The sequence below is a fragment of the Hibiscus syriacus genome, unplaced genomic scaffold (assembly GCF_006381635.1).
Source record: "Hibiscus syriacus cultivar Baekdansim isolate YM2019G1 unplaced genomic scaffold, ASM638163v2 tig00111941_pilon, whole genome shotgun sequence".
Classification (NCBI taxonomy): Eukaryota; Viridiplantae; Streptophyta; class Magnoliopsida; order Malvales; family Malvaceae; genus Hibiscus; species Hibiscus syriacus.
This window is the reverse complement of record NW_024063217.1, coordinates 1147577-1285000: the sequence shown is the minus strand read 5'-3', so window position 1 is coordinate 1285000 and position 137424 is coordinate 1147577. Positions and strand designations below refer to the sequence as shown.

Here is a 137424-nt window from a genome sequence, read left to right as displayed (position 1 = left end):
AAAGATCAACAACAATTTCGAGTAAATATAAAACAATATCTGTTTAAATATAACTGTTAATCATTTAACATTAAATGCTTATATCTCTAAAATTTATAATGCTTAAATCCAAAATCTAAAAGATTAACAGTAATTTATTTCCTATCAAAGTAGTTTTTCTCGTGTTTATCATCATTATTTAGATTACCATAAGTTGGGGAAAGCCCAAAGGCGGGTGTGGGGATAACGGCGACAACAGAGGCATGTTAAAAATCCCCTTCGCGTCATTATCCAACTCCAAAAATGACGCCCAATTTGACGGCGTCAAAGGAGTATCACCGTTATCTCTTGCTTTCGTCACGTCGTCGTCGTTTTCTTTCTTCACGGCCTTTACTTGACTTTCTTCCCCAGTTCCGTCGTCGTCTGCGCTCCGTTTCTTCTCGCCGTCGACAACGGTTACATTCAACCTCCCAGCTTCGAGTGGGAAGTTAAGAATCGCTTTCGATCCGCGCAGCTTAAAAGCAGCTCGGTCGTAAGCCTTGGCAGCTTCTATGGCGGTATCAAAGGTTCCCAGCCAGACCCGAGCACCTTTTCGGGTCGGATCTCGGATCTCAGCTGCAAACTTCCCCCACGGCCTTTGTCGGACGCCTCTGTAACGCTTGCTTTTTTCTTCGGAATTTGAATTCCCCGGCTCCGCGATGGTTAAATCCGGTTTACCGAAATGAATCCACTGCACTTTATGGGGCAACGAGATTTTCAGAGACGGTTTTCGATTCTGAGAATTGGAACTCGAATTCGAAGAAGCTTGAGGTTTCACGGCGGAGATTTTAGCTATTTGAGGTTTAACTTCCAATCCAAAGGCATTGGCATCGGAAGAGATGGGCTTAGGCGTTGTGAGATCGACCGATTGATTTCTCGATTCAAATTCGAAGCCTGGGAATTCGGGAACGGAATTAAAATTGGATACCGTTACACAGGAACCGGAGCTGGAAGTTTGAGAGCACAAAGACAGCGATTGAGAGGTGGAAACCTCGGGTTTTGATGCATTTTTCCATTGATTTTCAGGCGAAAAGCTCTCCAGTTCCGCCGGAGAAAATTCATCGAGTAAATATCGTTCGATGTATTGAAGCGCACTGCTAGTTTCCATAACTAATAACTGAAAAGAAGATAAAAGTTTCAAATTTCAGAGAAGGAAACAAAGAAGATTGTGCTTTGAATTGAAGCCGATTATTTTGGATGAGAGTGGAAAGCGGAAGTGAAAGGGTATTTATAAGATTGGATTTGATGACTTTTCAACGGAGATTCGACGATGGTGCCACGAAGCAACCTCCCTGCAAAATGACAAGTTAGCATACATTTATATGGGTCGGGTCATTCTAACATATTCCATCTTATTAAAAATTTTATTTTAAATTAGAAGATTGGTAGTATTTCAAAATTAGTATTCATATTTTATTACATATGGTCTTTGAATTATTTTATTTAAATATTATATTATTTCTCTTTAATTTAATCATTTAAATTCAGAGATTGTAGAGTTTTATGTTTGTTATTTTTTGGGGTAAACTATACCAGACGTCACCCAACTATAGTCCCTTTTCATTTTGACCACCATTTTTTAATTCTTCTCAATTAGACCATCCAACTATTTAAATGCATCAATCAGTCCACTACGGTTAACATTTAATGAAAATGCTGATGTGACAATTAGTCAAAATTGATATAATTACACATTTGGTCATTGTTACTTATATTTTCTCTCAATTTGATCATAATTTTAATAAATTCAAATAAATTTATTTTTCACAAATCAGATAGAAAGAAAATTTAAGATATTAAATTGGAGGAGTGTGAGATTCGGACCTGGATAACATGAAAGCTAAAGCTCTCTCTCAACCACTAGGCCAAGTAGGGATGGTAAAAAAACCCGAACCCGACGGGGAAAACCGAAAATCGAATTTAACGGGTCGGGTTCGGGGATCATAAATAGGGATGGGGACGGGGACGGGGAAAACTCGTTTATGTTAAACGGGGATGAGGACGGGTTTGGTAATCCCCGCCCCGATTACCCGGCCTGATACCAGACCCGATAAATATTAAAAATAATTATTTTTTTAAATATAATATTAATAACATATTTTAAATTAACCCTTAAATATTTTTTATTATTTTTTTCGCCCCATACTGCCCCACTTTAAAACATCGTCCCCGCTTCAATTTCTAGAATTTACCTCAATTTTCGCTGTCTCATAATATTTTTTTTTCTTTTAATCGTAAAAATAGTGCTTACACTTCTTGTTTGCAATCACGTGTGAACCTTTAATGTCTTTTAATAGACAAACATTGTCTAGTTAAATGTTAAAAGTCTGGTTGGTTTGGTGGTATTGTGCCACTTCCAACGAACGTGTACTTGATGCAGGGTCCTCGTCCAGTACACCATTACACACCTGAAGCCCACCACTAGCATTGGCAAGCTGGAAATTATGTCCAGCAGAATTTAAAATCAATGCAACTTGCATATTGTCTTCGTCTCTTCGACAACAACCCTCATTTTCACATCGCATTCCAATAACCTCATACAAGCTGTCTCCATTACACAAGCTTTAACGTTCCTCTGACAAAGCGAAGCATGTGAATTAGCCATATTAAAATCAGCCTCGGGACCTATATCAACATCACGTTCTTCCCTAGAAAATGGAACAACAGCTGCTCTATTTATTCGGTTAAATTAATATTTTTGAAAAAAAATTTTGGTTCGATTAACGGTTAAAGAAAAAAAATTCGGTTAATTCGGTTAATGGTAGTTCGGTCGGTTCGGCCATCGAATTAACCGAATGAACAACCCTACCGATACCCATTTAAATAAACGTTTATGCTAAACGGGGATACCCGTTTCCCCGCAATTTTCCCCGATTACCCAATGGGGATCTCCGTTTAAATCCCTGCAGATTATTAAACGGGGATGAGTACCGGTTTTTTAAACAGGGACGGGGAGACCAATACCCGGCCCGAACCCGACCCGTTGCCATCCCTAAGGCCAAGCAAACTTTTATCTTTAAAGTAGACTACATATGGTATATATCTTGTATAATAGTATAAAATTAAATTCTTAGTATTTTATATTGCATCTTAACTTAAATTCACATATTATATTAAATTAAGTTAACAACTTAACATTAAAAATATATATTTTTATTTTTATCGTAATTTTAAAATATTATAAGAATAAAATATATATTTATCTTAAATTTTAAAATATTTTATTTTTATCTTAATTTTGATTTAACTTAAATAAAATATATTTTTGTATCTTAATTTTGATTTAAATTAAATAAAATATATTTTATTTTTATCTTAATTTTAATTTAACTTAAAAATATAATTTATTCTTACTTTAACTTAAATATTTATTTTTAATCTTATAATATTTTAAAATTAAGATAAAAAATATATTTTAAATTAAAATATATTTAAATTTAAGATAAAAAATAGATTTTATTCTTATAATATTTTAAAATAAAAATCAAAGTCAAAAAAATTAAAATCAAAATATTTTAAAATTTAAGATAAAATAAAATATAATGATTCTTATAATAATTTAAAAATTAAGATAAAAATAAAATATTTTTTTTACAGAAAACCGCTAGTTTTATTAAAAATGTAAAATATCCAAAATTACCAAATATAACATAAACGTAAACAAAAATTAAGATAAAAATAAAATGAAGATTTACAAGTATAACATAAAAGTAAACAAAATTATAATTAGGATATTTTCCTATAACCATTTGGCACAAAAATTAGCCACCTAGATCACACAATGACCAAATAAGGAAAATGTTAAAAAACCTAACCAAAAAGCTCGAACAAAATAAATATACGAACAAATTTGACTGCATCGGCAAACGAACCACAGAAGGGGATGAAGCTACTGAAGGTCACTGACAAATCGTAAATCAGAGTCAAGAGATGTAAAAAAAACTATCCACGAAAGCAAAACGCGTATCCAAATCAATTGGAGGGTCCAAAGTAGGGAATATCATCATGATAACAAATATGTGTCATCTTAATAAGTCGTGGAGATATCAAATCCAACCATGAGAAAAAAAATATAAACAAAAATAACGACAAAAAACCATAAGCTACCAAAAGGCAGAGAAAAACGTGCCACAAAGGCATATATAGGCATGCCATAAAGTCAAATAAACATGTTGCAAAGATATAATTATTCTTATTAAAAACTAGAAAAAAGAAAAAAGAAAACCGATGGGCAGCAATCAGGATCAAAATCGGTGCCACCACCGATTAAACAAATTTAAAGAAGAAAAAAAGTTGAATTGATCAATAAAATTGACAAAAGTTGTAAAAAACAAAGAAAAAAAAAGAAGAGGAAGAAAACTGTTAGGGTTTTAATATAGTTTAATGAGAGTTTGTATAAAATATATAATTTTAATGTTAAGACATTAATTTAATTTAATATAATATATAAATTTAAGTTAAGATGTAGCATAAAATACTAAGAATTTAAGATTAGATTAATATACAAGATATATATCATATGTAGTCTACTTTAGACATAAAAGTTTGCTTGGCCCACTGGTTTAGAGAGAGCATTAGCTCCCATGTTTCCCAGTTTTGAATGCCACACTCCCCTAATTTAATGCCTTAAATTTTCTTTCCAACATAGGGTGACACATCACCCTCTGGTTGGTGGAAAATAAATCTATTAAATTAAAATAAATTAAATCCTCAAATCAGATGACGATATATGTCATGATATTTGGTATTAGTGTCATGTGGCATGATGTGATTCAAATATTAAATTTATTTTAATTTATTAAAATTAGGACTAAATTGAGATAATATATAAGTAATAGTGACCAAATATATAATTATATCAATTTTACTAACTGCCATGTCAACACTTCTGTTAAATGTTAACGGTAGGTGGCTTGATTGAATGTATTTAAATAGTTGGGTGGTATGATTGAGAAGAATTCATAAATGGTGGTCAAAACGAAAAATGACTATAGTTGGGTGGTGTCTGATATAGTTTACCCTATTTTTTTAACCTATTTTTTTAATTTAATCATTATCAATTCTATCATTGATGATTAAATTTATTCACTTTTTAGTTCTAAAAATAAAAATTATTAACTTATATTTTATATTAAAAATCCATATGTATATATCACTATATAAAATGAAATAAAAAGTTAGTTTAAGGGTCACATTTGCCCCTGTAATAGATTAAATTATCATTTTCGTCTCTATCGTATTTTCGTATCAATTTGGCCCTCAAAATTATTTAATTGCATCATTCCACTCCTTTCTCTTAACTTAAAACCCTAAATTATAAATCACAAGTTAGTGCTTAGGGTTTAATGTTTATGAATTAGAGGTAATCTTGTTAGGGTTTATAATTTAAGCTTTTAAGTTAGAGGTGGGGTACAGAATGATGCAATTGAGTAACTTTGAGGACTAAATTGATGCATAAATACGATAGAGACGAAAGTGATAAATTGGATCTATTACAAAGGCAAAAGTTACCCTTTTGCCTAAAAAATTTCATCCAATCTCTATACTTCTTCTTATTGTTTTCTTATTTAATCATTATATTTTATTTCTTTCACAAAATCATCTGTTATACATACTATTTTAAACCGTCCCAACTTATTTGTTTTCTCGTAAGATGTAATAATCAGCTGTGTTTAAAAAATTTGGACAAGGCTTTGTTCATTTTTGAATGAAACTTATTTATTTAATTTAAACTAGTCTCGTAAGTAATAATTATTTTATACAATCAGAAAGATAAGACAAAAATTAGAGGTTTAAACAAGTATATTAACCTATGAACAAATTTATTTAATTTAGTTTAATAAATCCTGTTTGCCAGGTTCATTGAAGGGAGAAGAATGGGCGGCGGCTAGCGGTTAAGGTGAGTTCAAGTTGCAAGGATTAATGTTTTGGCTTCAGTGGTGGAATCTGGAACCACATGACGGCGAAAGGGGATACGGCCCACTCTAATTTTTATAGTTTAATTGTATTTTAAGCCTTTTTTTATGAAGAAGAGGCAAGAGCCTAGAAATTACACGAGTTTAACGTAAGGAGGGCCTAAGATGTCCCACTCAACCAGCTTCGAGATAAGACCAAGGGGTTCTGGGAGATATTGCACCATATAGTCTTGAGTCGAGGGGAGCTTAGCCAATCCGTCCGTCACCATGTTTCCTTTTGGAGGTATCCAAACTACTTCCATTATCTAGTTTCGACTTCTGAGTGCTGCAATGGCGCGAACAAGGGAGAACATATTGGAGCTTGTATTAGGGTCATTGAGCATGCGAACCGCTTGGAGATTATCGCATTGGACCTGCAATGGATGATAACCATTATCCCAAGCAGGTTTCAAACCTGTTAAAATACTCCAGAATCCAGCTTGAATGAAAGATGAGATGCCGATAGCTTTGTACTATCCTAAAATCCAGTCGCCGCAACAAGAACGAAAACCACCTCCGATCGAACTGAGACCATCGACAGGATTGACAGCAGCATCAAAATTTAAGCAAAACCAGCCGGCTGGGGGAGGGTGCCAGAGAATTTCCTCAGGCTGGCGAACACCAGTCGGATCAGAGGAGCCATGCGTTTTGAAGAAACGCGTGGCCCACGAGATGCTTAGATTCAAAACTTCCTCCATTGAAAAAGAAGAATCCGAAAAGATGAAACAATTGCAACGTTTTTATGTCTGCCAAATAACTGTAGAGAAGAGGACACCCCAACGACAATCAATTCCTGGAACAAGATCAGGACAATCAAGATTGATACGGATCCAGTCATGCAAAAAACAGCTGAAGAAAGAGCTAGCGATGGAAGCTGGGACGATTCGACTCCAAATGCGCTTGACTGCTTGACAATCGCGGAGAACATTGAGGGATAATTCTGCATGTAAGTGGCACAAGGGGAAGGTTGAGTCGGATGTGAAACCACGACAACATCATTCTTGATTGGAAAGGATCTGCTCATGAAGAACAAGCCAGATAAACGCTCGGATTTGTTGCGGAACTTTGAGGGACCAAATAGCTTCCCAATCCAGGCTTCGAGGGTTCCAAGAGGTGGAGGACATTCTTGAATAAGCATCGCTGACACTAAAGAGATGCAAGGGCACTCGGTTCCACACACACCGGTCCTCACCGTGAGCTACCGACGGATGGGGTACACCAAGGTTATGTGGGAGGATGTCTGTCGGCAAAGCAGCCAAGAGTTTATTTATATTCCATGCACCATTGGAATCGAGCATGTCGGTGAAATCATAATCAATATTGGATCCATGTAAAGGAGGAGTATAATCACGAAGAGGCCTCAGGGAAGGAACCCAATTGTCCTCCCAAAAGCGAATGGTTTGTCCGTTTCCAGGGAGCCAGCTTAGATGCTCTCGAAATTAGGAACACGTCCGGAAAAGGGCCCTCCATAAAGGGGTACAGGAGGGGTTATCAATCGAGAAAGGGCAAAACTTCCGCATATAATACTTTTGTCGAAGTCTCGTGGCCAGAAAAGAGTGGGGCTGGGAGATAAAAGAGTAACCAAGCTTCCATAGGAATGTCCTGTTATGATCAAAGGAGCGGTGAATGCCCAATCCACCCCGATCAATAGGTTGCGAAACAACGAACCAGTTAAGGAGAGGGAGTTTTCGCCCTTGATTGGACGAGCCCCAAATTAATTGGCAGATTATTTTATCAATCTCATTGCAAACACCAACAGGGAGACGGTTAGTTTGCATGAAATAGATCGTGATTGCCGCCAGGATGGATTTATCAAGAGTTATTCGTCCCGCAGATGAGAGAGTGGTGGCAGCCTAGCCCTCATTTTGTCCAATATAGTCATAATCCGACACACGAACACGCCTGTGGTGCACAGACCCCTTCAGCAATGTTATAGGTTCGAATCTTGACGATTACGAATAGAGCAAACTGGGTTGAAATGATCGCCCTTTCTTCTACAGTATTTGATCTGGACTAGTCGATCAATAGATCGAATACCGGTAGCTATACCAAATTTTTTGTCTCTTTGGATATTATTTGTGTTCATATTAATTATTATATTTAATGTTCATGTTTATTATTTTCTTTAATGTTCTTGTTAATATGTATTTTCAACGTGTATACCACATTTTTTACCAAGAAATATTTTTATTTTACCTAGTTTTTTCATATTTGACCATTTCCAATTATCAAATAAACGTAACAATTTTTAACAGATTTCGCAAAAAGAAAACTATAGAGAGAATTAGAATAAAAATCGTGACTAAAGAAATCTATAAGATGTCTAGAGATTTATTAGATTTTTATAACGAAAAAATAAAATATAATCGAACTAAAGAAATGCTCACCTCATATATGCATGGCTCATGAATTAGTGTTACCTTTTGACCCCTACATGATAGTGAAATAAAAGAAGCTTTTTATTGGGACAAAAGCAAGAGTGGAATGAGAAGATAAAACAAAACTTACATAATGTGTAATAAAAGAAAAGACAGTTACTTGCTCATCTTTTGCAGACATGATTAGTGCCAACACACACACACTTCAAAATATTAACATTTTGAATGGTTTTGTGAATATGGAAAAATTACGAATCTCTTACGTATGGTGGGTGTTATGTTTAGTAACGAATGTTATTGAAAGAACGAAAGTCCAATGAGGACTCAAGTGAAAGGAGGCCGATGGCTACCAAAAAATAAGAGAAACTTAAGATTACTTAGGGTAATCAATTGGTAAGAGCGAAAGGCTCTTAACCTTGTGGTCGTGAGATCGAGTCTCACGGTGGGCAATTCATAATTTTGACTGCCGGAGGTCTCCCACGGAAACTGCTCTCAACCTGGCATTGGGGGCAGCCTACTATCCTACCTCCCCCATACCCCATTACATATGGGAATAGGGTCAGCTATTTTTTAAGATTATTTAGGGTAGATAATTACTTTAACGTCTCGCGACAATATTTTTAAACGGCAATAATCATAACAAAAATGAATTAAACGTTTAATGATTGTATTACAAATTTTAAAAGTTTAGTAATTAAAATACTAACACCATTTATTTTGTTTACTAACCTATACCCCGTGGGTTTTAATAACATTATTCTTAAATTTATTTATCCAAAAAAGATCTAAAATTTGCTCAGTCTTTTTCATGACACTTAAACTGGTGGAATGCATGCCTTTTATCATTTAAATGTAATAAAAATGTTCCAAAATTAGCTCAGCCTTTTTCATGACTCTGATCGAATGCATGCCTTCTGTCATTCAAATGTAATTTATATTGTTCACATCCCAATTGTATAAGATAAACAACTGCATGCATGCAGTGTGCAACATCTTCTCTATAGTGCCGAGAAAAAAACTAGTGAAAATATAATATCAAATCGTATTATTCGAATTAAATTGCAATAAATCAATTATTTAATCATTAACAACTGTTATTTAAGATAATCAAATATTGATGTGGCATGTTATGATCTTCTTCTTCTTTTTATTGTCCTTTCAGTTCTCAAGATTTTGTTTTGACTAATCTAAACCAACCCGAATCGCACACTTGATTTTAGTAGACGAGTCCGCCAACAGAGATTAATTTTACATACAAAAGTACACGTTATGATCTTATCCTTTCTATGATTTATTGGTAAAGTTGTAAGCTCATTTATTTTTCTTTTAATGATTACAATGTAATATCTATTCAAAATATTCTTTATCCATTGATAACATACAAATATCATGGATAATGGGTATTTTTTAATTTTTCTTTTCGAAACCTGTTCTTGGATTGGTCATTAATATAAGCTTGTTATAATATTCTTTTCATTAGCAGTAAGCCCAATTCATCGTCTCCCTGCAGATTAGTATGAGCATTGGAAACACTTGTTTGGGCCTGCACACATTAGTCTTCTGTGTTATACGCAAATAACCATGTCTTGTTCAGGTATTTTGGTTTCAAGAATTAAAATCCTGCCCAGTTATCAACAACGTTCAGGTCATAAATTCAAGTTTTTGGTTAAACCATCGGTATTTAATCAACTATTTCGGATCAAATTTTGCAGAAATTAATCATGAGAGTAATCCTCTCAACTCAATTCACTTTGTTCATAAACGTCAGGGTTTGATCTATCTACCTTTCTTAAGGGATCTAATGTATCGTTCCACTAGACCAACGGGTTGATGGTAATTCATAAATTCAAGTTAATTTTGAATCAGGTCAATTTAAAAATGTTTAGAACTTCTAGATTATTTTAGTTCGAGTCTATTATAGAGATGATATTCGACACTCTAAATTTTGTTAAAAACATATATTTTTTTATAAAATTAATGTAAAAATATTTAAAAAAATTGATATCATTCTAAAATAATATTAATATCACCTTAAAATAATTACCATCCTAAAAAAATAACACACATCATTCAATAAAATAATTCTTTTATATATTTTTAAAAATTCTGATAATAAAATCAATCTTTTTTAATTTTATCCGTGCACCCAAGAAAAAAGTTATGATAATATTTTTTATTAAATAAAATAATCGAATGTTATGATAATATTTTCTTATTAAATATAATAATTAATTGTTATTTATATGTATATATTATCAAAAGAAACAAAACACTACTCTATACTATAATAATTTTAAGAATATATTAAAGATGTTGGTTGACAAAATTCTTTAACTACTCCAACTCTTATGGTTTAATTCTATTTTAAGCCATTGAAAGTTTAGAAAACCATTAAAATTAAGCCTTGACTTTTTTTCTAAATTTTTTTATTTAACTGTTTTTTAAGTATCAATTTTAAAGTTAAACAAAATTAAATCTTGCCCTCTAATTTTTATAGTTTAATTACTTTTTAGGACATGCCAATTTTGAAATTAGTGAAATAAACCCAAATCCTCTACTTTTGTGATTTAATTTCCTCTTAGAACCTAGTTTCAAATATAAGAAACTTAGTTCCTCCTATAACATTATCCTAGTTTAGGGTTTAATAAAAATGATTTTTTCTTATAAAAATTGATTAATTAAAATTTTTGAAAAATAAGGAGTTAATGATTTTCTTCTTCTTTTGGTACAAAGGCCAGAAACGACGGCGTTTCGTTTTACATTCTTTGGGTTCCTTTCTCTCTTATAAGATTCAATCAGCTGAAGAATTTCGGCAAATGGATTTTAATTAGGGATGGGTATGGGTCGGGTTTTTGGTCCACCCTATCCGACCCGAGGACAAGAGAGCCTCCAACAGAGATCCGACCCGACCAAAATAAGAGTTCACCCGACCCAAACTGACCCGATATATAACCTAGAAACCGACCCGAGATAATAATAAAAATATTATTTTTATTCAATAAAACAATGACTTGATTGAAAAAATTTATATATAGAAGAGTATTATTGTAATTATTCCTAAATATATAATATACACTTATATTATTTTCGGGTCGGGTCGGGTATTTTTTCAATAAAACAATTTTTTTTAAAAAAATCCGACCCAATCGAATCGGGTTGGGTCGAAACCGTTCGGGTCTCATGCCCATCCCTAATCTTAATCTTTGAAAAGGGATATGCAACTTTGAATTTTTTAAATATATATAATTGAATCTTGAAGACAATAATTAATATATGTATTTTAAGGCCAAATCATTAGATTGGGATTCAGCAAATGCTTGATAATTAAAAAATAATTAAGGGGAAAATTATTTTTCTTATTTTTATTCAAAATGTTAGTATAATATTACTATAATGAGTTTATATTTCAGATATTATGGTATATAAATTTATATATTTCATTTATAAAAAATAATATATATTTTTAATGTTATAATGTTATGTAAACTTTGTTATTTTATAATTTATAAAATTTTAACATTTGGTTTAATAAATTGCATACTATCCTTACCCCCAAAAAATTGCATGCCATGTCATATGTTAATATTTTTGAGATTTAATTAAAAATTAAGTTTTTAAATACTATCATTTTTTTAAGTCCGCGACATTTTTTGTGATTAAAATATGTACTTGACATTTAATTTCAATTTCATTTTAAAGTTGGGTAAATTACACCGTTCCTCACTGTACTATATTCTCTCTCCTATTTTGCTCACCATACTTTCAATTTTTCTATTTTGTTCGCTGAAATTTACGGATCAGATCATTTTGCTCACTCTGTTGTTAACTATTTAATGGGGTTATGATGTGGCACAAGAATCAAAACGACGTCGTTTTGGTGAGTAAAATATGAGATAGAGTAAAGTTCAGTGACTCATGGTGTAATTCACCCTTTTTCCTTATCTTATTCATTTTCTCTCTGCCTGCTACCACGTCATTTTTATTCCGGCCACCATCGACCGCCGTAGATGGTGGTCGTTCAATCTCAAATTCCATGGGTCGGTTTGTCTCGACTCCCTGGGTCTGAATCCGATGGTTGTTTCACCGAAAAATGTCTCAAAACCCTTGAATTTGGACTGGAACGTTTCAGTTTCCTCACATTCAATCTCAAATTCGTAGACTTCAAAGCAAGTTCCGACAAAATGAAAGTCATATTCGGAGTCAAGGTGTCGAGGCGAAGCAACCCATCACATTTTGGGACCAAACGACCTCCATCAACGGCGGTCGATAGTGGCTGGCGGTTGCATCTGACTATTTTCTAGTTTTTTTATTTTTTAATTATTTCATATTAAGTAATAATAATAAAATGACACTTTATCAACTATTAGAGAGAAAACGGTTGAGTAAGCAAAATGATTTAATCTATAAAGTTCAATTAATAAAATAAAAAATTAAAAATACGGTGAATAAAAGAGAAAAGAGGATATAGTACAATAAGAAACGATAAAATTTACCCTTTAAAGTTTGATTGTCAAGATTCGTAAAAAAAAAAAAAAAAACTCATCATTCAATTAAAGTATTACAAGTGACGCGATTTTAAATTTTCTTTTTAACTTTTTAAAACTTATAATCATTATTTTTTTAAAATTCCCCCTAAAATCTTATTATTAAAAATTCCATAAATCTACGATCTCCAAATTCCCAAACCATTTATTGGTTCATTTATTGTCTAATCAATTGCTATTGTAAACATTGATGGTTGATTCAGTAGCAACAAATTGGCTCTGGAGATTATGAATTTTATGATTTTAGAGAGTTAGATTTTTTTCAGTTTTTTTAATTAATGAAAATTAAAAATCAAACATTGAGTCATGCATTCACTGAAATTTTTTTTTTACGAAAATTAAAAGATTCGACCTTAAAATACTAATAGAATGAAATACGGTATACATATTTTGACCGAAATAACTTTTAAGAAATATAAAACAAAAAATATATAATTTAAACAACTATTTGTATATCAAATATATTTTTAAAATTAAAATATTATTAAAAAATATAGGGTAAACTATACATTTAGTACTTAAACTATAAGTTTTGATCTATTTTAGTACATAAATTTTCAATTTTTTAAAATCATACCTAACATTTAGTTTTTGTTTCATTTTAGTATCCGTTATTAAAAACTTAATGCGTTCAATACTTAAACTATCATATTTGGTCCATTTTAGTAACTACACTTTCAATTTTTCAAAACCTAGCGTTAAATTTTGAATAGGGGTACTAAAATGAAACAAAAACTAAACTTTAAGTAAAGTTTTGAAAAATTGAAAGTTTTGGTACTAAATAGACCAAAATAGATAATTTAAGTACTGAAGGCGTAATTTACCCAAAAATATAAGATAAGATAATTAAAAAGTTTAACTACTTCAAATATCACCAACCTTTAAGCGCTAACTCGTTTATACTACCAACGTTTTAATTTGGTCAATTTTAGCATCAACATATACATTTAAGTGCAATTATATTACTCCGTCATTAATAGTTTAACAGGATAATGACATGGCAACAGTATGTCGTGACGTCACTGACGTAGATATCTCATCTAAACGACGTCGTTTTGACGTTTCTGTTTTAGTGTTCAAAGGACCCAAAATGATGTTTTACTTGAACCCTAATTTTCCTAGGGACTAAATTCAAATTTTCCTATTACATTTTTTCTCATCTTCACCGGCAACTCATTTTCTATGGTTTTCTTGGCAACCAAACAGATATTTAAATCCAATCAAATATGTTCATCGTCCTTATATTTCAACTTTAATACCCCACTAAAATGAAAGTACTATGTTCTTTAAAGCAAAAACTCTGAACAAGTAAAAACGAACCCCAAAAAAGGGCCATTTAACTTTATTTTTTTAGAGGGATTCAATATTAAAAAACAAATGTTTTAAACCCCATTAATGAATTAACAACTAAAAAGCACAACAAATAATCAAACTTCAAAAAAAGGAAAACTTTGAAGACAAAAAACAAAAGAACAAGTAGGAATACATTCAAATATGTATATAAGTCATCGATATATATACAAAATATATACGTAGAAACTTAGAGAGAGATTACTGGAGGAGGGAGGGAGTTGAAGTGAGAGAAAAAAAATATGTACATAAGTCATCGATATATATATACAAAATATATACGTAGAAATTTAGAGAGAGATTACCGGAGGAGGGAGGGAGTTGAAGTGAGAGAAAAAAATATGTACATAAGTCATCGATATATATACAAAATATATACGTAGAAATGTAGAGAGAGGTTCCTGGAGGAGAGAGAGAGGGAGGGAGTTGAAGTGAGAGAAAGGAAAAAAACTTAAAAAATAAAATTGATAGATGGGAGAGTTTTAAAGGAGAGTCTGCAGCGTGACATGGACCAGATGCCATGGAAAAGGAGTTGCAGATGGAGATGAGGAGGAAGAAGCTAAAAAAATATAATGGGAAAATTTTAATCCTTAGGAAAATTAGGGTTAAAGCAAAACGTGATAAAAATATATTGACTAAAATATTTTGATAAAAAGTAATATGAATAATTCCCAAAAAATATATGTTGAAATATATATATATATATATATATATGTTGGTTACCAAAGTTTTACTATAACTAACCACGCTCAATCCATATCACACACCTAATTTTGGTGGGTAAGTCTTTCAGCGAGAATTTTTTAAATACACAAAGACTTGAACTCAAGTTCTAAACGGTATCAAGTTATTTACCACTTGAACTAACCTAATTGTTGTATATATTATTTTAAATTACTCAATAATTATTCTTTTAAATAATAAGAGGTTTCAATCTATTTTATCCTAATTATTAGTTAACTAAGGCTGCCTATATTAAAAATAATTAAGCAGCCAATATCCAATTAAAAACAACTTGATTGAAAAGTCTAATAAAAAAAGAGAGAAAAGAATTCCAAATCTCAAAGTGCAATCCAAGTAGATTTTTCAAAAGGCACATGAATTTATATTAGGATGGCATCGGGTCGGGATTTTTTTAATGGGACGTGTTTTTTAAAGGTAGTATTCGGGTAGGGTTGAATTCGGATTTAAGGTGAAAAATAGTCGATCCGACCCAGAAAAATATAATTTTACCTTATAAATTTAAGAATAATTATAATAATATCTCTCTATATATTATTTTTTTTTTCAATTAAATCACTATTTTTATTGAATAAAAATAATATTTTTATTATTTCGGGTCGGGTTCAGATTTTATTTAAAAAAGTCGGGTCGAGTTTGAGTCGGGTGGAGGATATATATTATGCAGGTTGAGATAAATTTTGAGTGAAAGAGTCATTGTTCTCGGGTCAGGTCGGGTGAACAAAAAATCCGACCCCTATGCACATCCCTAACCTATATCCTCAATAAAGAAATATTATTTATTTGTATAGGAATATATTTATATTATTTATTTGGTGTTAATGTTATTTTAATCGTACGGTTATTAAAGAAAACACTCAACTTGCTCCCTTCCTTCCCAGAAGGAACCTAGAGGAAAGATAGACATATCCAAAGGTAATTGTCATCATTTAATTTATTCTATTATGTAGTACATGTCTAGGAGCAATGTATTTGTTTTGGACAAGGGGAAAATGGTCTCATTTATTTTTCTCTTTTCTTCTCACCCAATAAAATGTTTTTGTTTTCTTTTATTTATTCCACGTGTTGTATTATTTGAATATGTTTCTTCCTCCTGTTGTTTTCAATATAATATTTGTGTTTTCTTTGATATTTTTATTATTTCTTTTGAGTAAATGAGAAAATTATAATGTAAATTGTAATGGGTCTTGATATTGTAAATATTTTATTACCCAAAAGAAGCAGTCCATCAAACTGCTACAGAGAACACATTACAATGCATATAACCAATTAAGACACTTGAATCCCCCCAGCCTCATACAACAAAAAATTCATAGAATCCCCTCTAATTTTTTCCTACATTTTAATACTAACCACATCCTTAATACAATTAACTATATCATCAGTACCCCATCAACCCCCTGAACTGCTGCAGTTCCTTTCTTCCCACACATCGTAGATGTAAGCACACCGAGCCACTTTGAGGATAATAAACAATCAGAGACCTACCCTTTAGAACCAACACAACCCATCCCAATTCCTTATCCCAACTACCAACTTCACGATGAACCTGATATAGACCAAGAATAGCCTGCCAAACCAACTAGCAAACACACATTCGTAGAAAAAATGATTCCTCGTCTCCTACACTTGAAAGACCTAGCCTACGCAAGTAGTCAAAGAGTAAAGTAAAGAAAAAAAAGATTTATGGGCTTTAAGATGATTCATTGAGCAAGAAGGTCTTTTTTATACCCAATGGTTTATTTCTTATGGATTAACACTCTTAGTTTAATCCAATAGAAAAACCGGGCTTAACAACCAAAACCAACCTTAACAACATAACCAACTTTGAACAGAAACGGTTAGTACCCATAACTACTACAGCTGGCAACATATTTCCTGATATTCACCACACTTTCCAACTCCTCCAAGAAAACTTAAAAAAAAACTAAGCCTTATGCAGTTGAAGACTCTGCAGCGACACCACATTAAGCTTCTGGCGAAATTCCTGAAATTGAGTTGTAACCAATGGATTGGTTAACACATCTGCAATTTGAGAGTGCGCTAGAACATAATTGACATTCAAGTGTTGATCTATCACTTTCTCACGAACAAAGTGCACATCTAAATCCACATGCTAACTTTCGCATGTAGAACTGGGTTAGCAGCCATAGCAACGGTGCAAGTGTTATCACACCATATAACTAGAGGTTGAGGTAACACCACATTCATATCATCAAGAACAACTTTCACCCATAGAATCTCAGACGTTGTATCAGCAAGACTTCGATATTCTGCCTCTGCTGTGGATCGAGACACTAATCGCTGTTTGCAAGAACTTCAAGACAACAAATTATAATCTGCATCTGTAAAGGCCTTGACTTGAAGTTGCCCTTAATGCGAGGCCAACCAAAGTCCATAATCTAACATTCATTTGAGATAACGAAGAATACGTTTGACCCCTAACCAATGAGCTTCATGGGGTAGCTGCATAAACTGAGCAAATTTATGAACAAATGATATGTCCAGATCGGTATGACACACATACAATAATGCACCAACTACACTACAATATTGTTGGGTGTTCACCGGAGCTCCTGCATTTTCTGTACTCAACTTAGGCGTGACAGGCAGAGAAGTATGCACATTGAACTTGATCAATAACTCTTCCACACACTTCCTTTGACTAAGAAACAATCCAGCTATGGTGTGAAATGCCTCAATGCCAAAAAAATAAAGAACAAGGATGAGATCTTTTAAAGAAAACATGTCATAAAGTTGATGTTTAACTTCTTTAACATGACTTTCATAAGAACCTGTCACAAGAATGTTATCAACGTATACAACAACATATGTAACATCATTATCTAAAATATGAATGAAGAATAAATCGTCAGCGCGAGAAGAACGAAATCCCAAGTCACACAAAAAATTGTGGATTTTATTAAACCAAAATTCGAGGAGCTTGTAGAAATTCGTAGAGAGTCTTTTGAAGCTTGCACACCAATTGCTCACCATGAGGAGCAACTTGTTCAAACCCTTCCGGTTGTTTCATATAGACATCCTTCTGTAAATCACCTTTAAGAAAGCCATTGTTCACATCAACTTGATGAACTTGCCATCCACGAAAAATAGCAACAAAGAGTAAAATATTTAAAGTGAAGAACCGAACTACAGGATTGAAAGTATCCACAAAATCACATCCTGGTACTTGAGAGTATCCTTTGGCTACAAGTCTTGCTTTAAAGCGATTAACAGAACCATCTGGATTATATTTAATTCGAAACAACCATTTACACCCAATTATTTTTCGATCAAGTGGCAAAGAAACCTGTCTCCATGTATCGTTGTCAAGTAAAGCCTTGAATTTAATTTCCACTACAACACGCCAATGTTTATGTTGCAGAGCATCCTGCACATTCAAAGGAGTTTCATTAGACATTGTATTATAAGCTTTGGGTTTGAAAATTCCTGCTTTATTACGAGTAACCATGTGATGTCTATTTTTTGCCTAATTATCATCCATGCCATTACTTTCAACAGGCACGAGACCAGACGAAACACTCGGCTCCTGAACATTCACTGGACTATCTTGAACATATCGTTGCTTAGCACCAGAAGACACATGTCCGCTTCGAGCAACTTCCTGTTGTTCAATGTTTCTACACGCAGATTCTGTCAATGCCTCCATCGTGTTTAACGTATCATCACGACCAAGGTTCACACCAGGTGTATTAATCGTACCTTCCACATTAGCACTTGAAGAGCCGGGAACACATCGAGAATTATCACAAGCCATTACCACACCCTCTTGTAAAGTTGAATTGGACTCATCACTAAAAAAGGGAATGACCCAATCAGATTATTTGACACCTTTATTAACACTTGTATGCACAGAGGAAAACATAAACTCATTCTCATTATAGGTGACATGCTGAGATATATAGAAACGACATGCACTATCAAGACATTGGTTCCCATGATGTTGTGGCAAATAACCAAGAAAAACACAAGGTTTGGACCTGACGTCAAACTTGTGGCGATTGAAATGTAGGAGGCACGGAAACCACTAACATCCAAAAACCTGAAAAAATTGATAATCAGGAACCTTACCATAAAGCTTTTCAAATGGTGAAATTCCCTCAACTAATTCTACAGGTAGTCTGTTGATTAAGTAAGCTGCAGTAAAGACATCATATGATCAATATTTAAAAGGAATTGACGACTGTGCAATAATGGTTAAAGTTGTACAATTATATGTTGATGTTTGCGCTCTACTACACCATTTTGTTGTGACATGTGAGGACATGTAATTCTCTGTTTAATTCCTGCAACTGCAAGACACTATTTTAACCCCCGATACTCACCTCCACCATCAGTCTGCATGGCTACAATATTGGTTTTAAATTGATTCTTAACAAGAGCATGAGACAAATTAAATGCTCGAGTAACATCAGATTTATTACGTAACAAGTAACCCAAACATTCCTGCTATACATGTCAACAAATGAAACGTAATATTTCCAGCCACCAGATTTGATCGGTGCTTGTCCCCACACATCAGTCTCAACAAGCTCAAACGATTAAGTGTAAATAGTGGCAGATTAAACAAATAGAAGTCTAGGATTTTTTTCCTAGTTGACATGCAACAGAAAACTCATTATTATCAACAATGTTCTTAATATGAAGTAAAGCAGACAAAGTTTTTGATGCAAGGTGCCCCAAGCGTCTATGACATAACCAATAGTTGTTATTGGACTTTGTAGTCTTTATCTCAGTATATGAAGCGTGCCATTAGAGCAAACATTTATATCAAAGCAATATAGACCATCCTCCAGCTTATCTTCCAATTGAATCATACCAGTTTCTTCATCCTTCACAAAACACTTATCGGAGTGAAATTCTTGATAAACATTGTTATATTGTGTAAACTTAGATACAAATAGTAAATTCCGAGTAATTTTGGGTATACACAAGATATTATCAAATTTTAAATCACATGATTTAGCAGACAAAAACACATCACCAACATGTGAAATTTTCAAGTTAGGACTATCACCAAGGTAAACCTTACCTTTACCTGAATAAAGACGACCAGATAATGCTCTAGCTTTCTCACATGTCACATGATGCGTAACTCATGAGTCAGGATACCATCTATCAGTTACATACAACACACCTTTAGCAATGAACGAGTTGATTTGCACCGTATCAGCAATGGAGTCTTCATTAACAACCTCACCACCTGCAGATGCACTTACAAATGGATTATAGCAAGACTCATCAGAATTAGAAGAATATTTACACACATTAGCCTGCGCTTCACTGTTATTCCTGGATTGCCTAGATGCAACTCCCTTGTAGTTCTCATTGAAACGATGCCAACACCTATCTACCAGATGCCCAATCTTTCCACACAATTGACACTGATGCTGAGGTCTACCCTTGTACATGTCACTATTCTAATTTTTTCTCGAGTATCACTCGATATATTATTAGCAGAGTAACGATCACGACTAGCACCAGTATTCCCATCATTACGATGATCATGCCTAGTCAGATTAATACTAACTTATGTTTTCATGAGATCACCAATGTGTGATTCAGCATCAATAAGAACAAAGGTAACAATATCAAACGTATATGGCTCACGACTTACAGTTATGTCAGCAATAAAAGGTTCAAAATCAACATGAAGCCCATTAAGCGATCTTTGAAACATGATTCCCACTCGCCATAAGCAAATCACAAATCTCCTTTATTTGTGTAGAAAACTCACGAACAGACAGATCTCCTTTTTTAAGATATCAAAGCCTTCCATGCAAGGTCATGATCTTGGTAGTGGTGAGCTTTGAATACATGTTGAGGACTGTGCTTCAAATTCGAGAAGAGGTATGCGCACCTACAAGCTGAGGTAGAATCGAAGGACTAATTGTTAAAAGAAGCCAAGAAGCTAAAGAATTGTCCGGCTTTTTGTGACGAAGTTAAGCCAGATTCACCATTAACTCACTTGAATAATCCATAACAGTCTGCGGCGGAATAGGTAGGGACTCATCCAACATATACTCTAACTCATGACCTTGAATCATAAGAAGCACTTGTTGCTTCTAAAGGAGAAAATTGTTATTGTCAAGTCGGACATTCACATACTTGTTCATAAATGGCGTCTTCATTATACGATTGTTGACTGAGACTCCACTACTCTCATCAGATGTAACCTCAACAACAACAAAGGAATCACGCATGAAGAGCAGAGTAATCAAAATCGAAGGAACCCACCGTTAAATCCACTGGCACATGGATCGTTAGACATTTGATACCATCTTGAAAGACCTAGCCTACACAAGTAGTCAAAGAGTAAAGTAAAGAAAAAAGATTTGGGGGCTTTAAGATGATTCAATCCTTGATCAAGAAGGTCTTTTTTATATCCACAAGTTTATTTCTTACAGATTAACACTTAGTTTAATCCAATAGAAAAATCGGGCTTAAAAACCAAAACCAACCTTAACAGCATAACCAACTTTGAACAGAAACGGTTAGCACCCATAACTACTCCAGCTGGCAACATATTTCCTTATACTACATCACTCTACAACACCTACAAAGGCCACTCACAACAATTCCCATATTATTTAACCTATCAGCAATAGGCAATCTGTTAAGAATTGTCATCCATGCAATAATAGAATGCTTAGGAACATTCATATAATACCAAATAAGCCTATGAACTCAACTTTATCATTCCTCTTCCTTATCTCTACAAAAAACCATCTAGGCTTAAGCATCTCTCATTTTTCAGTCACTACCAAGGATTGAACAACACTTCTCAAACCCATAAGCTTCCTCAGCCCCAACTAAAAGAAGGTTTGCAATCTGCTTGCAAAAATTAATTTTTTAAGAGCATAGACCTACACCTAGACAACCCAAAGGGAACCACGACCACCAATAATATTCTTAACTAGGGATATCATACAGGACTTATTCCAGCAATGCAGTCCCTTAATCCCCAGCCCACCTTCAAACTTTAGAACACTCATGCTATCTCAAATCACTCTAGCACCTTTAGCAGTAACATCTCTCCCATTCCAAAAAAATATGGAGCATAACTGCTCAACTCTCTTCATAACATCAAAAGGCAGACCAAAATTTAACGACATTGAATAAAACCACACCAATTAACTGAAGCTTGCCAACATAGATTAGCCAACAGTTAGCCTAGTTACCTGATTTGGCCTTAATCTTCTCCACATAGCTTGTAAGAGGCACCCCAAGGTACCTAACAGGTAAGACCCCAACGTTAAACCCAATCACCTCATGTAAAACTCAACTGATCAGCAGGGATTCCAGATGCAAACAATTCAGATTTATCCACATTTAGACTGAGCCCAGAAAAATCATAATAATTTTTCTAATTCACATTTAACCCCAATGAAAGAATCAGTAGTACCTTTGCAAAAATGAATAGATCATCTACAAAACACAGATGAGTCAGCCTAACCTGTTTGTATTTAGGATGATATTGAAACACTCTTCTCTCAGCTCATGCTTTCAACATGTGAGATAACATCTCTATAGCCATCACAAAGTGGTAAGGGAACAAGGGGTCCCCATGTCCAAATCTCTTCTGTCGCCTAAAAAATCAAACTAAGCTACCATTAAAAGATATTAAGAACCTCAAATAAGTTACACAAGCCTTGATCCACCCTCTAAAGAGTTCAATCAACCCAAAAACAGCCAAAACATTCAAAATGAACTCCCAACTAATAAAATCGAGGGCCTTTTACAGGTCTATCTTCATTGCACATATAGGAGACAACGAGCTCCTACTGTACCCTCTCACTAGCTCCTAAGCAAGCATAGTGTTATCGACAATACTCATCCCCTTTACAAAGGTAGAATGGTTAGAAGCCACCATAACAGGTAAAAAAACCAGCAAGCCTTGCCACTAGAATCTTAATAAGGGTCTTATACACTACATAACAGTAAGAAATTGGCATGTAATCCTTAGCCTTACAAGAATTGGGAAGCTTTGGTACCAGAGTAATTGTTGTTGCATTAAAAACCGACAACAACTTGGAGGTAGCAAAAAAATGTTAAACTGCTGCAATGCAGTTAACCCTCAAAATCCACTAAGCTAACTTAAAAAATCCTGAAGTGTATCCATCTGAGCCAGGGGCCGCCTTATCCTGCCCTTGACTAAAGATAACAACCTTAATCTCCTTCCCAATAATTTCACTAACCAGAGCAGCACAACAATCATAGGCATCTCAAAATCAAGCAATTCCTTCAAAGTAGCAACACTTCACCCTTGAACCTTCTCATCCCTAGTCTCAATTTGTTTTGGTTCATATATTGTAATAAATTTTTTTATTTTTCTATTTTTGTTCTCTCAATCAGTTCAATAAAGATATTGTTATTATGTATATCATTTTAATCTTTTGTCATTAACTGTTAATGATAAGACTCAATGAGAGTTTGCCCTAGCCCCTATGCCAAGATGATTGATTTTTTTTTTGTTAAAAAAGGAAAATCTTAAAAGTTTTTAAAAAATATTAATTTTTTTGGAAATTATATATTTCAAAATTTATAATTATGTTTAATTTCTTATTTAAAAACAAAATATTCATAAAATCATTAAAATTGCAAAAAAAAAATCTAAAAAAAATAAAAACCTCAAATCATTTTATTAGAGTTTTTAGAACTTTAAGCATATTTTTCCAATTTTAAGAATTTTGCTTTTAAATTAATGAACCATATCTTTATTTTCTCAAAAAATATAATTTTGTATCGATACGATCTTAATATTTTTATAATCATTTTTAATGCATAATATGTATGTATGATTTTAACATATTAATTGTTATATCTCTATATAGGACTTCCAAAAACTGTCAATTCTAAGCTAACTAAAAGTCCTAAATATTTTCATGTGTCCACCAGAGTTGTTAAAGGATTTCCAGACCTTCGGTAATGAGAGTTCCATTAACTACTGGATAAGTTACGGTGCATAGATAAAACTCCTGTACACGACCTTTGAAAAATCCACATGATTTATCATAGTAAAATTCAAAGTTAAACTTTCATATTTATCTATTTATCTATCATGTTGACCTAAAAATAGTCACAATTAGTATATATCTAACACCACCAGTTATGATCACTCTAAATACACCAATTAAGACTAATAAAGAGGTTGATAACTCCGTAAAAATGTCATATTTGAGACCTTTTCACTTAAGTTATTGACTGTCTAAGAGCACATATAGGATCATATAGATGCATTTAGGAGCATATAGTTGTATGTGGTGAAATTTTGTTTGCTGCGATATTTTATTTTGTAATCAGTGTTGCGTTATGGGGAAGGTGTTTTGTTTAATGATGTACAGGATTTGTGAGCAAAGATAAACAAAAGGGAATTGCTATGACATGATGAGACTACTGAGCAAAATACGATTGCCGCAACATCTCGGACGGCATTTCTGGGCAGAAAAAGTCAAAGAATATATTTTTAGTAAGAGCCAACTGTCATGGCATAAAAAGTGCTTTCTGCAATCAGCATTAAAGGAATGAACTTTATAGTGCAAGTGTAATTTTAACACAAAACCCTAGGTTCATTCTCCCCTAAAAATAGAAGATGAAGCTTGACTTTTTGAGGAGACTTGGAGATTTTTAGACATCCGCCAAGAGCCTAAAAATTTGGAGAAAAAGTTCTCTTTTTTTTTGATCAATCATTTTTGCCGTGGCATTCCTCCGTTGACAGGCTATAGGGAGTGGCGAACTAGGAGTCCGAGAGGAGCTAGATCGCTGGGACTGTTCGTGGTGGCCGAGTGAAGCTTCGGCAGTGCACGTTGAAGGATTTTCCTCCTTCCCTTTGCTCTTTGCTTTCGTTATCTATTATTTGGGTTGTAAGGAACGTATTAACTTGCTTTATGCTTGCTTATTTCGAACCCCACCATGAACTAATCCTATTTGGTGGGAGTTTATTTTGGATATTTAAGTTTTGCTTTAATGAATGGTTATTTTCCTATGTTATATTCTGTTTTGTTTATGAAGCTTAGCGCCTTAAGGTTGTAGGAGCTACGAGAGTAGCTGTTCCTTAGGAGATTACTTAGTGTTCGAGAGAATGTCTAGGTAGCATGTCTTTAGTGTTCGAGAGAAACTAGGGAGGAACCACATAAGCAAGGGGTTCTAGATAGTAACTAGGCCTAATCCACCTTAGAGATAAGGCTAGGATTTCATTCGACTAAAAAGAGTTGTGCATGAACGATAGGTTAGATGTTAATACTGCCACAAAAAGGTATTGCCGAGACATATCATGTTATCTGGACCAATAGGATCTCTGTAGTAGCTAACGCCAATCGGTTTTGCCAAGGCATCTTCAATCTGTCGAGTCCATTAACTAGAGATAGCATAGGGCACCCTTAGTAAACTCTGTCGGGCAATTAAGGCATAGAAGTAAGACCATTATGAAAAGTAGACTTAGATTTTCCTTAGTGACTCCCATCACTCATTCCCATAGTAGCTTGTCGTGTGAGGAGTCTAAAGTTCTTATAAGCAAATCCAGTATTTACCGTTTATTTTGATTGCACTACACACAATTCATTTTGCCACAACATATACATTTGCTACCACATTGCCATCGTTCCATTTTCATACCATCCATTCATTTTGCCACATCATTATCATTTGTATATATATTATCTCTAACTTTACTTAGGTGACAAAGTAAAGTGTCGTGACAAACTTATTTGATTTCCCCCAATCCTTGTGGAGAACGATACTCACTCATCACTTTATTACTTGTTCGATTATGTATATTTGCACACATATCCGCACCATTTATAGTACTCACAAAGAGCGGACAAGTTTTTGGCGTTGTTGCCGGGGATTGGCAACTGGAAGTTAATTTGTTTTGTCAAAACATTTTTATTTTACTTGTTTATTTTTTGTATAGTTTTACTTGTTATTTTCCTTGTCTTTTTCAGGTTTTTATTTTACGTGCTCAAGCAAATATGTATCAAATCGAAAATCAAGGCATTGGTCATGAGGATGATCAGAATGCCGGGGCAATTCCAAATGCTGGGAATGCAGCCAGACCTTGTGTCATTCGTGATCACTTAAACCCGATCTTAGATGATTTAAATCCTGGAATTGTGGCACCAGAAATTCAGGCAGCCCACTTCGAGCTCAAACCTGTCATGTTCAATATGCTGAACTTCATAGGGCAATTTGGGGGCATGCCAAATGAAGATGCCAGGAAGCACATTCGTAACTTCTTGGAGGTTTGCGATTCCTTTCCCCAACAAGGAGTGCACGAAGATGTTTTGAAACTAAAGTTATTTCCTTATTCTCTGCGTGACTGAGCAAGGGCTTGGTTGAGTGGCGTTCCAGCAGGTTCAATGGAGTCTTGGACAGATCTGTGCAAAAACATTTTATTGCGGTATAATCCTCTGAACATGAACACCCAACTGAGGAACAACATTGCTTCTTTTCGTCAAGCTGATAACGAGTCTATGTATGAATGATGGGATCGATACAAAGCATTGCTTCGCAAATGTTCGAATCATGGTTTTGAAGATTAGACGCAAGTGGTGATGTTCTATAATGGAGTAAATGCACCCACGAGGATGATGCTAGATGCCTCGGTAAATGGGATGTTACTTGATAAATCACCAGCAGAAGCATTTGACATTCTGGATAGGATTACCACCAATGATTATCATATTCTAAAGATACCGTGTCTGCCCAACTTGCTGTTATTACTAATATGTTGAAAAATTTGCAAAGGCCAAGTGAGGTGAGAGAAGTAAAGACAGCCCATTCAGCTTGTTTATTATGCCACGACAATCCCAATGAGAGTGATTGCCCGACCAATCAAGAATCCATCAACTTCGTAGGCAATTTTAATCGAGGCAACAATAACCCCTATTCTAACACGTATAATCCTAGATGGCGTCACCATCCAAACGTTTCGTGGGGAAATCAAGGATCCAGTAATGTATATCAACCAGCTCGGTAGCAGAATTTCAATGACTCCCAGGGATTTCAATCGAATATACAATGTCATAATTCTAACAAGGGAGGGTCATCTTCATAAAACACTAGTTCTTTGGAGGTCACAATGCAAGTGTTTATTGCAACAATGAAGACAATGCTGCAAGATTATGAGACCTCCATAAAAAATCAAGGAGCCTTGCTTTAGAGCCATAGTTCGTCATTAAGGGCGCTGAAGAGTCAGGTTGGTCAAATTATCGCAGCATTACAAGAACGCAGACCAGGACATTTGTCGAGTGACACTGAAGTCACCAAACCTCATGGCAAGGAGAGCTACAGTGTCCTAACTCTCTGAAGTGGTATATAAATTAATGTTGAAGACAAGTTTGGGGGAAGACCGAAGGATTATTCACCCCCTATAATCGTGAAAGCTGAGCAAGAAGTGCTGGAAGAAGCACTAGAGGAAGATGACAAGGCTGAGGATTTATCAAGTAAAGAAACTGAGGGGGCAAACAAAAATTCCAAGGCAAATTCTGTTGACATTCTGAGTCAACTTCAATTCAGAAAGTTTGTTGACATTCTGAGTCAACTTCAAATCAACGTTCATTTTCTGGAGGTTTTGGAACAAATGCCTACATATGCTAAGTTCCTCAAGGAGATTGTGACCAGGAAAAGAAATGCTGAGCAGTACGAGACAATTGCCACGACAAAAGAATTTTGCTCTTCCTTAAGCAAGCTGCCACCAAAGAGACATGATCTGGGCAGTTTTATCATCCCCATGTTCGATAGGAGACAAATTTGTTGGAAAAGCACTATGTGACCTTGGCTCGAGTGTAAACTTGATGCCTAAGTCAATTTTCGTAAAGCTTGGGATAGGAAATGCGAGACCCACATCTGTTATTTTGCAATTAGCCGATCGTTCACATATGCATCTTGAAGGGCGAATTGAAGATGTCATCGTAAGGGTTGACAAGTTTGTTTTTCCTGTCGATTTTCTAATTCTGGACTGTGAGGTCGATGCCACAACACCCATCATTCTGGGGAGACCCTTCTTAGCAACCGGTTGTATTCTCATAGACTGTGAGAGGGGCAAGCTGACCATGCGAGTAGCCGATCAACATGTCATTGTGAATGTCTTCCGATCACTCAAGTACATGGATGATTCTGAAGAATGCCAGAGCATTTTAGAAGTGGATACAATAATCACGAAAGAATCAGATCAATTTTGCCAGGATAATTTTATTCAGTTGGGACCTGATGAGGGGCTAATCGAATACTAAAAGGCTGGAGAACCTAATGATTTTTATCCGAGAAACATAAGGCTAGCTTCCTCAAAGCTAGCCTAGGTACGCATTTTGAACCTTTGAATTTTGAAGAGTTTGTTCCTCCCAAGCTCTCATTACAGCATGCTCATACCCTAGAACTTAAGAATTTGCCCCAGCATCTTAAATATGCTTATATGGGTAATAATGAAACTTTACCTGTGATTATTTCCTCTTCCCTTACTCCTAACCAAGAATCTAGATTGTTAAGTGTTTTGTCACAGCATAAGAAAAACGTTAGGATGGACTATGGGAGATTTGAAGGGAATAAGTCCAACTATCTGCATGCACAAGATCCTGATGGAAGAATGACACAGCAAATCCATAGAGCCACAACACAGACTAAATCCAATCATGAAGCAAGTTCTGATGAAGGAGATTCTCAAATGGCTTGACGCTGGCGTAATATACCCATTTCTGATAGTTCTTGGGTGAGTCACATTCAATGTGTGCCAAAGAAAAGAGGCATAACCGTGGTGACGAGTGAGGACAATGAGTTGATACCTACACGCACGGTCATCGGGTGGCGGATTTGCATGGACTACCGCAAGCTCAACAAGGCCACCAAGAATGATCACTTCCCTTTGTCGTTCATCGATCAAATGCTGAATCGACTTACTGGCAAGGCATTTTATTGTTTCTTAGACGGATACTCGGGGTATAATCAGATTGTCATCGCATCGGAGGACCAAGAGAAGACAACATTCACGTGTCCCTATGGCACATATGCTTTTCAAAAAATGTCTTTTGGACTCTGTAATGCCCCGGTAACTTTTTAGCGCTGCATGCAAGCCATATTTTCAGACATGGTTGAAGACTTTCTGAAAATTTTTTATGGATGCTTTTTCTGTTTCTGGAGATGATTTTCAAAAATGCCTCGGCAATTTGGCGAAGGTACTGAAGCGATGCGAGGAGGTCAATCTCGTGTTGAACTAGCAAAAATGTCACTTCATGGTGACCGAGGGCATTGTTCTTGGCCATAAAATTTATGCAAAGGGCATTAAGGTGGACAAAGCAAAGATCGAGGTGATCGAGAAGTTACCCCTACCAAATTATGTCAAGGGCATTCGGGTTTTCCTTGGACATGTTGGATTTTATCGGAGATTCATCAAGGACTTCTCCACAATATCCAAGCCCTTGTGCACCCTGCTGCAACAGAACCACCATTCGTGTTCGATCAGAAATGCCATGGCACATTCGAAAAGCTGAAGCAAAGACTTATCTCTGCACCGATCGTGGTTTCCCCAGATTAGACGTCACCGTTCGAATTGATGTGTGATGCAAGTGATTTTGCCGTGGGAGCTGTACTTGGGCAACGTAGAGGTAAAATTTTTCATGTTATATATTATGCTAGATGTACCTTGAATGAGGTACAATTGAACTATACTACCACTGAGAAAGAATTACTTGTCGTGGTATTTGCATTTGACAAGTTTAGGCCATACTTGATAGACACCAAAGTCATTGTTCACGCTTATCACTTAGTTATAAAATATTTAGTGAACAAGAAAGATGCCAAGCCTAGACTTATTAGATGAATATTACTATTGCAGGAATTTGACTTAGAGGTAATAGATAGGAAAGGTACTGAGAACCAGGTTGCAGATCATTTATCTAGGCTAGAGAACATTTTAGAATACCATGACATTTTCGATATTAAAGAAGAATTCCCTGATGAGTAAAATTTTATATGCCACAGTAATTATGTGGTACGCTGATATTGTCATTTTTCTTGTTAGTGGTGTTTTTCCTTATGAACTAAACAACCAGGGCAAGAAGAAGTTTCTGCATGATGCCAAGTTCTATTTTTGGGACGAGCCGTACTTGTTCAAGCAATGTGTCGATCAAATGATTCGACGGTGTGTCCCCGAAGAGGAGCAACACGATATCTTATATCATTACCACACCGCAACCTGTGGAGGGCATTTTGGAGGTCCAAGGACTGCTGCAAAGGTCCTCTAATCAGGCTTCTATTGGCTATCACTATTTAAGGATGCCCACGCATTTTGCAAAGCGTGCGACAGATGCCAGCGCACTGGAAACATTTCCAGACGAAACAAAATGCCGCTGCAAAATATTTTGGAGATAGAACTCTTTGATGTTTGGGGCATTGATTTCATGGGACCATTCCCATATTCTTTTGGATACTTATACATTTTGCTTACTGTGGATTACGTCTCAAATTGGAATGACTCTAAGACGGTGCTCAAGTTCCTTCATAAGAACATCTTTACTTGATTTGGAGTACCGAGAGCCATCATCAATGACGAGGGCACCCACTTTGATAACAAGCTAATTGCCAAGGAATTACAGAAATATGGAGTGCGACATAAAATTGCCACGGCATATCACCCACAAACAAATGGGCAAACTGAAGTGTCCAATCGTGAAGTCAAGCAGATTCTCGAGAAGGTAGTGAACCCTCGAAGGAAAGACTGGTCCCCAAAACTCGATAAAGCACTCTGGACATACCAGATGACATTTAAAACACCTTTGGGAATATCGCCCTTAAAGATGGTATATGGAAAAGCCTGTCACCTGCCAGTTGAGCTAGAACACAAGGTATATTGGGCAATCAAGAAGCTAAACTTCGATGCGCAACTTGCTGGGGGAAAAACGACTGCTCGATCTGAATGAAATGGAGGAGTTTCGAGCACAAGCATATGAAAATGCCAAGCTCTACAAGGAAAAAACCAAGAAGTGGCATGACAAAATGTTTTTGCCTCGGCATTTTCATGTGGGCCAGAAAGTGCTCCTGTTTAACTCTAGGCTTAAACTATTTCCTGGCAAACTGAAGTCACGATGGTCGGGACTATTCGAAGTCCACCATGTTTACTCGTACGACGCTGTTGATATCAAGAACATGGACGATGTTTCCATCTTTAAAGTCAATGGCCAGCGCCTGAAGGCTTACCAAGGAGTCTCACCATTGCGTGACAAGACTGCACTTCTCTTACATGAAGTTGATATTGGCCCATCATCTTAAGGATGTCGTGATATTTTAGTTTTACTCATGTGAATAAATAAATGGTTGTTTTGTTATTGTTTTTATTCAGTTTCATTTTAATTTACTATTTTATTTTTATTTACAAGGTTAGGGTCCATCCAGATTTCAACCGTACCAGCATCGAATTCTGAGCATTCGAACCCCACACAATTACGAAAGTGCACATGTCGCATGACCGCCGCACCACCACAAGCATGAAGTCAAGGTACCTTGCATTGCATTTCATAGCATGTAGTCTAGTTTTACTTAGTTTTTATTTAGCATTGAGGATAATGTTTCTCTCAAGTTTGGGGGAGGTAGGGTTCTTAAATCATTGTATGATAGTATTAGTAGAATGGATATGCCATGACATTAGTAAGTGGTTGAATTGGTTTTCTGGAATAAATTAAGGATGCCCGATGATCATGAATTTTTATGGCTATGATAGAATGTACATGACTGTTGAGGATGATAGAAACAACTCTAGGACTTGCTTCTTTGAAACCCTTTAATACACGATTGTATGTTTTTCATGCTTAAAGAACTTAGAAATTTTTTATAAGAGAATTCTTGCATGTCTTGGCATAAACGATGAAAACCCCACTTTATAAAAAATTGAAGTTATGAATAAATGCTTCGACATATCTGTAGAGGGACACTCCGCTATGCCATGACATTTCCTGGAAAATACAAATAAATAAATGGCAGCTATGGTATATGAGTGAATGAAAGTAGTCACGAGATGACTCTACCTGACTAGCTCGGGGGTGGAAGGTATGCTCCTTTTCACCTAGAGTGTGGGATGGTAGGTGTGATGGGCTGAATCCCCTCGTAGCAGTGCTAAAAAAAGGGAAAAAACAATATGGGAGTAAAAATTGTAAATGTCGTGGCAAAACAAGAAAGCTTGCTTAGAAAATTTTTAGGTTTGTTAAGCATGGACTGGATACAAACACGAACACACCACACAAAAAATATTGCCCTAGGGGACAGTACTTGATTTCTCAAACCAGTCTAGCATGTTGAAGCCAAATGTTCTGAGGGCTGAAATTTTATCCCATATAACTATTCTGGTTCTGAACTTGCCTTGGTATTTTTATTTTGCTTAATAATATCCATTGCTTGAGGACAAGCAATAGCTTAAGTTTGGGAGTGTGATAACTCTATAAAAATGTCATATTTGGGACCTTTTCACTTAAGTTATTGACTATCTAAGAGCGCATATAGGATCATATAGATGCACTTAGGAGCATGTAGTTGTATGTGGTGAAATTTTGTTTACCACGACATTTTATTTTATAATCAGTGTTGCATTATGGGAAAGGTGTTTTGTTTAATGGTGTACAGGATTTGTGAGCAAAGATAAGCAAAAGGGTATTGCTATGACATGATGAGACTACTAAGCAAAATGTGATTGCCATGACATATCGGACAACATTTCTGGGCAGAAAAAGTCAAAGAATATATTTTTAGTAAGAGCCACCTGTCATGGCATAAAAAGTGCTTTATGCAATCATCATTAAAGGAGGGGTCAGTTACCATCTTTGAACCAACTCTCGCATAAAAGGAATGAACTTTAGGGTGCAAGTGTAATTTTAACACAAAACCCTAGGTTCATTCTCCCCTATAAATAGAAGATGAAGCCTGACTTTTTGAGGAGACTTGGAGATTTTTAGACAGCCGCCAAGAGCCTAAAAATTCGGAGAAAAAGTTCTCTCTTTTTCCGCCAATCATTTTTGCTGTGGCATTCCTCTGTTGACAGGCTATAGGGAGTGGCAAACTAGGCATCTGAGAGGAGCTAGATCGTTGGGACTGTTCGTGGTGGCCGAGTGAAGCTCCGGCAGTGCACGTTGAAGGCTTTTCCTCCTTCCCTTTGCTCTTTGCTTTCGTTATCTATTATTTGGGTTATAAGGAACGTATTAACTTGCTTTATGCTTGCTTATTTCGAACCCCACCATGAACTAATCCTATTTGGTGGGAGTTTATTTTGGATATTTAAGTTTTGCTTTAATGAATGGTTATTTTCCTATGTTATATTCTGTTTTGTTTATGAAGCTTAGCGCCTTAAGGTTGTAGTAGCTACGAGAGTAGCCGTTCTGTTGAAAACATTTTGATGTTTCGATATAACAAATTAAGTTAAATGAATTTTAAGATTTTACAAAAGATTTTCTAAGTATATTCGATGTAATTATTCGAATATCAAAATATTACTCCAAGTCTTTCAAAGTTCATTTTAATCCTTACTAAAGTGTAAAATTGTGTTTTATACTTAAACTATTTTAAAACAATTTTACAAAGTATTTCGAACCTTAATCGAGCGAAAAATATTTTCTTTTTAAAGGGTTTCAAGAAAAATCAGATTGCCCAGAGGGTATAGATTCCCCCCCAGGGGGTACAGATTCCCCCCAGGGGGTACCGATTCCCCCTGTCTAACGGTCAAAAATAGATTACACTTAGGGAATCGATTCCCCATGATGGGGTGTCGATTACTCCCACGCTCCAAGCTATTTTATTAATTGTTTTTCATCCCCAAACGACTCAAAAACATCCCCAACGACTATATACGACTTGAAACACATTCCAAGCTATAAATACAAGCTAAGGACACTTGAAGAAGCAATAGAACAACTATCCAAGCAATCAAACACATGAGAAGAGTTTTTCATTCTTATTCCATCTTTCTCTTGTATATATTTTGTTCTTGTGAGCTCAATCTTGTAAACACCTACCTTAGAGAGGTTTTCTTGTTTACATTTCTTATCCTTTTGTAAAGGGGAAAGGTTCTAGCTAATCCCGTGTAAAAGCTAGGGAAAAGTTCTAGTTTAGCCCGGAAAAACTAGGGAGTTTGTAAGGTTACTCTTTATCCTCAAAAGAAAGAACAAATTAGTGAATTTGTTGGAAAATCCTTTGTGAGGAGCTAAGGTAGTGGACGTAGACTTTGATTGAGAAAGTCGAACCACTATAAATCACTGTGCAATTCTCTATCTTTCAATCTCCTTACTCCCTAAACACAAAACCGTTCTGACCCCTCTTTGCAAACCGTTCCGGTTGTCGATTCGAGCTTTCGAAAATCCCAACAATTGGCATCAGAGCCTAACTCGTTAAGAAGGTTTAACCACCTTGAGACGATCCTCGAAGAAGCTCTAACAATTCCCGACACAACCGAGAAGATGGCTTCCACCTCCGGCTCGTTCCGCATGGAAGACTCCCTACCAACCGACAAACCTTCATACTTCAATGGAGTCAACTATCATCATTGGAAGAAATTATTGAAGGTATTCATCCAATCCAATGATCTTGATACATGGGAGATAATCGAGAATATCTACTCTTCTCCAAAGAAGAAGGAGAAGAAGAGGAGTGACAAAGAACGGAAGAAAGCTCAACTTAATGCCAAGGTCATGCACATGCTATTTTGTGTATTTGGTCATGAAATCTATAAAGGAGTTTCTTCATGTTCAAGTGCCAAGGAGCTTTGGAATAAGCTCGAGGAAATCCATGGAAACAAGAAAGAAGAACCAACAAAGGTGGTGTCTCTAATGGCTTGTGAAGATCCCGATGTATCTTTTAACTCAAATGAATTTAATTAATATACGTTTGATGAGTTACAAGATGCTTTTAATAGGTTATATTCGGAGTTTGAGGCCATGAACTCCAAATATAAGAAAATGATTTCAAAATTTAAAATCGAAAATGATTTTCATTTGAAAACAAAAATAGATTTTGAAAGCCAAAATGAAATTTTGAAAAATGATTTAGAGCTTTCAAAAATAAAAACTGAAAGTTTTGAAAAAGAAAATTTTGATTTAAAAGTTAAGCGTGAATGCTTAACAAAAGAAAAAGAAATCATTTTAAATAATTCATTTAGTTCAATAATGACAATATGCTCACATTGTCATTATCATGGTCATAAGGAACGTATTTGTCCTTTGAAGAAAGGAAAACATTTTAAAATTAGACAAGTGTGGATTCCTAAAGGAACAAGGGGCATTGAAACTAACGTCCAAGGATCCAAAGTAATTTGAATACCAAAATCGAAATGAATGTCTCTTGCAGGTGTGTGGAAGCAAATGTGATGAAAATAATGATATTCAAGATGCTCTAGCCACACATGAAAAGGAATGGGTAACCTCTAAGTTTAATGTTTTTAATTTTAGTTATTTGGTTGCTCATTTGATTTTAAGCATGCATGAGTTTTGTTTTTAAATAATTATACATTATTGTTTTAATCTCATGTATGTTAAAAAGGTTTTATGATGAACATTTTAAAGTTTTAATGATTTTTTTAGAATTTTTAGTTCATCATAAGGAATTTTGGTCAAAATTGGTTTTAATGCAAATGGTATCTCTCTAACAATTGATATCAACTTTTCAAATGTTTTGAATTTATAAATTTTAAAATTTTTGACCTAAATTTAAATGTTTATGCATGTGGTTTAAATGAAAATGATATCTCTCTAACAATTAATATCAAAATTTTCAATTGCATAACATTTTTTAGAAAACTTTATGTATATGATCTTAAATTCAACAATTGGTATTGCTTAAAGTATTTTAGTCTTGGATATATTAAATTTCATATGCTACTAACATGTTTGTTATTCTTTGTTGAAATTCAATTTTGTTTAAGTGTCAAGATCCTAAAAGTAAAATTTTATTTGGAATGCATTTATTGAGGGGGAGCTTTGATTTTTTAAAATGATTTTTAAAATGTCAAATTTACTACTTATTCTCCAAAGTTATTTTGAACTTCAAAGATTAGAGTCTTTTTGATTTAACAAAAAGGGGGAGAAGTGTTAAAGTAAGGGGGAGTAATTTCAAACTTTATTTCAAAATCTTAAAATTACTCAAATGTTTTGTTATATCAAAAAGGGGGAGATTGTTGAAAACATTTTGATGTTTCGATATAACAAATTAAGTTAAATGAATTTTAAGATTTTACAAAAGATTTTCTAAGTATATTCGATGTAATTATTCGAATATCAAAATATTACTCTAAGTCTTTCAAAGTTCATTTTAATCCTTACTAAAGTGTAAAATTATGTTTTATACTTAAACTATTTTAAAACAATTTTACAAAGTATTTCGAGCCTTAATCGAGCCAAAAATATTTTCTTTTTAAAGGGATTCAAGAAAAATCAGATTACCCAGTGGGTACAGATTCCCCCCATGGGGTACAGATTCCCCCCAGGGGGAACAGATCCCCCCCAGGGGGTACCGATTCCCCCTGTCTAACGGTCAAAAAAAGATTGCACTTAGGTAATCGATTCCCCATGAGGGGTACAGATTAACCCCACGCTCCAAGCTATTTTATTAATTGTTTCTCATCCCCAAACGGCTCCAAAACATCCCCAACGACTATATACGACTTCAAACACATTCCAAGCTATAAATACAAGCTAAGGACACTTGAAGAAGCAATAAAACAACTATCCAAGCAATCAAACACAAGAAAAGAGTTTTTCATTCTTATTTCATCTTTCTCTTGTATATATTTTGTTCTTGTGAGCTCAATCTTGTAAACACCTACCTTAGAGAGGTTTTCTTATTTACATTTTTTATCCTTTTGTAAAGGGGAAAGGATCTAGCTAATCCCGTGTAAAAGCTAGGGAAAAGTTCTAGTTTAGCCCGGAAAAACTAGGGAGTTTGTAAGGTTACTCTTTATCCTCAAAAGAAAGAACAAATTAGTGAATTTATTGGAAAATCCTTGGTGATGAGCTAAGGTAGTGGACGTAGACTTTGATTGAGAAAGTCGAACCACTATAAATCGCTGTGCAATTATCTATCTTTCAATCTCCTTACTCCATAAACACAAAACCGTTTCGACCCCTCTTTGCAAACCATTCCGATTGTTGATTCGAGCTTCCGAAAATCCTAACACGTTTCTTAGGAGATTACTTAGTGTTTGAGAGAATGTCTAGGTAGCACGTCCTTAGTGTTCGAGAGAAACTAGGGAGGAACCACATAAGCAAGGGGTTTTAGATAGTAATTAGGCCTAATCCACCTTAGAGATACGACTAGGATTTCATTCGACTAAAAGGAGTTGTGCATGAGCGATAGGTTAGATGTTAATGCTGCCGCAAAAAGGTTTTGCCGAGACATATCCTGTTATCTGGACCAATAAGATCCCTGCAGTAGCTAACACCAATCAGTTTTACGAAGGCATCTTCAATCTGTCGAGTCCCTTAATTAGAGATAGCATAGGGCACCCTTAGTAAACTCTGTCGGGCAGTTAAGGCATAGAAGTAAGACCATTCTGAAAAGTAGACTTAGATTTTCCTTAGTGACTCCCATCACTCATTCCTATAGTAGCTTGTCGTATGAGGAGTCTAAAGTTCTTATAATCAAATCCAGTATTTACAGTTTATTTTGCCTTTATATTTTTATTTGATTGCACTACACACAATTCATTTTGCCACAACATATCCATTTGCTACCACATTGCCATCGTTCCATTTCCATACCATCCATTCATTTTGCCACAGCATTATCATTTGTATATATACTATCTCTAACTTTACTTAGGTGATAGAGTAAAGTGTCATGAATAACTTATTTGATTTCCCCCAATCCCTGTGGAGAACGATACTCACTCATCACTTTATTACTTGTTCGATTGTGTATACTTGCACACATATCCGCACCATTTATAGTACTCACAAAGAGCGGACATGGGTAAACCTTCTACAACCTAGAGATCATTTCTTCTTCTTATGATTGATTTTATCTCATAGGGAAACACCCTGTTGAGTTAATTGATTGATGGAATCGGCCAATAGGGGGTGAATTGGCAATTAAAATTTTGGTGGAAGCTTTTGCAGAAAATTGAAAGTAATTGCACAGCGATTTAGAGTAGTTCGACTTTCTTAACCAAAGTCTACGTCCACTACCTTAGCTATCCACACTAAGGATTTTCCAATAAATTCACTAATTTGTTCTTTCTTTTGAGGCCAAAAAGATAACCTTACAACTCCCTCAAGAATATACCTCAATTCTTGAGAACACTCTTTCTCAAAGAGAATATTATAAATTTGCAAACTTACAAGGAAATCCTCAAAAGGTAGATTGTTTGCACAATCTAGAACAAAGAAAAGAACACTAAAAAATGAATACAATTGAGTACAAGTACTGTTCTTGAAAGCAAAATGAATATTGAATGAAAAATAGGCTTTAAATGCTCAAACTTGAGGTTTGATGCTTTCTCTTTGATTCTCTCTTAATTCTTGATTCTTGTTGTTTCTTGTTATTGATCAATGGCTTCTAAGCTTGTTTAAATACTCCTTCAATTGGTTCTGAACGTTGGGGATAATTAGTGGAGTCAATAGAGTTGTTTAAGTGTGAAAACAATTAATAAAATAGTTGGGAGCGTCTGGTGCATCGATGCATAAGCCTAGTGCATCGGTACACTATGTGTAAAATTCAAATATTTCGACTGTTGGACCCTTAGTGCATAGGTGCACTAAGAGTGCATCGATGCATGAAGTGCATTCGATGTTTCAAACAAGCCCGAGTGCATCGATGCATGGCTTGTGCATCGATGCATGGCTTGTGCATCGATGCATCAAATGCATTCGATGTTTTCATAAAAATCTGAGTGCATCGATGCATGATATGTGCATTGATGCATATAATGCATTCGATGTTCAATTTATTCAATGGTGCATTGATGCATAAATTGGTGCATCGGTACACTCTTTTGAAAAATTGATTTTAGGCTCGTTTTTTGTTCGAAATACTTTGTGAAAATTGATTTGAAAATATTTTAAGATTAAAACATAATTTTACACTTAAGTAAGGATTGAAATTGATCTTTGAAAGACTTGAAGTAATATTTTGATATTCGAGTAATTGAATCGAATATACTTAGAAAATCATTTGTAAAATCTTAAAATTCATTTTTACTTAATTTGTTATATCGAAACATCAAAATGTTTTCAACAATCTCTCCCTTTTTGATATAACAAAACATTTTAGTAATTAAGATTTTCTAAAAATTTTGAAAAAATATTACTCCCCCTTACTTTAACACTTCTCCCCCTTTTTGTTAAATCAAAAAGACTTTAAAACGTTTTGAACAAGTTTTTTTTGAAAAACATAGTCAATTGATTATTAATAAATATAGATTAAGCTGCTAAGATCAAAGATCAAGAGAAAGGTTAGCCATTAGTTTTCATAAACAATATTCATAAACATGTAATGGATAATTGGTCATATATTTCTAATGATGCAAAAATAAGTATTAATATCAAAAAGAAAATTCAAACCAAACATATATATATATATATATATATATATATTAAGATTTAATATCCAAAACAACCAAAACATTAATCCAAACATTCAATCATCCAAAATAAACAATCTAGAAACATCAAAATATATATCAATCCAAGTTTTAAATCCAAGAAAGCATAACAAGGAAAAATCTAATCCATCGGAGGATCGGGATGATGAAGAAATCGTGCTTGCATCTCAAGAGAGAGAGCATCCATATGTGCAAGCATCTGCCGTTGAAACTCCATTTGTTGAGCTTCCAAAGTATCTATGCGATGATTCACCGCTTCGTTGTTAGTAGGCAAATGGGATTCGATAGAAGCAAACCATAGATCAAATGTCTCCAAAAACGAACAAAAATATGGAGGCACTTGATCCTCTTGTGGTGCTGGTGCATTGTCGGGATCGTCAATGTATTGAGATATTCCTTGAACCTCGGGATCATCATCTGCAGCCGGTACCGGAGGAGGAGGAGAAGCACGAGAAGAGCTAGGAGCAGGAGGTGCTCGTGAAGAACTCGCTCCCGGAGTTTGCTTAGAGGGTCGATAAACCCATTGACCAGTTTCCTCATCCTGTTTCCAATCAGCTTTCTTCAAGAAGGTGAGATTGATTTGGTTTTGAAGAGGAATGGGATTGTTGAGAGAGACGTTAAGACCGAGTTTGATAAAAAGATTACTAAGAAGACATCCATAAACTAATGTTTCGACATGTTTTGAAGGAATAATGTTTATGGTATCCACTAGCTCACTAAATATAATGTGTGGCAAAATTATTTTGTTCTTATTCTTGATACAGTGCATCCACCATAAATCCCTAATACGAAGAGTGGAGTACCTACCTCCGAATGGTCTAAACCACCAAGAGATCATCAAATGAAGAAAACAATCGTGATGAGATCGTAGAGTACTAACACTAGCATTAGGAAGATAAGGATATTCCACAGTTTCTTTCTAATTATATAAACCATCGTCATCTAGCCCAAATTGTGAAGCGATAGACTCGGAGTCAATATGAATATATTGTCCTAAAAGGTAGGATCTAATTTCTATAGTCCCACATTGAGTCTCGTTTTGAATACATACCGCATTAGAGTAGAAAATGCGGACTAACTGATGATAGACGATAGGTTTTAGGTGAAACAGTTTATCAAACTTCCATGTTTTAAGAATCGGAAGGTATTCAAAGTCAATATCAATCATGGCTTGAACAGAAGGAATACGCTCTTCCCGGATTCTATAATATTGGAAAGAATTCATGTACCTATGGCACAATTCTTCTATATGACGTTCAGACATATTAAAACAGGATCCTATAAGATTTGTAGGTTGAGGAGGAACGAGATTAAGAGGTCGGGTAGAACGACTAGAAGAGGTCCTAGGGCGTTTAGGATTTGACATGGTTTAAGGAATCGGAATAAGGAATGTAACCTGCAATTTGAAAAACACATGTATGCAATTTAATCAATCCCAAAACTCAATCGAGTCCGCAATAATTCAAGGTTCTCTAAACTAAATCCTAATGGGCAAGGTTTCAAAAACTTATTTGAAAATAATTTTTGAAAAATCATAATATGTATAGTTTTCATGAAAAACAACATAAATGAGTCAAAAACATCTAAATAAATCAAAAGATTTTCGATTTTTTTATTTCGAATTTCAAAGAAAATTTTGAAATATTGTGTGTTTTTTGTTGTAAAATCTTGTTTCTAATCACCAAACAATCAATGCCCGATATAATGTTCATCCTAGAACTAATCTAAACTAGTTCTAAAATCAAAATATGATAAAATAGAGGTTTTTAGAAGATTTTAGAAAAATACCTTAAAAATTTCGGATTGATGAGAATGAGAAGTTGTTTTGCACGATTTAATGATGTTAGCGGGATATGGAGATGAAAAGCTTGAAGATTCTGACTATTTTTTGTTGATTTTGAGCAAAATGAGAATTTAGAGAGGAAGAGAGGCGAACGGCTGGAGAGGGTTTAGTTTTAGGGTTTAAAACAAATAAGAAAATAAGTCTTTTAAACCCAAAACCCGACGGATGCATCGATGCATGGCTTTGTGCATCGATGCACATTCAATGAGTGCATCGATGCATCTTCATGATGTATCGATGCACATACAAAGGGATGCATCAATGTACTGTTCAGTGTATCGATGCATTAAGCACAAAAATGACAAAAATCTGTATTTAAACACTGAAAATGCTAAAATAAACTACTCTAGTGGTATTGGCAACTCATATAACGAAAATTAATCATGTCCAATCAATTAATTTTATTTTTGAACTTCATTTGAACATATAATCAATTCTCACTAAACATCATAAACTCCCCTTAACTAAAAGCAAAGAATGCAATAAAAAATTATTATTAATATAATTATTTTTCATTTATTCTTAAAAGTCCTAAAATTAATTTAAACACTAAGTGAAGATAGGTCAATTAAACCTAATTCTCTTCTAAGTGTACAAAATCTTTCTTTGTCTAAAGGTTTTGTAAAAATGTTCGCTAATTGGTGCAAAGTATCAACAAATTCTAGAACTACATCTTCCTTAGCGACATGGTCTCTAATGAAGTGATGTCTAATTTCAATATGCTTAGTTCTAGAGTGTTGGATGGGATTTTTAGTGAGACAAATAGCACTAGTATTGTCACACTTGATAGGAATGGTTCCTACTTCAATTCCATAATCAAAAAGTTGTTGTTTCATCCATAAAACTTGTGCACAACAACTACCGGCTGAAATCTATTCCGCTTCAGTGGTAGATAATGTCACACAATTTTATTTCTTTGAAAACCAAGAAATCAACATATTTCCAAGGAATTTGAAAGTACCTGAGGTGTTTTTCCTATCTAATTTGCAACCTCCATAATCTGCATCAGAGAAGGCACGCAAGCTAAAGCTAGAGTCTCTAGGATACCAAAGTCCTAAAATAGAAGTTTCTTTAAGGTATCTAAAGATTCTCTTAATAGCTAGTAAATGTGATTCCTTAGGACATGATTGAAATCTAGCATATAAGCAAACACTAAACAAAATATCTGGTCTACTTGCAGTTAGATAAAGCAAAGAGCCAATCATTGACCTATATAATTTAACATCCACACATTTACCTCCTTCATCTATATCAAGCTTTGTTGATGAGCTCATTGGAGTGTTATGAGGTTTCTAATTTTCCAGTCCAAACTTCTTGAGCATATCTTTGACGTACTTAGCTTGATTGATGAAGATGCCATCTTTTCTTTGCTTGATTTGGAGTCCCAAGAAAAATGAGAGCTCCCTCATCATGCTCATCTTGAATTCACTTTGTATTAGCTTAGAAAATTCTTGGCAAAGAACTTCATTAGTAGAACCAAAAGTTATATCATCAACATAAATTTGAACTACTAATAAATCTTTATCTTTATGCTTTAAAAACAATGTAGTGTCAACATTCCCTTTTGAAAAATCTTTTTCAATTAAAAAATTTGACAATCTTTCATACCAAGCTCTAGGAGCTTGTTTTAAACTATAAAGAGCTTTTGTCAATTTAAGAACATGATTTGGAAATTTTGAATCTTCAAAACCAGGATGTTGTTCCACATACACTTCTTCTTTTATAAAACCATTTAAAAATGCACTTTTAACATCCATTTGATATAATTTAAATTCATGAAAATATACGAATGCTAATAACATTCTAATTGCTTCCATCCTAGCTACGGGAGCGTATGTTTCATCATAGTATATGCCCTCTTCTTGAGTATACCCTTGAGCAACAAGTCTAGCCTTGTTTCTCACTATATTACCACTTTCATCAAGCTTATTTCTAAATACCCATCTAGTAACTACAATAGATTTATTACTAGGCCTTTCAACTAATGTCCATACTTTACTTCTCTCAAATTGATTTAACTCTTCTTGCATAGCCATAATTCAAGGTTCATATTTTAATGCTTCTTTGATGTTCTTAGGCTCTATGCAGAAAATAAATGCAACATAATTACAAATATTTCTAAGAGAAGATCGAATACTTACCCCTTTTGATGGATCACCTATAATTTCACCATCCTTGACATAGTTGTACTCTCTTGGATAAGATACTTCCCTTTCTTCAATGGTTGGATTCTCGAGAGGGTCATGAGTTTCCTCATCTTTTGTTTCTTCTTTTGATGATGATTCTCCAACGTCATGTCTAATGTCATTTGCTTGCATAATACCTACATCATCATCAACACAAGAATCCTTCCTCGGAAGGGGATTATCATCGAAAACAACATGTATAGACTCTTCTACAACTAAATTTCTTTTATTAAATACTCGATAAGCTTTAGAATTTAAGGAATAACCCAGAAAAATTCCTTTATCACTTTTAGCATCAAATTTGCCAAGGTTTTATTTACCGTTGTTTAAAACAAAACATTTACATCCAAAAGGATGAAAATAGTTAATGTTAGGCTTTTTATTTTTGAAAATTTCATATGGAGTTTTCTTTAAAATTGGCCTAATAATTACTCGATTTACAACATAACAAGCGGTATTTGTGGCTTCTGCCCAAAAATATTTTGGCAAATTATTTTCACAAAGCATGGTTCTAGCCATCTCTTCTAAAGTTCGTTTTGGATTATTTTTGAAAATGTGGTAAAATGTTCTAATGCTTCATCTTTAGTACTTAAAAATAGAACCCAAGTATATCTAGAATAGTCATATACCAAGACAAATGAATATTGTTTTCCACCCAAGCTAGTAGTCCTGGTTGGCCCAAAAAGATCTATATGGATCAATTGTAATACTCTACTAGTTGATACATCATTAATGGATTTAAAAGAAACTCGCTTTTGTTTTCCTTTAGCACAAACATCACAGATTTTATCATTATCAAAATTTAGTTTATGCAACCCTCTTACTAAATCCCCTTGAATTAGCCGTTGCAAAACACTCATACTAGCATGTCCTAGTCTCCTATGCCATAACCAACTATCATGCTCATCCATAGCAACTAGGCATAAATTAGTCATATCTATAGAATCTAAATGCACCATGTAAATGTTTCCTATTCTATGATCAACAAGCATAATCCGATTAGATGCAATATCAATAACTTTACAACCATTAGTTTCAAACATGACATTGAATCAATTATCACAAAATTGACTAATACTTAAAAGATTATGCTTTAATCCATTCACATATAAAACATTCTTAATTTGTATGGAAGAGGTATTACCTATAGTTCTTATACCTTCAATGTGACCTTTTGAGTTATCACCAAAAGTCACCTCTCCTCCATTTTTGGCGTTGAGCTCTATGAACCGGCTTTTGTCTCCGGTCATGTGTCTTGAGCATCCACTATCAAGGTACCATGAGTTTGAGTTTATTTCCCGTGCCTTGTAGCAATGCACCTTTTCCTACAAACATAGATTAATTTTTTATTTTTGGTACCCAAATTCTTTTGGGTCCATATTCATTAGTTTCCAAAATCCTAGTCCCCTTAGATATCCATTTGTGTAGGATATCCTTATCTTTAGTAGTAATGTGTTCTTTAGGAACCCATATACTTCTAACGATTTTTCCATTAGAGATTCTTCAGGGACCTCTATGATTGTAGTTTCTAAAACTTTTTCTAACAAAGTTGGTTTTTGAATTTTCTCCTTTTTCAAAACGTTTTAATCCAAATTTATCAAAGGAATATTTAAGATCATCAATTTCCTTTTGATGATCATCATTGACTCTTGAAAGTAAATTTTGCAAATCAGTGTTTTTCTTTTCAAACTCTTCTCGTTTGATTTGTAAATCTTTGATTTTACTTTCAAGATCATTGTTGGTCTTGGATATGAGATTATTTTTATTTTTCAATTTTGAAATATCATTTTTGTATTTTAAAAATAATTTCTCATAATCCGAAGCCAAGCCATTATATTCCTCTAATAACTCATCATAAGATAAATCATCTAAATCAAATGAGTTAGAGGTTACCTTAGAATCTTCCCCGAATGCCATCAAGCACAAGTTTGCTACTTCTTGTTCCTCTTCATCGGAACATTCTTCATCGCTCCATGTAGCCACATGAGCCTTGTGCTTGTTCTTTGATTGACCATTTCTCTTCAATTGTGGGTAATCATATTTGACATGCCCCGGCTTTTTACATTCATAGCAAATAATCGGGTCCTTCTCTTTTGGTTCATTTTTGAAGCCTTCATTTCGTTTGAATTTTCTTCCTCGGTTAGGCCTCGTCATTTTTCTGAACCGTTTAGTAAACAATGCCATTTCCTCGTCATCGTCATCCGAATCACTCTCATCTTTTGTGGATTTGAGAGCAACTCCAATATTTTTCTTCTTCTCCTTTTCTTTTGGTGTCTCGTCAGTCTTATCGAGGTCTACCTCATCTTCAAGCATCATTTCATGAGTGAGGAGGGAACCGATTAGCTCTTCAAGAGTTAAGGACTTTAGATTTTTAGCCTCGATGATTGTCATCTTCTTTGATTGTCATGATTTTGGAAGTAAGTAAACTAACTTCCTTACAAGCTTTTCGTTTGGAATGATCTCTCCATATGATTTGAGACCATTGACAATCGTTGAAAATCTATCCGTCATAGCTTTGATATCTTTATTTGGTTTCATCCTGAAATTTTAATAGCTATGTGTTAGAAAACTAATTTTAGATTCTTTTACCTCGTCCGTGCCTTCATGAGTGACTTGAAGTTTATCCCATATTTTTTTGGCGGTTGTACAAGATGAAACTCTTCCATATTCATCTGGTCCAAGAACACAAAATATGATATGAATGGCTTTGGAGTTGAGCTAGAATATTCTTGTCTCTCCTTCACTCCACAATCTTGGATAAGTAAGAGGCTTGATATATACATCTTCTACATCATTCCATGTTCTCATGTCACTTGCTTGAATGAAATACATCATCTTATTCTTTCAATAGGCATAGTTAGCTCCATTGAAGAAATGAAGCTTGTTGACGGGCATCGAATCGAGACCGGAATCAAAGTTTGAAGTGGAGGCCATTGATGACTTGATTATCGATGTAACTCTTCCCGAATCGACTCAAGACATGATTAAACCTTAAAATGAGTGAGGTTTTGATACCAATTGTTGAGTTAATCGATTGATGGAATCGACTAAGAATGGGGTGAATTGGCAATTAAAATTTTGGTGGAAACTTTTGCAGAAAATTGAAAGTAATTGCACAACGATTTAGAGTGGTTTGACTTTCTCAACTAAAGTCTACGTCCACTACCTTAGCTATCCACACTAAGGATTTTCCAATAAATTCACTAATTTGTTCTTTCTTTTGAGGCCAAAGAGATAACCTTACAACTCCTTCAAGAATATACCTCAATTCTTGATAACACTCTTTCTCAAAGAGAAGATTACAAATTTGCAAACTTACAAGGAAATCCTCACAAGGTAGATTGTTTGCAAAATTCTAGAACAAAAAAAAGAACACTAAAATATTAATACAATTGAGTACAAGTAGTGTTTTTGAAAGCAAAATGAATATTGAATGAAAAATATGCTTGAAATGCTCAAACTTGAGGTTTGATGCTTTCTCTTTGATTCTCTCTTAATTCTTGATTCTTGTTGTTTCTTGTTATTGATCAATGGCTTCTAAGCTTGTTTAAATACTCATTCAATTGATTCTGAACGTTGGGGATGATTAGTGGAGTCAATAGAGTCATTTAAGTGTGAAAACAATTAATAAAACAGTTGGGAGCGTCTGGTGCATCGATGCATAAGCCTAGTGCATCGGTATACTATGTGTAAAATTCAAATATATCAACCGTTGGACCCTTAGTGCATCGATGCATGAAGTGCATTCGATGTTTCAAACAAGCCCGAGTGCATCGATGCATCAAATGCATTCGATGTTTTCATAAAAACCTGAGTGCATCGATGCATGGTATGTGCATCGATGCATATAATGCATTCGATGTTCAATTTATTCAATGGTGCATCGATGCATGGATTGGTGCATCGGTACACTCTTTTGAAAAATTGATTTTAGGCTCGTTTTTTGTTCGAAATACTTTGTGGAAATTGTTTCAAAAATATTTTAAAGATTAAAACACAATTTTACACTTAAGTAAGGATTGAAATTGATCTTTGAAAGACTTGAAGTAATATTTGATATTCGAGTAATTAAATCGAATATACTTAGAAAATCATTTGTAAAATCTTAAAATTCATTTATACTTAATTTGTTATATCGAAACATCAAAATGTTTTCAACACACCCTTTAATGACAGTAGCCATCTTTTCAAAATAGAAGAGGTGAATCGTTAATGATCGACGAAATAAACTTATTATTATCAACATTAATAATTATTTTGTTAGATTTTAATACATTAATATTCTATGTTATGTTTATGTACTATAGTCTCATGTGGTGTTATAACCATTTTATTCTATTGTGTGAAAATTAATTAACTTAATTGATCATATTTAAGTACTGCTTCAGTCCTATTAAAAATGTCTCTTATTAGCTTTTTAAAAGTTAATTTTGTATACTTTGACCATGTTTATTTTAAATAATTTTTAAAATTAAATTTTATTAAATATATTTTTTAAAATTATTTGATTAAGGGTTTCTAAACTATTTTTTTCATATTTCTATCAATGATAAAATTTAAATAATAATGAGTCAAATTTAAAAAATTGATAAAAATCAATAAAGGACAATTTAAATAGTACAAAGGGAACGATTGATATAAGTCGAGCTTTAGAGCAAAGAAGAAAAAACAAAGGCAAGAATATTATTACATCAAGAAAAAGAAACTTTGGAAAATTAAAAGAAAAGGGAAAAACAAAACATAAAATTAAAAGAGAAGGAAAGTAAAAGATGATATAACTAAGTTAAATAAATTTTATGTTAAAAATAAAAAAAATATTAAAAATAATATTTGGAGTTCGTCTGTTTCACTGAAAATATTTTCCATAAAATGAATTATATTTTCTATAAAACATTTTCTGAAAAACATTTTACAATTTTTGGAAGAGGTTGTGTAAACCATTTTTCACTAGTTGATAAGTTTTTTAAAAATAATTTATTACAGATATTGTAGACAATAAATAATATATTTATCATACAAACTTGATAATATTGTTTTTGAAATATTAGAATAGTTTATCTATTTATTATTAAAATATGATTTTTATGATTTTATTAATAAAAATATTAAGATTAGTACATTCTCTTGAAATAAAAATATTATAAATTATATTAACTATTTATTAAAATAATAGTATTATATTATATTTTAAAAAATATTAATTAATATTTAAATATTTTTATTATATTAATATTTAATACATAAATAATATTATTCATTATTAATAATTTAATAATATTATTTCTGTGAAATTAATAAATAATATAAATTTTATTAATAATTTATTATATATTATTAAAATAATAATATAATATCTTATATTATATTATTATAATATAATTCAATATATTATTGTAATATTAAAAAAATATAATATTATATTAATAAACATATTAATAAATATATTTCAAATATTTTAATAATTAATATCTTGATTAAAATGATATTAAAATATTATATTAATATAAAATTTATAAAATAAAATTATTTTGAGTATTTATTCTTTAAAGTAAAAAGTTTAAAAAATAACTTATAAAAAATTAGACCATAAGTTATTTTTTAAAAAATGTAAAGAAAATTCAATTAATTAAAAAATATTTTATATTGATCAACCAATTTTCTTTTAATTAAACACTAAATATTTTACGTGAAACAAACAGAAGATCCGATTGATTTTCTACAAACAAATGAGACAACAATTTGCTACTGTCATCGGATGACGTAACCACCGAACCAATCTATTAGTCATGTGTATCAAATGAACTTTCCAAGAAACTAATCCCCCCAATTGCCATATGCCACTACCTAATAAAAAAATTAAAAGAAAATTGAAAAATCCGCCACTGAAATTCATGCATCTAATTTTTCTGTATATATATATACACGCTTTCCCTTCGCTGAGCAAAGAGATTCAGGGCGCTTAACTCCCCAGAGATTCATCTCTTTATCTTGAAAGCTGAAATTTACGAAATTGTTTATCTGGAATTTGAATTTTAAGCAATGGAAATGTACCCAAGCACGATCGACTCCGATTTGATGATGCTGGACTCAATTCGGCGACACTTGCTCGGCGAGTCGCAATTTTCGACTCACCGCTCCAAATGACTGTGCCAAAGCGGCTCCCCCTATGTTTTGCCGGAGCACCAGCTTTAGCCGATTGTACCCTTGCTTGACTGATACCTGGGGTGACCTCCCGCTCAAAGAGAACGATTCCGAAGACATGCTCGTGTTCGGATTCCTTCGAGATGCTTTAACCGCCGGCTGGGCACCGTCTGATAATTCTTCCCCGCCGATTAAACCCGAAATTCAAGAGATTTCAATAGAGACAGCGGTGAAACAGTCTCCAACGACGGCGGTAAGTACGGCTTCTCTCGCAGCGGTCCCGCCCAAAGGGAAGCAGTACCGGGGAGTAAGGCAAAGGCCGTGGGGGAAGTTTGCGGCCGAGATTAGAGACCCGGCTAAAAATGGGGCTCGGGTTTGGTTAGGTACATTTGAGACGGCTGAGGATGCGGCTTTGGCTTATGACAGAGCGGCTTACAGGATGCGTGGCTCAAGGGCTTTGTTGAATTTCCCATTGAGGGTCAATTTCGGGGAACCCGACCCGGTGAGAATAACCTCAAAGAGGTCATCACCGGAGCCGGCTAGCCCTTCGTCCTCCGGTTCGGGGAACGGGTCACCAAAAAGGAGGAGAAAAATAGCTACCTCGACTCCGGTTGCAGCTCAAGCCGGGTCAGATATGGGCTATGGAGCGTAAGTTAAGGATTGAGTCGGATATTGTACATGTGGCGAAAAGCTATTAGTCAGTTGAAGCTGACGTGTTAATAGTGTAGTAGAGCTCGAGGACGAGCCCTCACCATAGGAATTTTGTTGAATGGGATATTTCTTTTCTTTTATTCTTAAAAATAAAAAATATTGCCCACAACGCTTTAAAAAATGTTTATAGTGTGATTTAAAGATAAAATGTCAGTCAATGTCTTTTAAGTAATTAAATTGATATGTTTTTATTATGAGAAATTATCTAATATTAAATTCATAATGTAATGTTAATAACGATTTAAATTATCTTATGCTTGGATTATATTAATAATATTTTAGTTTAATACAATAAAGTTGTCTGTTCAAAGAACCAAAGTCCAAGATAAACCGTTGCATGGCGTTTCATTGCATTTTATTATTAATAATCTTAATTTAATATAATAAACTTATATTTATTCAAAAGCGTGGTCACATGAGGAGGAGCTTTAGCCAGTAGCCACTCACGGTTAATTAAAACAATAGTGCAATTAATTCATACCAAAAAAAAGTAAAAATTTTAGTTCAAAACTATTTAATTTTTTTATTAAGGTTATATTCAAAAAATATTTTTTATTAAGTAAAAAAATATTTTAAACCCCTCCAAAATGTTAATTAAACTGTTAGGGTGTTCAAATTTTATAATCTTATATCGATCCCTATACAAGTTCCTAATTTAAAACCCATATATATATATATAGAGTAAACACAATTTTCGTATATATAGTTCTTTTTTGTTTGTTACAAAAACAAAACAAAAAACTAATTCACGCTCGCGGAGTCCATATCTTCATCAAGCAAACGTTGAAAACCTGGCGGAGGACGACTCAGGTGCACCATGGCCGGATCATTCGAAAAGGCCAAGCTTTGCCAGTGCGTCAGCGACGTTATTACCCTCACGGTGAAAAAAGGACAATGTTACATTTCCATGAGCCTTCAGGATTGCTCGGATTCTGCGGACAATTGTCACGTCGGTAGGCAGCTCCGGAGAAGACAGAATGCGGACTGCTTGCATATTATCCGTCTCCACCTCAATGGATTGGAACCGTCTGTCCCTCGCTAAAGAGATGCCATCCAATATAGCCCAAAGCTCAGCATGCAGCGCAGCGCACTGACGGATATTCCTTACGAATCCCCTGACCCACTGACCATGCTCATCACGTAACACGCCACCTCCTGCAGCCTGAGAATTATTTTTGCAGACAGCTCCATCCGAGTTAACCTTGACAGCTCCTTCCGATATTCTTTAATACATGTATAGTATACAATATATAACATATGCGCATATCTATAATTTTATTATTAAAGAAAAACCAAATATTATAGGGTGGAACAAGAGGTTTTAACATAAAATTTGGTAACATATAGTAAAGACTATGAAATAAGATTATGATAAACGATGCTTAAAGCCAATTCCGGTCGGTGCCGACCACTGGTTTTCTCCCATGCAAAGAGAGAAAAGCATACATTGGGAAAAATCATATGATATGCTTGAGTATGTTGCAGTAACTGAACATTTGGGTTCTAATTTGTAGTTGTTTGTAGGAACTTGATAACAATGATTGCCATATTAAGATTTACCTGCCACTCCTACTTTCTTATGAAGTGCAATGACAGCGACTCTGGATTTTTCTGGATCATGTCCTTTTTGACTTTTGCCACATCCTGTTGTCGTACGATGAAATAATCGTATATTAGCACATAATGAGAATGTTTATCGCCGAAAATTAAGGAAAACATGTATAAGAATGCTGAAACCAGAACACCCGTCTAATGCAAAACGATCTGCTTAGCGCGTACAAACACGAAACAGACAGGAGGTGTTTGAGATGGGTTGTGAAAGCTGAAGTTGATGGTTCAAACTAAAACTTATTCTACCAGTTGAAACTTCCTCAAACCCTAGGTTGAAAGAGAGAGAGATGAGCAAGGCAGCTCACTTCTTCCACTTTCACCTTGATCAAGGCAAGATACTCGAATACTAAAATGAACTGTTAAAAAATTCCATGTCTTAAAAGCTCAATATTTCTCGTAAAACATTTTTCTGACAGCCGAATGCACGTTAAAAGGAAAAACACATAAAATAAAGTTTTAACTGGCCAGAACAAACCTGCTATACGCTACTCGGTGAGGAAGCCCCATGCGAAATTGGTCCGACTTTCTTCCATCAAGCTCATAAAGTTCCCCCTACATTAGTAAGATCAAAAGCATCTCTAATGATCAAAGAGATAGAGATTGTATTTTCCTTTCATTTTTATTTCGTTATATTCTGAAAAATTGAATAACGGCAGAGAACAAGAGCAGGTACCATCAACACATGTGAAGCAGATAAAATGTGTATTGACATTGTCTGATGCCGTACGAGGAAAATTGTTAAGACAAAACAAGAGAAATGAGATTTGGCCAAATAAAAATTGTTAGCCCTCAGTAGTAAGTATTGTAAAGATCCATCAATGAAGTAGGTAAGCTTTACTCTAAAATATTGCAGAATAAAAACTTTAAGTGCTATACCGATTTGTATCCTACCCCAACTTCACGATTTTCCGCTTTCGAGTAGAAAAGAGTTACTTAAAAATGGATTTACCTCTGTTTCTCCAGCTGTAGCTGCTACAGCGTGAGCAACTTCCATTTCATCGTCGTTCTCAAGAAATGTTGCACGCTTTAAACCATACAACAATTTGAAGTCAGCAATGACAAATCATAAAAGGCAAAAATGCTCGCACGCATTTGCATGCATACATATCAATGAAGTTAATTTTCAAGATATTGGGAACTAAAGTTTGAAATTGAACACACCTGAGAAGTTATTGGGAAAAGAAAAAGCACAGCAAGAACAAGCTGGGGAACCATTGCTAAGAGTTCATCATCCAAGCCGTAAACATCGCAACACGGCTTCATCCACTGGAAGACCCAGACCCCAAAGAAACTGCAGAATACCCATATTACGATTTTCAAGGAATTAAAAAATTATTCAGCAAACACTCGTGGCGATCAATTTGTCACTGTCTTTTCCCGGCATTTTCCATTCAACCAAACACAGAAATTTGGGGGAGAGAAAATGGGAAAATGAAAAGCACTTGGTTCATGACATCGGGGTTGGCTTCTAAAGGAAGCCACCTCTTCCTAGTATTTCCAGCTGGAGTCGCCATTTTGCTTTGTTTTCCTTCTGTCTTGATAAAAAATGGGATTTGTATACTTCAGATAAATAGGGTTTCAGATTGGAGATTGAGAGAAAAATGAACAACCAGTCGATTGGAAATTTAAATTATTGCGTTTTCACTATTGAATCTGGTTAAACAGACAACAAAAACATAAAACTTAGTTTCATGGGCTCTTGTTGGGCCAGCCGTTATTCAAATCTGGAGAACTTAGAAGAAGAAAAACAAGAACAAAAAGTACTTTCTTTTATGGTTTTTAACCAATTATGACTCCAAAAAGCTTGACCCCATTACTTCCATTCACTCCTTCAGTACCATCAGCGCCATCTGAACCAAATCCTTGTTCTCCACCATTGCCAACAATGTAGTTTCCTGGGGTATTTCGAAGTATATCTATCATATAGAACATCTCCCTCTGTCCTGCATAATCCACATGATAACATCCATAGAAGACTACAGTGTCTCCAGAATTCAAGTTATTCATAGTGACAAACTGTTTCCATCCTGTTGTGAAACAAAAGGCCTGGATACGACCCGAATACGAGTACCGGAGAGTCCAGGAAGCATAATATCTGTCATAGAAAGTTATATCAATCGAGTCACTTCCCATTTGAGCTCCATTCCCTGAATTGCTTCCTAGCAGAGGCAAGTATCGCAGGGCGTATTCCTTTGGGATTTGGAACCCTTTGGTGTTAGTCACATCTGTTTGTCTCAGCTCCTGGTGAAATAACAGTTCATATGAGAGCCCCCTCGCGTTGAGTAAGCTGCTTGGTATGGTTCTCCTTGCCAGAGATTGATGTGCAAGAAAACTGGTGAAACTTGATGAGTACGTTTTGTACTTGATCATATTCAGAATCTCGTTCTCCGAGTACCAACTCTGGAATGATTTCTCCTGAGGTGTGTTGATTTTGTGAGGTAAGTTGAGGATAGTGTTGGCTTTCTGCAACTTGAGGACTGCTCGATCATAAGCAATGGCGGCTTCCTCCTCTATTTTATATGTTCCGAGCCAGTATGCCTTGTAATCAAAGGAAATCCTTGATCCCCATTTATGATTTGCAAGTGGAAGTACCCCTCTGAATCTCGAGGTTGACTTCCTGATGCCACTGCTTGTGCCGCTGCCTTTAATATTCTGATATGTGGTCATTTTGTTGTTTGAGAACTTTTTTTGAGAGATATGAGTCGATGGCAGTGGAAAAAATAATGGGGATTGTGTCATTTATAACGAGAAATCATTACAACGCACGAAGGGATAGTTATGGTAACCATAGACTGGAAAATTCATCAAAGGAGACCCAGTTATGGCAACTATAACTGACTTACCTAACATGAACTTGCAGATATTAACAAGAATGGAAAGTACAAATATTGTTGAGACCACACTCTATTTCTGGACTCGAGCATTGTAATTGATAGCACAGAAGAGTTATAGCAGGGTTGTCACTGAGCTGTCCTTGGCCTTTTCTCTCAGTATTGACAAGCTAATTAATGAACTACCCTTTTTTCATTTGAATCAGTTCATTAATGTATATACTTATCAAATTTCTCAATCAGATAATGAAGGACAAAGTTACCATTTAAAAATTCTCACCTTTTAATTCTTAAAGCCATAGTTGGTAGTGGTACTATAAACATGACAATTTTGTATATCACATTTACGATGAAAGGTAAAAATACCATACTTGGAATAATGGGACTTATCAGTAGAACTGTAGTTCTAAACCTGCTAGGTATCGGCTCTTAACTGGAATTCTAAGCCGGCTAGATATCGGCTCTTAACTAATTCCAAGCCTGCTAGATACCGACTCTCAAGAATGACCACACAAATCTATTTTTAAATGAATACATATCGGGTTATGGAATGTGGGGATTTAGATCTTTGAAACAATTACTGTAAAGAACAACCCACCTTGTGAAATTCAAATCACCATAGAAATGACATTGGAAAACAAGGTTGATGTAATTTATTATTTCTTCATTTTACTTGCTAAAGATGGTTCATCCAACATAAGGACTTCTCAAAGATCCAAATATAAAACAAAGAGGACTTTTATCAGTAAATAAGTTTATCAAGAAGTTATTTTCTAGCAAGATTCAGGGTCTTTCTTATTCACCCTTATATCTTGGCTTACGCTTCTCAGCAAATGCAGCTAAGCCTTCCAAGTGATCCTTCGTATCTAAAAGCCGTTTGTAACACACTTCTTCTAAATCCAATCCCCTCGTTTATAGCCCTTTTTGCCATTCTTATTGCTATTGGACCCTGTTAAGAATATGTTCATAAGAATATTCAATAAATTGTATAAAGTTATTTTTACCAATAAAATGAAGGGTGAGCATCAGACCCGAAACCTTTGCATTTCAGAATAAACATTCATGGATGTTAAATGGATGAACTTAGAAAAAGAAAATAGCTCATGAACTGCCAAGCAAGTTTTGAAGACGCATAATTATTACCTTCTGATTTATTTCCCAAACAATTTCTAAAGCTTTGGGATGGGCTTCACCGGCAGGAACACAGTAGTTGGCAAGATCTACAATATCAGACGTCGTTCAGTACCGAAGTGGGATAGGTAGAAAACATAGTAGGGGGAAAAAAGCAGCTTGTAGGTATATGTACCAATGGACATTGCATCCCTGCCACCAATTCTTCGACCTGTAAAAATAAGCTCCTTTGCAATTGATTTTCCGACCAATCTAGGAAGCCTTTGAGTCCCACCTGCACTGTTAATTATAGGGTCAATGTGTTACCAGCTTTAGATTTTACTCAAAAGAACAGATCAAAATAGATATAGTGCAAAATACTGAAACAATATTTAGTACATACCCGGGTATTATAGTCAGTCCTGTTTCTGGCAAGCACAATAATGCATTTTCTCCTAAAAAAGACAATCCATTTAAAACAATCTTAAGTAAAAAAGAAGACCAGGTAACTAGACGCTTTAGAAGCAAATAAAGGTACTGATGAAATGTGGGTCTTTCCTCAAAAAAAAAAGGTACTTATGAAATGATTTAAAATATGTCTACCGCAAATCCTAAGATCACATGAGAGAGCCATTTCAAGTCCTCCACCCAACGCTGCACCTTCAATAACTGCAATAGAAGGAATTTGGAGTTCCTGAACTAAATATATAGTAGTCTCTGTAAGAACTTGATCTTAAATCAGACCATCCGAAAGCATGCAGCAACAACTATAACAACATTAGTAAGGGAATCACCCAGTTAACTGTAAATTGCTAGATCTTAATGAGACTAATTGGCACAGCAGACAGGAATATCACTGGTTCAGAAAACTTCCTTGAAGAGCTGCTGTAATGTACTTTGTCACTTGATGCAGAAGAGGATATGACGAGAATCGCCTCTAGGCAGGGAATTCAGGATTCTTTGTTTGAGCAGGAGAATGAAAATGCTTCTGGGACAGATGGTTTCATTGCTTTTCTTTTAAGGGTGCCTGGAATATGGTTTGGGCTGATTTTGTGGATGCTGTGCCATTTTTTCTTCCAGTCCTCAGATACCCTTCCAGCATTTAATTCCACTACAATAGTGTTTTTGTCTAAATGTCATAATCTTAGCCAGGTTAAAGGCTTTTGTCACGTTTCAAGTTGTTCCATTGTCTACAAATGTATTACTAAAGTAATGGTGAGGAGGATTACTAAGTGGCTTTCTGCAATCATCCTCCCACGCCAAAGTGTGTTCATTCAAGGTAGGAGTATTCATGACAACACTCTTCTTGGTCATGAGTTGGTGAAAGGCTACAATAGAAAGAGAATCTCTCCTCGGTGTGCTATTAAGATAGATCTCCATAAAGCCTTTGATTCCCTTAGCTGGAACTTTGTGCTTACTTTTTTCAGTAGCATTGGGATTTCCTAAGCAAATAATAGAGAGAATAGGAAGAGCATGAATACAAATGATAGAGTAAATAGGAAAGTTTGTACAGATTGGGGTTTTGAGTTGTAAATAGCTACAGAAATATGTTGCAAGTACTGTTCTGCTTCATGTAGCAGGGATTCCTGCTTTCTGGATAAGAAAAGCTCAATTATCCAAAAAAATATGCGTTAGGTCTTAATGCAACAATGTTAAAATATAGAAACCTGGACCTTGCATTAGGAAGAAAAATATTGGAAAATGGAAAAGTGACAAATTGTTTTAAGAGCAAGTCAAGAAAACTTGACATATACTTGCATGCATTTCTATGCTTGAAAATGTATGTACATATATCTATAGTCAGTATAATCGTTTCAAAACTATAATGATCATATAAATGTTAGAGAATAAGGAATAACCTCTATTAATGAGAAAGTGGACCGCAAATAGTTGACATAAGAATGAACCTCAGCCGCACTCATCTTATTTCGTTCCTACCAATTAAAGTCCAGGTAAACCACAAGATTAACATCTAACTGAAAACATACGAAACTCACAGTATCTCACTTAACACAAGATTGATCATTAATTATAAAATTATCAGATTTCCAAGCAGGAAACTTTCCCCTCATTACTTCTAATAACCAAATTATCAGTTAAATGAAGTCAAATTAAAAAAAATCTAACTCTCAAAATCCAAAAGAATAAGCAGTAGTGAAAGCGACAACTAAAAGAAAGCAAAATTCACCTTTAAATCAGCGCCAGTGCAGAAAACCTTAGGAACTGAGCTAGAGATCATAACTACACGAGCCGAGAGATCTTGACCGATAGCTTCGAATGCATGGCGTAAGCCACTCAACATTTCATTCCCAATTGCATTTTTCGCTTCAGGGCGATCCAAATAGACCTCAACAATACCTGTACATAAAAGAAATTGTGCTTACATAACTTAAACAAGACATGAGAGGGAAAATGAAAACAAGAGGGGAAATTTTCTTAAAATGAAAATGAATACCGGAATCACATTCAGAGATACGGTGGATCTTGACGGATGGGGATAAAGAGGGTTCCAAAATCAGAGTTCTCAATGTTTGGAAGCGGGAGTTATGAGGGGAATTTTGTGAAACGATTGAAATTTTGGATCTTCTGGCGCAGTTTTGGCCAAGCGATCTTGTTAGTGCGGTTAATACAGCCATTTTTGTTTGCTCCTGTCTGCTTTACTTCTTTATCAGCAGCAAAATTTGCGGCGTCGGCCGGAGGATGAGCGGGAGCTTTCGCCAATTGGAGTCTCGGCAGCTAATTTATTAGTGTCGTAACAATGGTCAATCGAAGTGTATTCACGTCTTGTGTGGACTTAAACGCAACCTGTTCAAATATTTTCATATTGTTTTGATCATTGGTGTTTTTCATTATCCAAGAAAAGGTAAATTCTGCTACATCAGTGTACCATATCAACCTTGAAAACCCTTGGTAATATAAAGCCATAGGGAAACTGTATTTCTTTATTGAGTTATCCTTAAAATATATTTTTTTTATAAATTTTGCCATTCTTAACTTTAAATCGTTATTCGTTTGTCCCAAATCGTTAATATAGTTAATAAAAATTACGGGCTAATCAGAAGATAACATGTTACCTCCTAATTTTTATTTTTTTATTTAAATAAATAAAAAATCAATTAAAAAATAAAATAAACGATAGTCCTAAAATATCCCTTTCCCCCCACACGTTTTAGACCTCTTCCCCAACATCCCTCTCTTTCCTTCTTCACTCTGAAACTTAATCTCTCCACCATTCCCTTTATTTCAAAACCGACTTCATTTCATCCATCTCTGCTACTACAGAAGCAGCAGCCCTCCCACAATAACTGGACCTATCAAGCCCTCGTCTGAGCCGATCCTTCAGGGAGGGTTTCGTCCTGATTGATTGAATTTACAGCAGTGGGATCATCCTCCACGAGAATCTGAGTATCGGACCTGATAACTTTTTATTAATAATATATATTCGTCTCATAAAATTTTATAAACTCAATATTTTAATGTAAAATTTTACGTTAGTGCATCCTTGAAAAGTGTACCACAACTGGTATAACTCATAGCCCTGTTACCCGGCCCTGCCCATGTATCATTTCTTCTTGTTATTGATGGCTTGAACCAGTTTAGTAACACCAGGAGAGGCAGCCATGACTTTTTCAGGAGAGATGGCTGTTTCCTCATTAATTTCTTGATGGCTTACCCGCTGGCCCTCTCCACTAGCATTAGAACATTCACTTTTTTCCCCCAAGAAATTCTCTATGACATTCTAAGATTGTGTGCCAAGGATATGATAATGTTAATGATCGTTCTTCGTGCCAGTATTTTGTGGCCCCCTCCCCTTCCACGAATGAACCATTGTTTTTCCATGGTTCCTTCAAAAAGGAAAACTGGGGGAAAAGTAAGGAAGGAAAAAATATATATATATATATTACAAAAAAGGGGGTTAAAAATAGTTTTCTATGCATTTTTTTATTAAAAATAATGATGTTTGTATTATTATATTGGATAAATTACGTGTTTAATATTTAAACTATCTGTTTTGATCAGTTCGTACTATTTTGATCAATTGAACGTGATTTCGGCCTCTGTTTCATAAGGAACACCTTACTTTCCTCAAATCAATGGTGACTCTTCGATTTTTTTTTCATCTTTCAATCACCACGGTCTATTTTTCAATGGGCCTAAAACTGAACTATGATGGTTGACTCGTCATTCTCTCGTGGTTCACCATTTGGATTGGTTGTCCATCGACCAAAACTATGTCACGTCAGCATGTGTATTAAATTTTTAATAGCGATGTATTAAAATGAAATTAAAATTAAATGTTAGATATATTTTAAAAAATAAAAGTTAGATACTAAAATGAATCATAACTGATAGTTTAAATATTAAATGTGTAATTTATCCTATTATCATTTTGGTACTGAGGAGGAACCTTCGTAGTTTTAAATGTTTAATAACGTTGTGAAAGAAAATTCAACTGATAAAGCCGACGTGATTTGCCTAACTATAATATAATACAATATAATATTTCTAAGTTAAATGTTTCGGCGTGCAATTTTCTGATATCAACATCTAATTATTCTAAAAAATCTAATTATTCTATAATGAGATATATATATACTTAATTAATATAAAATCAAAATTTATCTTTAATATTTATCTGAGTAAATATCTTAAATATTTTAAACTACATCAATCTTCAATATTTCATTTTTATTAAATGGTTATTTTTAATGAAAATTAACTACTTAACAATTAATATTTATTATTGATGTGATATTTTTATATGTATTTAGTTGTTGATGTATTATATGTTACGTCATCAAAAATGATGGTATATCATATGTTACATTATAAAAATTATAATGTTATATATGTCTACAAAATAATTAAACACGTGTAAAAATATCATATCAATAATAATAATTGACCACTAATTAATTAATTTCATCTAAAAGATTATTTTGATTAAAAATGTTAAGAATTAAAGTGTTTAGAAAAATAGATACTAAAGTTATTATTTTTTAAGCAAACTATAAAAATAAATTTTAACATTATGAGTAATTAATATGAGAATAGTTTATATGTTTAACATTTGCGATATTCTCCGTAGCTTCGTGTATTGATTAGACGAAGTGGCAACCTCCCCCTCCAGGCTATGTGAAGATCAATCTGGAAGGTGTTTTTGAGTCTACTGGGAGTATAGCAGCTGTGGGGTTATTGCCCGAGATATCGTTGGTCGAGTACTTGGTGGCATGGCTACATCGTCACTAGATTGTGTCGAAGCTGGGTTTTCGGAGATTCATGCTTTGAATTTAGCGCTTTCTTTGGCAATTGAGTATCGATGGATGCATGTAATCTTTGAATATGATTCAACGTTTGTAGTCAACAATATATCTCGACCATAGGAGGACTTATCCACGTTGGGTTATCATCTTCAAGCTCATAGGATTTTGTGTGCTAATTTGAATTATAAAGTGTGTTTTGTTCCTAGAGCTTGTACTACTGTGACCCATGCTTTCGCTAAGTGGACTCTCCGTTTTGAAAATGTCTTGTATTTTGACTCGGTTTGTCCCGAGATTATTATGTCTGTCATATCTAATGATTTTTCTTCTAGTAATACAAAATTTCATGACACTCTTTTCCCCCCTATAGGTCTTAGAAGGGGATTTTAATGAGGTTTGTTTTCTTAAAAAAAAAATCAAGAACAATCATTCAACGGAAGACATGAAATTTTTTACTTAATTAGTGGCAAATAGCCTAACATCATTAACATTTGAACGGGGAGGAGAAAATTTGAGACTGCTCTCGTACGGAGGGTTTGAAATTATGTAAGGAAAATTCAAGAGTCCAAAATCAAGACACCAGAATATTTCAAATTCAAATATTTTTTAGAGACTCGTGCATGAATGGAATGACATTAATACATATGGGATTAGAGTTTTAGGTCAAGAGTTTTGTAATAACTCATTCAAATCGAACCAAACATGAAAACAAGACAGAGACAGACTTTTGGACAGTGTTGTATAAATATGTAATTGGTCTGTTTTATTCGATTCCACTCAGTCTTGGCTTCGGCTGTTTAGTGTGTCTCTATTCTTTCTTGAACTCTCTTTCACTTGTGCTCCATGCAGATCGGCATAAGCTCCACTCTTCCCCCTCAAAACTTGCACGTCAAGTTCCGGCAGCCGTCACCTCTGAATGGATCTTCAATAGAGTTGACTCGGCAACACCTTTCCAGCCTCGAAAATCTCATCCGGAAAACGAACCGACCCTGTCCTGAACCGGTCACCAAGCGCCCAATCATCAATGATTCTATCATCGAGAACAAAGGTAAGGGTTTACTCGAAGGGTTTAAGCTCTTCAGGATTTGGCCCGGAACGAAAGACGCCGAGGAGATTTCTCCGCGTCATATGAATAGGCTTAAACGGCTTTTATCGATGACCATGGAGTATTCACCCAGGAACGATCTCGGTTCTCGTTGGAGGGAATACCACGGTTGCAATGATTGGTCCGGTTTGCTTGACCCGCTCGATGAAAATCTGAGGCGGGAACTTGTGAGATATGGGGAATTCATTCAAGCCGCTTACCATAGTTTTCACTCCGACCCGGCTATGTCGACCAACACCGACGGTGCTCCGTTACAGAGACACGTGGCGTTGCCTGATAGGTATTATAAGGTGACCAAGAGTCTCTACGCCACCTCCTCGATCGGGTTACCCGAATGGGTGGACAACATGGCTCCGAATCTTGGGTGGATGACCCAACGGTCTAGTTGGTTCGGGTTCGTAGCGGTTTGCGACGACAAGAGGGAGATTAAACGAATGGGAAGGAGGGATATTGTCATTGTCTTACGTGGGACTGCTACGTGCATGGAATGGGCCGAGAATTTACGAGTCCGATTGGTTTCGGATCCGAAATCAGATGACCCGACCCAAAAGGTTGAATGTGGATTCTTGTGCTTACATAAAACACGGGGCGCTCACGTTCCTAGCTTGGCTGAATCAGTGGTTGAAGAAGTGAAAAGATTAACCGAGCTCTACAAAAGTGAAACCCTTAGCATAACAATCACGGGGCATAGCCTTGGTGCCGCTCTTTCTCTTTTAGTCGCCGATGAAATAAGTTCATGTGCGCCTCGAGTGCCCCCCATCGCAGTCTTTTCTTTCGGAGGTCCTCGAGTCGGTAACAAAGGCTTCATCGACCGACTCGAAAGGAAAAATGTTAAAGTATTACGGATCGTTAACGATCAAGATTTAATCACTAAGATTCCAGGTGCATTCATGAGCGAAAGATCAAAACAACAACAACAAAGAAGAAATGACGTTTTGAAAAGAGTGTTCGATACGATTGACAATAACAATATGTGGACATATTCTCATGTCAGAATCGAATTAAGACTCGATATTAAAATGTCACCTTATCTAAAATCGGATGCGGATGTGGCATGTTGCCATGATTTGGAGACATACTTGCACTTGTTGGACGGATACCTGTCATCGAATTGTCCATTTAGGTCAAATGCAAAGAGAAGCTTGGTGAAATTGGTTCGTGATCACAGATCAAATATGAAACAATTGTATACTCGTAAGGCCTTGAGCTTGAACCTCGAAAGGGATAGGCTTAAGGTCCCAACTCCTAGTTGTTTGCCTAGTCCATCTAGCTAAGCGTATATCAATAACCACAAGAAGAAGAAAAAAAGCTTGCACGTATATAAGATTGTGCATGGATATGGTAGTTTAACTTAGGTGATTGTTTATAGTTCATTTTTTAAAATTACACGCATTAACTTAGTTGTGGTATTTCCTCCATGTAATAGAGAAAAACCATCTATGGTCACCATAATTCGTTTATTCTCGTCGGTAACAAGTAGAATTTTCTCTGGATTTAAAGTTGTTAAAATGTCAAATTACGAACTCTCATCAATCTTTTTTACGTCAAATATTATAAAGTTTCTTTTTTTTCTTTCATTTATTGTGCTTACGCATGCTTACCCCTAACTATTCTTATAATGAAATTCAAATAGAAATTCGAACGATATGACTCGATCGTATGCTCATCTCTAACTATGCTTAAATGGATAGCGAGAATTCTCATTCTATATTCAAACAGGGAGTTCGATGAGGCAATGATATTTGTTTTTCACAAATAGAAGGTACATTAAGCATAATGGTATGGCAGTGCTATAAAACTTCTGTTAATCAGTTATAAAACTGATATTCCTAACTAATAGTTCGGTAAAATTGTTTAACTTTGAATTAAAGCTCAATTTACACTTGTTTAAAACTGTTCTTGATTGCTTCTTGAGAAACCTAGTTGTCGATCTCTAGCTTTCCCTCACCATTTCAGTCTATCCGTAGGATCTACCTTTGGTCTTGTTCAGAAGAGAAAAAGCTATGGCAGTATCTGATAAAAAGCTTGAGCTTCAGTTAATGGCGGCTAGGACTCGGCTGTTTCAGCCTCCTTCATCAGTTGATAAGCTCATTTCTCTCCTCGACGTATGCCCTAATTACTCTTTCTCTTTAGGCTTTAGTTTCGATCGTTTGTGCCTTTTTCTTATTATTAGACTTTGATTTGTTCTAGTATTTCATTATGCCTTATACTAGTGCACGTTAATTGATACTTTTTATTCTAGAAAGTTGAGAGTTACCTTTTAATGGTGGAACAATCACCAAGCCAAGCGATGCACGACGCAGTATGTCCACCTCTCAAAACCTTGGTGGATGAGAAACTTTTGGGACTTCCCGATAACGATGTCAAAGTCGCAGTCGTGGCTTGCATCGCCGAGATAGCAAGGATAACCGCACCAGATGCTCCTTATGATGAAGAACAGATGAGGGTATTGAACATCATTGTTCCCTGATAACGGCGTCAATGTTTCTGCATTTCAAGTGTTGACCTCTATTGGCATGGTTGCAGGAGGTCTTTCGACTGATTGTGTCGACGTTAGAAAATTTATCCGACGAGTCCAGCCGCTCATTCGATAAGAGCATCTCGATTCTTTAAACAGTTGCCAATGTCCGATTGTGTGTGATTATGTTGGATCTCGAATGCTACGAGCTAATCATCGAAATGTTCCAGCATTTCCTCAAGTCAATAGGGTAAAATTTCAAACTGGCTTACTATGGTATGCAGAGTATGCATTTTAAACCATTGTTGTTCTCACGGATCTTCTTGTTTATTCCGGTCTTTACATCGATGGTGAGTATTATGCCCCTTGGACTGGAAGAATGTAATACCCCAAATATCAGATAAGTGATTTTATTAAAAATATTTAAAATTTGGAGGATTAATTTGAATGAATGATAATAGATAAGAAATATAGTGTTTAGGACCAATTAATAACAATGGATGAATAAAGAGGGCATTTTGGTTCTTTAAGAGGAAATGAATTTAAAATTCATTTTAATTGGGATTTAAAAAGGAGAAAGTTAAAACAAAAACTAAATCATTTCTTCTACTTCTTCCCGTGTTCACGTGCTCTCCCCATAGCTAAGGTAAGTTTTCTTTAAGTTAGTTTATTCTTTAGTTTATGGACAAGTTTGGAAACCTTAAGTGATACAGAGGCTTAAGGAAAGTTCAATGATGATTAAAACTAAGTGATTAGTGAAATATTTGATGTTCAAGGAAATGAGTTTTTTAAATGATATGTTGGAATATGAGTTTTTATTGATGTTTACTAGTATATTTGACTTGTCAAAGAAGTAAATAAGAGATTAGAAGCCTTAGATGTGATTAAAAACATGTTAGAAAAAATAGTATGATTCTTGATTTGAGATGTTCTTTGGAGATTTTAGATATTATAAGAAGTTAAATGAATGAAAGTTAGTTGGGATAAGTAAAGAAGAGTTTAGTTGTATTGTAGGAGGTAAAAATAAGGGAATTTGACTAAATTTGGGTAAAAATCGAGCTGAAAAATGGAAAATCTGGGTAATGTATCGATACTGAAAGAATAATATCGATACTATAGGTCTAAATTTGGGGAAAACAGATGAACAATATCGATATTGATGCAATTAGTATCGATATTGTTGTGAGTATCGATACTATGAGGAAGGTATCGATACCATGGATTCTAAAATGCAGAAATGGTATTGATACTGTAAGATACGAACAAATCTAACTGTATCGATAAACAAACCACAAAAGGGGATGAAACTACTGAAATACCACTGACAAATCGTAAATCAGAGTCAAGCGATGTGAGAAAATTATCCACGAGAACAAAACGTGTATCCAAATCAATCTAAGGGTCCAAATCAAGAAGATCAACATGATAACAAATAAACGTCATCTTGATCAATCATGGTGATGTAAAATCCAAGCATGAGAAAAAAGATTAACAGCCAAACGACCGAAAACTACTAAAAGGAAGAGAAAAGCATACCACAAAAGTTTGAGATAAATATGTCATAATGACATAGATAAACATGTCACAAAGACATAATTATTATTATTAAAAAAAATAAAAAAACAAAAAGAAAAGACAACCAGAAAGTCGACAACTAATATCAAAATTGATGTCGTCGCTGGCTAAACAAAATCAAATAAGAAAAAATTGACACAAATTGTAAAGAAAAAAGGAAAAAAAGAAGGGAAGGGAGAGAGCTGTTAGAGTTAATCAGACTGCGATGCTACTCATTTAGTTTTACATACATACATACATATATATCTCGACTTGATTTAAAAAAATAAATAAAATTTGAGTTATAGAATAAAATTTGTCAATTCGATTTTTTGACTTAACTAACACAAATTTCCAATAAATTTTTAGTTATAAAATAAATTTCTTGTCTTGAAATACTTGAAAAATTTTACTTAATTCGAAAAAATTAAATAAAATTTGAGTTATAAATATATCTCAACTCGAATAATTTGAACTTTTTAAACGTGACTCAAATTGAGAAATTTTTTTTTAAATAAAGTTTGAGTTATAAAATAATAATCTTCGAATTCAAATAATTTAAAAGCACTAGGATAAATTCAATCGAATGCTCACCCCCCTACCCACACTATCTAATCTTAAAATGAGCTCGCCCACACATTAACAAAGACAATAGGGTTTTTAAGATTAGGTCTAGCATCGTTTTCGCTCTCTTTTCACTGCCGCCCTCTCCGATTTATTCAATATTTCTTCCCATTTTCTTACCTCCCAAACATCAGTTCCGATATTTTCCTACTTGTTTTCATTTCCATGGCTTTATCCATACACTAGGGCTCTCTTGGTTGCTAGTTCCCCTCTAATTTATTTTTAAAAAAAAGAAAAGCTAAAATATTCATTATAACTTCTTTGAGTTGACAAATGGCAACCAAGAACCCTTTTGATCTCTTGGATGATGACACTGAAGACCCAAGTTTGCTTATTGCTTCTGTTGAGCAGCAAAAGCTTGAAAAGCCTAAGAAAGCTCCTGCCTCTGCTCCGGCTCAGCCGGGTAAGGCTGCCAAGCTCCCCACCAAGCCACCTCCTCCTGCTCAAGCTGGTAGTTTTTATTTCTTTTTAATGGGTTCTTGATTTTCTGTTTTGTTTTGGAGATGGCGTAAAAATGGAGTAAATTTTTGGCTTTGTTGTTACTGTGGTTTGCTGGACTATCATTGTTGGACTTGTTTATATTTGATGTTTTGGCTGTTCATTGGATTGAAAATGAAGTAGACTAAAAGAAATTTGTGAAATTTATCAATTTTGTCTTTTTGAAGCTGCTCTTTCATGTCTTACGAGTACTTATTTATTTTCCCCGGCAATGAAAGAACAGAAAATTGTGAAATTTATCAGTTCTATTTGTCATCGGAGCAAGTATTTAGTTCAATTTTGTTTATTTGGGTATTACATTTTTAATATGAATAAGTGGGTTCTGACATTCTGTGTGGTTCTTGTTACTTGGCAATACTCGAAGTGCGGCAGAAAGTGAGAAATTGGTGGACTTTATTGTTTCAATCTGTGTTTATCAACTACATGCATTTTCATGTGAAGTTTAAGCTTTATTTGGAACTTCATTTTAATGATGCGAGTGTTCTGGCTTTAGTTGCTGAAGCCTTGAACTATATTTAGTTTTTTATTGACATTTTGACAATCACTCTGATATTGAAGTGTGGCGTGCTTGCTCATTATTTTGTGTTTATTGTTATGTAGCGATGGAGGCGAAGAGTGAGCCTGGGCGTGGAGGAGGTCGTGGTACTGGGCATGGACATGGTGGCAGTGGGTTCAACCGTGAATCCAAATTTAGTGACAATTCCAATGGATTTTCAGGGCTGTACAGACCCTCTGAAGAGGGAGGAGGAGGGAACCAAACTGAGAGGCGTGGCTATGGTGGGTCTTGAGGTTCTTTCCGGGGGGTCGTGGTTTTAACTCTGGAGAAGGGGAGCGCCCACGCAGGCTGTATGATCGCCGTAGCGGCACTGGACGTGGGTTAGTATTTTGCTTAGTTGAATTTCCATTTTCTGTTGTAGTTTGTTATAATTCCCACTATTGATTTATGTCTTCTTTAACTATTTATTGCGTCATCAATCCATCTATTTTTACTACCAGGAATGAGTTCAAGCGTGATGGCGCTGGACGTGGTAATTGGGGTAGCCCTACTGATGAAGTTGCTCGGTGAGTATATATTTTTTCAAATCTCTTGTGCTGTATTCATTACAAAGTTCCTTGGATTGTATACATATGCATATGTGTGTGTATTGCCCTATGCAAGCTTATCTCTTTGTTCATATTCTATTTTGGCCAAAATGAGAGAAGCTGAAGAAAATGTCCCTGAGCATGAAAAGAATGTGAGCTCTGAGAAGCAGCCTGGTGAGGAAGATGCTGCAGATGCCGGCAAGGAGAATGCTGCAGATGCCGGCAAGGAGAATGCTGCAAATGAAGTCGAGGAGAAGGAGCCTGAAACTAAGGTAGTTTTTATTTTTATCACGGATAGGGTCTTTTTTTTCTAGAGATATGAGAGGATAACAAAACTATTTTTTGTGGTTTCCCCATTTTGTTGCTAATTTAATTAGTGATAAGGGAGTAAATGGAATGTGCTTTGATACTTCTTGAATTGATTATTTGTCTTTTACAACTTTTTTGATGCTGGGCAATGAACATTATATTCATACGAGTTGTAATAGTTTCAAAGTAAATAGCATCAGTGGTCAAGCAGTAGCCTATTTATGCTTACTAAATACTCTCTAACTAGGTATTTCTTAGGTGGATTGGTGTTGTTTCTGATAAATTGGGCGAATTTCGTGTTTCAAAAATTATGAGTGCTGACTCTAGCCACACCTCCTCATTGGTTGATGGAATCAACTTTAGGCTGACCGAACAATCAACTTAGTTTGAATTTGCCTGATTTGATGTTAATGTTCTAATTTTGCTGGTTTCTTCCATCTATATTAGGAGATGACATTGGAAGAACATGAGAAGATTCTTTGCGGAGAAGAGGAAAGCTTTGCTTACCCTCAAGACTGAAGAAAGGAAGGCTGATGTCAAAGAGTTCGAGTCCATGCAACAACTTTCAAACAAGAAGAGCAATGATGTTATCTTTATCAAGCTTGTAAGATCTCTAAACTTTGTTCTTTTGTTATGCATGGTTTCATTCATCTATTCAATTTATGCTGGTATATTGAACCGGCCTTCGATTGTCAGGGTTCTGAGAAGGACAGGCGCAAAGATGCAGAGAGAGAAGAAAGAGCCAAGAAGGTTTGCATACTTTTCCCACATGATCCTGTTCATTAACTGCTTTCGGAAGGATGTCGATCTTGCATTTGGCATTTATCTTTATCACGGAAGTAATCCTGCCTTCCTAATGATCGTATTTGGTTGTTATATGGTTTGCATTGGTATCGAGATTTCGTTCTAGTTTTACTCGGTGATTCCTTTTGTTTAATAAAATGTAGAATGTGCTTCTCTTTAAGAATATTAGTATTGTTTGCTTAGGAAATAAGGTTCTTTTACCAAAAGTGACAGTGCTTTGAGTTTAAAGTACTTTGGTCATTATTGATAACTGGTTGAACCATTGCTAGTTCACATTTTGCTGGACAGCAGCTGTTCAGCAAAAATGGTGCAACCCTAACAGTTTGTATTTTTTGGTTACAACCCTAGCAGTTTGCCCCTTTAAGCAATCATTTGAAGTTCTAAACTCGAGCATTTATTGGTCATTGTATAATTTCTTCATCTAATGCTTCTTATGGGCACACAGTTTGCATAATTATTTGAATATTACAGCCTTATTTAGTGTTATCGGTACTGGTGATGTGGTTTTTCTGCCTGACTGTTGTCTTGGTGTAGGCTGTCAGCATCAACGAGTTCCTGAAGCCAGCTGAAGGAGAGAGGTACTATGGCCCTGGGCGTGGTCGAGGCTGTGGACGTGGTCCCAGAGGCGGATATGGAGGCAACACAGCTAGCAATGTACCAGCCCCCTCAATTGAAGATCCAGGGCACTTCCCTTCATTGGGTGGCAAGTAAGAGATCCACCATTGCCATCTACACAAGGTCTTTCCACTTGCTGTCGGAAATTCATTGTGATCCTACACAATTCATACAAGTCGAAAAGAGTTATTCGAGAGAACAATGACTTCCTTTAGTAGAAACCATTTCATTTTAGTGTAAATTTTTGATGATTTGCCCATTGATATACAGACTAATGGTCTTTTTCCTAACATGTATACATGTCTCTTTTTTTATTTTTTTATTTTCTTCTCGTGTTAAAAGTAGAGCAAATGGGAATGTTGGTCATAAGTTTTAGTTGGTCCTGTCTGGAACATTGCAGTGAATAACATCTCTATTTTTACTAATGCATACATGCAAAATGGACCAAGTTTTCTCCTTGTTTTCAAGGTTCGGTTTTTCTCTTGTCTGAAAAAAATAAATGGAGGCCAAATTTAAAGTTCATTTTTATATGAATGAGAAGACTTGAGCACCTTAATACTGATAAATCAAAGAACTGTTACACACATTTTGCCATCAGAATGTAGCAAATAGTCTTATGTCTTGGCTCAACCCAACCTATTACTTTTATCACTTCTATCTCAACCTATTACATTCGTTGCAGCTCCATTGATTTCTGCAGTTCCTTCACAGACTACCTGTATTCTCTCACCTTTGATTGCTTAGAAGGGGTTGCAATCCGGTAACTGCAACGAAAAGGCATAGATCAGACAGTTTAAAACAAGTTATAGATAAAAATTCGCATGCTGATGAAAAAAAAATTTGTGGCAATGAAATCGGAGTCATATTACCTTCATGGTTTTGATGTCCATGAGATGATGGCAATGGTTTGCGAGTTCTCTCTCTGAATTCAGCTATGATCAAATGCGATAAAAGAAGTGATGCAATGAGAGCACCGGCGTTTAGCATCATGAAAACCGTGTCCCATCCCTTTGATGAAAGAAACCCGGTGATAAGAGGGCCGAGAGCAGCTCCGACTGAACCAGTGCCATCGATTATGGCTGTCACTGTTGCTAATGCCCGAGAATCCCCTCTGAGAGAACTGTGAGTACCAAGGTCTGCAGAAACTGCAGTCGTGATAAGGGCGTATGGGCCGTTTACAAATAAGCCAGCAAGCATCATCAGTAAAATGTTGGTGGCACGTGAAATATTTCCGTATAAACGGTATAAGATCATTGAAGGTATTGCAGCAAACATGAAGGTGGCCGCTGTAGTAGCCCGGGCTTTAAGTTTATCGGATATGTAACCAGCTAGGATCCCCCCAACAATACCCCCTACATCAAATAAGGTTGAGAGGTTTCCAGCAGACTTCACAGACATGTACTCCCCACCAATTTCTGTAAAACAATGGAATCAAACAGTCAGGAAAACCGAAAACAATTTGCAGATTCATAACAAAGAACAGCAAAGCTGTAGTTCAAATTCATGAGTTATACTCGAGGGTGAACCTTAAGTAAACCAGCCTCCCTAGAATATGTTTGTCCCATAAAATTGAAAAGAAAAACTTACTAGAGTCAATTAAACAAACTTTGACATCTAATCAATCCTATGCACGGCGATCTCGAATAAGGAAAAACTACATGGAAGGACTTCCAAATGCCCTATACAAATTGGTTCTCATTTCTGACATGTCACACAAAGTCGAATTATCGATCGAACATAACAGGGACATAACAGAAAAGCATGGAAACCGGAAAATTACCTGTTTGGCTTAAATAAATGGTAACCAGTACAAAATGTATAGGCTACTAGCTTCGAGAAGAAGAGGCATAATGCAAACGGAATCACCCCTGGTATGGAACAAGCTTCGAAAAGTCCAATGCTTGTCCTACTCCCTGACCCTGCTTTGAGATCAGAACTTTTTTCTACATTCACCGCAGTTCCCTTCTGAATCCGATCCTCCTCTTCAGCTGAGGAAGCATTTGCGCCGCTAAAACCGATATCCTCAGGATAAGCAGGCAGGAACAAATAAACTAGTACCCCTGCGGAAGCGATCAATGCTCCCGGGACAATGAAAGACCACCCCCAACCATAATCCAAAACCGCAGCGGCAAGGAGCGATCCACTAATATTACCGACCGAAGTATGTGCATTCCAAATTCCCATTATCAAACCCCTCTTCCTTTTCCCAAACCAATTCCCGATGACCGCCACGACGGAAGGCCAACCGGTCGCTTGAAACAACCGGCAACCATTTGCATCGAAAGGTAAAACCAGAACTCATGAATGTTCCAAAAGAATCCCATCCCAAATAGCCCCACAAAAATGCCACTCCCGATCATCCCAGTCGTCAAAAACAACCTAAGATCCAAAGTATCCCCTAGATGGCCTGCAGCATACATTCCAGAAGAGTAACAAGCCAGAAAAGCGACATCGATTTCGCCCAATTTCGACGTGCCATCGGTTCCGTTAAAGGGATACCAACCCTCATTGTCCACCCCATTTGCACCGGAACCCGAAAATTCTCCCTTTATAAATACGTTCCCAACAGGCCAAGGAGGATCAGAAGATTTCATGGATTCTGGGTACAAAACGCTCTTGACTATGCTGCTAGGTTTCCTAGAAGCGTGATAGCTAGCGTATGCGATGAAGGTAAGCAATAGAATTATATATCTATATGATCTCAAGCTCCAATCTTTTCCTCTAATGCTTCTGATAAGCAAAATCCCAGGCGGGGTTCGCCTCATCGTGTTTGAATCCGTCGACATCTTTCACAAAGACACGAAATTTAATCACCGAAAACCGAAAGAGAGAAAAAGAAGAAACATATACCAATCTTTCAAACACGAGGATGGATATAAAAGAACAATGAATTTACCTCACAAAAACAAACCTTGTAATAATGTAATCATACAAACTGTTCTTTTTTTTTCTGTTTGGTTTCGTTTTTCGAGGGAGTGCGAGGTTGTCGGGGGTAGAGGCAGAGGAGACACGTGTTAGTTTAATGGAGCTTCAACTGGGAAAAGCCATGCACATAAGCCGCCACGTAGGCTTCTGATAGCGTTTGGCTTCTATGCAAAGCCGGGTTTTGTGAAACGCTACCGGTTGCCACGTTGCTTAATCCAGAAAAAAGTATTGTACTCGTATTGGAGTTCATACCAATATATATGGTTTTTTTCCTTCTAAAATAATTATGCATATAATTTATTGTGATATTTATATTTTTATAACTTTTTTATAATCTCTAACTAAACCTCATATGTAACTGAAAATATTAAAAAACTTAAACTTTATTTATTTAGTAATTTTAGTTGAGAAGGCGTTTATATTCTTAGTAATTATTAGTCATGTCTTTTTTCATTTCTATTACTTTTCAATTTTCTTAATTATAAAATATTGAAGATGTAATTGTTCTATATTCATATTATTTCTATATTTAACTAAATGTGTTTTTATACTTTTATCAAATATTTCGAGTTAAAAGTGTTTTTATAAAATATTGAAGGCGTTTCGTTGGTTCCCCGAACTAGGACTTTCATTTAGATTAAAGTTTTAAATATTTTTAATTCATCTCAAAACTATAAACGTTATTCTAAATTGGACTCTAAACTTTTGAATATTTCAATAATATCCCAAAATCATTCGAAAGTTTGAGGGATGAAATTGAAATATTCGAAAGCTAATGAACTAATATAAAATAAAGCTTGTTTTTTAGGAATAAATTTTAAAATATTAAAAAATTTATAATTAATTCAAAATAAAAATAATAGTTTAAAGATATATGATGTAATTAATTCAGAATAAAAGGATGCCCTCAAGCGTGCTTTTCGAATAAAAATAAGGGTAAAATATATCTGCACCGTCCAACTATAGCCCTTTTCATTTTGACTACTATTTTTGAATTCTTCTCAATCAGACCACCCAATTATTTAAATGAATTCAACCAGGCCACCAATCGTTAACATTTAACGAAATTGCTGATGTGGAAGTTTGTAAATTGGTATAATTACAAATTTAGTCACTGTTACTTATATATTTTATCAATTTATCCTAATTTTTATAAATTCAAATAAATTTATTTTTTGAATCAGATAATGCAACGTGACACTAATACCAATCATCATAACACGTGTCATCACTTTATTAGAGGATTTAATTTATTTTAATTTTCCATCAAATTAAATCCTCCAGTCAGATGACGAAACGTGTCATGGTATTAGTTCCACGTAGCATGGTTTGATTCGAAGATTAAATTTATTTGAATTTATTAAAATTGGGACCAAATTGAGAGGATATATAAGTAACAGTGACCAAATGTATAACTATACCAATTTACTAACTTCCACGTCAGCACTTGCATTAAATGTTAACGGCAGATAACTTGAATGAATGTATTTAAATAGTTTGATGGTCTGATTGAGAATAATTCAAAAATAGTGGTCAAAATGAAAAAGAGCTATAGTTGGGCGATGTCTGGTATAATTTACCGTAAAAATAATTGATTTGTAGGGAGACCTTTATTACCATATAAGCCTTAAAATTAACGAAATTAGGAAGAATGGTCGCATATTGACGTGGCAATGCTGTATTGGGTGACGTGACGCAGCAGCCGCTGAAGATTTCTTCCTTCGAGGCCAAGCGAATTTTGCTAAGAATAATTTTAAATTTTGATTTGCTTGCCATCGGGAAGCAATTAGTCAACCAATGAAACCGTGAACTTTCCCAACAGTTTTTGCATTTTTCTCGTTTCCTCAATTATCCTTCGAGAAGATTGGCATAACTACACCTTCTGCTAATAATAGACCTTTCGTTGAAGGGTGTTTTAGTAACTTGATCATCCTGAATTTTTCGAGACATTATCCGAAGCAAGCCCCTATAAATACCACGAGCTCCACATTGACCGATACAATCATTCTAATTTCTTTCGTTTGCTTGCAATTTTCTGTCATTTCTAATTTCAACGAACGATGGACTCGTTCTCTTCGTTCTTCGATTCTCAATCGAGAAGCAGCTGGAACTATGATACCCTCAAGAATTTCCGACAGATCTCTCCGATCGTTCAGTCTCATCTCAAAAGGGTAATTTTCCTTGCAATTAGGGTTTGCGAAGGACAAATTAGGGATATGTGTTGAAACTCTTGCGGATTATTAACTTTTTGTTTGTTAAGTTTGATCTAAATTTGTTTCGTGGCCTTTGCGCATTGATTTCATTGGTCGAACCCTAATTGTATTGGATTTTTGTCAAGTTCTGAGAAGATTACGGTTCCCATATTTATGTGGTCCTAAATTCTAGTGCGCGTTTTGATTTTATCTTCGTTTCAAGACAAATTTTTCTATTTAATTTAACTATCCATTGTTTCCAATTTTCTTTCTTGACTGTGAGTATTGTGAATTTGCTTTGCAGATGTACATATGATTTCTTTTAAATATTTCCCTAATTTGTTATCTAGGGTTTTCACTGTTATTTATTTATTTATTTATTTATTTATTTTTTGTTGATCTATATGATTGGATCTTTATGTCGTTCTGAGGATGAAAAATAATACACTTTCTCATCTTTATGTGGCTCTGATGCTTAATGTTATTATATCTTCGATTTTAAGATGCAATTATCTATTTATTGATTCCTTGATTCCATAACTTTTATTATTTTTGATCTGAAGTAGTGCTTTTAATTTTCAGGTTTACTTGACTCTATGTTGTGCTCTGATTGCCTCTGCATTTGGGGCTTATCTTCATATATTGTGGAACATCGGGGGTTACCTCACAACATTGGCATGCTTTGGAGCCATAATTTGGCTCCACTCTATCCCTCCTTATCAAGAGGTAATAATCTTTCTTGATGTCTAAAATAATATTAATATTATTTTTTGCATAGAACTCATCTTTTGTTCTGGTGTTGTAAATGATGCAGCAAAAGAGGTTTTCTCTTCTGATGACATCAGCTCTGTTTGAAGGAGCTTCAGTTGGTCCTTTGATTGACTTGGCCATTCAGATTGACCCAAGGTATTTTCTTTTATAAATATTTAGTGGGTAACTTGTGTTTGAAAAGTCGCAGATTTCAAATCTAGAATTTTATTCATTTTGTGTTACCTTTGGTGGGTAGTGTTATGCTTAACTGAATGAATGTAGACAATTGATATTAAAATCCCTTGAATATTTTAAAATTTCCGGGATTTTATCTTTCTTTTGTCTACCTGCTGGTGTTTTCAAAGTCACATGGATCTACCCAATATATATTGCTCTAACCGTGGTTGCAATTACCATTGCTACTACTTCTAACACCGTCTGTCACGGTCTAATGATCTGAGGCCTCACTGGAACGACCCTTCAAAGATGTCAATTACTAGTTTGAAGAGAGCTACAGCCACTGGTTGCTTGGGGTCTGCTGTAATAGTAGTATTTGTGTGTTATATTATATGCTCTGAATTCATAATATTTTACTGGCTTGTGGATTGTCGCCATTTTTAGTGGACTAAAATTGCTAGCTGGAATAGTTTGTCTTTATCTTGGGAAACCCATTATCTCTTCTTTACTAAAAGACCATTTTCTCACCAACTACCAGTTGGTCTTGTGGGATGAGGTGCTAGGTCTCTTAAGCAAGGTCAGGGGCTTGAATCTTGGAGTTGACCCCATAATTGGCCTTTGCAGTTCCCAATCTGAATTAGTTGGCCAATGAGTTGGTACCGGTGGTTATGTCAAAAAATACCATTTTTTTCTCTCCTTTTAAATATCATCATGGACTTGGAAGCCTTATGATTGTGGATCTTTCTTCATTCACATAGCTGTGCATTTTCATTGGAGGGTACTTTATTTGGTTGGTGAACTCTCCCTCAAGCCAGTGTTCTATTTCTGACTAAATTACTAAATTTCCCACTCAGTTTTGTTGCCACTGCTCCAAGTCAGCTTTGCTTTAAAAGCAAATGCTGTGAAAATGCATCCACTTGGATTCATTTATTATTTAGTGGAGGATGATTATGCTTTATATCTGTTTTACTTTTACTGTTATCCACAGCTATAAATCTCTATTGTTTTGTATACATTTTATTTATCTCCTTCCCTCTATTTGGACAGTGTTCTGGTAGCTGCATTTGTGGGAACAGCGTTTGCCTTTGCATGCTTTTCGGGAGCTGCTATGTTAGCAAGGCGCCGAGAGTACCTTTACCTCGGGGGATTGCTTTCATCTGGCGTGTCCATGCTTCTGTGGTTGCATTTTGCTTCCACTATCTTTGGTGGTTCCACGTCCTTCTTTATGTTTGAGGTGAGTGAACGTTGAAACCTTTTGTGTTGTAGTACTCAAAATGATGCTGTTGGCTGTGACTAACATCCCCCGCTTCGGTTTTAATCATTCTCACAGATCTACTTGGGACTCTTGGTGTTTGTCGGCTACATGGTAGTGGACACACAGGACATAATTGAGAAGGCACACTTGGGTGACCTGGATTATGTGAAGCATGCCTTGACTCTTTTTACCGACTTTGTTGCTGTATTTGTTCGCATTCTGATAATCATGGTGAGGGAAGCTAGAATTCGTGATGAATCTTACTTTTTAGTCACTGACTTGGTTAATAATATTTTGTACTAACATCAAACATACTTGCATTCCAGTTGAAAAATTCAGCCGAGAAGGATGAGAGGAGGAGGAAGAAGAAGAGGAATGACTAAATCATAAAGCAGTAGGCTGCTAATATGTAACCTGTCATGGAAAGCTGAAGTCGGCTGTGAATGCAAATTGTTTCCTTTTATTTTTGTACTAAAAGACATCATATGTTGATATACAGAAAGGGTATGTCTTGCTGTTTCTGTTTCTGTTCCTGTTTCTCCTGGTGGCTTTTATATAAAACCTCCAAACTAATGACACGTTTGATATTCTGCTTTTCACAAGGTGTATTTAAACTATGCATATGCTATAAAATGAAATGCAATGCTGTATTTAAACTATGGTATCCGGTGATCTACTTTCGATTATTTGACATTAAACGCTGACACTCATTATAAATATAATGCTCGAATTTAGACCAACAAAAATAATAATTTTTTATTATTAATGTCGCCTGATTCACGTAACTTCACCCTTCTATTTAGACTATTTGTCGAGTATAAATGCATGTTCTATTGCTTGAGACGACGGTACATACGGTGTCTAGATAAAATGGCGAAAACGATAAAAGCTATAGCAAGTGCATTCTTTATAAGTTAGTATGAATCGTAATAATTGGTATCCAAGTTAATTCTAAAGCATTAATAATGCGTCACTATAATTGATCATAAGTTATAATTATTCTCTGTAAAGGCTAAATATACTTTTTGATACATAATTTTAGCATTTATGTATAATGATGATATATAACTTTTTAGGTGCATTTAAATATCTAACTTTTTAATGGTGCAATTAGGTACTTCACTTTTTTTAATTGTACAATTAGGTGTCTAACTTTTATCTATTTGGTTCTATTAGATATCTAATATTTTTTTAAAGTTAGGATCAAACAAAGAATATTAGGTAACTAACTACTTCAAAAAAATAAAATACCTAATTATTTCCAAAAATTTTAGGTATCTAATTACACCATTAAAAAACAGTTATGTACCTAATTGCACTGAAAAAGATTTGACTATTATCTTTCACATAAATGTGAAAGTTAGGTAAAAAGAATTATATTTACCCATTGTAAAATGCATATTGTCAGTGTAATGCAACTTCAAGCTTGAAATAGCCTTTGTGTGAATCAGAAATGCCAACGAATAAAGGCCCAACGCAATGCAAAAAGGGTTTTTTTTCGCATTGGGATTTTTATTTAACCCATTAGGACACCTAAATTTTTGTTTTAGGATTTATGATATTTTTTTATAGTTTTTATAAAATTTGTTACGTCGAGATGATGAGTTCTAATAAAAATATTTTTTTTATTTAAATTAGTCACTTTGAGGTGTTGAATTCTAATAAAATATAATTTTTTATTAAAATTTATCACATCAAAATAAAAAAATTTGAATAAAAATATTTTTTTATTGAAACTCATTACCTAGACCTGATGAGTTTCATACACTGTATAAATTATTGAAGATCTCAAAATAAAAGTGTGTGCCCTATTTTACAATTTTTTTTTCATACTGCCCTATTGAGCCAAAAAAAAACCATGCAAACAGTGTCCACCGTGAAATCATAATTTTCTTTGACTAGTTACTTATTTTATTGATGGTGTCCACCCTAAATTTTTTTGTGCCCACCTTGAAATCTAAGTTTTCTTCGAATAGTTATTTATTTTACAGACGATATTTACTCTAAAACTTTATTTATACTCGATCCATTTACAGACGATATTTACTCTAAAACTTTATTTATACTCGATCCATTTAAAAAATTTATATTATCAATATATATGTGTTCATCCTTTTGCAAGTTTTTTCATTTATGGAAATAACGATTATATCGCAAGCTTGTGGTTGGAAGAGAAGACTATGAAACAGATGATGGCAAGAATGCAGAGAGAAGCCTTGCTTGAGAAAATGGAAGCCGAGAAAATTGCGAACATACGCCAACAGGATGCGAACCAAAGTAACCAGGATGCTACTACTTCTAGTAGCAGTCAACATGCTCAAATGAGATAGTTAATCAACATCGATTGCATGGACGCTTATATTTTATGTTTCTCCTCTTTGGTTTGGCTTGTATGTTCGACTTGGGAGAGGTGTTTGAATAAATTATGGCTCTTACTGAGAAAAGTCGAACCGTCTAAAGGCCGAGTTTTGTCATGCAACAGTCATTATTCCCTTATTGATAATGTACCTACACTTTGCAGATTCAATTGCTCGAATACGAGTTTTTTAGAGAGAATAATATTTTTCTTTTTTATCATTGAAACCACTTAATAAATTCAATTCATCGCATACTAAAATTAATTATTTTTCAAAATAGAACGGAAATAAATTCTAATATATGTCACATCAAATGCAAAAGAAAAATGGGTTCTCCAATGTTGATTATTAGAGGCCATTTTCAAAGGGAATCTGCAAAACCTACCAGGGTAGGCATTACCGTCTCCAAATTTTGCTTTAGTGCTTTGGATTTTGTTTTCGATTCTAGCACTATGGACAGCCTTTCCTTTTCATGGTTTACAAGAAAAGTTGAATCCCATTTGGGCAAGCAAACCCCCAAACCATGTCTAAACCAAATCATCGTCTTAAAGCACAAATCTATGGATATCTTTTATGTCGAAACTAAGACATCTTTGGTCCCCATGCTCTTATGATTCCTTTTTACATAGACAGAGCGAGCAGGCGACTCTTACTTGACTTTTTTAATCACACCCGTCAAGGGCTAGTTGGGTGGTCTGGTTGGCTTGATCTTGTCTTTTGCCGATTTTGAACTTGTTCATTGCTTTAGGGACTCGTATTTATTAATACAATTACATCAATTTCATCACTTGCTTCGACAGTAGATGCCCACTGCCCCTTGCTTACATGAAAATTGGTTTACTATTATTGTTTTCCTTTTCAATTAAGCCCATGGTCAAATAATTGCTCTTTCAGCACAAATTTCAAAGATTCCTGGAGTAAAGAAAAAAATAAAGAGTTTGGTTGGATGGACCGTCACCAAAGGAAATGACATTAAAGCTCAAGCATAGTCCACAGACATTGTTATTTAATAAAGATATGACATCACAAAACCCCCTAAGTTAACCATATGGTTTTGAATTGGTAAGAGACATCCTTTCATGAAGAGCCAAGTAAACATTCACTGTACAATACCCAAAGAGTCCTTTTCTACACAATCCAAAGTTTTTTTTGGTCCATTTACCCATTGTTTTTGGTAACCAAAAACTAAATCAATTCAATCCAATTTCTAATGAACTGTCCCGACTAATTTGTTTTTCGATATGATCACTTATATTTGATTTACTGACCGATTAATTCAGATCGAATATTATAAAAATTTATTATGAATGTAATCCTCTCAACTCAATCTGTTTCATTTACAACCCTAAAATTCAAACCCTATCCTTATCTAATAAAATTTTCATCTCATCCCAATGCAACAATTAATAATGGATTGTAATTCAATTGTTTTCAACTTTTTACTGGTTATGGAAAAAATGGAGGCAATCCCCATGCTCCATTACCCAAAAATCTAGAACATTTTGTACATTTGTGATGCAGAAAAGTAGGATCCTCGCTAATAATTTAGGTCAGAACAACTCATTAAATATCCCACCAACTGCCATTGATGTGCTGCAAATATTTGGTCTTCATTGAGATTGGAATCTTGATGAATTTTGATATGGATATGACTTGGAGAAAGAGAGGTACATTATTCAAATCGATCATAATTAACCAAATCCAACCTAATTCTTTTGAATTGTAATTTTTTAACTAATAATACTGATTAGTTTTATTGAATAAATAAATAAATAGAACCAAAGCAGCTTAATTCCGTTTAACTAAGGTTTCAAGTTCAAGTCATTGTATATACATTCCTGCTAGGGTTGATCCGGGTTAATCAAGCCAAATAAAATATTAGAAAATGAAAAGAGAAAACAATATATATATATATATATATATATATCGTCCATTCAATATTTCCATTAACATACAATATTCAATGACTTAATTAGTACCATTTTAATAGTTAAATAACCTAATTGATAAAAATTTTAATTCAATTATCAAAATAAAATTACTCTAAAATTCAGCGTCTGCACATATAATTTACCCTAAAAAATAATGACATTGTTCTGAAGGATTAAAACCAGCTACAAATTGACATGTTTATTAAATTATTATATATATTTTTTATTAAATTAATGTGATTATAAATTATTATATGTTTTAGATATTTTCAGCAATTTAACAATGATATCTAAAAAGTAGAAACAATAAAGATTCATTTAACTATTAAGATAATTTGGTTCATGCAATTATTCTTTTTATTTTCTAAATAACATTTTATTTAGAGTTAATTGCATCACACGTCCTCAAATTATGACAATTATTTTAAATTGGTCCCTAAACTTTTAAATGTTCTAATTTCACTCCTAAACTATGCATATCATTCTAAACAAGTCCTTAAACTTTTAAACATTTTATTTTCATCCCGAAACTATGACACTCATTCTAAATTGGTCTCCAAACTTTTTGAACATTATGATTTCATCTCAAACTATACATATATACTAATCACGTCCCTTGTTAGTAAAATCGTTAGGCCAAGTTATAAACTTATAATATTATATGTTTGAAAAAAGCAAAATTTAGTTTAAACTATGGTTGAAACTAATCACATATTTGGGTGGATTTAGGGATGAAATTTGAACATTCAAAAGTTGATGACCAATTTAGAAAGAGGGTCATAGTTTAGGGATGAAATTAGAATGTTCAAAAGTTTAAGGACTAATTTAGAATCAGAGTCATAGTTTAGGGATGCAATTAGAATATTTAAAAGTTTTGGGATCATTTTAAAACAAGAGTCATAGTTTGGAGACACATGATGCAATTAACTCTTTTATTTATTATATATGACTTTCTTAATACATGTTTTTATTCATTTTCAATTGATTTTTTGGGATATTATATTCTATTTTTTTCAGAAGAAGGGTGTTGAATTTCAGCCGTTAGATTTAATGTATTGAGTTTATTATCAGTTGGTTTTGTGTCAAAATCTTTTTATGATAAACCAACACATCATATCCAATGGCTACCCTTGATTTTCCAATAATAATTATTGTAATTTTATTTATTTTTCCAATATTTAAATCAAATTTATAGTGAAAATTTTAAAGTTTATTTACAATTTTTATATTATTTTTTCACGGAGTTTGTATTTGGACTTTTGCTTTTCACAAAGGGTCACAGCTCCTCCATGACTCATTAGATCTAACCAAAACACTAACCTAAGTATAATTTTCATCGAGTGGGACCAAATCTCATCAATTCTTTCTCATTAAATCGGATGGCTGATAATGAATTTTGACAGTGATCTTCGCGTTGGACGGTGGAGATTACGTTAGCTCTTAAACTTGTAAAGAAATTACTTTAAAAGTCATGAAATGATTAAATTTAAATATATTTAGGAGTAATTATAAATATTTACCTTATTCACTTTTTTTAGCTAACGAATTTAATTTGTATAATTGTACTTTATCAGTGAGTTATGTAATACAATTATGATTAGTAGTAATTGTAATTAGTAATTATACAATAATATTCAAACCCACCTTAAAAATAATTTTGATATATTTTATTGCATAAGTGCATAATTAATATATAGAAATTTTACATGTAAATTAAAAAAATATTATATATTTTTTGATTACAACCACCGATATCCGATCTATTGATCGACATAATAATTATAATTAATAATTATACAATAATATTCAAACCCATCATAAAAATAATTTTGATATATATTATAGCACATCTAATATATAGAAATTTTACATGTAAATTAAAAAATATTATATATATATTTTTGGCATAATCACATGTATCCGGATCGATTAGTCTGGATTGGGTACTACATAGGCAATAACGACCCTCCTAACCCAGTTTGTTCTATTAGCAATCGTTAGGATTTAAACTAGGGGTGTGCAAATCCGGGTACTCGGATTTTACCGGTACCTAATTTTTTTTCATTTTCAAATTATTAAGTTTAAAAAAATATACATAAATTTAAATATTTGAAACTTCGAATTACATACTTCAACATCCGAACATAAAATTTAAAAGTTTAAAATACAAAATCTAATAATCCATAATATAAATAATCCATTATATTATATATATATATATATAATAATAATAATAATAATACTAATAATAATAAACTACTCGGAAAAACATAATTTTGTGACCCGGGCCCGACTCGGGAAATGTCGGGCCGGGTACCCGACCCGGTCGGGTAATTTTCTTAAAAAAATTATCTGGGTTTTTAATGTTCAGGTCGACGGGTCGGATATTTTTACACATCCCTAATTTAAACCCCTAATATTACTTTAAGGATACAATGTCTCATTCCTTTACACTAACTAGTTGTTCGCAAAAATATAATATATTTTAATTTTTAATTATAAGCATTAATGACGAATCCACTAAAGCTTTAGAGCATACACATATTCATTTTAAATTTTATGTGATTAATAATAATAAGTTTTTCTTATCAATTAAAACATCAATAAATTCGTAAATATGATAAATAATAGGGTAATTCTATTTTAGTCACCCAACTATTTTCTATTTTAAAATCATACCTAACAATTAGTTTTAGTTTCATTTGGTCACACACCATTAAACAATTAACAGAACTGTTGATGTTGCATTTTAAAAAAAAATCATTGATAAAGTGATATTATTTTATGGTGACACGTCAGTATCATAATTGTTTAACGACGAGTGAATAAAATGAAACCAAAATAAAGCGATAGTTATGATTTTAAAACAAAAAATAGTTGGACGACCAAAATATAATTAAAGTAATAGTTGGGACACTAAATTTGTAATTTACTCTAAATAATATTAAGGGTTAATTACTAGTGTAGTCACTAAACTAGAAGAGTGATTCTATTTTAACCACTAAACTATAGATTTTATCAATTATGTTACTAAACTATTAAAACAATTTTAATCAAGTCATTGATTATTAACTGTTAACAGAATTGTATAATTATACAAATTTACTTAAATTGCAAGCCACTATTTCTCTTAAAAGTCAATAACTAGTGACTTGATTGAAATGATTTTAACAATTTAATGAGCTAATTGATAAAATTTATAGTTCAATAGTCAACATAGAATTACCCCTATAGTTTAGTGACTATGTAGGCAGTTTACCTTGAAATTAAATAAATGCAAAAGGAAGCTCAACATGTCTTTTCACTTTGTATCATGTTAATGTACATACATCACATACAATACCTACAAACATAAAACACAATTCTCTATTTCTGTCTTTTTCTCTTTACCTTCCATCTTCCTTCCCATTTCAGCTTCTTCTTCTCACAGCCATTTACTAGATTCCTCTCAATTACCCATTTCCTTTATTTCCCCCCTCATTGGATTGTACAAAGTCCCAGCTCAAATACCCATCTCTAAATATTTTACATTCTTCTTGATTTTTTGGGGCTTTTTTGTTGCTTTTTCCCTTAATTATGTTCTATGGGCTGATAAAAAAGATAACAAAACTCTAGCTTTTGCTTTGTTCTGCAAACTAAACTAGCTTTCTGGGTTTTTTGTTGTTGTTGTTGCAGAGAAGCCTTTAATAATCAGTTGAATATGTCATATAGAGCCTGAAGAAACCAATCAAATAAAAAAGTTTTCAGTTTTTAGTCAAAGTTTTTGTCAATACTAGTTTCTTCTTCTTTTTCTCTTGTTTGTAAATTGTATTCTTTAATTTATTTTTCTTCCCTTTAGCCAAAGAGAAAGATATGGGCAAGCAAGGACCTTGCTATCACTGTGGAGTTACAAGTGAGTTCTTGCATCTACGGTTAAACATAAAGTTTTAAGAAAAATGAAAAAAAGGAAGAATTTTGAGACCTTGGGTATAAGTAGCTGTTCAATTTTTTTTTCTCTAAAATTTGTTCTATGTGATTTATATGCTTAGATGGATTATGATTTCCTGGGAATAACAGTGTGAAGAAAAGAACCAGATTACATGGATAATGATAATAACTTTTACAAGTTATGCCGTTCTTTGAGTTTTACTGTTTGTATATGGATTCAGAACAACATGTCCTTTTTTTCTCGATCCATGTAAAGCTTAGAACTTGATTTTCTCAGCTTTTTATCTCTTGGGGTTGGTCTGTTTGACTCTTGTTTAAAATTCCAACATATCTCACAAAGTGAGATTGAGTTCTATTGGATGCTGGGGAATTGCAGAGCCTATGTTGTTGAATTATGGCCGGTTTCGGATTCAACAATAAATCGGTATTGCTTTCCCATTGCTCCATAGATGTTTATAAGCCTAAATATCAAGCCAAACCTCAACGTTCCTCTATTCAATTCATAGAAATGTATTTCCTTGTAGGATCATTGTTTGACTCCTTTATAATTATAGGTGCACTTGTCATTCAGGTCTTGACAGATTTCTTGCTCATTTTCTAGTCTCATAAATAAGCCATTGTTTAAATTGCAATGCTGATGAGCTACTACTCTCATGCTTGTCCTATACAGGCTTTTGGTCTTTGTTGATAAGAATTGTCAACCAATGTGTACCACTTTGCAGAGTTGCAGTCATATCCATTTTAAATCATTGTTTTACACTTTTTTCTGTTATTGGTAGCTTTTGATTTTATTTTGAAGTTCATTGTTTTGCCTCTTAGGCCGTTAAACACTTCACCATGAAAGTATCATTGCAGTTAAACATTCTGAATGACTTCCCGGTGTGAAAATCCATTGCACCATTCTTAAAATTAGAATGGTTTTATATTCGTGGAACATGGTGTTTCTGCACCAATTAGTGCAACTCAAGTTTTTTCATCTGTATTCTTTCCTATGGTCATTGATATGAGTTTTAATTGTGTCATGTACAAGTGTTAATGGAAGCTTTAGTATACTTGTTTGCCTTGGTTGAGGGCTTGAGGCAACAGCATCAACCCTGAATTTGTTTTAGGCTAAATATGTATATTATGTTGACCATAATTTGAAGAAGATTTATCTGATGTTGCATTTATCTTTGACTTTGTCCGACAAAATATAATCCCATTGATGCACTCTTTTTCCTCCCTTCAAGTTTTTCCCCTTTAACATTTCTAATTTTGGCTAATGGTCTTGCCATAATCTTATCACAGTTTTGGTATCTCTGTATCTTTAACTAGTATTATACTTACTATCGACGATGCATTGTGATAGGCACTCCTTTATGGCGCAATGGACCTCCTGAGAAGCCAGTATTGTGCAATGCATGTGGATCGCGGTGGAGGACTAAAGGGACCCTTGCAAACTATACCCCACTTCATTCTCGGGTTGAACCTGATGATTATGAAGATCATAGGAGTTCCAGAATGAAGAGTATATCTATAAATAAGAAAAATGAAATCAAACTGCTGAAAAGAAAACCACATCATGAAACAGCAGTTGTCGCCCCTGATTACAACCAGAGTTTCCGTAGGTTTGTGGAGGAAGATACTAGTAATAGATCGAGTTCTGGATCAGCGATATCTAATTCTGAAAGCTATGCCCAGTTTGGCAGTGCAGATGCAAGTGACTTGACAGGTTGAACACATTGCCATCGGTGTTCCTCATTGCTGTTTTGACTTCTTGAGAGTGATTTGCTTGTTTTAGTCCATCTTGTGAACTTACGAGAGATTCATGAGTGTCGTGCTTGGCATAAACGAAAACTATTGTATATCTTCCTAGAAATATACCCATTACAATTTACATTGTCAGGTTGATCTTGGCTGACACTGATGGCTTCATTGCATGTTTGTACTTTTATAATGGCCTGAAATACATTTAAATCATCTTCGCTTTCATCTTTTTCCAGGGCCTGCTCAATCTAACATGTGGAAATCAATGGTGCCTTCTAAGGAAAGGACCTTCGTAAAGCGTCCTAAGCAATCTTCAGTTGAGAAACTAACCAAAGATTTATATACTATTTTACATGAACAACAGTCTTCATGTTTCTCTGGATCATCTGAGGAGGATTTACTTTTCGAGAGTGAAACACCCATGGTATCTGTTGAGATTGGACACGGAAGCGTTCTAATTAGACATCCTAGCTCAATAGCTCGAGATGAGGAATCTGAAGCTAGCTCACTTTCAGTTGAAAACAAACGATATTCAGTGAACGAGGTTTATTCACATTCTTCAAGTTTCTCTGGATACAATGATAGCAAGGCCGTGAAATTTTCAAGACATGCAATCGAAAAGGCTAAGAATCCAGCTGGACCTGGAATGCAGCATGAGCAATTTAAGAGGTAAATCTTTTTTCCATAATATTTGTCTCCGCAATTTGTCGGGAAGACTTTTTAGAATAGTTTCTTCATTTTGATAAATATTTGCTTTTTTTCTTTTTGACGTTTCGGCAGGGACAAGGCTCAACATGAAAAATCACTAATGCTGGAAAGTCATAAGTCACCACTATGCAACATAGATTTAAATGTAAGTTACCGTCTCATTTTTGTTGTATTTGTTTTTCTTGGAAACAGCTTTATAACTCGATTCTCGAGCTGCTATATTGTTTAAATAAAATCTTTTGAGCCCTGGGAATATGTAAGTTTGCATGCATATAGTGAATGAATGTTTCACAAATCTGGACTCGTGATTCTTCGATCTTAAGCAAAAGGTGGACCGCCATGAAAATTTCACATTACAGCACATATGTTCATTCTCCATTTGTGATTGTATATTTGCGTGGAGCAGGATGTCATCAACTTCGAGGAGTTTGTGAAACATTTAACTAATGAAGAGCAGCAGCTATTGTTGCAGTATCTACCTCCACTTGACGTTGCCAAACTCCACAATAGGTATCTCTTTTACCCCTTTATCAACATGGGGAAATAACACCTTTCTAGTTCATGGTTTGTGCAAAATGGAATGCATTCACTAATAATAATCTTGTTTTTATTTCTATTTCAATAGTATCTGAAGCATATATAGTTGAAATCTGATAATTCCGGAAAAGAAAAAGGAAAAAAAACCAGTAACGTAAGTTTCTAATGGGATGATCACTATTAGAAACATGATGTGGAATCACTGATGGCTGTCCTTGCACCTGCAGCCTCGAAAGCATGTTTGAAAGCCTTCAATTCAAGGATAACCTCTGTTACTTCCAGCTACTGCTTGAGGAAGGCGTTTTTAATATCTCTGTCCCGGGGGTGAAAGCTGAAGATTGTAAGACTTTGAAAAGACTTGCATTATTTAATTTGACGAAATCACAATGGGTGGAACGTCGTCATGCACTTAAGGTTTGAATTCGTTCATGAATTTGTTGTCAATGAACTTACTTTGCTCACTGGATGCCTAAGCATATTTGCATTTACTCAGCTGCCGAGATGTAAAAGTAGTATTAAAGGGCCTGTGGTTGCTAGAGGACCACCTTCCATTACATCGAACAATTCGGTGATTATGAAGAGATCACGTGACTGCCAAAGTCAAAATTTTCCAGGTTAAGTTATTTTCTCCGCTGTTATTAATCGATAGATAATCTTGTGAGCTGTTGTGATTGTTAACATGTTTTCCTTTTTATTTTCAGAAGCATGTTCCTTAAAGTGCCCTAAAATGGTGTTCATGAAGACTACCTATGAAAAAAAAGAAGTCATAGATGACGATGGTTCTTGCTTTAGTCCAAGAAGCCTCTTCGCTTTGCCTTCTGATGGTGATGGCTCTCTTGTGATGGATTCTCTCCATTTTGTCGATGAAAGTTCCGACCAAGACTTGCTTCTGGACGTGCCACCCAACGGTTCATTCCCACAGGCGGAACTGCTTCATCCTACCTTAAATTTCGGGCAACAGGCAAGCACTGGTAGTAGCTCAGCACGCTCACAGCTTGTCAATCCAAATTAAAGGTTGTTAATTACTAGAACTATAAAGGCCTTCTTCTCATGCAAGAGATCTACATATTTTGCGTGTCAAACACCGAATTCTGTGATTTAGGTTTTGAAGGTGCTCTTTTTCGGCCTTTCCGTAACTTCAAATGTTCGGGTGGGTTTCTTTTTTCGTATAGGTCGACAACATAATGTAATATATAGCTAAAGAATGCAGAAGAGATGGTAATCTCTGGAGTTTTCAGATATAGACATTTTATATACCCACTGATCACTTTAGAATGTGAATTATCCATGAAGTCAAGGACAGATTTTAATGTATATGTAGGGATGTTTAAGTGGTAGGCAGGGAAGATTTTGCTTTGGGAATCCGGCTACAAAAGTGGGTACCTATCCTTTGGTATGACTTTTGAGCTAATGAAAATGAACAATGGAGTGCACTAGTCAAATGCTTTGATGTAAATGCATATACTTTAGCACCCAAAAGTAAGCGTCCCTTAATTGATGGGGGAAAAAAAGGGTGAAAACATGTTTTTCACCTGTTTCCTTGGTGTCAAATATTAATCACAAACTGGATGAAGCACGGTTTGGGCCTTGGGGAGACTCATAAACCATAGTTGTTCACCTCATTTGTATGCACAAAATGGTTCTTTATGATCATGACAACAAGAGAATCCCACACCTAATTAGCAGCAAACACATCATGTGAAAGTGGAGAAGAATGGAAAAAGAAAACAAAACTTCATTTGCGAAATACATTTGTGTTAAAATAACTAAAAGTACAATTTATTGAGTTTAATTATGCTACAGAATGTTGTGACAGCATATCCATGATGACTATAACTCCCATTCCCATGGCTCTGTTTGGCTATTGCTCCCCGACAAAGCTCACACAGTTCTCAGCTTCTCTTGTCACCCTTCAACTCGGTTTATACTTCAGCAGTAATCATATTAGAGACGCTCTTCTAAACAGAGAAGAAATCAATATTTATTCCTCTTTTGTCCTCCGCAATTTATTAATCAAACCCAGCAAATCATTTCATTTTCGAGGTACTGATTTCACACAAAATAACAAACACAGCTACATCATGGTACCTATGGATGTCTAGAACATGAAACATGCAATGTAATGAATCATACAATTCAAGGGGAAACATAGTTTTTTACCTGAGCAAATGTAATAATCACAGGTGCAAGTTCTCCTATGGTCAGTTAAGTTGTGCCTTTTGAAGGTCAAACAACACCACGGTCTTCAGTATCCCTTTCATTGTATAATACCTGCAGAATATAATTGGGAAAATGTAAGTTCAGAAATGCATGAAATCTACTAAACTAGTGCAGAACAAATAACAACTTCCAAGTAAAAGAACCTTATCTATGATGCCATATTCATCTGCTTCACTAGGCCTAAAATATTTAAAATTTTAAATTATCAGTAAAATAATATGAAAAATATTTAAATTATATCTAAATTTAAAATTTTCAGGTATACCTTTATGCATGTTAATAAGAGCATATGAACATAGACAGCTAAGAAGACAACTCCAAAACCAAACAAGTAGTGTCGCTCTGCTGTACACGGACAACTCTTACAAGGAAATCAAACTCTAAAACAACGTAAAACCAAATACCCTGCTTCAATTTTCAGGAGAGGCAGCTACCCTGCTTCCTCTCATTGTATCCACCCGACGTTGAAGCTTCTGGTGCCTAGAAAACGCAACCGAAGGAGTTAAGTACGCCGCCACTGTGGATATCACTGTTACCGAATGTATAAGGCCCTTGCAACAGTTAAACCCACGCTTCCCTGCTTCGGGAAGGTAGCCTGCATGGAAGCATAATAAGCGTACAGAACAAGAGATGTAGATGCATAAAGAGCTCCCGAAAATGGGAGGCCTATTATAATAACCAGAATTGTCCACACCGACAGATAACAAGCTAAACCGTTGAGAGTTAAGAAATAGAACAGATTAGAAAGGCTCATTATCATTTCTCCTGCACGGTGTGCCCTTTGCCCTTGCCCGAGGCTGGTGGTACTGATGGCGTTGTTTGCTGGTGGGATATAATCGTCCTGCCAGTACCCACCGGGAGGGCTAAGTCTGGCCTGGTAGCTGGCTGTCGCAATCAGTATAGCCACCACGAGAAGTACGCTACGGATGTCGTGTTTATTTCCGGTGCTGGTTCCGAAATATTTGTCTCGTTTATCAATCAGACTGAGCTCCATGCTGAAATAGTCCCCCAGTGTCATGTTTGAGGTGAGATCAGATGCTTTTTTTGCCTTAGCCTTATGTAGAATCTTACCTAAGATGATTAGCACAATGTGTTAATGAAATAAATCATACCAGAACCCAAAATGAATGTCAATATGTAACAGTACCAATTTCAGGGTTCTGCAATGATACTTGAAGGTGAAATATATCCCTAGCTGTTAAACCATTGACGTTCTTCACGTTCACGTTGACATTCTTGACCAACATCTTCACCACCTTCATGATCAAAACAAAATTTAATTAATTAATTAACAATAATCATGTAGGTGAAATCTTTAGTTTACAGCACATAATTAAAGCTTGCCTCTGTCTGATTAGTAGATATAGCAATATGCAGTGCGGTGTTACCATCCTCATCTTTCCAGTTAAGAACGTCTTCTTTGTTGACTCGTCAAAGCCATCCCACAAGGACTTTGAAACATCTAATCGAGTAGTTTCGAATAGAACCGTGGTGTCTTCAATAGACGAATGACAAACAGATAAAAATTCAGCTAGAAGATCAGGATCTTCAATCTGTGTCAAATAGTGTAAAGGCGTAATCATCCCTTTTGCCTTCACTCGGATAAGCTGAGCGTTGAGTGTGATTAGCCCTCTCACCATTTTGATGCATTGATGCTGCAAAGCAAGATGGATAGGACTGAGCCCCATGTGATTTAGCTTCCAAGCAAGAGAAGGTTTCAAGTTCGCTACTTCCATGGCGAAATGCGGCTTTCCTGCAACGGCGTGCAATGGGGTGTCGACGGTCGGTATATGATCGATACGGTCTAATATTATAGGGATCATCGGCGAGCTTCGTGTATAATGCATCGACGTCTCCGTTTTTGGCCGCCGTTCGCATCTGCTCATCCATTAGGAACCGGTGGGGGAAAGCTTTGACAAAGAAGATAAGGATTGGCAGTGCAGGTGACCACATACAGGGCAATTGGATGTAACGTAATATATAAAATATCGGCATGGTTGGTTGAGTCAACTTCTTATTGTTAATTACTTTTATGTCACAAAATTATTTATTTGTTCATACTTCTCTTTTCCAGAGAAAATGATTTTTTTAAAGAGAATTTTCTGGAATAAAGAAAAATAGAATTTTATTTTTAAGGTTTTTTTTCTTTAATTCCTACTTGTATATAAATAAAAGATTGTACAATAATACATTTTGAAAGTGAATACACACACCATATTGCTAAACTTCATTTATTTTTATATAATTGGTGATATTTGATTTATTAATTAATCCATTCAAATTAGAAAGAAGTGAGTAAAATTTAGTTCGATTTAAAAAAGTGAATTGGTTAATCGATGTTAAAAAATTTGACTCGATTTGTAATTTTATAAACTCGGCTTGATTTAAAAATTTTAAATTAAATTTAAATTATAAAATAAGGTTAACCAACTTAACTAATTCAAAAAATTTGATTCGAATTGATTGGATCGAATACTCATCGCTAAATTAAATAATACAAAAGTTTATTATAAAATAATTAATAGTTTTTTTTCTTTAAAGTGTCATTATCTTTTTAATTTATATATTTTTTAGTTATAATATCAAAAATCTAACTCTAAACCTACTTAAAATATTTAATGTAGTATCTTATAACATCAAATCAACTAATAATTGATCCCAAGTTAATTAGTTCTAGGGTTGGGCACTAGCCGGGGTAGGCCCCTTTTTTGGCCCCACCGATCCCGACCTACAAATTTGTCGTTTATATCCGATCCTGTTCCGTCCTAATAATTTTTAATTTTTCTTTCACCACGATTTTCTAAAATGACTGTCCCTTGATTCTATAGGAAATGTGGTAAAAGAAGTAAGAAAGTAGGTTGTTAACACCAGGTTGAAAGCAGCTTCCGTAGAAGATCTTCGAATTATGAAATGCCTTCCGTGAAACTCGATCCCACGAACTCAAAGCTAAGAACCTTGTGCTCTACCAACTGAACTGGATTTTTTTAACTAAAACCCAAACCCAAATCCCGACTCAATCTGTATATATTAATATTTTAAAATATTTAAAATAATATATTTTATAATAATACCCTGGTGGGCATGGATGAAGAGATTCCATCTACCTGAAGCCGAATTGCTTAATGGTCTGTGAAAACCTATTTGTGTATGTGTTTATATATATATATGATGAATTGTCAAAATATGTACTGTTTACCCATGGTTTGTTTAGCATGGATGAAGAGATTCCGTCTACCTTAAGCCGAATTGCTTAATGGTTTGTGAAAACCTATTTGTTTAACCATGGTTGGTTGTTGCAAGTAATGTGCAGGCCGGGCGGCGATGGTCGGGTTCTTCATGGCGTATCTGGTTGATAGCTTGACTGGGGTAGGTCTGGTTGATCAAATGGGCAACTTCTTTTGCAAAACTCTGTTGTTTGTAGCAGTTTTGGGAGTGCTTTTAATCGGGAAGAATAAGGATTTAGATAACATCAAGAAACTGGTTGAAGAGTCGACATTTTACGACAAGCAATGGCAAGCGGCATGCAGGAAGACGACACCGGTTCCGGTAATAACTAGTTCACTTAAGACTCTCTTTGTTTTTTTAACAGTTCATAGTTTCTTAAGTTCCTAGCAATGTGGTCATCTTGAAATGTTATGAGCATTATTTAAGCATCAATGAAGTGCATTATTTTACCCTTTTGGTTAAGACACTCCAATGAGTGTAAGGCAGCCTAAAGTTCACTAACAAAATTTGTAACCTTAGATGTCTTGCCAAGTCTCTAAATGCTAAAATGATGAGAATTCGGCAGTCCGATCGGCGTTACGTTGTGAATCTAAAGCTTTAGCCATGATTAAGAAAAATGGATTGGAGGGAAAACGGGGAATATAGATTAAAGCCTGTAGAATTTTACAAAATGCAGCAGATAAGAGTTGCAGAGTGAACGGTGAAGAAACAAAATACTAACATCATGCTTCCCAACCCCTCAAAATCGTAGCGCGGGCTACCTGGTTGACTCCTAGGGTGAAGGCTCCCATTCTGAGGTTGCACTTATAAGTATGGCACATTGCTTTAATGCCATCGAAAGCTCTCTTCATGTACCTCTTAAGCTCAACATGCCAGTGAGAACGGAGGGTGAATAACTATGAAATTTCGAGTATTCATCAAGAATCCATGCCATTGTCTGCCCAACATGAGAGATCAACACAGACACACAGGTGCATGTGAATTTCAAATGTGATTGATGACAGAATACATATAGGTAGGTAATAACTGATAGCATCTTATCGGACCAGAAACGGAATACCTGTGAATTAGTTCCCATGTCAGGTGCAGGAACATCTCGATGAGTTCCGATAAGATCATGAATCTTCTGGGCAAAAGCACGAGTAACGCGTTGCAGTTCGCTCACACTCAACTCCCTAGGATTACAACCAATTCCACCCTTTGCTCCTCCGTATGGAATATCTGCTACGGCCGACGGCCGTCTTCCAAGTCATTAACTGAGCCAGTGCGTTCCCCTCATCCGGATCAACCTAGAACCAGAAAAACATGTTCATACATGGTACAGACTGGAATATTCAGAGTAAGACATTACAATCATCACTAATCTCGCTTTCGACCAGTACTCCGTATGAACATGTTTTCTGTTCATTTATATCACTCTGACAAAACTATATTTCAGCCAATTCACTATCAAACATAAGAATGAATCACTTTGAACTACTAATCCGAACTGATAAATCTAATTTGATTCATCCAAAACAGAGTCTAATTACCAAGGAAAAATACAGGTGAAACTCGATCAAGGCATCGATCAGACGACTAAGTCTATGAATATCAGAGGTAGGTGAAAGAGAAGTGAAAATATGTATATGATAACCTCAGGGTGGTAACGGATTCCGCCTTTCATAGGTCCACGAGCATTGTCACGTTGGATTCTAAATCCAATATAAGACACAAAAGAACCATCATCTTTTGGAACTGTGCATTCAACCTGAAAAACATATAGTAAAACACCTCCATAACAAGAACATGGTGAAGCAAAAATTAAATTAAAAAAAATAACAAAACAAAACCAACAAAGCAAAACATACTTTGATTTCTCCGAAGGGTATCAAGTCGGTGCAATGCAATCCAAGTTATAAATGGAAAACCACACGTGGCAGGAACCATTTGGGATGCATCCTGTACTGCATTTATCGTTTACTGAAACTTTTGGATCCTGTCTTGGATAAGTTACGACTTTAACCCCTTTTTTATTTTAAAATATTGGAATTATCATATCCTATATAATATTATAAATAAATTTATAAACTTATAAACTAATTATTTAATTAATAAATAGACTAAAATAAAACTCATAATGCATTAATAACATATATATGAATTATAAAGGATTTAATAACAATTAAACCCTTAAGATTTTAAACTCAAAGAAAGCCTAAAATAGGATATTTAATATAAATGTCAAAACATCACAAATCAGAGTTTCTCGAAGTGAGTTTACAAATACTTTTCAAAAATTATTTTCACTTGATTTAAGATTCTCAAAAATACTAAAAATTAATAAAATTTCAAAAATATCACTGGACGACTCCATAAAATAACATGCAATACCAAACAATCTTACAAATCATTAGATTTAATTATCTTCATTAATCAAATAAGTAAATTGATAAAATCTTAAAATGAGTTTAATTGAATGTTAAATAACCATTTTTTTTAAATTCAAAGTCATAACTTTGAAAATTTTATGAAAAGTTATTGTTAGTCGGGAACTATTATAGTGACAAACATTTAAGTTTAAGAACGATGAGGGATCAACTTATACAATTTATAAAATTTTAGGAGTGAAAACATATTATTAATAAAAAAATATCTAAAAAAAATAAATTCAAATGAGTATTTAAAATTTTCAAGAGTCCGTGTTCCATCCTAAACGTTACACATGGAAGATAACATCATTAATGACACGGAAATGGCAAATACATAGCACATTGTTATTGGCTAGTAGCATTGCCACCTGTTTTTCAAATTTAGATGGAACGATAGTTTAAGTACTAAAATAGGTCAAGAAAAAGTTTAAAGTACCAAAGTGGAAAACGGATATAGTTCAAGGGCATAATTGTCTAAAGAACTTTAAGCGGGAAAAATTGACGCAACGGCTACAAATTATAGTTATGATATAAACCGCCTTTTTCTTGTATAAACCCTAGTCCAGAGTATTGGGCCCAAGGATCTTTCCGGTATAGCAGGCCCTAGTGGTTTTACAATCGACCGAAAATATTAATGATATTGTGAAATAGGGTTAATTTATAAAAATAATTTTTATTTTTATATTTATTTAAATAAATGGCATCACAAACATTTAAGTTTAACCCTCTTTTGATAATTATGTGTCACTTAGGAAGTAAATTTTTAAAAGGTGTATTTTATTATACAAGTATATATTGATGTGGCAGGTTTTTCAAACCAAGTCTCTAACATTGATGTTACTCGAGATAAAAAAAATAAAAGAAATAAGAATAATTATTTAAAAACTAAAAAAAATATGAATTTTATTCAAAATAAAAAGTAATCGCGTGATCAGTGACGGATTCAGAAATATTTTTTTAGAGTGGGGGCACAAATATTAATTATTAAATTTTTTCGAGACCTTAGCTAGAGAAATATGTGCAGTGGTGTAGTTGGACAATAGTGTAATAGTAAGACATATTCAGAGATGTTGTAATTGGAAGGCTGATGAGCTTGTAAAGCTGGGAATTGGGTATAGTTGTTGGCGCACTTTCATGTTTAGGTTTTGGTTGCTTTTAGGAGTCTGAGCAATTTTGTATAATGGGGTAGTTTCTGCTAAGTTAGGGAAATATATTGTTGTGTTTTCTGTAGAAAGTACTGATCATTTATGTGGTGGTGGTTTTATTTGGGCTATATGTGGTTGTATCGAACTCTTGATGTATAGGGTAATTTTAGTAATGAAATTTTGAGGTATTCTTTCTCTCCTTTCAATGTCCGTTGAGCTATTTCGTAGTTTGATGGTTATTAAAGGTATTTTTAATGAGGCCTCTCATTTTTATCAAAAATAAAATAAGTATATAGATTCATTGTCGATTATATTTTCATTTTTATATTTTTATCATGGTTTATTATTTGATATATTATGTGAAAAATAAATATTGTATAAATATAAATATATTTTAGAAAACATTTATCATCATTTTAGTCTGATAATAAAATTAATTTTTACTAATATTTATTCTTAATTATAATTAATTTGTTTTTAATTTAATTTTATTTGACTCAACTATAACTTTAGTCCTATTTCAGTCACCCAACTATTTTTTCTCTCGAAATTGTACCTAATATTATATTTTGATTATGTTTTGATCATGCACCGTTAAAATTTTAATAAAAAATCTTTTGTTATGACAAGTTTTTATTTTTTAATAATAACATGACATTACCTTATGGTGGCACGTCCAAAACACCCTTAATTTTTTAACAGCGGGTTACCAAAATGTAACTTTAAGTATGATTTAAAAAAATACTAATTGAGTGACCAAAACGGAGCACAGTAATAGTTGAGTGACTAAATACATAGTTTACCCTATTTGTAAAGAGTAACTTCTCATGTAACATCACTAGCTTACAAATTTAAAGTTAGAGCTACGTATCATCAAAATCATTAAGCAAGAGACGAAATTTTCTGAAACAAAAACTACAACTCACAACTTCAAACCTAAACGCAAATAAAGTAGAAGGCTTCCATAGCAATTACCAAGCATCATGCATTCTGTGGCGGATCCACCCTTTATCTGGGAATATTCACCTTGAAATCTGAAATTTCTTCGATTAAATATTTGTTTTATTGATTGTTCTCATCTTTAATTTTTATTTGTCTCCAACTCATACAAACTTTTTGTGTTATTAATGCACGTGTGTGTTACTATCCCTAGGATGTTGATGTTTGATTTCCAATCTGCAAACTCCAAAACAAAAATAGAATTTAGAGATTGGCCCTAGAAACACATTTATTAAGGATTTAGTAGTGTAACAGTGTAGTCAAATTCCATAGGGATCAAGTTCTTGATTGATTAGTTTTTAGTGTTTGATTTAATGCAGCATTTTTCCTGTAAATCATCACATTATCAACCCAACTTCGTCTCCACTAAACATATAAAATGCTGAAAGTTTTATTCCTTTCAAACTACAACTCTAAAGTCTTTCAGTTCACCAGCCAATCAGATGCGCCCAATTACTTGTACCTCTGTGAAGCTTAACATATTCCTTCTGATCAATAAACTAGTTAAAGCCCCAAATCTATGCTTAGATAGCCAGTCAAATATAAACTAATTTAAATACAAGTTTCTTTTCAAACTTGTAAGAGAATATTGGTATCATCTGTACAAAAGTTTTGTGTTTGAATTAACAAGATTATCATCTGTGTTTAACTTTTGAAAGCCCAACACACAACCTTGCTTGAAAACCAACTATTCCATGGGAATAACAAATTATCTGGTTCAAGAACATCCACATGGCTCTTGACAGATCACTATTGGGATTTGGGAGTGAAGATATTGGTTAAGTCCCACAAATAAAAAAAGAAAAAAATATATCTAAATAGTAATTCTTTATTAGTATTTTCGCCTTAACGTTTCATTTTAGGATAAAAATGCCACTCTTGGAAGGAAACCATCGATCAATAAATGATCTCTAAAATACAAGTCATTTTACCCTAAAATGAAACATTGGAAATAAAATGCTACAAAAAGATGACTAAAGTGACTATTAAACATTAACGATATTTTTGTCTTAAAATGAAAGGTTAGAGATCAAAACACTCCAAAAAGAATATAAATAAAAATGAATATTTAAATAAACATTAGAGACATTTTTTAACATTATTCCAATAAAAAAACACCATCACCTCCACCAAGAATGCCACCTGCCTATTCCCTTCACCACTCCTTTCTCCCATCTCCTCTCACACTTTGGTGGGATGCCTCAAATCAGGCTTTACCAAATAGGAATATCATGATATACAGCATCCACTTTTGTGGAAGAAAAGTTTATCATCTTTAAAAAAAACATCTTTTTCCTTGAAATTATCATTAGTGGTATTATTATGTCAAAAATTCTCCTTTCAAATGGCTTTTTCTTGGTCATGAAATCCCCTTCCAGTATATCTTCTTTTTGACTATCTCTACCTATACAACACTTATTCTAAGGCAATACTCGCACTATTGTTTTAACGTTTAATCACAATATTTGTTCCTTAGGATTGAAGGGGATTATCGCTTGGGGTAGAATCCTGTTAGCCAACACTTCCACTGACTGCTATTAACCAGCTTGCTTACTTGCATAAAAAAAATATGTTGGTGGGGAATGATCAGAATGATATATTTTGTCTATCATATGGCTTGTTTGTTCTTTATATTATCATATATATTTTTCATATACTTGGATAACATTTAGGATTTAAAACTGAGAGATCTTTTCTCCGAAATTGGTGGATGCCTGAATCTTTGCCACTTGAACCTAGCTTAGGCCATCACAAACTTCTATTAAGAGAGGTTATGCAGTCATACTTATCCCTTCTGGTCTTGAGTTGAATTTTCCTGTCTGGTCTGGGAGATATCAAAACATCAACAAACATGATGCTCAATACATACATACATTTAGATAGAAAAAATGATACTTTTTGACCAAAACAGGAGAAAGAAGCATTTGTTGTCAAAGGCCATTAGAACCATTAAGAGTGAGCAAAGATTCTGCAGAATATATGTAATTGTTATAATGCTAAAGATATTTCATCCATGTTAACAACTTGACATGAACATAAAGACATTTATTCTCATCGCCCCCAAGCAATGAAGAAAGTATTTTATGCAATATTGATCGTGTTAAACTTTACTCTTTTTTTTCCTTTATACGTCCATGAAGAGTAAAAATTTCAGTTGGATAGATTTATTTTGGTTTAATACAAAAATAAGTGTTTGAACTATATCTTGAAAAATATTTTAGTGCCTAAAGATTTTTCGCTAGAAATAGGTGTCTAATGTTTCAAACGGCATATTTTTAGGTGTCCGAACGCTAACCGCCGTTAAATATCTTCGTTAAGTGACATATGTCACGTTCTGGTAATTTTGAGAGTTTTTTAAAAAAATTAAAAAAATAAAAATAGATTTTTGTAAAAAAAAAAATAGAACAGCCCTTACCTCCAAAAGTTGTCAGTCGGCCAGCTGTGATCGTCATCGCCACTGTCATCATTACTGGCGTCAATCCCCCGATCAAACCCCCTGTTAGTCTTTCGTCATAATATGCCACCGTTTTCCGTGGAGAATTGTTCAAATGTTTGTCGGATTTTAAGCCATCGATTACGGTCGATTTTGACGTCCATAAGCCACACCGTCACCACCATTCGAACCAACATGCTATTCCGATCAAAACCCAACTATTTGGCGAAGACGATAATAGTCGGAGATGACTGGCGACCGTTTGAGTTAAGAAATTGAAATTGAGAATTAGGTATTTGGATATTGAGGATTTTAGATTTAGGGATTTTGGGTGACGGTAAGGACAATAATTGATTAATGGGTGGGTGTCGATGGGTGGGTGACCGTTCGACGATGATAATGGTGGCCGGAGATGGCCGGCGACGGTTGGTAATGGGTTGAAATAAAAGATTTTAGGTTTTTTTATAATTTTTAGTGAAAAGTTGGATTTTTATAAATAAATTAAACTTTTTTTCTTTTTTAATTAAAATTAAAATTTTTATTATTAAAAAATTAAAAAATAAACGGTATGTAACTAAAAGTATAACTAAGGAAACGTTAGGCTCTATTTTTAGCGAAAAATCCTTTAGACATTAAAATGTTTTTCGAGGCATAATTCGGGTACTTATTTTTGTATTAAGCCATTAATTTTTATGCAAGTTTCTATATCTTCTTGCCAATCAAGTGCACTAAGGTTTGCAACTTGATGCGAATCTTCCAAATCAATTTGATTTTTGTGATGTCGTAAAGAATCGAAGTCATTCAAATCCTAGTGTATGATTTTTATCAATCTCGTCAATGTTTCAAATCTTGTTGTTGTTCTGACGAACAAGAAGATAAAAGAAGATACGCACATTTAGAAAAGCTAGATCTTTTGCTTTGAGAATCCCAACGACTTTCGTGAACCAGTCAGCTGATTTTTGGATATCGATAAGTTTGGATCGGATCATTTATAATGCCATTCATCATGCTTTCAATTTGAACGTATTTAGTTTAGAGTTCTAGTTAAACCGGTTTATTAACTCTTTCTGCGTATATTCTTTTGCGAGAACATTAAGCTTGGTGGCATTGGACTTGAACTTTAGATATTGGTTCAAAGCAAGTTGGGGGAATGTTCAAATGTCAATTCTTGACAGCTGCATTCCCTAAAAGGAGATTCTTGACATACGAGGGACTTAACTTGAGAATCCATCATGTTTTGTACTTTACCATAAGGGACAAAATATTTGATTTTAGTGGTGTTCATGTAAAGGACACGTAGAAGAAAGCATTTGAAGATTGTTGATGGAACGAATGGGTCACGAGATTATAGACGGTTCACTTTTTCTGGTCTGAACGGAGAATCGTAGTTGATGATTGGACGGTCGTTGATCGATATCAAGTTTTTTTGTCTCCTTAAGAAGGTAGAAGAGAGATGAATAGGAGAAAGATGATTTCATCTTTTCTCTCGGTCACGGTCGAAAAATTTTATAGTGACACTCAATATCGGTGTTAGACATAGGGTGATAATAGATTAAAGGTAATGTTCAAGCCTTGTGGTGTCCAGCCCCAAAAGCAATGTCTTATTTGAACTTTACAGTCTTTCTTTTTTCTTGGTTTTTACACTTTCCTTGTTTTCTTTGTGAAAAAAAAAAAGAGACCAATGGCTCATCCAAGCCATGAAACATAAGTCCACCTCTCTTTTTTGGTACAAATCGGGCATATACATCGCCTTCCATTGGTGAGGCTGCGCATGTAAACCAGAAAAAAACATTGAAATTGTCTGCACGCGGGCCATGGAAGAGTTATTTAATCCATTTTCCTTTTGTTCAGCAAGTAGAAATGGTGGGTTTTCTTTTCATTGTTGGCAGACCGTCTAAAATTAATTACATTAAATCCTCGAGATCTTACTTTGTTGTTATCGTAGATCGTTGTTGGATTATTACATCTATAAGTTCTCTTTTTGTCCTGTGTGATGCTTTCGAGCTCCATTTTCCCTGTATATGTACTTTTTCGTTCACTTTTATTTGTTTTTTCATGCACGTTTAACTTTATTTATTTTTGGGTAATTTTTACTTTTTGCTAGGAAACGAAGCCTTGAGATAGAGGAAAGGTTTGCAAATGCCGGGATTTTGATCCCATGCCTGCTGGATGCCACCTTTTAAAGGTAGCTATGTGAACCGAGTTAAGTCTGAATATATTTGCACATGTTTACATCCTTCGTATCTCTTCTCCGATTATCAAAGTTTTTGGAGGAATCTTTTGTTGTTCAGAACTTTCAGATTTCTTTAAAGGTTATGAAGTTTCATATCTTTCGATTGGTCAAATCTACTATATGACATAAATAACTATCTTACTTGTCAGTTAACGAATCCTAAATCTGACATCAACACTAATGGTCTATGCCTATGTTAGGTTTCTATCCAGAAATCAAAATTTCATTCAATTAATTAGTGACTTCTTTTATTGATTGTGCTTATATGTGCAGGCACTCACAAATATTTCTAAATTCGATACTAACACCAAGGGTCAGTATGATTGGAGAATAGATTTGAACTCTCTTTTTCTCTCTAGATCTCTCTCTCTCCACATTATATATCATCTTCTCCCGTTAATTGAAATCATCGATCGTGATTTCTCATTCAAACCAAAAGGGATAAATCGTTCAAAGCTATCACACCACAGTTTTCACCATCAACATTACATGCATATTTATGCTGCTACCATCACACCATAGTTAATATTTTATACTTTCTTCTCCCTGTGGTAAGGATGCAATTAGGTCTGTGAATGTACCGAACAAACACGAACGAGGTTATGTCCATGTTCGTTCTTATAACTTTAACCGAAATGAAGGGATACGAGCAACTAAACGAACATAATTTGTTTTTCATGTTTGTTCATTAAGGAATGTAGCTTGTTTATGTTCTTTTATGTTCGTTCGTTAAAATGAAAAATGAACACAAATGAACGAACGTAAACAAAAGAACATAAAATTAATTGGGTTTATATTTGAGAAGAGTTTTTCTCTCCAAATAATTTTAAGGTTTATATTTTTAATTGATTTGGGTATTTTTTTATTTGGGTTTACAATTAATTGAATTTTAAATATTAATGAGTTTAACGTTTAAAATTTATTAGGTCTTAATATTTTTAATAGGTTTATAAATTGATAAGAATATAAACGAACGAACATAAACAAACAAAAATAAATTAACAAATAAATTATTAAATGTTCACGAACATAAATGAACAAACGTTCCTGTAAATGAATGTTCGATTCGTTTAAAGACCAAGATGCACTTAATCTGTATGTTGGTTCGTTAGATCCAGTTGAAACCAGGATAGTTGAGAGGGAAAAGAAAACAAGAAACAGAAAAAGGTAGGTTTTGTTATGTCGTATTCTATGCAGGTGATTACATAAAAGAGTTTCCATTAGGTAAAGTTTACATAAAATACTGATTTCTGCTGATTGTTTGAGTCTAAAGCATCCACTATATAATAGTTTATCCCAAAAAGGAAACTGTACAGATTCTAAGTGACGTAATTATCCCATAAATTGGATTGGCTGTTCATGGCTATCATGTAATATGCTTAACCTACTGAACCCAGAGACATCATCCAGGTGGTTCAGATGAAATCCATTAGATTTTGATTCGACCGGCCTCAACATCATCTGCAATTCTTTTCTTTGTCATTAGGCTGAAGTCATGGCAAGTATTTTATTCCCACCCTTGAATTCTGGCTTTTTTGCTAATAAAATATTGAATGAGGGGGCAATGAAGATAAAATCATTACCCCTGCAATTTGCTTGCATTCTGCTTTGATATTATATATCAGCATGAGTCACGTGAAGGTCTAAATGCTTCATCTGCACACTGATCACTGGCTGCTATAATGGATTTTCCTCTAACCTAAACACATTTGCCGTCTATAAGAATCTCTGATGCATATCCTCATAAACATGTCTGTGGCCAATAAGGTACATGATCATCGGCAGGTTTGAAGTTGATTAGTATAAACAATGAAGCCATTGATAGGCCATAACCTAGCTACTAAATTCCATAAAGCTAGTTTCACTAAAGAATAATTGAAAAGCATTATACCTCCTCTACAAACTGTATCTTCAATGTTGATAGTCTGTTTGCAAAAGTCTCTTGAATCCAATATCCTCCGGACGGCAACAGTTCTCTGATATGACCATTGGATAGTCCACCTGATCCTCCATAGTTAAATCTACTACTTGATAGCTAGATATACTTAATCTGTTAACATGGAAATAGCCATTATCACCTTAAGCTTGACTCTAATGCTAAAGGTAAATATATAAGTCATCATGTTCGACCGGATAAGAGAACCTAAACTCTCTATCTCTCTGATTTCCATCCACGCATCGTACTTCGCCTTCTTCAATTCACCAAAGTTATTGACTACAACTCTCTATCCAAACCAGAAAAGAATGAACCGTCTACAACTTTCATAACTCAACGTTTCATATCAACAAAAATTCACATTGTAAATCATAAGGATTATCATCCATTGAATAGGGACACTTGGTTATTTTGAAATGACTATCTCACTATTTCTTGTTCATTACCAAATTGTCTTTTGTGATAATAAAAAACAAAACACTTTTCACTCGTGTAATGTGTCCATATGTAGGCTGCAATTGCATTAGAAAACACTAATGTTTTAATTATAGGTGCTTTGACAACACTCAATGGGAGATCAAAGGAAAATTTAAGATGAGCCACTTAACAGAAATTAAAAAAAGCAAAAGCATCCAAGAACTTCCTACTACCTTCCTCAGTGGAACTTAAATACCAATCATTCTGAAAAGCACTGCAAAAGCTAAAGTCCCACTCCCTTAATGCTTTACTTATCTTTAGTTTTGCGAATATGCTTACCATTGTTTTGATAGTTTTTAAAAACTCAGTACCTATATTTGATATCTCAACCATCTATTTAGTTGAAGTGCTTCAGTTTAAAGCTAAATTTGAACCCAGAATTCCACTTGGTAAGTTCATTTAGCCTTTTTTACAAAGTGTCTACCATGCTCTAAATTGATCATCATATCATTAAGGAACTATATTGTACTTTCGGAGCTATTTGTATCTTCCAGAATCAAATGTTGTGCCTGCGGAATTATTTATATCCTCCAATGAGTCATTACCTCTTGGCAAAATTTCTGACAAAATAAAGAGATCCGGCAAGATCCAAATCTACTAATTGATGAGCACATTTATTCACTCTGTCGGTCTATGAACAACAATCATATCCTAAGTCTGATACCGACACACCTAAAAGATCAATATATAAGCCCCTACTCACACCAAGGAGGAAATCTTCCTTTCCTTCCTCGTTTTTTTGTTCCCCCTCTCATCTTTCTTTTTAAAAATCTCCATTACTGATATTATCGGTTGATCATTGTTTAACCACCGATTGCAATTCTCTTTTCCCACTTAATCAGAAGGATGAACCGTCTACAACCATAATCACTTTATTCTCATCAATACATGATTAAAGGACATTCTTTGTTGTAAATTTAACTACATGATCTCTCCCTTTACGTATAACAGTCTTTGTTGACAATGACTCTTCATCATGTTAATTTATACCAGACAATTATCCAGTTCATGAGTCATGATTTCACTTTTAATCGTAATTAGTATTTGAATAAACCTCTTGAATCATGGCAATACCCCGGACACTTCCTAGTGGGGTAATCTGATGGCTCAATTCGCCTCCACAATTATAAAAAAAATATTCCTTATAGAATGACATGTATATGCATGCGTGGATCTTAACATGAATTTTTGTTTAGCAGTGGATGCTTTTAGAACCACTGTCAAGAAAATAAGATTCATAATTTCTGTTGTTACCGTAGATAACTTTGTTCTGTATACTCTCATAGGTGACCCTTAACTTGATAATGATTCTATTGGAGTAGGGATGGACCAAGCGAGGTTGACAGGACAATCGTCCATCTGAAAATTTTAAATTTTCATATAATTTATTATTTTTTTATATTTTTTATTAATAATATGTTTCTCCCTAAAACTAAAATTTTATAAATTCGTCTCTCTAATATAAAATTTTACATTTGTTCCTATAAATAATACAAAAGAAAAGAAAAGGAAGACTGTTGGATAAGTGTCAACTGTCACATTCTATTTCCATTAATTATGCAGCCTTTATTAAATAAAGCTTTTGTCCATTGAGTTTAGGGTTGTGGTCCAGGGCAGGCTTGATTTTGAGATGGAGATGGAGGTAAAGAAGAAGTATATCCTCTATAGAGCTATGAGCTATACACGAAATTCATGAGCAAGGGAAACAAGAGAAAGGTACATTCAGCAAGATCAAACCAAATCTTGATAAGTCTAGAAGGTATGCAAGTGACATATATTCCAGATGCTTCAGATATTATTTAATTATTTCATCGTCCAATTGATGGGTTTGATTCTAGAGCCAATTGTCAAAGCCATACACCCTGCAGGAAGGATAGCACAGAATCATTAAAAAAAAAACCCTGCATTGTCTATTGAGGAATCAAGTCCAATTATTCTCCAGACTACTGTTTCTGTCGCAGTAAACTGTAATGCTCTATTGAGGAATCAAGTCCACTTATTCGCCAGACTGAAGGGTGCAATCTTTATTTGCTTATAACAAAGTTTCAAATGTGGAAATTGCAAAAGAGAAGGTCGATGTCCCTCTTAAAAAAAGTTTTGGAAGGGGATGGTTGGAGAAGTGTCTCTTAAAATTTTTAAGTTTTAATATAATTTAGATATTTTGTATTTTTAATTGATGATTTATTTTCGTCTTCTTAAAATTTTATAAGTTAGATCTCTAATATAAAATCTTAAACTAGATTTAAAAAGGGTAGACTTTTGTTTTCTCTATTTTTACTTTGCATGCTTCTGTAACATGAATTGGGTCTATCAAAAGCTGGTTGTATAAAGGATTAAAGGGTAGGATTTTAGTGCTCCCAAAGAACAACTAGGTATTTTCAATAATGCTCTAAGGGTCACCACTTTTGTTCTCCATATCAAACTTTAGATAAAAAGAATCTGTCATATATCAAATATTATAATCACGAATCTCTCTCTTCTAAATGCATATTTAAACCCTTACCTCATGGCTCAAGGTTCGCAGAGAAAGCCACAAAAGCACAAGACTTGTTTCATAAACATGGCCACCATTCAATCCAACAACAAGCCTTTCTTCTTCAAATATGTCCAATCTCTTTCCCAAACCCCTCATAGGCTTAGAAAGAGAATGCTAGCAACATGGACCCCAGACCAAGAGCTTAATCGAATAAGGTTAAGGTCTGGTGCTGATATGAAGAGGAAACTCAGATGGTATGACTTGGTAGCTCTTGGTGTAGGTGGAATGCTCGGTGTTGGTGTTTTCGTCACCACCGGTCCCGTAGCTCGCAATAACTCCGGTCCATCAGTCTTCATATCCTATATCATTGCTGGAATATCAGCACTTCTGTCTTCTTTGTGTTACACTGAATTTTCAGTCAGGATTCCTGTTGCTGGTGGCGCCTTTAGTTATCTGAGAGTGACTTTTGGTATGTTTTTTTCTCCATTGCTTGATCCAAATGATAATAATACAGCAATATATATGTATATCAGTAAATCACCAGTTTCTCCAATTCCTTTTTCATAGGAGAATTTGTGGGGTATTTTGCTGGAGCAAACATACTAATGGAGTATGTATTATCAAACGCCGCCGTTGCAAGAAGTTTTACAGAGTATTTGTGCTCAGCCTTTGGCATAAATGATCCCAATTCCTGGAGAGTGGAAGTTCATGGATTGCTAGAAGGCTATAACAAGTTGGATTTCTTAGCTGTTGCTCTTGTTCTTATTCTCACTATTTGCCTATGCCACAGGTTTAATTTCTCAGTACCTTATTATGATCAAGAAAACAATTACTGTACCCTTATTATTACTATTATTATTTTATTCATTGTTTTTGTAGACAAAGAAAAAGATAGTGTCACACTTGTTTTTAGTGGGCTTTGAAAGTGATTGATGTCTTGTTTCCTTCTGTTTTGGTTTGCAGTACAAAGGAAAGCTCAATCTTGAACCTTATCATGACAATCTTTCATGTCATTTTCTTCGGATTCATCATAATCATGAGTTTCTGCTATGGAAGTGTGGATAACTTGGTGAAGCCAAGAGGGCTAACTCCTAATGGCATTAGAGGCGTTCTTGATGGAGCAGCTATAGTTTACTTCAGCTATATAGGCTATGACTCGGTCTCAACCTTGGCCGAAGAGATTCAGAACCCTCCGGTAACCCTTCCGGTGGGGATCATCGGTTCGGTTCTCATCGTCTCCGGACTTTACTGCCTCATGGCCTTGGCTTTGTGTATTATGATACCTTACAATCAGGTCAGTCATCTGCAACTTGATATTGGAATATAGATGTCACGGTTATTTTTCTTAAGGAACGATCATGATGGTATAGATAGCTGAAAAGGCATCATACTCAATGGCTTTCAATAGTATTGGTTGGAAGTGGACGGGGAATGTTGTAGGGGCAGGAGCAAGCTTGGGGATAGTGGCTTCACTCTTGGTCGCCATGTTAGGCCAAGCCAGGTACTTGTGTGTTATTGCAAGGGCCAGGCTAGTTCCATCCTGGTTGTCTAAGGTTCATCCTTCCACAGGCACCCCATTGAATGCCACTCTCTTTTTAGGTATGTGAATTTCATTTTAAATATTCCTTTTATGGTATAATGAAAAAATAAATCTCTAATGTTTGATTAAATAGTCATTTTGATTGAATTTCTTTTAAAACATTTTGGCCTCTAACGTTTTATTTTAAAACAAAAAGGCACACATGTGGATAGAAACAATTATTAAACACGCTATTGACACTTCAAAATAAGAAATTTTTTATCCTAAAATGAAATATTGTGAGTTAAAATGCTCCAAAAAGAAAGGATAAGGACTAAAGTGATTGTTTAGTTAAATATTATGATTTTTTTGCCCTAAATGAATAGTTAGGGCCAAAATGCTGCAAAAAGAATAAATATCAAGATAATTATTTAATCAAATGTTAGAGATATTTTTAACATTATGCCTTCTTTAATTGTGAAATGCTTGATAGTTGTTTAAGTGTCACTTTCAATCGCCATTAGAAAGTTAACAATGGCAAACATTGCTGATTGCATAACAAAAAGCATGTTCTTCAGTGCAATTCCTTTTGTACAACGAATACCATTGATGTGTGTGTCCATGATACAGGGATTTGCACAGCATCGATTGCACTCTTCACTGACTTGGACATTGTGATTGAAATGATCTCCATCGGCACACTGTTGGTGTTCTACCTGGTTGCCAATGCTCTTATCTACCAGAAATATGTGATAACATGCAAAAATTCGCCTTTCCAAACACTCTCATTCCTCTTCCTTATCACATCATGTGCGATAGGCTTCTCGATATCATGGAAACTCGAGCAGCAATGGTGGGGTTTGCCTCTTTTTGGCGGGATCACAATCGTCGTTATCGCCTTCTTCCAATACACAGTGCCTTGCCTAGGTCAGCCAAGTGAGTGGTCAGTGCCACTCATGCCTTGGCCGGCTGCCATATCCATTTTCCTCAATGTCTTCCTCATGACCACATTAAAGATGCTCTCGTTCCAAAGGTTTGCTATATGGGCGTGTTTGATTACTTTGTTCTATGTATTATATGGAGTTCACTCAACGTTTGAAGCAGAGGAGATGGAGATGGAGATGGAAGTGGTTGTTAATGAAGCGTCAAACCCATCTATCCAACTAACTAAGCTAGATGTTTAACCATTTAAACTCAATTGAAATTAGAGAAATCAAGCTTTTCCTCCCCATTTTTCTATATATATATATATATATATATATATACAATCTTTCTGATTGAATGTTGGGACTAAGGTTAATTACATGTATATCTTTTTTCTAAGAAAATTTAATTGATTCAAATTTATAATATTTCAGGCTTGATCATTCCTTGTAAATAATTTGTGATGATCACAATGGTTCATAATTTTTCTTAATCGTTAACATCGTATTGCGTACGCCATAAATACAATCTTTTAAAACTAATTTTTCTAAGTATAATAACATTTTTTTTATCACCGAGATCATTCAATAGATTGTTAGGTTTGAATATTCCTCGGTTAAAAAAGTTTGTTATTGGATTTAAGATTATGTAACCGTAAATCTTAGTATACATATTAGAAATATTATATATTTCCATATCAGAAAGCAACAAGTCGTACATAGTTCAAAATGCATGATTATATATTTAATTATTTCGTTTCAGAAAGCAAGTAGTCGTACATGGCTCAAAATCCATAATTATATATTTAATTATTTCTATTTCATAAAGCAGGCGATGAGACCGCCTCGAAGCATGAAGTAACAGCAGTAGAAAACATAACATTGTCCAATTCAGCAGTGCCAATTTTCATGGAGTTGTAATACCTACCAAACAAAAAGAAAAAGCAAATTCAGATGAAGCATTATGTAATTATTTTATGCAAAAAGAGAGAGAGAGACGCAGTAGCATACTTCCACACTTGTAGTGGCGGGGGACACTCCGACCACAGCCTTGAATGAGGCGGATGGCGCGGTTGAGGTCGATAATGGCGGCGATTCGTGGAGTGATGGCGGGACAAACGCATTCCAGGTGCGTAACCCTCACTCGCTGGCAGCAATCGGGGGACGGAAGCTTGCCGTATACCACCGGCTTGCAAGCCGTGATGGCAAGGTTCCTTTCTTGGTCGCACTGAGCTGCACTGAGTGCGGCGGCCATCTCCACCTCCCACATGGCTGTAATTGCAACCACCAGCAAAACCACAAATGCCAATGACTTTGTCTCCATATTTTTTTTTTTCTTCCACTAGCAAAGGAAAATGTGCACTCACCTAGGCTGATCACCTAACCCACTTGGACACACATATATATAGCCGATGGGATTGGGCAGTAATCTGTGCTTGTAAACCAAACTCCCCAGCACCACCAACCCATCTCTAGCGTGAGATTTGGTAATTTTTTTAAAATATTTTTTCTATTATATAAATTTTATAAAAAAAAATTGAATAATCTAACGTGATTATATTAAATAATATACGTTTATAATTTTCTAATTTATAGGCGATAAGAGTAAAAGTGTCCGTCCTCCATCGTAATAAACATCGTAGATTCCAAAACAAATTTTACTTTCTTTAATAGTTTAATTTAGATTAATTTGACTTTATATTTTTAGATTATCTTTGGGTTAATGTTTTTAGTTTGTTTTAATAAGATAATTTCATTTTATGTTTTTTTTATATTATTTTATAAATTGTTAAGATATTTTTTCTTAAAAATATTCTTTAAAATAAATAAAAATAATTAATAATTTGTATATAAAAAAGCTCAAGATTATATATTTATATTCAATTATAAATCAAATAAAATTCAATTAAAGTAATCGTGATTTTTTGAATTTATGTGTTGACCCGTATTCAGCCCAGCACAGTCCAGTCAGGCAATCAGTCCAATTCTTGTTCCCCAAGATAGCGTGGTAGGGCTAGGCTCGTACGATAAATCTTGGGTCTTCCACTTTGCCTGGTGCTTTTCGGCCATTTTCTTGACTTGTTCGCCAAGTTCACATTGCAATTCTTTTCCTCTTTTCGAGCTTTTTGACTTGTTCGGCAAATTCACATTGCAAGTTGAAAATTTTAATTGATTACAGCAAATATCTTTTACTATTCGTTGTTTTATGTTACGATTTAACCATTTTTTCAATTATTTCGTTTTAGCTGTATTAACTTAATTTTTAAAATATATTGTCGACATAAATATATATATATATATATATATATATATACATTTTTGTCAACATTGGATTAGTGATCCTACTAAGTATCATGTGCTAGCTACTTCTCCAGTTGTGAAAATTATTACAAGGCCTAGAGGTAGGGGTGTTCATTTTTCGATTTTAACCGAATTAACCGACTGAATCGAATTAGTTCGTTCGAAGAACGGTTAATAAATTTTTTAAAATTTGATTAACGGTTAATTTGGTTTGAAATCGGTTAATTAACTAATTAACCGACTTAACTGAAATTAAATTTTAAATATATTATATATAACATATGGGCTCAGCCCAAACCATTTAAAACTCAATTAATAATTTAAGATCCAATAACTTTTAAACCTAAATCAATATTAATTAATTGAAAATTCCATATAAAATTTTTATTTTATAATTATATATTATTTAAATTAATTGTAAATTATTTTTTTGAATTAAAAAATATTCATTTTTTATATAAATTAGAAAATTTAAAAAAATTCGGTTAATTCGAAAATTAACCGAAATTTATTCAGTTCGGTTAATATTTTTTTTTAAAAGTTTGGTTCGGTTAACGGTTAAAGAAATTTTTTTTGATTAATTCGGTTAATGATAATTCGGTTCAGTCGGCCACCGTTTTAAACGAATGAACACCCTTACCTAGAGATGATTACAACTATATTCGAATGTTGACTTTGAATTTTTTATTTATTTATTATTATTATTATTATTTACATTTATGCATTGTACATGTGAGGGGAATTTGCTTATCCCGATTTTGTTATTGTCGCGATCGTCTTTCGGTTAGGCCCGGAATTGGACTTCGACTTGAATGGAATGGTTAGAGTCGCCACCGATCATTTTAAAAATATTTAGGTGGATCAGGCACCATCTTACTTGATCTACATTTTACCAGAAATATGTCGAGTTCGGGAGTCGGTTACAGTCAATGAAGGATTAACACCCTTGTATTGCCCTTTCAGTACCAATTAAATTGTCGGTTGTCTTAATTGTGAAAATGAAAATGAAAATATAAAAAATTCAACTCGAATTGTTTAACTTTGAATGATTGAGATTATCACTGAAAAGGCAAAAAGAATGTTAAATTGAAAAAAAATGATAAAGAAATATCAAATAAAAAAAGAAAAAAAGAAAATAATAATACTAATAACAAAACAAGTAAAAAATAATAAAATAATAGTGAAAATATAATAACCTCCACAAAATATCATAGATATTGATGAAATCAGACCATCATGATTCGAAAGAACACTAGTTATAGTAGAATCCTGCAGTTGCATGCATGGAGATAAATTGAAGCAGACAATAAAAAAGTCATTGTTGAAGGTGACCGACATCTTAGAACTAAATTTAAAAGCCTGAATGTTAACTAGACAAACCATCAAGCTTTTGAAACAAAATAAGCATCAAAGTGGTAGAAGCAAACGGAACTTACATCCAAAGCTTTTGACTCCAGCTGTTTCCGTTTTGCATTTGTTACACCCTCATCGAAGTAGATTGCCTCTGAGTCATATTCTGAAAAGTGGGTTTCTAGGATAGTACTCAGCTTTCTCCCAAAACCAGATACTGACCTAGATTGAACAGCTTCTTCCAATGCTAACCAATCCGCATCAGAGGATAAGCGAAATAACTTCTCATTGGCAATCTCTTCACAACGAACAGTGGCCACCATTACCTTGTGAGCAGGAAGATCCAGATCCTTATTCTCTTTTATAACTTTCCATATCTGCAAGTGACTTTTAATATGATAAATAGTCAAGCCTTCAACTTTCATAAGCTTTAACACGCCCTTTGGAGTAGCTTTTTCACTGCCTCCCAATTGGTTGACAGCTTCAGCAAAGGCTTCATGAAGTTCTGGTGTCCACCGCATTCGTGATTTAGCTGGGGCGTTATTTTCTGATGAAGAGGAGTTTGCAACACTTTGACTTTCTACAGATGGAGAAGGAAGCTGTTGATTCTGTGCAGGTACAGTCGCGCATGGTTTTGCCACCCGATATGCCGTCTTTGGTTCCAGATTCGTAACGTTGTCAACAAGAAGCTCATTCCAATTGGGGGCCAATGCATCATCACCAGTGATAAGCTGGTGGCTTTTATCATTCGAAAATGCTTTTAACGCCTTCCAGCTCCAAAAGAATTTCTAGTCTCTACGTGGTGATGAATTCTCGTCAGCGTTCTTAATTCTTCCTTTCGGCTCCGAACGGTGGGTTTTCGTGAATGATTCTCCACCATTCTTCTTCCTATTTTCGACTTTGGCCAACATCCTCCCCCTTACGCATGGGATCAAACCAGGGTTTTAAATCGTGGTCTCGGTGGCATTTTCGGTTATTTCGGATTTATCGTGATTGCGGCCGTCGGGCAACTCTGATGGCGGCGAAACCGCTATATCGTGGCTGAAATTGCAGTCGCGGACCGTGTTTTAAAACCCTGATCAGAACTAATAAATAAATACATAGAACCAATGCACCAGCTTTCCAGCCCCCTTTAGTGGCCTCTTGGATATGGAATTTTATAGTCCTGATGAAGAGGACAAAGTAGAGATGTTGGCCGAGACTGCCATGGATGCTTGCTGCTGAGTTCTAGGAGAACATGGGTGGGTGTTAGGGGTGCACAAAAAATCTGAATATCCGATTTTACGAAAAAAATATCCGAAACCGGATTTGGGAAAAACCGGTTTTTTTTTAACCGGATCGGATTTTTTTAAACCAGTTATTTTAACCGGTTTGGAGAAAAAAACCTAGACTGATTTTTTTATCGGATAAAAAACCGGTTTGAAAAAAACAGTTAAAAAACCGGTTTTTATCCGGAAAAAAAAATCGGTATGGGTTTAAAAAACTAGCCGTTGGGGGGTTTTGTGACCGTTTTTTTCTTTAAAAAATTACCATTTTACCACCCTAAACATATATATAAATAGGTTGGGGATGTATTTGGTTGATTACAACTTTCTCAAATCTTATTACACAACACTTAAACATCTCTCAAATCTTATTTTTGTAATTTTTTGTTCATCATGAGTAACACGGCTGAATCTTCCGTCGGGGGAAACCTTGAAGTCGTGAGAGTGATCGAACACACTCGAAACAAAGATATTTGGGATCACTACGATTTATGTGAGATGCCAAATGGCTCGAGGAGGGCGCGTTGTAAACTTTGTCTAAAGTTTCTTGCATCGGAAGGAAACACAACGTTGAAGAACCATTTGACAAAATCATGCAAGGCACTTCGCTCAAGATCGGATCCTAGTCAATCGAATCTTACACCGCAATGTGGTGTTTTTGTTTACGACAACGAAAAATTACGAAAAGCGTTTACAAAGTTCGTGATTACAAAAGCATTGCCGTTCGACCACTTTGATGATGAATATTTCACGACAACAATTCAACAACTAATGCAACCACGTTATGCTCAAGTAAGTCGTACTACCCTTAGAAGATATGCTATAAAAATGTGGCGTACGGCGAGGGAAAAAATGATTTTAGGATTCCAAGAACACCGTTATGGTGTGTCGCTTACATGTGACGTTTGGAGTTCCCCTCATAATACCGGAAATTCTTTTTTAGCCGTTACGTCACATTGGTTAGATCAAGATAATTGGAAAATGATGAAAAGAACAATCGCGTTTGAATTATTCGGTGAGCCGCATACCGGTGCTAATTTATTTACACTTTTAAAAAGGGTAATTTGTCTTTATAAATTAGAAAATAAAGTTTTTTTCTATATCCTTTGATAATGCATCGAATAATACAAACGCGGTTCCAAGATTGAAAATATTACTTTCATCGATTTTAGACGGTGCGTTTTTTCATACCCATTGCGTTGCACACATAATTAATTTATCCGTGCAAGCCGGTTTGGAGGTTATTGAGCCGATTAGAATAGAATTTAAAACAATGATAAAATCGGTTCTTTGTAACAACAACAAAAGACTAAATGATTATAAACGATTTTGTAAGTCCGTTAATAAAAAAGCTTTGGGTCCTAATTTGGATTGTCCAACTCGTTGGAACTCAACTTGGATGATGATGCATACTGCCTTAAGGCAAAGGGAAACATTGCAAACATTTCACGATCGGCTTTTCGAGAGGGGTCATGTCCCAAACATTTATCCGGATTCGAGTTGGGAAACTATAGCCAAAATAACCAATTTGCTTGAGGTTTTTAAAAATGCAACAACTTTTTTATCCGGTGTTTTATTACCCTACTAGCCCGTTGGTTCTTAATCAAATATTTTTGTTGGCTACCCGACTAAATAACTTTGAATTTGAAACCGAAATTTTTCAAGAAATTGGCTTTGCAATGAAGGAAAAACTTTTAAAATATTTTAAGGAGATTCCCCCCATTTTTACTTGTGCCGCCGCTTTAAACCCAACGTTAAATGTTGGTGGGGTTGAAACACTAATTGAACAAATTGCGTTTGCTTTTAATCTAACCGATGATGAACCCAACTTTGTTCAAAACCAAATAAATTATTTTAACAAATGTTTTCGAGACATGTTTGCAATTTATTTAACTAAATACAGATCAAGTAGTATAATACACGATCAAATGAGAATGAATGCGGAATCATCTAGTAGACGTCCAAGTAACATAAATTTGAATCTTTTTTAACACTCTTGTAAATTCTCAATCCAAACGATCACGTACTACCACCCCAAGTAGCGAGTTGGGAAATTACATGTCATGCGATTTTCTATCAAAAATGACATTTGAAGAGTTTGAAAGTTTGGATATTTTGGCTTGGTGGAAAGAAAAGGAAGCACAATTTCCGATTCTAGCCGCCATAGCCCGTGATTTACTAACCGTCCAAGCTTCTACGGTAGCTTCGGAATCCGCTTTTTCTGTTAGTAGCAGGGTTATATCGCAACGGAGATCAAGACTAAGTCCCGAGTCGGTGGAAGTATGCATTTGTTTAAAGGATTATTTGGATGGAGCGGCTCGTAAGCAACATATCACCACCCTAGAAGATGCAATTGATGCCGATTTAGAAGCAAACTTACACATTGAAGAAGTCGAACTTGGAATATCCCCTCCAAACGAAGAAGGCGAAGATGATGAAGAAGAGATGGCAATGTAGTTTATTTTTAAACTTTATTTCAATTATCGTAAACTTTGTTTCAATTATCGAACTTGAAGTTTTTAAGTATTTGAATTTATCGAACTTGGAAGTTTTTAAGTATTTGAATTTATCAAACTTGGAAGTATTTAAGTATTTCAATTATGTTGAGTTAATTAAGTATTTGAATTTATCGAACTTGAGGTTTGATGCTTTCTCTTTGATTCTCTCTTGATTCTAGTTGCTTGATGTTTCTTGTCTTTGATCAATGGCTTCTAAGTTTGCTTAAATACACCTTGAATCACTTCTGAACGTTAGTGATAATTAATGAAGATAATATAGCCATTTAAGTGTGAAAACATTTAATAAAAATGCTTGGAGCGTGGGGGAATCAGTACCCTCTCATAGGGAATCGGTTCCCTAAGTGTAAAATTCAAATATTTCGACCGTTGAATAGGGGGAATCGGTACCCCCTATGGGGGAATCGGTTCCCTCCGAGCATTCTGGAAATCTCGGAGCCAAACCATTCAATGAGGAATCGGTACCCCCTTGGGGGAGAATCGGTTCCCTATGAGCAATCTGGAATTTTTGGCTTTGAAATGGTTCGAAATATTTTGAAAGATTATTTTGAAATTGTTTTAAGATTAAAACTTAATTTTACACTTAAGTAAGGATTAAAAATGATTTTTGAAATATTTGGAGTAATGTTTTGATATTTGAATAATTATATCGAATATACTTAGAAAATCATTTGGAAAATCTTAAAATTCATTTAACTTAATTTGTTATATCGAAATATCAAAATGTTTTTAACAAATTATCGTAAACTTTGTTACAATTGATGACGATGTAATTTTAATAATATTAAAATCGATTTTTTTATAACCGGTTTTTTAAAAAAACCGGTTTTTTTAAAATCGAAACCGGTTACACTGGTTAGGATATCTGACCCTCCAAACCGGTTAGAAACCGAACCGGTTATTTTATAAACCGGTTTTTTTCTATGGGAAAAAATCGGATCAGATAAAAACCGATCCGAATCATATTAAAATCCGACAAATGTGCAACCCTAGTGGGTGCGCACGTTCCAGGGAGGTCCATGTTCGATTGAGTTTAGTTGCACTAGCCGGATTTTTAGAGGTTTAGTAGAATAGGTATTTTGAGGGATAGTTTGTTGGAAATGGGGGCCGGCAAAAAAATAATTATAATATATAAATTAATAAAAATAATAATAAAAATAATACAATATAATGTTTTTGTAGACGCAAGTGTCTACATTAGGTTTGATTAGAATGTTATCTTTTTTTTCATGGTTCAGCATAGAAATTAGTTTCAATTAGTAATTTTAATCACTAAAGTTATTTAATTGAGACAGAGATAAAAAAATATATTATCAATTTGGAATAAATATTATTTGAAATTGAATTTTAATCATCTTCCTCGATTCAAATTAAGATTAAACTAATTTTTATATATTTTATACAAAGCATTTAGTGGCACACCAATGAATTTCCTTGAAAATTAGACCACACCAATGAATTGAAACAAATATCTCATGCATCTATAAACCCTATTGAACAACACCAGAATTAGTGGCAATTATAGCAAAATAAAGATTTTTTTATTCAAAACTAAAATTAAAAAACAAACGTCTGTGGAAAAATTAATCACCCAAAGTAACATGCAACTTAATTCAACATTAGTTAATTTAATTAATTAATAAAAAAAACATTAGCAAATACTGGTGTAAGGATCTAGGGTTCTGAAAATATTCTAAAACTTGCCATCCAACATCGCAGCTTTAACAACACAGTGAAGAGAACCAAATAAATGACCAAGAAAAAAGGATGCAAGAATGGCATAGTTTGATGCCAAGTAAAGAAGATAATGTGTAATGAAGAAAACGGTTGAACTTAAATAAAGTGCCAACGCAAGACCGATTAAAACAATGAAAATTAAGCACATAGTACACATACGTCTAAAAGGGATCTCAATTAAGCCTGTTAGCTAAAACATGCAAAACATCATCCTATCAAAGAAGATATTCCGATCATCGACGGTGGCTCAGCTCTCAGTTTGCTCCCTCAGCCTCCTAATCGTACTCCTCACAGTCACAGCACTGGCAGTGCTGTTAAAGTAACAAACGCAGCAACAGGTAAGTTACTCAGGCATCCAAATTCCAAAGAAAATAATTTGAAATGTAAAGGGAGTACAACATGGATCCTTACTTCATAGTATATGCACCACCGGCTTTGACTTTCCCGCAATCCTTGCAGCCCCATATTCCGACAGCTTTTCTCTTCACAGCATACTGTGGAAACAGAGTTTATCAGAACAAATGCACCAAAATATAGGCAAAAAATGGCCTCATAAATATAAGATCAAATGGAAAATCAGAAGCATTCACCTTTCCACAGAACTCACAGAAGTACTTGCTGTGTTGACTAACCTCCATCTTCTTAATCTGCTTCCTCAAACTAGCACCATAGCGGGTACCTTTATTATGAGGGAAAACAAGAAATTAGAAACTAATGGACAAAAGACATTAAATCAGACTAACCCGAAAGACAATTAGAATGAATAAAAGCAACAAAGTAATTAGGGGGGAAAAAACTTCGGAATGGTAGTAATTTCAAGCACAGTCAAATAACAGACACACTCAATAGAACTGATCATTCTATACTATGAATACTTTCTGCTTAGAAGCTATCTTTAAGAAAAACAAAGTAAGATGTCATAAAATATCCTTACCATATTTTCCAACAATTCCAGCCTTCTTGGTTCTCTTTGTCTGGCATCATAAGAGAGGGAAATGAGTTGGCATCAAGAAACAAAGTAAACCGATTAACACGAAACATACACATATCGGTTATAAACTAAAGGAATTCTAATCTAATTCCTTTCCTACAATACTAGCCTTTTGATTCTGAACCAAAATGACTAAAAAAATACCAGAACAAGTGACTGAAAACGAAACCAAGTCCAGCATATGCATAATCGACTAAATTTACTAACCCAAATCCTGTAATATGATATAATCCAACTCCCTAACAGATTTCCTTTTGCTTCTTAGTCGAAATAAGAAATGAAAATTATGAAGGGGGAACATGAAGAAATCTCAGAACCATTCAAACACAAACACCAGAACTAGTACACAATCTCTGCTTAAGCTAAAGAAAAGAAGTTTATATAATCTCCAAATTCTTCTACTTGTTTAGCTGACCATCTAATCCAACAAACAACTTTTACGAAAGGCATTTTATTGAGGAAAAAAACATATCCATCGACATACAAAGCTGATAAAAAAAAGAGAGATTCTTTCCGAAATAGAAAGAAGAGAAATACCATTGTTGGATCGGCAGAATATCTTCTTGTCCGGTCTCTCAAGTGAGGAGCGGCTCGTCCAGGGAATGCAACAGAATCAGAGAACTAGGGTTTCTCTCCTGCTAGGCTTTTATAGAAACTAATCGACTGGGGTTTTATGTTTAGGGCCATTCGTTATTCTAATATTCATGGCTGAGCAAGATCAAGGCCCAAAGCGGTTTTTTGTGCAATAAATCAATTACCGTTAATTTGTTGTTATTTATTATATTCTCATAACAATTTAATTTCGGATTAATTATGTGATTCCTCACTTATGTTTATATTTTATCTATTTTTTTATTAGTTTTAAAAAACATAATGTATTGTCATTTTTGTTTTTATTTATTTAAGATATGATCACTTTTAATTTTTATTTAATTAAGATGCATTCACTACAGATTAATTGTCGCTAACAATTAACATAATAAGTGACGTGGTATTTTGATATAATAACACATTTGATCATTATTATTTACATATTCTTTCAATTTAATCATATTTTTAAATAAATTTTAACATAAAATATATATTTAAATTAATATAGTAAATTAAGTTCATCATAAAATATATTTAATAAGTTAATATAAAATATATTTTTTAAAGTTAACTTAAGTTAAATATTTATACATTAATATAATATATATATATATATATATATATATATATAAATAGCATGTTGTTTATTTTAGACCAAGCAATGGTCATAGTTCAATGGTTGGGTACATGCTTGGTTTCCTAAGTGACCTAGGTCTGAATTTTTTTGCCTCAATTTGTTTTGTTTTCTTTTCTTTCAACCAGAGGTGATACGTTTCACTCTTTGATTGGTTAAAATAAATATATTGAATTAAAATAAAGTCAGTCCTCTACCCGAATGGTGACACACGGCATGACATGTGGCACCAGTGACATGCGACATCATTCGATTAGAGGATTATATTTATTTTAATTTATTAAAAGTATGGTTAAATTGAGAGACTATGTAAATAACATCGATCAAATGTGTAATTGTACCAAAATATTTAACTGTTGTTAATGACAATTAACTCATGGTGACAATATCCTAATTAAAAAAAACAAAAGTGACAATATCTTATGTTTTTTAAAATCGATGAGAAAAATTGGACAAAACACAAATATAAATGATCAATCATGTAGTTAACCCTTTAATTTTTATATTTTTCCTTCGAAGTTGAGTTTTTTATTTGATGTTATGATTACAGCAGAGGATGTAGGGAGGCTTTATTATAAATTTTTATTTGATGTTACTTACTATGGAGGACATTTTTTAATCTTGAGGTCGTGGGATCGAGTCCTATGGAGGGCATTTCATAATTTGGAAGTCTCCTATGGAAGCTGCTCTCAACCTAGTGTTGGGGGCAGCCTACTATCTTACCTCCCCTTTACCCCATTACATATGGGAACAAGGGACAACCATTTTTTACTATTATAAATTATGTTTTATTTCCATTGAAGAGTGTATAGAGCTTTCAAGTGGTTCGTAACTTTCCTAAGTGTGATTAGGGACCGATGTATATATCGAATAGGAGTTCTTGTTGTCAATTTTTTTTATTTAATAGAATTTTAAATCTTATTAATTTAAATTTGAGAAAAAATATACTTGTATATCTTTTAATTTTTTAGATCAAATATATAATAATGTCTATATTATTTTAAACTTAAATATTTTACCTATCTCAATATTTAATCTAGTTCTATCTCTGAGTGTAACACATTATTTGTCTATGTATATGTATGTTTGAGCTTTGGGGTAATTAGCATGAAATCGTCAACTTGTAATCTTGTATGATGATTTGGTATTCTCGATTTATGCTATTTTTGTATATTTTCTAGGATTTTTATACATATTTAGGATGTACATGGTTGGAGCATTCTAGAACTCTTTGGCATTTGATTTTCATACATATTTTATTTTTTCCCCGATTTAACCTTTAAATTATAATTCATTTCCAATTTAGCTTTTCATGTATCACTCATTAATGGATTGAAAGGGTAAAAAATAGTGACAAAATGAAACTTTAAGGGATGATTTTGAAGGAAAAAACTTTAAGAGTTAAAATAGAAATTTGAGAATAGTTTAAGGCCCAATTTACCTATTAAACCATTAAGAATAAAAAAACCTCACCAAGTAAGAAAGGTAAGAATTATTTAAATAGACCAAATCAATAAATAAATAGTAAAAATACAAAATAATAATAATTAATTTATCTCATCATTTCGCCTCCAATAATTGAATACGTAATTTCGATCATGTCTTAATGGACTTTCACCACCATGATATGAAATCTTTGAATATATGAAAGGGATAGGTGTGTGATGAATAAGAGTGGATGACTCTATTTATAGCCCTTATCATACAAGTAGAAGCGTGGTTTTAAATGCGACTCGTGTCCTGCAAGACGCGTGTTTCGTTGAAAACACGCGGAATTTATTCTGTTCCTAGTACCTCGTGGTTTGTAAGACGCGAGATTATTTTATCTTTTAAATTTCAAAATTTATTATAATTATAATATTATTAATTATTTAATATATTTAATATTTTACACATATAATTTTTCATTATTTTAAACATTATAAAATATATTATAATTATTTTTTATAAAATATCTATTTTAATTACTATATTTATATATTATTATTTTTTAAATTATTTATTATATTTATTATATTCATTTAATTTCTACATTTTAAATTAGGTTGTTAAACAAAATTCGAAAGAACCTCGCGCTTTGCAAGCCGCGATATCCTTCTTAAATCTCACGATATTTTGGATCATAAAGTTCGCAATACGCGATGTCATTTTATTCAATTATATTATTGACTTACTTAAAAGTACGAGTACGTCGATTGTATCTCACGTATTGAAGAGTGCAAGAATTTATCACGCGATTTAGAGGCCACGAAATCGTTCAATATGAATTATTTGAAGGTTATTCTTTTAAATAATTTGTTGAATTTTTGTGGGGCTTTGTTTCTTTAAATAAATATTTATTTGGGATTTTTAATATAAAATTGCCGTCAGCACGCCACTGCACAACATTCTCCAAACATAAATCTGGGTTTCACTTTTCCCTGCTTGTTTTTGGTTCATTTGTTATATATTTTGCTTTTCCTTCACCATTTTCCGTTCTGGGTCGTTTTCTATCTCTGTTTTTCTTCTTGGGTACATTTTTCCGTTGATGATTAGTAAAGGCTGCTGCTTGTTAAACAAGATGTTAGTTTAACTGGAAAAAGTTTTTGTTTTGATGAGAAGTAAAACATAGATAAGAAGTGTTTCTCTATCTTCCTCAAGGACAAACCAAAGAACACTAAGAAAGAATTGAGAAACCGAAGCAAATCGGATAATTCAGCACTGAGTCGAACTCGGACATCGAGTTCTTTGCCATCTCCAAGGAGCATACCCGAGCTGTACAAAGAGAGAGCATAGCCTGAGGGTTTTCTCTTTCCAAGAGTTGAGGGATGCAACACACGGTCTCAACAAGCTCTTAAAGATCGGAGAGGGTGGCTTTGGTGGTGTCTACAAGGGAACAATTAGCCCTCTAAATGGTAAAGGTGAACCCATAGTTGTTGCTATCAAGAAACTCAACATTCAGGGTTTACAGGTAATAAAACTGCTGCAAAAACCAACCATTTGATTTCTTTAAATTCAGCACTGAACAAAGATTTCATAGGAATTTGCAAACAAATTGATGCCCCTCTAGATTTAGTAATGATGAACATTAGAATCTCACTTTATTATGAGAACTGGTTTTTCTTTCTCATTGTGTATTTGGTAACCTTCATATAGGGTCATAAGGAATGGCTAGCGGAGGTTCAATTTCTCTGTGTCGTTAATCATCCGAACCTAGTGAAACTTTTAGGATATTGTTCCGTGGACGGCGAGGGATCCATCGATTGTTGGTGTACGAATTCATGCCGAACCGGAGCTTAGAAGATCATCTCTTCAACAGGACACCTATTTTGCCTTGGAAAACAAGATTAGAGGTCATGCTTGGTGCAGCACAAGGTTTGGCTTATCTACATGAGGGATTGGAGGTGAAGGTACAATATTCTTTTATTCAGATGGCTTGCACCGAAAGCAACCCCTTCATCACTTCAATCTACATTACAATTAATGCATTTAGTTTGCCCTTTGTTATTTCCGAAGGTGATATATCGAGATTTCAAGCCCTCGAATGTGCTTCTGGATGAAAGTTTTAAGCCGAAGCTCTCGGATTTCGGGCTTGCAAGGGAAGGGCCGACCGGTGATCGTACTCACATATCTACTGCAGTAAGTATATCCCTGCTATTTAAGTATAGTACTTAATGAATCTTCACTTAATTAAGTGTCCGCAAAGCATCTCCATTACACCCTTGTTGGTCGGCTCCACCGTCCAGTAAGTGGTGGCGGTGCATTAGTAGCACTAATATGGCACTCATTATCATTAGGATATTAAATTAATCTTTTTGTTTTGTTAAAGGTGGTCAGAACATACGGATACGCCGCACCGGAATATGTGAGAACTGGCCATCTCACAATCCAAAGTGACATATGGACTTTTGGGGTGGTACTTTACGAGATCCTCACCGGAAGACGAGCAGTGGAAAGAAACCGGCCAACATCGGAACAGAAGCTTTTAGATTGGGTGAAACATTTCCTCCTGATGGTAAAAAATTCAGCATGATAATTGTCCCTCGACTTGGAAACAGCTATTCTTTGAGTGCAGCACAAGAGCTGCCTAGACAAAAATGAGAAGGAAAGACCAACAATGAGTCAGGTGGCAGAGAGCTTGAAGCGAGCAATACAAGAATCATCAGGCCGAAGTTCTTCGGTCGACAAGGCTCCTCTCACGGCCTCGTCGAGGAATGGTGCATGGAGATCGAAATAAGGTTCGGTATGAGCGAATTTCTGATCTGATCTTGAGCAGATAACCAATCAAGACAGCTTATATTAGTGACTAATCATATAGTTGTAAATCAGAGCAGCCATTTTAAGTTGTTGATAAAAAAGAATACTTCTTTTGAAAGAAATAATAATAGCAATAAAAATCTATTTTGATGGTCCATCATTTCGGCCACTATGGTATTAAATAATCTTTGCTCTGTTTGTGATGATACACTAATTATTCACTATTGTGTATCGACTCTGTACATGTTTCTATACAAGAGCAGCCTCCTTTTCCTCAACATTCTTGTCCCTGATAAACCCAATGTAAAGATTCGTGCCACGGCTGTCGCACTCGGCGATCTTTCGACCTCCTTCGGACATGTTCTTCAAAAATTCCACTAAATTCCTCCAGTTGTCCCCTTCAAACAACCTTTTGTTCATTCTTAGATATGTAAAAGCACTCAATCCGTTGCCCGAATCCGATCTACTGGTTGCCAAAACCTGCGAATATCCACCGGCATCGTATCTCTCGAGTGCATTTTCTCCGGCGAGTTCGACGCTGGCCGTCTTTGTTGCCACCTTTACTTGCCGGACCAATCCCTCGGGCGAACAGTTTGCATATGCAGGCTGTTCCCCATCTCTCATTTCCATGCAAGTGAAATTGAAAACAACTCCATGTTTACTGAACACTTTTGCTATGGGGAGGTACCCGTCATGATGTCTAGTATTATAGTATCCTGCTGTTAGTTCAGCAGCATGAGACCTTGTTCCGTAGTGCCAATGAATTCCGGCAACCTTTGCCGACAGTTTTGCTCCGGTTCCGTGGAACGTTCCTTTCGCGGCCGCCAGTATTCGGTCCCCGTGCTCAAGTAACTTTCCGGAGTACCATTGTAGGAAGAATTGCCCGTACTCGGTGTTCCATGTTCCATCCCTTTTGAAAAAACCTGTTTCTTCAGGAAGTTGCTTGTAATGGCCTGAATCATGTGGACCGCCTTTTCCCCAGTCTTTCTTCCCGAAGGCTTCGGCTGCTGCTTCCAGGGAAGCTCTCATGTACTGTAAGTTCAACATTTTTGCTTGTTTAGGAAGTAACCAAATCTTCGTTTTGATCACTCAAGTTATGTTCAATTATCTAAGACATTGTTTATGTACACTAAACGAAACAGAAAGTTCATCAAATTTACCTTATCATAGCACTGAAACTCTCCAATTCCAGGAAATTTCCAGGTTCCATCACTTTCTGGATAAGATGGGTATCTCAGTTCCCCACAAGGTCCCATCCCCACTTGAATTTCCTGAAATAGAAATTACACTTTGTTAAGAAAGCTCCCCTTTTTCTTTACTTTTACAGCTTTTCATCAATATTTTCTGTCCTCCGTGTCCTAGGTCCTGCAGTAAATATCCTAAACATTTGGCCTAATAAACCCTTTGGTATTTTCACTGTTAAATTAATATTGTGAAATGTATCATATCGATAATTAAATACATATGAAAATATCACGTCAACAATATATCACATTAATCTACTAACGATTTCTATTAAATATGAATCATTTTGATTAAAAATAATCGAGATTAAAATATTCTATAAAAATAATGATTAAACGACTATTCAAATCAAGGGTGAGAGTTAATTTTGATATTATGCAAAGATAATAAGTAGAATATCATAAAAATTTGCTATTTTTACCGTAGCAACTAGAATGAATGAGTAGAATGAGAAATTACCACTATAACTCGTCCCAAGTAATCTCTGAACTTCTCACGGAAACTCCTCATGTAATCTGTGTAAGCTTGAATAGGTGTTCTTCCTCTAAGAACAGGAAGCGAGTCACATCCCAATGATATGTACTCAGGATTCCTCCTCCCCGATTTATCTGTGTACACGAGATCCGGGTTTTTGCTGATTTCTTGAAGCACCCAAGGAGGCAAAGGAATACTAAAAATTCAACCATACATAAATCTCAGTTTCATAGATTTCATCAGTCGAGGGAAAATCAGATACACCAGAGAAGTTTAAGTAATTACCTGCAGGAATCCCCGACATTGCCTCCGCACTGATGAAAAGACATGACAACTTGGAGTTTTAAGCCATGTTTTTCGACCATTTTCACAAGCTCGACATACCCTTCCCAGTTGTAGTTTAAAGGTCCATCTTTCTCCACCAAACCCCACCACGCGTCCACCATAACTCCCTCCACGCCGGCACTCTTTAACGCCATCAAACTGGCGCTCATCGCCCTCGGCTTATTCAAGCTGCCTCCGTGAGTCACCGTGTCAAGCGGCAGCATCACGAAAACCGGCACCTTGGAGTTGTTTTCGGTATGGGAAATCGTCAGTCCATGTAATTTTTCCATTCCTTTGATCGAGATACTCCCGTGAGATGGTTCCGGTAACGTCATCGACGTCGAACTCCTTGCTCGGAGACGGCACGAGGGCTTCGTCTGAGCGATGGAGATGGTGGCTATGAAGTCATCAGGGGTTTTGAAGCTGTTGGTTTCTTTTAGCTTGATGAAAGAAGTAGAAGAACGTAATGTTAAGGCCATGTTTCTTGAGAAATGAAGAGATATTGGAATGAATGAAGATGGTTTACCCTCCATTTATGAAAGAAGTTTGAAGGTAGGAGACAACAATGGTGGGCTCGCCTTTAGAAAGTGCACAAGATCAACCTAGTCAGCACAATGTCACACATTATCTAGAACGCGTTCATTCCTTGTAAATTCTTTCACGGAACTTTAATGTCCTAAATTGTGGTTAGTGTTTCATTTTGATTTGGCTTTGGTCGGTTCTAATTACAGAAATCGTTAAATGATTGATAATATGACTGTCAATTTCATAAATATAATTTTCATATTTACACACATACAAATTTATGTATCATATTTCATAACATTATAATTATACTTTAAAATTTTTAAGTTGTTTCACCTTATATATTAATTCACAATTTTGTAAATATATGTTAGATTTTATACTTCCTCCTCGATTAATAATATTGTTTGTATCTATTTTTAATTCGAATTGTTTAATTGAATATTTAGCCATTTCTTTCATGATTTTTATTATTAAATGGTTTAACCTTTATATATATATATATATATATATATATATATATATATATGAAATACACATAAACTAAATATTTTTGTAAAATTATTGAAATACACATACTAACCATTTAATAATAAAAATATATATATATATATATATATATATATATATATATATATATATATATATATATATATATATATATATGGTTATGATCCATTTACACTAAATAAACTAATCAGTTTTATATTATAATTTATAGCTATTAAATTTAAATAAATAAATGACTTAGATTTAATTAAAATTTATAACCAATAAATAAATACTTCTTTTTAAAGTTAGGGTTTAAAATTTAAGGTCTAAGATTTAAAGTTTAGGTTTAAGATTTTAGGATTTAGGGTTTAATATTTGAGATTAAAAATGAGTGTTATTTTATTGCGAGTTAAAAGACATTTATTTGTGTATTATAAATTTTAATTGAATCTAAACCGTTTATTTATTTAAGTCTAATAGTTATAAATTAATGTAAGACTTATTAGTTTTACATAGTGTAAGTAAATCATATATCGTGTGTGTAATTTGAGCTTTAGCAGTTGTTGGGCAATCAACATCTGAGTTCCCATGGTCACCATAAACGAGTTTCGTGGAGCGAATGAAACATCTTATCCCTTCCAAGTTTCTTTCTCATAAGGAAACAATAATCAAGTTGGAAGTTGGAACTTCAAAAAACAAATGAGCACCCACAATGGAAAGGAGAAAAAGGGTGTTTCGTGGAGCCAAATGAAGCATGCAGTGCAGGTCCCATACTTTTCTAACCAAACACCATCAAACTTATAAACCTGCAACAAACATATTCATTAACCTATTCATACATGTATCTGGTTTTCAATTACTAAGGACTGTAACCTGTCAAATTATGATTCTGAATAATCAATTTGGTCTAAATCAAATTTAAGATTCGAATTGTAATATTTATAATTTAAACACCCCAATTCCTGAAATGAACTTGAGTTTGGTGTTGAAACTGAGCATGCAAACAAACAAAAATGTATCTCTTTCCAACATTGCTGGCAAATTGAAACGCATAATTGGAAAGAAAGAATGATAAATTTGTAATGGTGGGCATTGGTCTTTCTATCTCCATCATCAAACACACATTTTTTCCAATTCAAAGGATGAGTTTTGGTTGGTAGATATAACTCCCTTCCTCTCACCCCCAAAGAAGAAAGTCTAGCTTCTATACGCATGTTGTTTAAGACAAAATAGCAGAGGGAAAAAAGACCCCGTTTTCCTAATGGCTTCACACTTCAGTTTTCATTGCCCTCTTACAATCAATGCAAACAAGGTCCCTCCCCCCCCCCCCCCAACCCCCTTCAAATTTCTCAGTTTCTTTTCGTCTGGCGCCATTAAAATGTTATCAGTTGTGAATGATTGAGCAACAAAGCTTCGTTACCTTACCCCCCCCCCCTTTTTTTCCTGTAGAAGTCGGTTTTGTTATGTATAGATTAAGTCATTGCACAAACTATCTTGAATTGAAATACCTTAAGTCAACTGTTAAACAAATATTTTAAAGTAAAAGGAGCACGAAACACGTAATCTTAGTGGTTAACGGATTGTTGTTATCATTTGAGGTCCTAGATCTGAGCAATGCATATGCATGGATATAAGTGTTCATTGTCAAATGGTGACTAACGTTTATAATATTACCATTTTAAGTGTTTGATTCATGTTGACCGTTAGAATTTATGTTATTCTATGCATGTCAGTTTATATATTTTTTAAATATTTTTTCCTAAAATCACAAATTTTAATTCTCTTATTGTCATCGCCTTCATCGTTAAACAACCATTCATTTGTTGTTGTTTACCCAATGACCAGTTATTTCCCTTGTCATCGCCTCACACCCTTAAATTCTCCTATCCCTAACTTAAATACCTAAAACCTCAAATAAACAATCCATAAACCCTACTTACTAATCACCGTCGGTCCTCCCATAAAATGTTAAATTCAACGCCGGCCTCGTTCATGCTTTACTTTGCTGCTGTGGAGTCGTGGAGAGGCTGCCTTTCATTTCATGCTTTGCTTTTAGGTTTTTTCTTTAACAATAACATTTTTAATTTTTTTTAAAGCAATATAAACGTGACATATGTCAAATAACGAATTTTTTAACGAGGTAGACTCATAAAATAATAACATTGAAAATGTTAAATATTTATATTAATCAGTAAAAAGGTTGAGCACCTAAATAGGTGCTATTGATATTTGATAAGAAGAGAGTAGCTGTCACTGACACTAGATAGATATTCCCCCATTGATAAGAGAAGAGGCGTGGAGGGATACCATTTAGAACTTCCTCCAGAAATATCTGATGAACCTTCAAAAGATATTTTGCCCAACATTGATATTGGATGCTGCAGATATTTTTTCCTTCAAAAAGGAAAAGAGGAGCTGCAATGACATAACACTGAGTCACTCTCATGTGTTCGATATTACGGCCAACGGCTTCTGTCGGTACGTTTTCGATGTTTGCTCGGTAAGAATATGCTCAAAACAAGGAAGCTCACAAGTGCAAAACTATATTGCAGAATTTGATTCCTCATTCATCATAAGGTTAAGCCATAGGGGAATGCATACCAGCAATGTACCTAAGTTTTACACACAATCATTATTACCAAATTTGTAAGTACATGATCCAAGAAACATAAACATGTCTTTAGTGTTTCTGTGGCTTCTGGATAATACTAGTGATACATGGGGCTGAGAATCAAACATTATGCCATCGGAAACACGGAACCGATCTTATATCCGAACCGGTAGCACTTGATGTTAACCGAGTATGGACCGAGCTGTACATGGTTATCCTTTTCACCCACAAAGAAACACAGAGTATAGAGAGCAATTTCAAACTCAGGGCTGACACCAATCAATGTGGTTGACACTGCTTTAAGGACCCAATTCCATTGTTACTGAATTGTAAGCAACTGTGTTTGAGAGTCTGGCTGCAAAAGGGCACATGTAGGTGCAGATAGATGAGCCAAAAGAATCCACTCCAAGATTATAATAACATTCATCAAACACGACGAAGATCGAAGACGAAGAGACTTACGGTTTCCCCTCGTCTTCGGGGTAATATATAACCTTCCTTGATAATCAACTCTTCCTTTTGCTTCTTCTAGGTACAACTCGAAGATGAAATATAGGATTAGGTGTAAACATCTTAGAGTAGGAAATGCTTACACTAGCAAACACACCTGAAGCCAATTGTGGAAGCCAGTGACTTCTTCCCCACCACATCAGTTGATTTCCCCAACGAAAACATGTTCGAAAGAGGAAGAGGAACCGGATGTTCCGCCTCGACCATAAAATTTACATTTTGGGGAGGTCTTGAACCCGAAACCTGTCGGCCCTCGTCATCCTGTTTACTCTGCTCCTACGAAATCAATGAAATTCCAACTTGAAATACAAAACACTAAACAGCCACTTCAATTTCAGATCCGAAAACACTAAATGTTTTATTAAATAACGGAGAACCTGTTTTCTCCGTTGAGACGGAGGACGATGTTCGTTATCATGATCCCCCGACACCACCTGCGCCCAACTGGATCTGGACCGTTCATCTCGTTCCTCGTATTCATTGTCGCGGCCGTCACCACCGCCGGTTACAACGTCGTTGAAACCCTTGGTTAGTCCGTCCATATCTCAAAAAACGAGTGTAGTGAGCGGCAAACGAGAGGTGGTACGTGATCTGTATATACGAATAAACACAAGACGATGGTTTTTTTAACTTTCCGTTTTTAGGCGGGTAATGGAAACGCGCTTTCACCGAACACATCTTGCCACGTGGATGGTCTTACCTGTTTTAACTGATATAATTAAAATTTAATTTTACTCTTAATTTTAATTAAAATAATTCTTAGTAAGTTTGTTGAATTGAAAATAAAATAGATATATATATATATAATAAAGGCCATCTTTTAATTTTATATTATAAATATTAAATTTGTACCACAAATTAAAAATCATTTGATATGATATTATAAAATTATGGATGTATGCATTTTAACTACGTTGTTAAATAAAAGTTAAATGTTTAAATCACATCATTAATAAAAAAATAATTTTATTGTTTTGATAATATAAATTTTCGGACATCAAAAATTATAATTTTTTAAAAAAATACAATAACATTTAAATAAATGAATATTTATAAAATATTTTTTCAATGAATGTCAGTAGAATCATCCTAAAAGCATAATATCACGAATAATATTATCTATATATGAATGTTGAAAAAAATGCTAATTCAGTATGCTTTATCTATTTAATTTTTTTATTAATAAATAAGAACAAAACATTTTGTTATTGTCCACTTAGAAATATAATGAATAATAACATTTTATTTGATTTACGATTTAATTATTAATTTTTTTATTGTTTCATTTTAATTTTGTTTTTGTTTTACTAAATTTAAACCATTCACTTTTTAAATCAATGTACAATATTTATGTATTCTAAAAAAAAATTATAATTTAAATCTCTTGGCAGTGTATGATTTTCTAGTTTCTTTAATTTCTTTTACATTTTAAGTCTATTTTTATCAAATATAAATCATACTTTCATCTGAAATTATAGAATGTATATGTAATTGTAATTTATCTGTTCAACAGAAAGACTTATCAACTTGAGTACTTGACTAACTCAATTAATTTTATTCAGTTCAACTTAATAATATACAAATCCTAATTATTCCACTAGCTCCGATTTTCATAAGACTTTAGACCTCTTGCATGAAAGGGCAATCCTTATAGGAACGGTTTTTTATTATTAATTTAAGATGATTATAAGATATTTTTTTTAAATATTATTAATCATTTAATAATGAATGTTCTAACATCCTTGCATGTGTTATACTTGAACTCAAGACATTAAGAAGTAAAAATTATCCCTTAAATCACTGAATTTGTTTGGTTCTTGCTCTTACAAAGGTATCTTGTGCATAGAGATGGGCACGGGACCCGAATCTGACGGGTTCCGACCTGACCTTATTGATTCAATTTTTTTTTTAAATTGAATTCAGATTAGATCGAGTCAAAAAATTTTAAAAAGATCTGTTAAGGTGTGATTCAATTCAAATTTGAGGTAACAAATGCCCTATCCGACCAGAAAATTAATATAACCATACATTATATATTTAAAAATAATTACAATAATATATATATATATATCGTATTCATATTTTTATAGAATAAAATTAATAATTTTATAAATATATTTATTTGGATCAAGTGTGATAAACTTTAAGTTTTATCTTAAAAAGATGCATCAAGTTCGGATCGGATAAAATAACCCTAAATCTAAGTCAAATTTAAGGTGAAGGGTTTAATTTTTAGCTTAAGAGTCATTTGCTCTTATAGTTAACCCAATTTATCATTTACGCCTCTATCATTTTTTCGCATCGTTTTAGCCCTCAAAATTGTTTAATTGCATAATTTTATATCATTCTCATAACTTAAAACCCTGAGTTAATATTTAGACTCTATAATATAGATGTAATAGGATTATGGTTTAGAGTTTTAAGTTAGAGATAAGTTATAAAATAATGTAATTGAGCAACTTCAGATGCTAAATTGATACGAAAATACTATATGGACAGAAGTGATAAATTAAGTCTACTATAAGAATAAAAAATATTTTTTTACCTAAATTTTTTAAATCGGGTTGAATTGACTAAAAACCCAACTCCTACTCGTACCATCCCTACTCTTGCATCGCTATTTTAACCGTTTCTGATAATCACGTTAAATTAATCAAATTATTAATATAGTGTTCTTCGTCCAAAATAAAAGCCCTGTTGAGAATAACAGCGAGTGAAATACAGAGATTTACAGTTTAATCAATACTTAGTTAACTAAGTCCAATAATTATTATTTGTTTATAAATTTAATTAACTATTAAGAAAAAAAAACTTAAACAACAATAAGTTTGTTCTTTAACCATCTCGAGTTCTGCCCTTCACTTCTTTCGACATTCCAAGAAAAAAGCAATAAAAATTGTGCCACAAATCGATCCCAAAAGGAAAATAATAGAGAAAAAAAAACAGAACAATTTCCCTTTGATTCCCAGTATTGGAAGCTTGAAGATGAAGCCTTGGAGTATAAGCAGGGTGGCCATTGTTCCCAGGTACCCCCTGGCGGGAACACCAGTGACAGGCAACAACAAAAGTCACCAATTCTGAAGTGGGAAGCAAAGCTTTTTACCAGAAAAAGAATCTACGTTTTACTTTTTCTCCAACTTCCCCACAATCTCTCAACTTACCAAAGAAGCTTTTAAAGGCAAAAAAGGAACGCAAAGTGCAACAACGAACAAGCTTAACAATGAAGTAAAAAATTCAAGCAAGCAAAACAGTGTACTGAACAAGCTCCCTTTATGTCATTCTTCTCATTAAACATTAGTGGAAACAGAAGTAGACCAAAGTAAAAAGAAAAAAGAGTTCCCTTCACATCATTCTTTATGGTGCATTAACATAGTTCTTAAGAAGAAGAAAAAACTACCTAGTAACCCTCCCCCAAAAAAACCCAAAAAAGGAGCCATATCATACAGTAGATCCAGCCCTCATATATGAACATTCATAAGCTAAAACTATACAGTATGTTTTCTTTGGGATAACAAACCACTTCAAGATTAGATTTCTTCATCCTTTCCTCTCTCTCCCTGGCCCTTTTCTTCATCGATGAACTCCATGACCTTTCCCCAATCTTCTCCTTTAACTATATAATACGGTAAATATGGTGTTTATTTCTTTTGTTATGTGATCTCAGGCAACTGCAACAGTGCCAGTTCTCAAAGGATAACCTTGATCTTCATTTGCAGATGTAGATTTCCTTTGGTCGTTCTTCCTCATAGCTTTCATCGAGGAAGACAGGTTCTTGTTCTTCTCTTTAGCTTCATCCATGTCGATTTGTTCTTGTCTGCAATCTTCGCTACAGAAAGGCATGTCCCCTCTGCAAATCAGGAACCAAAGCTATCTTTTTAAGCCTAAACTAAAATATTTATTCGGCTAATACAAAATTCCGATCATTCTAAAACTAAAAGATTCATTCACCTGTACATGAAGATGTCGCAGTTGCCGCCGAGGGGCTTCTTGCAGAGGAAACAAGCATCCAAGAAATGGGGTTGTTGAACCTCTTCAAATCTGGAATCATAAATCCGGGCAGACCTAGGAGAAGGAACTGAACCGGAAGAAAAAGAAGGGAGATTCCTCAAAAGAGGTCTAGAAAAAAACCCACGGTTGTTAACCCTCTGGTAATTGCTTCCTGAATATCCGGCCTCCATATCGGCTAGGGAAGCCAATCCATCGTCTTCCTCGATGAAACAAGGCCGCGTTGAAGGTACAAAAGAGTCCATTCTGTTATAATCTCCAACGGAATAATTAAAGGTTTAGCCTTTGGCCCAAGGGACCTTGTTAAAGGGGGAGAGAAGGAAGAATATAGGGGGGGGGGGGGGGGGAAGGCATTAATGGGAAAAAATTTATAGTGGGGGAGAAAGCTTCGTTCTTTGTTTATGAAAAAAAAACTAAACCAACTTAGATTGGTTTAAGTAATAATCAACTTAATATAATTTAAATAAAATTATAAGTTAGAGTTTTTATGTATGAAAAAAAATTGTTAAAAATTCATATATTAAATTCAATTATACGACCTAAATCAGTAAAAATTAATTAAGGCCAAATCTTTAAATTGAATGATACCTAACAAAACCTAAAATAGATTATAAACATTGGTCGATTTTAAGAGTAAACTTTTGGGTCTATGAACATTGGCGCAAATGTTAACAAAATGGGTTTTATGTGCACATACTTGGGCTTGTTAGGCATGATGAGTTGGCCCAATTCTTGAAGAATACTAACGAGTTCATGAAGGACCAAGTATGAGACGTCCGAGAGAAGTGACGATGGTGTTACA

At 34.4% G+C, this 137424-nt stretch overlaps 15 protein-coding genes and 7 pseudogenes across 18 annotated transcripts; 9 read left to right on the top strand and 13 right to left on the bottom strand.

The window, feature by feature from the left end:
• Positions 1-114: 114 nt before the first annotated feature.
• LOC120173017 (ethylene-responsive transcription factor 5-like) lies at positions 115-1199 on the bottom strand. The gene has a single exon (XM_039180316.1). The coding sequence runs from the start codon at positions 1124-1126 to the stop codon at positions 179-181; it is 948 nt and encodes a 315-aa protein (XP_039036247.1). The 5' UTR covers positions 1127-1199; the 3' UTR covers positions 115-178.
• A 48357-nt stretch (positions 1200-49556) lies between these two features.
• LOC120173101 lies at positions 49557-50570 on the top strand (annotated as a pseudogene).
• Positions 50571-52941: 2371 nt separating this feature from the next.
• On the bottom strand, positions 52942-53652 carry LOC120173077 (annotated as a pseudogene).
• A 187-nt stretch (positions 53653-53839) lies between these two features.
• Positions 53840-54734, bottom strand: LOC120173169 (AP2/ERF and B3 domain-containing transcription factor At1g50680-like). Its single transcript, XM_039180418.1, has one exon. It carries the CDS (start codon positions 54725-54727, stop codon positions 53840-53842), a length of 888 nt encoding a protein of 295 aa, XP_039036349.1. The 5' UTR covers positions 54728-54734.
• A 782-nt stretch (positions 54735-55516) lies between these two features.
• On the bottom strand, positions 55517-58716 carry LOC120173090 (annotated as a pseudogene).
• Positions 58717-61232: 2516 nt separating this feature from the next.
• On the top strand, positions 61233-63641 carry LOC120173168 (phospholipase A1-Ibeta2, chloroplastic-like). The gene is made up of 4 exons (XM_039180417.1): positions 61233-61354; positions 61472-61544; positions 61633-61656; positions 62112-63641. Exons 1-4 carry the CDS (start codon positions 61233-61235, stop codon positions 63639-63641), a joined length of 1749 nt encoding a protein of 582 aa, XP_039036348.1.
• Positions 63642-64370: 729 nt separating this feature from the next.
• On the top strand, positions 64371-64980 carry LOC120173167 (sister chromatid cohesion protein PDS5 homolog A-like). The gene is made up of 3 exons (XM_039180416.1): positions 64371-64472; positions 64610-64813; positions 64894-64980. The coding sequence occupies exons 1-3, from the start codon at positions 64371-64373 to the stop codon at positions 64978-64980; spliced, it is 393 nt and encodes a 130-aa protein (XP_039036347.1).
• A 2108-nt stretch (positions 64981-67088) lies between these two features.
• Positions 67089-70542, top strand: LOC120173010 (annotated as a pseudogene).
• A 418-nt stretch (positions 70543-70960) lies between these two features.
• Positions 70961-73112, bottom strand: LOC120173006 (putative glycerol-3-phosphate transporter 4). The gene is given in 6 exon segments (XM_039180308.1): positions 70961-71076; positions 71182-71727; positions 72093-72110; positions 72113-72124; positions 72127-72573; positions 72576-73112. Coding segments are annotated over 6 exon segments (1584 nt in total). The 5' UTR covers positions 73099-73112; the 3' UTR covers positions 70961-71038.
• Positions 73113-75237: 2125 nt separating this feature from the next.
• LOC120173011 (bax inhibitor 1-like) lies at positions 75238-78084 on the top strand. Its single transcript, XM_039180309.1, has 6 exons — positions 75238-75408; positions 76012-76155; positions 76244-76335; positions 77404-77590; positions 77687-77842; positions 77938-78084. Exons 1-6 carry the CDS (start codon positions 75298-75300, stop codon positions 77992-77994), a joined length of 747 nt encoding a protein of 248 aa, XP_039036240.1. The 5' UTR covers positions 75238-75297; the 3' UTR covers positions 77995-78084.
• Positions 78085-85249: 7165 nt separating this feature from the next.
• On the top strand, positions 85250-90392 carry LOC120173005 (GATA transcription factor 26-like). Of its 2 annotated transcripts, none has more exons than XM_039180306.1 (8): positions 85250-85791; positions 87175-87537; positions 87809-88241; positions 88350-88425; positions 88687-88790; positions 89045-89231; positions 89311-89431; positions 89519-90390. In XM_039180306.1, the coding sequence occupies exons 1-8, from the start codon at positions 85752-85754 to the stop codon at positions 89827-89829; spliced, it is 1635 nt and encodes a 544-aa protein (XP_039036237.1). In that variant the 5' UTR covers positions 85250-85751; the 3' UTR covers positions 89830-90390. The 2 variants fall into 2 exon arrangements, with proteins under 2 accessions (XP_039036237.1, XP_039036238.1); XM_039180307.1 differs by having other exon boundaries at positions 85737-85791; positions 88353-88425; positions 89519-90392.
• Positions 90393-91407: 1015 nt separating this feature from the next.
• LOC120173009 lies at positions 91408-92975 on the bottom strand (annotated as a pseudogene).
• A 1118-nt stretch (positions 92976-94093) lies between these two features.
• LOC120173012 (light-harvesting complex-like protein 3 isotype 2, chloroplastic) lies at positions 94094-94713 on the top strand. The gene is made up of 2 exons (XM_039180311.1): positions 94094-94162; positions 94348-94713. The coding sequence occupies exons 1-2, from the start codon at positions 94123-94125 to the stop codon at positions 94647-94649; spliced, it is 342 nt and encodes a 113-aa protein (XP_039036242.1). The 5' UTR covers positions 94094-94122; the 3' UTR covers positions 94650-94713.
• Positions 94714-94971: 258 nt separating this feature from the next.
• LOC120173165 lies at positions 94972-96157 on the bottom strand (annotated as a pseudogene).
• A 12123-nt stretch (positions 96158-108280) lies between these two features.
• Positions 108281-111117, top strand: LOC120173046 (cationic amino acid transporter 6, chloroplastic-like). The gene is made up of 5 exons (XM_039180344.1): positions 108281-108842; positions 108941-109163; positions 109337-109667; positions 109744-109972; positions 110523-111117. The coding sequence occupies exons 1-5, from the start codon at positions 108404-108406 to the stop codon at positions 111074-111076; spliced, it is 1776 nt and encodes a 591-aa protein (XP_039036275.1). The 5' UTR covers positions 108281-108403; the 3' UTR covers positions 111077-111117.
• Positions 111118-111634: 517 nt separating this feature from the next.
• Positions 111635-112177, bottom strand: LOC120173065. Its single transcript, XM_039180352.1, has 2 exons — positions 111827-112177; positions 111635-111739 (listed from the first exon to the last, which is right to left on the bottom strand). Exons 1-2 carry the CDS (start codon positions 112137-112139, stop codon positions 111723-111725), a joined length of 330 nt encoding a protein of 109 aa, XP_039036283.1. The 5' UTR covers positions 112140-112177; the 3' UTR covers positions 111635-111722.
• A 2321-nt stretch (positions 112178-114498) lies between these two features.
• Positions 114499-115433, bottom strand: LOC120173164 (protein ROOT HAIR DEFECTIVE 3 homolog 1-like). Its single transcript, XM_039180415.1, has 2 exons — positions 115404-115433; positions 114499-115233 (listed from the first exon to the last, which is right to left on the bottom strand). Exons 1-2 carry the CDS (start codon positions 115431-115433, stop codon positions 114499-114501), a joined length of 765 nt encoding a protein of 254 aa, XP_039036346.1.
• Positions 115434-120088: 4655 nt separating this feature from the next.
• Positions 120089-121595, bottom strand: LOC120173181 (60S ribosomal protein L37a-1). The gene is made up of 5 exons (XM_039180423.1): positions 121513-121595; positions 120919-120958; positions 120575-120663; positions 120396-120478; positions 120089-120295 (listed from the first exon to the last, which is right to left on the bottom strand). Exons 1-5 carry the CDS (start codon positions 121513-121515, stop codon positions 120232-120234), a joined length of 279 nt encoding a protein of 92 aa, XP_039036354.1. The 5' UTR covers positions 121516-121595; the 3' UTR covers positions 120089-120231.
• Positions 121596-124804: 3209 nt separating this feature from the next.
• On the top strand, positions 124805-126502 carry LOC120173163 (annotated as a pseudogene).
• Positions 126503-126580: 78 nt separating this feature from the next.
• LOC120173180 (beta-amylase 3, chloroplastic-like) lies at positions 126581-129027 on the bottom strand. Its single transcript, XM_039180422.1, has 4 exons — positions 128441-129027; positions 128141-128351; positions 127597-127707; positions 126581-127468 (listed from the first exon to the last, which is right to left on the bottom strand). The coding sequence occupies exons 1-4, from the start codon at positions 129010-129012 to the stop codon at positions 126686-126688; spliced, it is 1677 nt and encodes a 558-aa protein (XP_039036353.1). The 5' UTR covers positions 129013-129027; the 3' UTR covers positions 126581-126685.
• Positions 129028-132033: 3006 nt separating this feature from the next.
• LOC120173040 lies at positions 132034-133190 on the bottom strand. 3 transcript variants are annotated; one of them, XM_039180338.1, is made up of 4 exons: positions 132995-133190; positions 132715-132893; positions 132570-132635; positions 132034-132462 (listed from the first exon to the last, which is right to left on the bottom strand). In XM_039180338.1, exons 1-3 carry the CDS (start codon positions 133157-133159, stop codon positions 132614-132616), a joined length of 366 nt encoding a protein of 121 aa, XP_039036269.1. In that variant the 5' UTR covers positions 133160-133190; the 3' UTR covers positions 132034-132462; positions 132570-132613. The 3 variants fall into 3 exon arrangements, with proteins under 3 accessions (XP_039036269.1, XP_039036270.1, XP_039036271.1); XM_039180339.1 differs by having other exon boundaries at positions 132034-132458; XM_039180340.1 differs by having other exon boundaries at positions 132715-132887.
• A 2747-nt stretch (positions 133191-135937) lies between these two features.
• On the bottom strand, positions 135938-136971 carry LOC120173022 (FCS-Like Zinc finger 3-like). The gene is made up of 2 exons (XM_039180321.1): positions 136566-136971; positions 135938-136464 (listed from the first exon to the last, which is right to left on the bottom strand). The coding sequence occupies exons 1-2, from the start codon at positions 136865-136867 to the stop codon at positions 136278-136280; spliced, it is 489 nt and encodes a 162-aa protein (XP_039036252.1). The 5' UTR covers positions 136868-136971; the 3' UTR covers positions 135938-136277.
• Positions 136972-137424: the final 453 nt, after the last annotated feature.

Bases quoted from the DNA above. Each gene is read 5' to 3' on its own strand.
- LOC120173180 (XM_039180422.1), bottom strand. From the start codon at position 129,012: ATGGAGGGTAAACCATCTTCATTCATTCCAATATCTCTTCATTTCTCA. The intron at 127,708-128,140 runs GTAATTTCTCAT...TTTCTATTTCAG, and splicing joins ACTTGGGACGAGTTATAGTG to GAAATTCAAGTGGGGATGGG. The intron at 127,469-127,596 runs GTAAATTTGATG...TTGAACTTACAG, and splicing joins AGTTTCAGTGCTATGATAAG to TACATGAGAGCTTCCCTGGA.
- LOC120173022 (XM_039180321.1), bottom strand. From the start codon at position 136,867: ATGGACTCTTTTGTACCTTCAACGCGGCCTTGTTTCATCGAGGAAGAC. The intron at 136,465-136,565 runs GTGAATGAATCT...CCTGATTTGCAG, and splicing joins TGCGACATCTTCATGTACAG to AGGGGACATGCCTTTCTGTA.
- LOC120173011 (XM_039180309.1), top strand. From the start codon at position 75,298: ATGGACTCGTTCTCTTCGTTCTTCGATTCTCAATCGAGAAGCAGCTGG. The intron at 76,336-77,403 runs GTATTTTCTTTT...CTATTTGGACAG, and splicing joins GCCATTCAGATTGACCCAAG to TGTTCTGGTAGCTGCATTTG. The intron at 77,591-77,686 runs GTGAGTGAACGT...TCATTCTCACAG, and splicing joins CGTCCTTCTTTATGTTTGAG to ATCTACTTGGGACTCTTGGT.
- LOC120173169 (XM_039180418.1), bottom strand. From the start codon at position 54,727: ATGACCACATATCAGAATATTAAAGGCAGCGGCACAAGCAGTGGCATC.
- LOC120173181 (XM_039180423.1), bottom strand. The intron at 120,664-120,918 runs GTAAGGATATTT...CTCATAATAAAG, and splicing joins TGGAATTGTTGGAAAATATG to GTACCCGCTATGGTGCTAGT. The intron at 120,479-120,574 runs GTGAATGCTTCT...CTGTTTCCACAG, and splicing joins TCTGTGAGTTCTGTGGAAAG to TATGCTGTGAAGAGAAAAGC.
- LOC120173005 (XM_039180306.1), top strand. From the start codon at position 85,752: ATGGGCAAGCAAGGACCTTGCTATCACTGTGGAGTTACAA. The intron at 88,791-89,044 runs GTATCTCTTTTA...TTGCACCTGCAG, and splicing joins GTTGCCAAACTCCACAATAG to CCTCGAAAGCATGTTTGAAA. The intron at 89,432-89,518 runs GTTAAGTTATTT...TTTTATTTTCAG, and splicing joins CCAAAGTCAAAATTTTCCAG to AAGCATGTTCCTTAAAGTGC.
- LOC120173065 (XM_039180352.1), bottom strand. From the start codon at position 112,139: ATGGAGACAAAGTCATTGGCATTTGTGGTTTTGCTGGTGGTTGCAATT.
- LOC120173012 (XM_039180311.1), top strand. From the start codon at position 94,123: ATGAAGAGATTCCATCTACCTGAAGCCGAATTGCTTAATG. The intron at 94,163-94,347 runs GTCTGTGAAAAC...AGTAATGTGCAG, and splicing joins TGAAGCCGAATTGCTTAATG to GCCGGGCGGCGATGGTCGGG.
- LOC120173168 (XM_039180417.1), top strand. From the start codon at position 61,233: ATGGCTACATCGTCACTAGATTGTGTCGAAGCTGGGTTTTCGGAGATT. The intron at 61,355-61,471 runs GTTTGTAGTCAA...TTTTGTTCCTAG, and splicing joins ATCTTTGAATATGATTCAAC to AGCTTGTACTACTGTGACCC. The intron at 61,657-62,111 runs GTTTGTTTTCTT...TGCTCCATGCAG, and splicing joins TAGAAGGGGATTTTAATGAG to ATCGGCATAAGCTCCACTCT.
- LOC120173017 (XM_039180316.1), bottom strand. From the start codon at position 1,126: ATGGAAACTAGCAGTGCGCTTCAATACATCGAACGATATTTACTCGAT.
- LOC120173046 (XM_039180344.1), top strand. From the start codon at position 108,404: ATGGCTCAAGGTTCGCAGAGAAAGCCACAAAAGCACAAGACTTGTTTC. The intron at 108,843-108,940 runs GTATGTTTTTTT...CCTTTTTCATAG, and splicing joins TTATCTGAGAGTGACTTTTG to GAGAATTTGTGGGGTATTTT. The intron at 109,164-109,336 runs GTTTAATTTCTC...TTTGGTTTGCAG, and splicing joins ACTATTTGCCTATGCCACAG to TACAAAGGAAAGCTCAATCT.
- LOC120173167 (XM_039180416.1), top strand. From the start codon at position 64,371: ATGGCAGTATCTGATAAAAAGCTTGAGCTTCAGTTAATGGCGGCTAGG. The intron at 64,473-64,609 runs GTATGCCCTAAT...TTTTTATTCTAG, and splicing joins AGCTCATTTCTCTCCTCGAC to AAAGTTGAGAGTTACCTTTT. The intron at 64,814-64,893 runs GTATTGAACATC...GCATGGTTGCAG, and splicing joins ATGATGAAGAACAGATGAGG to GAGGTCTTTCGACTGATTGT.
- LOC120173040 (XM_039180338.1), bottom strand. From the start codon at position 133,159: ATGGACGGACTAACCAAGGGTTTCAACGACGTTGTAACCGGCGGTGGT. The intron at 132,894-132,994 runs GTTCTCCGTTAT...TTGATTTCGTAG, and splicing joins CGTCTCAACGGAGAAAACAG to GAGCAGAGTAAACAGGATGA. The intron at 132,636-132,714 runs GTGTGTTTGCTA...AGTTGTACCTAG, and splicing joins GCTTCCACAATTGGCTTCAG to AAGAAGCAAAAGGAAGAGTT.
- LOC120173164 (XM_039180415.1), bottom strand. From the start codon at position 115,433: ATGCCACCGAGACCACGATTTAAAACCCTG. The intron at 115,234-115,403 runs GTTTGATCCCAT...TGGAGCTGGAAG, and splicing joins GACCACGATTTAAAACCCTG to GCGTTAAAAGCATTTTCGAA.